We start from the raw sequence: 144,179 nt of genomic DNA on the forward strand, positions 1-144,179 counted from the left end.
GGACGGGTTATTGACTTTAGATCACGCTAGAGCTGTAGTAGTTAGCACATATGATTGTTAGCTGCATGCTACAAACAGACTTTGACCAAAGACAGGCAATTTTCATTATATTTTTTCCACCATTTCTTAATAATTTCTACTAGAAACTTATAAGGCTGTATTTCTTTTTTTTTTTGTTATTTTTTCTTCACCAATATTGGACCTCTTGCCACTAATTTCATTGTTTTATTTAGGTGACATCCCACATCCTTTTTCAGCCACATTGAGGTTTTAATTTATGGCCATTAGAACACAAAGTGTTTGTCCTAAAATCAAGACAAAAAAGGACATTTTACTGGATGATTATTGATGGCTGCTAACTTACATATTTCCCCAAACTTTAACTTATTTTGTGTTTCAATTACCAATAAATTGTTGAGAGCTTGTTAAAAAAAAACTTTACATTGTTAATGAGGGAAATATTGGACTTTTTAGCACAGAGTTAATAATATTGGATTCATCACATTCGGATGGGAAGGATGGATCCGTGCAGTTCATTTCTCAGTCATTTCATGCACTTTCCTAATATTTATATCCATATTGACTGACTCAGATTTGCACTTTATGCCACATTTGAGCTATCAGTCCTTACTGGACATTATTTAATTTCCTTCAATGGCATCATTGGAGGAACAGAAATATAATTCTAAATATTCTAAATATGGAAGCTCTAATACTTTTTATATGAAATGCCCTGAAAGGTAACTTTTGTCATGAACTGAAGGAAAGCTATGACCAATCTTAGCTTCAAGACAGATTCTTTGCTTTGTGGACTTGGCAGGAAGATTGTTCCTAGCATATCAGAAAACTTGTTATAATTCTCCTGTGAATTTCCATTGTTGCTTTGTGTAATCCCAGACAGACTTTATTATGAGATCAAGGCTCAGGTGGAATCACACCATCTGTTGGACTGCTTGTTCTTGTAACTCAAGATCATTTTTTGTAATTCTGCTTTGTGTTTTGGGTAATTGTCACAAAAACAGAATAAATTTGGAACAGATCAGATGGCTCACTGATGGTTTTCATTATTTAGTTGAATCCAGGGCCAACTAAACGTATCCCTAATCTTCCTATTTGGTTTATATTTCCGTCCATCTGCAGTTTATATAAACCTAAAAAGAGGGTCAGTACTTCTGCTCAAAATATCATTCCACAGAAGGTCACATACGGCGAAAGTCCATTTCTGGAATTTGAAAAACACCGGCCTTTTCGAGGTAATCGTTACACATTTCCAGTGACAAAAGCCTCCCATGAAGCCTGGGAGTCTAAAAACTGTGGTTATTGAATTTGAAATTGGTCTGACCTTCAGAGTTTTCTTCTGCTGATAGGAGAAAAGAGAGGTGCCGATAAAAGGTTTGTTGGAACTCACTATACAGCTCTTTCAATGTGAAGTGCATTTTTCAACTATGTTTTAAAACCACTTGATGGTGAAATGTTTTTGAATAGTTAATTGATGTAAGTTTTTAAAAATGATATTATTTGTTTGATTTATCTCCCTCTTTACCTGCTGTTGCTAATAATAATAATAATGAATATCTATTTTCTATGTATTGTTTTTATTATTATTTTTTGAGTATTCTGACTATTTAGTACATCAGTAGTTAATAAAAAAAAACAAAAAAAAAAAAAACAGTTACATGTTTTAGCCAAAGACTGACCTGGAAACACATGATGGTAAAGCCAAGCAAGTTAAAATTAACTTTATTTACAATAAAACATAGATTGTGGAACCTCATGCTAATTGACTTGTCACTCTAGAGAATTATGTTTGAGCATAATATATAAAACAGTTATACAAATTTGGCCTGCAACTACAAAATGCCATTGATTCTTATTAATCATTTACCTTGCACTGTTGCTATTAATTGTTCAACATAACTTTGAGGTTTATTTTTTCTGTGTAAACCAAAAAGAAAGAAATTAAAATAAAATAAATCCCTTGGATCAGTTTCAGATTTATTAGCATCCACGTGGCATAACGTTTAAATTGTTTAGCATTATTGTGGAGTGCTTTTATGTCTGGTATGATGTAAAGCACTTTGAAATGCCCTGCTGCTGAAATGTGCTATACAAATAAAATTGTTTATAGTTCAATAAGTTTGCTTTTTTGATAAAATGAAAATAAAAACTGCTGCATCACAATTGATACTTCTTTTCCAGAGATGTCTCCCATTTCCAACTAGAAATAAATTTCTTTACATTAAACTTGTGTAAGTTATACACTTACAGCAGGCCTGGTAAGTTAAGAAATAGGATAGCAGCAGTTTTATGAACTACATGTCAGTATTAAGGAGCCTAATTATCTCTGAAATGTTGAAACACTCCCGAGAAATTATCATTAGAAAAATACAGCAATAGCTTGCAACCTCTGTCCAAACTATAACTTCTGAAGTATATATTTTTAAAGATTTGAACCAGAATAGAGCTAGAAAGTAAGACGGGATTCATCAAATCAGAGTATGGAGAAATAAGAGACTTCTTAAAACTTTTGCATAGAACTCCATTTAGAACTTTGCTGTCTAGAAGACGATTTCAGCTCCAAATAATTGTCTCTGTACCGAAGGCATTTACCTGTCATCCATTCCGCCAGAAGCCAAAACGCTGTTCAGGGAATGCATATCATTCCCTGGAAAAGCCATTAAAATTCAAGTTGCTCTAATTTAAAAGTAACACTTTGTGGGGGGTGAGGGGTTGCAAAACGAAGAAGTTTATTTTGAAAATGTTGCTTTGCATTGATATTCAGGAAAACATTCACCTGAAGATTATCGGTTTTAAAGTTACAGACGTTTTCTCCGTCTTCCCACAGTCACCGCAGCAGTTCTGCGTCTTAATAAGTTTATGACCAACATCTCTTTAACAAAGCATGACGTTGTTTTATTACAGTGAAGTATAAGAATTACTAAACATTTTGTTAGTTATTTTATCTAAAATATGCCATGGTCACAGAGATAGTAGAATAGTAAAGGAGAGAGGGAGCGTGCTACACCAGGGGGAATACCTACTCCCAGAAAGTCTGTGTATGTGGGTGTGTGTATGCACATGAAGCCTGATGACGGTGTAAAGACCAGAAAAGATGAAGGAGAATGTCAGCATTTCTGATTCCTGCTCGGAGCTTTATTCGACCTCTTTCAGGCCTTAACATCTGGATCGCAACGTGCCTTTGTCCCAGCGACCAATTAGGGAACGATAAATTAATTATTGCTTATGAAGATCTGAACATGTGCCAAGCCGTCAGCATTCCTAGTGTGCTGGAGAGACCGTTAAGTTAATAACCCATTTTATTTGTCAGTCTGAAGGGTTTTCATCGCGTATTTTCTGACGAAGGGAGGGTATCTGGCGCTCGGAGCGCGTTAAGTGAGCGCGCCTGCAGCAGCAATCCAACAAGTGGACGCGTGGATTTGCTGGAAGCAGATTTAAAACCAGGCAATCAGGTAATATGTGACCTGCCGTCTTCAAACGTTTTAAATCAGGAAGCAACACCCTCCGCTACTTAACGTGGAGCTCCTCCTAACCAATCGTAGTGCAGCGGTCAAAGCAATTTGCGCGCAATGTGCACTTTTCAAAAGGCTGCTGTTGTTGTTTTGAACGCGTGCAACTGAACTGCAATGAGGTGAGACTCCCTCTGCTTTTCTTCTGCTCTTCATTCATGGACCGAAAGGAAGCGTGAAGCGAACGCGCTGCGGATTTCACCGCATCTCCCAGTTCACCACCCATGCTCTCCATCCATGAGCACGCTGCTCCATTCCCTCGGTGACTGCAGGGGGAAGTTGGAATCAAATCTGTAGACATTTCTTTATGACGAGTTTGGAGGTGGGAGACACAGATTGCAGCCATGCCGATGCACCCAGTCACCTCCACGTTGATGTACCGGGGCATCTGCACCATCCCCGACATCCTCTCCTACAGCGCCCCGGTGAACCTGCCCGAAGACGAGGTTGAAGGTGAGAATGCACCTGTTCACGCGGACCGGGCGGCCATCACGGGGCTGTTTGTGAGTCAATATTGACAGTGTGAATTTATGACAGGGTCATACAGTGACATTTTAGCTGGTGAGCTTCCAGCAGGTAGTTGTCTGACGGAAGCGCACGGTCAGGACCTTGGACAGCTCTCAGACCGATTTGGGCATTCCTAGTTGTACTTACTGTTAATCTTTTTTTTTTTTTTGTCATATAATTAGGTTGAATGAAAGAAAATTTGCCACATTATCAAACTTTGCCAACTATGTCACTTATGTCAAATTCAAGCTTCTCACTTAAGTGTGCTACCCATTCTGAGAGTCACATTTTTATTCAAAGAAATTTGTAATGACACGCTGCTACTGATGAGACCAGTGAATAATTTGCAAAACAAATATATAAATAAATAAACTGAGGGCTTATAGATGGAAGATGGATTTATGGAAACTGGAATCGCCTGGCTCATTAAACCTGGAAGCACACATCTCTTAAAGGTCATGATTTTCTGTATATATATATATATTTTTTTTTTTGCAGCTTCATCATATGATGTGAAACTTTTGCACTAAAGCTAGAACATCAGAATCATCATCTCTCATTTATCTGTTTTTAAAGTATCAGTTTAAAACAGGAGGTGCAGTGACACAAATAAAACTGCATGGGAATATAAAAAGATACATTTTTACTCTTGTGATTCACTGTTTACATGATTTATTTAAGTAAAATAAACACTGGTTCTGTTATATGAACTACTGATATAATTTCTTATTTTTAAGTCTAAAACTAAGAGTTAAGAAATCAGTATTTTTATGTTGGAATAACCCTGACTTTCATTCTCAGCTTTCACACATAATGGCCTGCTCTACTCCCATCTTTCACATTGTTGCTGTGTTTGATGATCATTCAGTCAGTAGTTCATTAGGATCAATGATGTGTTAGAACTCAGCGTAAACTTACATGAAATGGCTGTCATATGTAGAGGTGATTTTCACAATAAGACAAGCAAAATGAAATCATTAAAGATAAAACATAAACTGGTTATGCTGAAGTAATTTAACCCCTAAGAAAAGAACAGCTTATGATTCAAACCTTATTTTTACCACATAGTTTTGTCATACTTTGAATGCATTGGTTTACATTTTCAGAAATCACTTTGTGTGCCTATTGGAGACTGCAGTGCAGAGCACAAAAGCTATTTTGACATTTCTCAATGCCTTAATTGGCAGATTGAGACATCACTGTGTGCTTCTACTTGAAAACTGATTCATTCCTATTGAAGCATTGATGGAAATAAGCACACCTTTTCTTTGGATGATAGTGCAGATTTTTCAAGGAAGTCCATGAAATTGTAATGTTGCTCTTCCACATGAACATGCTAACAAATACTAACAAAAATAAATGTTCTCCTCAAGAAAAAGTTAAATTAATGAAAAACAAAATGAAAGAGGTAGAACATCAGTAATTTTCATTTGTCATTGTTTTTTTGTTTTGTTAGCAAAATACCGTAACATGTAAAAATTAAGATTGGCATTGTAGTTAAGTTGTTCACAAAGTGTTGCTTTAAACAGCATCTTAAATGACTCTCTACAGACCATGAACATGGCTGTCCTCTGTTGTTGTCATTGATATTTGCTCCAGGAGAAGCCAAGGTTGTTGTGAAAGTGGATCTCTGTTTTCCCTCCCACCATTCCAATTTAATTTACAATCAAGCTCGGAGTGGAATAAACAGGCAACACTTCATTTAAACGCTAATTAATCAAATCTACTTATGCCTGCTGCACACATGCTGTCACAAGACAAACAGAGCCATTTGGGCTTTGCAGTTCTAGTCATATTGGTGGTGTAGCAGGGGAAGCACCGCAATGCTTTACAGGCAGCACATGGGAGCAGAGGTTGTTGCTGTTAAAGGCGGCTGTTTCAGTTGTTGGAGAACATTAGCGATTCAATGGGAGAAAAGAAGAGGAAGGCTTTCCCCACATTGTCTCTGACTTAACTGGACAGTGTGACTGAGGGTTTGTGGAGAAGGATAGAACAAGTAGAGTAAAAAGATGGGATTTGTTATTTGACTTAGCAGATGCATACATTCCTGCTCATAGATAAAGAGTTGTATCGCAAAACTATTTAGCATTTAGCTTATCAAGACAGCATGCTGCTTTTAGCATCCATCCATCCATTTTCTGGTCACCCTTGTCCCTAATGGGTCAGGAGGGTTGCTGGTGCCTATCTCCAGCTACGTTCCGGGCGAGAGGCGGGGTTCACCCTGGACAGGTCGCCAGTCTGTTGCAGGCTTTTAGCATCATTATTTTTGTAACTCTTCAAAGACAGATGAAAGAGTTACAGACGAGACATTAAATGGGATTTTTACAAGCCTCATCGAGTCTTTTATGCTGCATGGCTTTAAGATACAAACACATTTAGCAACACAAAACTTTGTATTAAAACTGCATTTAAGATAGTTTCGCATAAGAAAAGTAGTACTTGCATCAATTTGGGGAGAATGTGAAAAAAATTCACACCTTTTGATTTGTTTCACTTTTAAACAATGTCTTGTGGCAGGCTAGAATTTTCCTGCTTGTCTAGACCCGAGTTTATGTGAACTTTCACAGCTGCCATAATGAGCCAGACTAGGTACTTTCACACCATCAGTGTTCAGCCTATTTAAATGGACCAGTTATTTCTTTTTATTAGAAACTTGTTAAGATAGTAGCATTTTAGAGCTTCTTACATGATTTTTTGCATCACGTAAGCTTTTGCTTTTAGAAATTCAAGAAACAACCCCTAAACCAGCAATCTGTTGGAAACATAATGGCAGACTATTTTCTGTAAAATAAAAAGGAGCTTGATCATTCAGAGATTTTTATGTCAGATAAATAATTTTGCAATTTATGTTAGACTTAACTGGGAGCCAAAGAAGAAAGGCTAAAAGAGCCGGTAAAATCAATTAGGTCGAGGCTTCCTGACTGCCCACTCTTTAAACATTGATAAGTCTTGAACTCTTAAGTACACTGAGCAACATTTAGTAACTTTTGATTGAATTTTGACAGTGGTTTTGGTTCACAAATGACTTATTGATGAGAAAACTTGCTGCTTGAGCGACAGAGTCTCGTCATCGCTCTCGTCTCCGGAGAGACGGACGAGAATTGGCCGGGAGACAGAGGTGTCACATACATCAGCTCGGCCGTCAGGGACTCGGGGCTTTGTCACAGAAAGAAATTGCGCATTAGTGAATATGTGAGTGTGCGTGCAAGTGCATGCACGGAAACCAAAAGCTCAAACCGAGGATTTGATTTTCCATTACTGCAATGGACACCTTGGGAACAGACCAATGGCCCTTTACTTTGAGGTTGTGAAGACTATAAAAGCTTTGATTTACACAAAGATTTTGAGAATCTGCATGGGTTTTTAACACTGTACATACATATATGCATGCGTGCATGGGTGTGTATGTCTTTGGAGGATGGGTGGGCAGAATGTGGAGGGAGGTGGCAAGTATCTTAATGTACAATGTTGTGAGCATAAATTGAATTGGACTCCATATTCTCAATTTCCCCTCCCACACAAGATGGAAAAAACAGTTGATCATATTACTGCAGCTCAATATAGTTTAGACCTCCTCCACTAGCCACACACGGACTCACACACACAAGCTCGGTGTCAATATCACTGCAGGTGGAATTAAGTGGGTAGCCCATTTCCACACTGCCTAACAACAGCCCTATTGGAAGAAGCTTCAAAATACTCCTGGGGCTGAGCCTAAAGCTTTTGCATTATTTCCCAAAATGGGAATCATGTAAGCAGTTGCCAGCAGTTTTCTATTCACCTAATATGAGATATTGACCATCTTTGTATTCCTGCAACAAAGTTAAGGATACAAAGATGGTCAATATGTGATATTTAGGTGAATAGAAAACTGCTGGCTTTATGCTCAGCCCCAGGAGTATCCATTGTTATACTGTGCTATTGATTTAGGCTAAATCCTCTTTTTGTTTGTTTGGCCTGCTTGATGACTTTTACATAATTCAGTCATTTGTTAATGTTCTCTAATTCATCACTAAAACATTTTCCTCAAAGCTAATGGGGAACATTTACTTCTGTTTTTTTTAAATTATTATTATTATTATTATTATTATTATTATTATTATTATTATTATTATTATTATTATTATTATTGTACCATGTTTTTCTTAATTATAGCCAGATTTCTTCTGTTGCTGACAGACTCTCTAGGGAAATGTCCCAAAAACCTCAAAACACCTTCACTAGTTTTGGGGTGAGAGTGAAAAAAAATCTATTTATTAATGAGCATATTATAAATTGTTACATTGGAGGAATTTAGTTCAGTTGACATACATAGGTGAGCTGCTTAAAAAAGCAATCTCGCTATGAAGGGTTAGATTTGTATGTCAGTGCATAAAAACCCCAGTACACTGGCCTCTAAATATTAATAGTACTTCTGAAAAAAAGATGAGTAAAAAGCCAAAATTATTTTTCTTTGCAGAAGCATAATTTCTCAGAAAAATATATAAAAATCCACCCAATAATTTGAAAACACTTATCTTTGTACAACCCCCTTTGGCTGTAAGGACAGTTTTCGTCTTTTTAATGTAACATGTAATTACATAGGAACTTACAAGAAGAGGGCTTCCTCTTTATTTCTTTCATCCAGAATTCTGGGTTCTCTTGGTGATCTCTTCTCTTTATTTCATCCATTGTCATTCTATATCATGAATAAAAGTAAATTTTCTGTCTAAGTAATCCTTTCTCTTTTGATTTGGCAATATGCTTGCGAATGCTGTCCTACTGAAAGAGACAAGTTCGACTCATTCACAGTTCATTGACAGTAACCGTCAGATATTGTGATGTTTTATTAAACATCACAGAATGTCTATCATAATTAACAATTGTCTGTCTTGAGGTGTTTTTTCAACATATCCTGATTTTCATCTTAACCTACCTGGAGTTTTTGTTTCTGAAAAGCTCAAACGTTGTTTCCTCCGTCCAAAACACACAGTCCTAAGCAAACTCCACTTGTGTGATGATGATGTGATGGTAGATCAACAATTCTTCTCTTTGGCATGCCTCCTAAACCTAATAGTTGAAAGGAGAATATTTATTTATTATTTTTTAAGAACAGCTTTCCAATAGAATTTCAATATCTAAAAAAATATGCATTGATCATAAATTTTCTAATGCAGTTCTATGTTTGGTCTGTAAGCTCAGACCAACTTCCCTATTCCTGCTGTGGGGATGATGCTTTCAGGATGATGTGAGAAATTTGTTTTCTACCATGCATTGTAGTTTGCATGAAGGCCTTGTAAACTTTTTGTCTTCTTTTCACCATTTGCTTTGTTCATGCCACCCTAACTCTAACTCTTGTCATTAGTGAGTGATCAATAGGGAATGAATTTGCCAAGCTACACTGTGAGCACATTCTCCTATCTGAGATATGGAACTCTGGAGCTTCTCCAAAATTACCAGGAACCTCTCATTATCTCTCTAATCAGTGATATCCTTGCTAGGGCAGTCAGTTAGGTTCACAGCCAACTGGAAGTAGGTTTGTGGGAATACCTTCCCTTTCTTCTTTGCACTTTATTTCGAGATAATTATTTTAGGCCATGCTATTTTGTTGCCTTGGTGAATAAATACACAATTTAGACTTAGTATTTGCCAAAATGACCAAAATATTATAAACCAGAGCAGTGCATACAAAGCTAAAAGCAGTTATGACTGTGACAATGTTTTTCAAAGGCTTAAGTTTATCTTGGCATAAGGAACAGGGGTTGTAAAGAAGGTAAGACAAATCTCTGTTGGAAATAATCAATAATCCTCCCTAACACTCTGAAGGAACTCTTCCACAATGACCAAAAGAACAAAAATGTCTCTACTAGATGTGCTAATCTAGTAGAGACAAACTCTGCAGACTTGATTATTACCAAATGTGTTTTTACAAAATGTTGGCTTAAGGAAATACAAATGCAGGCAAAACGATGCTCTGTTGTACTAAGGAAAAGGGGAAAAGGTAACATTTATTTTCCTTCTGCAATACTTCATGTTAGTATATCAAACAAAATCCAGACAAAATATTGTAAAAATCAAAGATGTCTGTATTGTGATAAAATATAGATGAAAGAATAGCAATGGTTTTGCAAGGCTTATGTATTTCAGAATACTATGAAATACCAGAAATAGCACTAAATGATGAGCACTATGAGTAATTGCACTGAATATTATCAGAGCATTTATCACCTCATGCAAATTTATAGACAAAAAACAAAATTAGCTATTTTGGATTGCGGTTATTTGTCTTTTTGACTCATAAAACCTCCTACAAAAATGTTTCCTCAAGCTGCTCAGAGGTCCAAAGTCACTTTTATTCTAGGAAACAGTTTTGTTTCCAGTAGTAAACATCTGAAGCATTAAACAGAGCTTTGGTTGTTCCCTTGCCATCAGTTTTACAAATGCAAATAGCATTGACTGACAGGTTTTAGAAAAAAAACCCATAGAGTTTCTAATGCCATAAACTGCCTGTGAGGCATTGTTGATGTTACTGCTAGACTCCTACAGTATCTGCAGCAGCAACATTGACTCATTTCTTTGCCCCGAGCTGCAGGGTTGACTTCCATTCCTCATGAAATACTTACACGAATACAAATGAAGATATTTAAAGATGTCTGCGTTTGCTAGGAGAGACAGGAATTATGGACACAACATATAGTGTGTAGAATCAGTGGGTGGTGTGTGTGGGTGCACATCTGAGGGGTCAGTTGAGACTATTTCAAGCTTATGGTGTCTAAAGAGTGAGACACACAAACACACATGATAAAATGACCAATCAGGATGGAAGACAATATCCTGGGTTGTTTTCGTTTGCACATGGAAATACAGCAGATGTGTTTACTAAAGTCAGACATCTATTTTTCTTGAGTGTTCAGCTCAGCTACTGACTTCTATTAGCCTTCACTCCAGTTCTCCTTCCAACAAGAGGTTTCAAATATTTCAGAGGAAACCTGAACCTTCAAAAAAAGAACACGATTAGAAATTAATGTCTTTTAAATTACCAGCAACATGAAACTTTAACTTTCAAATTAATTATGTCTTTTATTTTTGAAGCTTTAAATATAGCACCCACTAAAAGCATTCACAACTGTTGAACTTGTTCATATTTCACAATCACTGACACAAACATCCATATATTTTATAAGTTAGTGGCTCTAATACCACCTTGAAAAGTAAAATCCTTTGCAAGAGTTGCGGAAACCAATAGCTGAAAAGAAAGAATCAGTTTTGTGTGATGCAAAACCCACATTTGTGGAAAAGTAGCATAAGCAAAACCTTTTCTGAAGAAAGTCATGAAAGTCATGTTTACAGTTTGCCAAAAATCATGCAGAGGAAAAAATCAAACCTGTAGCAGAAACTGCAGTCTTGACTGCTCAATTAAGAATAAATTTGAATTTCTTTGGCATTCAAATTTAGTTTTTTGACAGAAAACTAATGCTTTGCATCAAACTTAACACTCCACATCCGGTACTGACACAGGATCATCTCAGCATTATTATAAAGGAAATTTATAGAACAAGGCATTTATCTAAATTTGAAAAAAGATAAAAAAGAATGGAGTTAAATTCCAGAAAATCTTAAAAGAGAATATATTAGATGGTGAAGAAAAATTAGACTTGGTGGAAATTCATCCTTCTATCAAGGAGAATAAACAAAATATGGCATCTACAGTGGAATGGCTCAGATAAATGTATGTTCATCTGGACAATGTCTGGTAGAGATGCCACCTGTTTGAAGGTGGTGGTTGTAACATGAGAAAATCTGAGAAAGTTCAGGGATTCGAATAGATTTCAAGGCACTGTATATTCTGCAATTTAACCATCTTTTGTTGTTAGCTAATTAAGATTATATATAATGCATACATCTATAAAGAAACAAAAGATTAGGGCTCCTCTACACTAAGTCGCTTGTAAATTGTCCAGGGTTTTTAGTTATTTGTGGATTACAGAATATTATGTTCTTGAATATTGCTAAAAAAATAAAAAGTTAATAAAGTCAACTTTTTAAATTTAACTAAATAGTGACAAAAAGTACATTTGTGACATTGCAAATGTGGTGCACTGATGATTACAAGGAAAATAAATCTTACTTTGCTCGTCTCCTCCTTCATATGGCTCCGTCCAACACTATTCCCACTCTCCATGATGCATGGCTGCCTCACACAACCTGCCAGACAGACGAACAGACAGGCAGGCGGGGATGAATTTCAAAATGGATTTCTTGAATGTGTCACCTGCCTGGATTTGGTATATGAAAAAGCTCCACTTGACATAGATGGTGATAAAGATGTGAGTAGAAATGAGCCGTCTCTCAGAGGTTGATGTGACCCGGCATCTCAGCTGGTGAGCCACAGGTTGTGAAAACCTCTTGTGAAAATCATAGAAAGAGTTTTATACCATTTGAATAGTGTCTGTATTGGTATTTCTGTATGTACATATCCAAAGAAAGCTAAAATAATAAAGTAATCTAAAGTAATTGTTAAACATATTTGAACTGCTAGGTATAAATTTACATCTTAATATTGATCAATATTCTGGCCTGAACACTATTTAAAACAGGTTTCATTTATGCTTTATTTCTATTTCCGGCAGGTGTTTCTACAGAAATCTTTAAAGCTACACAATGTAACATTTATTTTTTTTTTAAGTTTTTTTTACACTGATGGCAGATAAATGCTTTTTCTTTAACAATAAGTTGTTTCTCTGTCATTAATACATTGAACAGCATGTACACTAGCCTGATTGACACCTCTAAGAGCTTCCTCCTGACTCTGATTGGTTGTTTTTGATTGGGATCATCTTACTACTACATCTTACTCACTAACCTATTGGTATGATATTTTTTCTCTGAAATGTCTTAATTTTATGTTTGATGTAATAGAAAATTCACCAATGTACTTTTTGCCAGAAACCCAAAGCCTCCAAAATGGCTTTGTAATCTGTTTTAGATTGATACATGCTAGTGGTTTTGTTTCTCCTATGTTTCTATTGCTCTTTGAGATCTTTTATCAGCTTCCTTCTGCAATTTTACAAGGCATAAATATATGATCCACTGCTTCAGAGTGAAAACCATGCTGCTCCTCCTGAATCTGAGCTTCAAAAATTGGGTTGTGAATCACATAATTTCTGGTGCCCATCTGGAAGTGCCATGGTAATAGACTTGACTTCCCCATAGTTTTCAGAAATTTACAGAAAAAAACCCTCTTTAGGGTGTCTGAAATGCTATGAATAATTACAAAGTAAGCATTGAAGAGACTTTAGCGTCTAAGTCAAATATGTAATCTTATATCTAAGTTGTTTTCTTATGTGGTTTTCAAGATTCTGTTTTGTAGTTTTCTGAAATGTTTTTTCTGGAGATTTACAGGGAAGCTTACTCATAGCCAAAGTGGATCTTCTATTTGTTATGTCTAAGTGAATGCCTGCTAACACACAACATTGTCAAATAGCACAAATATCAATACTAGCTGCACAATTTTGAAAAGTTCAGTGAGGCATAAAACTGTTTTAGACGAGTGATTATTTAGCTCAGATTATAATTTGCCTTAGTGGAACCTCTTTTCAGCCATCTTAACAATCAGTGGTAGAGTCTGTCTTTCAAACAGTTTCCTTTATTATGTACGTATAATTTGTTTAAAGGATAATGTGAATTTGTTTTGCATATCAGAACAATTTGTGAAGAAAATTTGATTCTCCCATCTTGCATTCTCTCTATTCCATTTGTATGGGCCTCTATGCTCCACGTTGGTTCTACGTTAGAAAAACATGGAAATTATATTTTTCACCCATTAACTCTAAAAATGAGCTCATATTTTCTCCACTCTCTCTGATGCTCTTTCCCCAAACTTCATGGAGAAACATGGGAGTGATTTTATTTTGCTGCTTTGCATGAGTCTCCTCCAGACTTTATGACTTTCTTCTCATTGTGATTTTAACAGCAGCTCAGTTTTGGTGCACAGGGCATCCCAGTGCATAATACATACATGAAATGTATCCAGTATATTCTATGTATATTTTGTGCATGATTAAAATCATGTTTATAGACGTACTATTGCTTCCTGGACATACATTATCCAGAAGCCAGTTGTTCCAATCATTGTTTTGCACCAGCACCTCCTGCTGAGCAACTCTGTGGCAACATTGGATGGTTGATTGTATCCAGTTGTTAATTTTCCATCAGTCTCTCATCCTTTACAGGTTGTTTTAGTTATTCACATCACCCAGATCAACTACCTTTAGTGGGACCAAAGTCATACAACATTTTGATGCAGTTATTGGTGTTTATGTCTCTTTAAATGGTGCCATTGTTCAAATAAAGAATTAACTAAATTTCCAATATGTCTTGTTTCTTCAAGGTTCAAGTATCCTGTTCAACAACTGATATCAAATAAGAGTCATTGGCAAAATAAGCCGGTATGAATTCCTAATAGAGGAATAGATGAGTTTTTACCCAAATTAATTTAAGACTGCTTAATAAATGTGGCACCATTTAATAGAAATAAACAAGCTTTCAACATAATAAATTTTATCTCCTAGAAGTGATTGATCAAACACAAATGTCCTTATATTTTTTGCAAAGTTTTAGTCCTGCAGGTTACAAGCGGATTATTAACCTGTTTAGTTTCATTTTTGAGAAAAGCACAGTAGAGGAGAAGATTGTTGCAATTTAATCCAGTTTGACTGGATTTGCACATCCATTCTTACTTAATCAAAGTAAGCTGTGTCCCTTTACTATATACATCAAGCGGAAGAATTGTGTCTTTACGGTAATAATTTGTGCTTTATCAGAATTAGAATGAAAATATGTCGTTGCTAAATTCTTACAGGTAAATCAGTTGACATTTCAATCACGTCAGCAAACACAGTCTTCTCACAAATTCGTAGTTAATCTTTTTCTCTGGCTTCGCTGACATCTAACCTCGACAAAATAGGCCTTGATAGAAAACACGAGGGGCAGATTAGCGTAGAATATTGTGAAATGTGATGATTGCAACTGTCGGGTAGGTTGAATCAAAGTAATTTATTCCCATTTTGATCGATTGCCATGAAAGAGTGACTCCAGCAGACTTTATTACCTGTGAAATCAACTATGATGAGTTCTGCAAAGTGAAGGGCTTTTTTTCCCCTGCAGCTAATATTTCCCTCCTTTGATAAACAATATAGCCCGGTCCGCAGTAGACTAGACAATACCAGGAGCGTAAAAAACTCATCTTTAAATGAGATGACACCATTAAGCTGACGAACCTGCTAAGACATTGATGAATGATTCACAAAGCATAGCAAATGCTTTTGATAGCTCACATCCAACCTTGGCTTGAGGCGCTTCTCACAGTTTTTTTTTGGTCTTTTTTGCCTTGTGGGTATTGGCCTGGCTCAGCTTGGTTTTGTGCTGTGATGATGAAAACTTGCAACTTTAAAAAGAATAAAAAAATAAATAAATTGGAGACAGATCAATGATACTTGTTCCCTCCTGGGAAATAAAGAGAAAGAACAAAAATCAGCGAAAATTTCACAGCCGTTTACCTTTTTCCATCATCCAAGGTCAAGTGGGGTTTAAAAAGTTAACTCAGAGAATTTTTTTTTTTTTTATGATAACACATCTCATCCACCTCTATCCCCCTTCTCTTCCTATTTCTTTCTTTGCTTATATCATCGCTGCACTAGCAAAGTTAATATCCCTAAAACTTCATGCCACCCAAACACTCAAATGGGATTTTCCTTCAACATTCAGTCAACTTAAAAACTTGCCGTATGCTCCTTTTGTATTCTCCAGGGACTTGTTAGAGGCCTATTATGGTAATAGAAAGTCTTCTGGGTGTTTGAGCAGGCCCGTATCTCGCTAAAAAAATGAACTGAGGTTCCTATGGGTGTTTAAAAATAGTCGCCCTAGGTTCACACAAACAGCACCGCAGTGTTTTTCTCATCCTGATAAGGTCTTACATAAAGAGTGGGTGTGCTGCAATTACTGATCCAAAGCAGCCCTGAGCAGATGTAGGTCTGACTGAAGCAAAGAGGATCCATGGCTCTGGAAAAAAAAGAAGCTCTGGATTACGTTCATGGATACTTCACTTTCTCAAAAACCCTGGCATCAGGCTGTTATGCTCACAGTGCACAACATATAATTGGCTTTTTTTCCTCTTTACTGTTATTTTTAGCAGCAGTAAAGCATTAAATGTAAAACGTATTGAGGCTCAAGGGATAATTCAGAAAGGTAAATATGTCTTATGTGCAAGAATGTTTTTTATTCGTGCACCTCCATGCGTCATCAAAAATGTATTAAATTCAGTAAATCAATTAGAAAAATAAATTGCATATGTATTTCTTACCCAGATTTATTGATTTCAGTTATTTATCTTTGTTATTTCTAATGATTATGGATCACAGCTAGTGAAAACCAAAGGTATGATTACCAGAGAATTAGAATATTGGCTGAAAACAATAATAAAAGGACATTTAATGCAGAAAAAGTCATGTTATAATCGACACTGTCTTAGGGGTGACTGGTGTTATCTTGACAGTTTCCCAGCAGACAGAAGCTGAAAGGGTCCTAAAGGAAGATAGACCACAGCTTGGAAAAATCTATGTTATTATTGAGAAGCACCTTTATGTAAAGATCCTTTATGTTTGCATGAATCACCTCAGTTTTAGCTGCTTTTACTGTGTATGGTATGGAAAATGATGACATGTCTCATGCTTCTCACATATGTGGTGTGTACTGCACTATTCTCTGTGGGAGTTCAGCTTTAGATGCTTGGCTCTCGGAACTCAATCTCACCTTGGGTTTATCATCCTTCATTGAATCACACCACAGGAGACCAGGCGGCTTAGCATCTCCGAAGGCCAAAAAGCTCTTCAAAAGATCAAAGCAAATACCACACGCGTTCAACCATATTCACACCTTCCGGGAGGTTCTGCGGACTCAGAAGAGGCAACAGCAGCAGTCAAAAACAACAACAACAACAAAAAAAAACATGTGGAAATTTAGCTATACTATAAAATGAAACAAATGTTGGTGAGAATGAGATTACTATTTTAGTAAAGGTAAAACAATAGCATGTAAAGAGATAGTAAAAAAAAAATAAAGATGCTTGCTTTCATTTGAAAAATAGCCAAAAATCCCCCCGCTGATTTATTCCTTCAACATGGAACAGATTTGATAAATTCTGTATTAGCTTTGGTGGCTTGAAATGTTTAGCTATGCTCATGCAAGATTTATAACAACACATATATTTTCTGTCTTTGCTCTCTGCCTTACACAGAGTGAATGACTCTATAGGACAACTAGTGGAAACAGTCTCATATGTCCTTCTTACTAATAGCTGTGTTTCCATTGACCATAAAATTGTGCCATTACGGTAAACATTTTTAAAATAAATTAGCAATATTGTAAAAACTCTTGTTTTTTGATAAAACGTGTTGGTGCCAGGATGAGGTGGTTTATTTGGCAAAACTGCAACTGAAACATTTTTTTTTGCATCACACAAGTCACATGATCAACAACCGGTGGCAGATGTTGCCAGCAGTGGAAACCACAAAGAAGAAGACGACCGGAAGTAATTTGAGGATCATGGCACAGCATGTTTTTTAATGACTTGTAGCAAGAACAAACTTATTCACATGTAATTTAAATTGTTTTTCTTATTTTACGGAAACAACATTATAGCAAAATTGTATTTTTACAACATTTGTGGATTATTGACAACATTTTGTAATGGAAACGCAACTAATTCAAAGGGAGACACAACAATGCAAATCATATATCAAATGATAGAAAGGTTTAAGTTGAAATCATAAAAAAATGGTTTTTAAACAAATTGAAAGCTGTGTGGTTTATGTATTATGCAGTGTTCTGTCCAGCTCAATAAGATAAGATTTGGCCTGAGATGCTGAAAGCTGTGGACATTGTGAGGCTGTCATGGTTGACACACCTCCTTAATGTCACTTTGAGGATTCGGACAGCCAGGTTGGAGTGACGGTGGTCTCAGAGAGTGTGCTCCACTTCTCAGCCTCTCATTTCTTACTCTGAGGCTTCGATTCGTTGTTGAGCTTCACATTCAAGAGGAGCGATTCAAAAAGTCTTTACCCTCAATGAATTACTGAGGGAATCCTGGGAGCAGAGGTGGGTAGAGTACCTAAAAATTGTATTTAAGTAAGAGTAGCACTACTTCAACTTGTTTTTACTCAAGTAGACGTAAAAACTAGCTGTTCAAAAAATTACTTCAGTAAGATTTGAAAACTGTATTTGGTATAAATATTCCACAAGCACTGAATAACTGATCACATTAGTCAGTTAGTATTTTAAAGATCAAGATGAAATCAAGTCATATTAATAACACAATTGCAACATAACAAAATAAGGCAAAATAAATATTTTCCCAAATTAGTTTCTTTCAATATAAAATTTAAGGAATTTTAACAAAAGCTGCAAGTGTGTGTCTGTGTCTGGTGACATTTTGGTTAAGAGAAGCTTGTTCTTCATTCGGCACTGTTCCAGGATAAACGGAAACCAATAGGTAGACACATTACTCACTACACTGAAGCTCGCTTAACATGTTGTAGTCCAAAATAACCTTCAGACATGTTTGCTATTTAGACTTGACAAGAACTGTTAAAATGTACACTAAAAAACGAACTAACTTTAAAAATACTCTAATTTGTTACAGCTACTTTTATTAGTTTTGTTCAAGCTATAATTTAAATTTCAGAATTATACAGAAATAATAATTCAGAGTAATATCTTGACCAAAGCTAATAAACAAATGTAACAAATTTTTTTTGCTACTGTTCATGTCTGTTCATTTGAAAGACATGAACAGTCTTTCATGAGAGTGAAGAGAAGAAAACCTCCCAAACCTTAGGTACATTGTGTTGTATATAGAAAAGAACAAACAGATAAACAAATGTTAAATATGTCATTTAAAAGCCAAAATAAAAATCTGGTTGCCTGCTTCAATCATAACTTTTATGTTATCATTATTTTTCTTTGAACCTCAGTGCATATTTTTATATTACCATGGTAAATATTATTAATTTTTAAAGTATTTTAAATAATCTCATTGCAGTTTTGTGCAGATTTTATTAAAATGTTAAATCATTAAAATATGATTGCTGATAAAAGTTGAAATATCAAAAGATAATTGTTACATTTTTGTGTTTTATCACGCCTGGGGACAAACAATACAGTGTTTGAATTTATAACATTCAGAAACTTACAGTGACAGGCTGTCTACAGGCAGAATGTTTGCAATAAATAGGACAATTCTTATGTCAGTCATTGAACACTTGAGTCTTAACTATGGTTTAAAGAAAACTGTAAGAATTAATTGTCTTTAAAATGGAACAATTCAAGTTATCTGTGCAAATGAAGACCAATATTACAGCTATTCACTAGGATAAATGTTCTGGCAGAAGCAGTTTTTTAATTAAGATTGAGTCACTGTTAGGGATTGCATATTATTCCAGTTCAATTAGGGCTCATAATTAAGTAGAAGCGGGATAATATGAGAATTTATTTGGCAGGATGTGGAAAGAATTTGTATTTTCTTTTGTTGGCAAATTACTTTTGCAGAGATTTCACATGGTCTACTTCACCTCAGAGAATATTTACTTTCTTTCAGCAGGAGTGTGTGAGATGTAATTTTAAGTAGACACAAGAGATTTAGGTAATTTATTTGTTTTGCTCATGTTTCTGGTGTTGATAGGAGGTTTATTGTATTTCTGGCCTATGCAGAAGGGGAATTTCTATTCTGTAACGATTGCTACACTAGGAAGCACCTCCCTAAGCAATTTGAGCTTGTTCCTTAAGACCGTAAACACATTTGTTTTTATTTTTTTTATATACATGCAATTTACTGAGTAACACTCACTATTATGAATATGCTGCTTGCTTGAAAATAAGGACTAACCTTTTTGATAGTAAGAGTCTGGTAGCCTCCTACTCAACTATATGAAAACCCATCATTCTAAAGTAAACAGAAGGACCTCAGCTGGATACTACAGTGTTGTTATTCTGTAAACAATAAGATCCACCCAGAAAATTGAAAAAAAAAAAAAAAACACTGCTAGGGGCATTCAATGATTTAAGCTGTACCTGCCGGAAGACATCTTGTAGCAAAAGGCAATGGGAAAAACAGCTGCTCCGACTGTCACTTCGATTTGTTTTATAAATTGCATGCCCAGATGTAATCCATTGTAATACATGATTGCCAGGGATGCTTGTCCCAATGGCATAATGTCTGCTCCATGGACATGTACTTGATTACGAAAAACCATTTCCTGGAGTTCTGCTGCAACATCATGCATTGAATGAGACACTGTTTCCTGCCAGCATTGATATTCCATGTTTCGTCTTTCAGCTGAAATATTTGTCAAACTGTCATGTTGGGGTTTTTTTTCTTCTTTTTTTTTTTTGGCTTGAGGCTTATCCATTTGTTGCAGTTCTGACATCCGCTAAATTCACCGGTGCTGCAGTTTTCATTTACAAGATTTCTGGCTTTGCAGTGAATGCTACAGTTTCTTTAGAGTTACCTTTCACTTACTTAATAGTGTTTTCTTAGCAAACTCAGAGGCAGAGATAATTTCAAGCAGAATTTTAATTCAGTTTACCTAGACGACCGCTCTTATCAGCTGCATACCTTTAACAGGCTATACATTATTTAGCAACCATTTGATGTTTGGCTTTCTTATTTTCTCAAAACCCACTCAACCATTTTTTCATCAGGAAACAATTTTTTGCACCAATGTTACCTTATAAAGCCCTGAATCTAGATGTATGTCGAACTATAAGGATGTTACAACGGTGACTATATAGAATACATTTTTTCTTGCATAACACAATACCCTCAATATGTATCGACACCCATGTCAAAGATATTTCATAATTTGTCTAAACATTATCTTCAACCCATATGTTATAATCTTGCCACTGATCATTTTAGAAGAGTACTTTCATTTAGTAAATGAAAAATTTAACGTTTTAAGTATTTTTTTTACTTGCATTGCATTTCCTTTGGCGTACCTGCCTTTAATGGTTCCTCTCCATCCCCTTTGGCCAATACGGCAGTCTTCTTCTGTGACATTTTACAAGAACGGTGCTTGCAGAGACGAATCTTTGATCATTCCTGTTTGTATAGTCTCTCTACATCCTCCAGAGTCAGGGGTCTCCTAAAATCATCTCTTGTTTTTCGCTCCTCTCACAGGTTTTCTGTCTGTGACCTGAAAACCTCAGTAAAATACTGAGATGGTCATGGAAAACATTTGCTGTTAAACCACTGCTGTTTCTATTTAAGTGGTTCTCGGTATGTGGCTCGTTAACATACCTACAACCACTGTTCGTTTTCTGGGAGAGGCAGCCACATCTTTATTTCACATCTCTTTGCTTTTTTAGAGTTCACAATCCCATTGTCAGCTATAATCTACAGTTGGTATGGCAGACCTTTCCATGTATCAACTTGTTTTTTAATACAAAAATCACATGTAGCATTTGTTGTAGAAAAGTTCAATCTAACATAATGCTGCAAGAATATCAAAGATGCTCTGATATCACTTCCCTATTTATTTAGTTCTGCAGCACACACAAGTTCATTGTCACATGAACAAAGTTGCTATGAAATCTTTGGACATGTGGGGAAATTTGACACATGACCAGTTCAGCACTAATAAAATATAAAGTCAAAATTGTGTTTGGTATCTGCACAAAACCACAAAGATATGGAATAGTTTGCAAGAATGCACAACTTGTTCAATCAGTAGTTGATTTGTGAAACATTTTGAGTCTATATTTACAAATGCATTTCTTGTAGACTAGGAAACATATCTACTGGGAGGTGACACTTCTCCTTTCATTTATAGAAGCAAAGCCTATTCCTTCCAAGCTATTTTTGGTTCTTGCACTTCAGATTTTGGCAACCAAGAACATATGCGAGAGGTTTGATTCATCCCTGTAAAATCCATGACCCAAGGCAGAGTGCTCTGCCCCCAAAATGTTGCTCTGATTTCAGTTTGTTCAGGGGTATTTGTTTTATTTTTGCTTTTTTCAGTTAACTAATAGAATCTGTTCTCATAAGCTGCCAATCCCCTCAAATAACTATGACTCAGGCATTGATGCAGCATAACAAATGGGTCTGTGGAGGCTTTTCCCCTTTCGTATCCTGTTTTGTACCAAAACCTCAGCTTGTCTTCTCTGCAGAAATCCGCGAGGCCTTCAAGGTTTTTGATCGTGATGGAAATGGGTTTATCTCAAAGCAAGAGCTGGGAATGGCCATGCGTTCTCTGGGCTACATGCCAAATGAGGTGGAGCTGGAAGTCATCATCCAGAGACTTGACATGGATGGTAAGATTCTTGCTTCCTTTTTTCTGTTTCAAACAAACTCCTCCAATTTGAGTTTTTTAGCTACTTAAATTGATTTTCTCAAGGTCCATTCAAACTGTCCTTGCTGGATCCATTGAGCCCGGCTAAAATTTATTTTGTAATCAACATTTATGACCGTAGAAGAGACTTTGCTCAAAATAAGTGCTTGTCTGAATGGTTGTTAATAAAAATGCTGTATGTGAAAAAGTTTAGACTATGACAGTTCTAAATTAAAATATTGACAAATGTATTGAACTTTGAACATGAATCTCTCTTTTGTTCAATTAGTTCACAATAACATGTTTTATACAACAATTATATTATTCATGTACCTTGTGGCATAGCCCTCAATTTAACCCAAACCTATGACTATCTGATTGGTTCCTAGACATCGCCTCTCCCAGAATCATACACTAACCTGGATTCTTACTCTGCCTCAGAAAGAACCCACAAACCCACCAAAAGCCAAGCTTTAAAAAACTGGCCTGGTCAAACTTGGTTCACTTTTCTCTGAGTTGTTTAAGTTGTAAAATGTTGTCCCCGGCACCCATTCACACACCTTGGACTCGTGCTTGGACTTGGTATCTTATTAAGTGAATCACTTTGTTCCGAACTCCAAGTGAAAAACCATAAAAACGTCCAAAATTTTGTGCCAGCAGAGAAAAGTACCACCTGTCCACAGCAGACAGGTCACTCTGTTGGAGCAGAAACACCAGTGAGCCCCGAGCGAGACAGATGTAAATGACAGCTTGAACTGAAGATAAGTTTGCTGTGACAAAGTAAACAGATACCTCTGACCCAGTAAGGTGCACCTGTTCTGGTGCAGAAAGCAAATCTGCTTTGGAAAGCAAAAATGCTTTGAAACCAGCATTTGGACATATTCATTTTAATTTCCCTCTCACAATAGTATCAGAACTTAACAACGATACATAAAAGACATTTGTCTAGACTTACAAGATACAAATAAATCTTCACTCTTATTTTAGTTTAATCATTTTGGCATCCAAACCCTTAGTCTTCAAACATCTCCCTTTTTACTTGTAGTTTGAAGCATACACTTAGTGTTAGTTAGATCTTCAATCATTTATTTAATTTATTTGTGTTTTCATATATTCATTTAAAACCAGCATTTTAGTATTTTGTCCACTGATTAGCATTTCCTGTTTCTGTTGTTTTGTCTAACAATCCATAATTAGAGTATTTATTTTAGTATTCTTTTTTCTTTTTTTTTTTAATCTTAGTACAATCTCATTGCTACTTTTCTTTTGTCTTAAGGATGACTTAACGGACAGGAAAAGACCTGATCTTTTTGATTGATTTTTCTATAGATTTTGATAGTTACTGGTTCAGAAACAAATACATTTCCGGAAAACTTATTCGAAATCTTCTTTTCACCCACAAATTGCCTAATTGTAGAATAATTCACAGCTCCCTGTGTTTTTTTTTTCTTTTCAGGCGACGGCCAGGTGGACTTTGAGGAGTTTGTTACTCTTTTGGGTCCAAAGCTGACAGCGGCTGGGGTGCCAGACAAGTTCAACGGCACTGACTTTGACTCAGTTTTTTGGAAGGTGGTTATTATTCAGACATTATTTTCTCCTCAAGAGACAGAGGGGTTGACAGAAGAGTCTCAGGTGTTGCACATTTCCCAGCAAAGAGCCATTTGATGTCAGACAAAAAGTGGCTCTAATTGTCATGTTCTCTGGGGCATTAATAGGATGACTTCATTGTCATGACAGTGTTATTGCTTTGATCATCATAGCAAAGTAATTATTAAATTATTTAAAGACATCATATTAGGTAATCATCTTCTCAGGTTGGCAGTGGAATGGAAATTAGCATGGTGATAACTGCTCCTGTTGTACTTGTGTGATAAGAGCAGCGAAGAGCTTGAAACAAAGTGAATAATGGAGGTCTCTGAACATTTGGTACATCCACTGCATGATAATAAAACTCTGCTTGGAGAGTAGAGAAGGAAGAACAGAAAGGGCCACATAGCCTAACAGAACATTGCGTAAGCCGTGTGGTAGTTTACATCATATGTTGCTAGATTGTTCACATAGCCTCCAGTCACAACGCCGAATTTGGCTCAGGCTGAGCTGAACATAAGTAAAATACAAACCCTGTCCAAACAGCTGCAGATCCCCGATTTGAGAAATGTTGACTTTAGTTTTAATCATAGATCATTATTTGTTAAGTTTAAAAAATAACGTATTTGTGTATTATTCAGTGGAAATTAGTTTATTTTGGAATAGTACTTTCTGTTTGTCACATTTGAGGTGAATGTAGGACTGGCATTATCGTAACATTTGTTTATTAAAGCTACAGTTTTAGCTGTTCCTTTCGTTTTCTATATTCATGCACTCATAGACACATGCAGATCCTGCCAACCATGATGAGTATTTTAGTACTTACATACAGGTACATATCAGTGTGACTTGAGATGAGCCACGTTTGTCAGATTACAAGTTATTTTGAGAAATAACCTTTCAGCAGATATTATTTATTAAGCCCATATTTCTGTCATTGAAATTATGTATTCTAATCTTATAAGAACTCAAATACCATATTTCCATCAGCTGTAAGCAAGAAAGAAAGACATGAAACCATCAGTTTGTGTGTAATTAATCCATGTAATGTGTTTCATTTTCTGACTGATTCCATTGCATTGAGAGGCACTTGTATGTTGGAAACAGTTTTCTTTCAATTAAAAAATAATGTGGCTTTAATTTTCTAACAGCTTGACACCAAATTAACTAGAAGGCAGGGGAGCTCTTCCTAGATATTGTAAGCTGTAAATAGTTAAGTTTCAAACTCTTGATTTTTCTGCAAGAGCTTATCATCTATGGTAAAACAGGATTTGTTTTCACTGTCTTTCAGTGGTTGTTGAAAACTTTTATTCAAAGATGCATGTTCAAAGCACTAAACGGCAGCAAATTTTACAGTTTAACTGTGGTGTAAATATGTTTTTATTTAATTGTAGAATTTTTAAAAAGAGAATTTCAACAATAAACCATTCATGTGGCGGTCAGTTAAGGCTAAGCCTAAAAAGTGTTTTCATGATAACCGAGGATGAAAAGTTGTTGATTTTAATATCTAGCACACAGCTTGTTTTTTAACTGTTCGGATTTGAATATTTTATCTTCAGATAAGAATACTTGTTTTCTTGAGGCATGAATATATTTGGCTACATGTGGCAAACTCATTAGGTTCATTATCTCTCATTTCAGCTGGGGGTTTTCTGTCTGGAGTTTGCATTTTTCCCATGTATGCAGCCTATGTGGATTTCAGGTTAATTGGGGACTCAAAAGTGCACTCATTAATGAGTTTGTGTGTCAATAGTTGTGTGTCAATGGTTGTTTGTCTCCATCTGCTCCTTACCTATTGCTATTTACGTATGTTACCACTGCATCTGTGCTTTATCTTGGTTTAAATAAGATGCAATCGAAGCACAATTTGCAAAACATCAACTCTTCATGTCAGTAAAGGAAATGTGTCTATTGGGATGAAGAATGTAAATTGATAATTCTGCTGCAGATTAGGCAAAATAGAATAGGCAGAATAGACATTGGAAATGAAAAAAAAAATTAAGCTTACTTACATAATAATGTGTTAAAAACTAATATGGCCTCTGTGTGTTTGTTGCTTAATGCATACATTTGTTAGTGTGGGCCTTTGTTTGCTGTGTGTGATAGTAATTTTGTATGTGTGTATCTCCAGTGTGACATGCAGAAGTTAACAGTTGAGGAGCTGAAGAGGCTTTTGTATGACACTTTCTGTGATCACCTTTCCATGAAAGACATTGAGAACATCATTATGACTGAAGAGAACCACATAGAGAACCCAGAGGACTGCCAGGTCGATATAGACAGTAAGTAGCAAACCTATTAGCTAATCTTGTCTTTTACTTCTCTAAAACAAATGCATAATATTTTTGTTCATAAATATTACTGGATGTATAATTTTTTACAAATATTTTTCAATGTGAAGTTTAAAATGTAGCAAAAATAGTGACTTGGCTGAGAAAATATGGAAATATTTTACAAACAAAGTCTGATTTGAATACAGACATGGACAAATTGCTCTTTTTAGATCCATAACATTTTATTGTCAAATGATTGATGGTAATAACTTTGATGCTACTGAGTTTCTAATAGCAATTAATAGATGGTATTATAAGAGAGAGTTAGCATTCTATCTTTATTCTGAGATTTAAGCTCTGTGTGTTAGAGTCTAATTGTGCTGCTTACTTTGTTGTTTCTTCCATTTTCAGAAATTACTCCAAAATCTTCATCTTCACCATGTCCTAAATAGCTTCAGTCAGGCAATGTTCAATATGTTTTGTAATATCAGTTTGAGAATTTTTGTCACAGTTTCATTTTAGTCCTCCTCTTTAAAAACTGCCCAGTAAATGACATCTCCAAATAAATAAGTAAGTAAATACAATCTGCAGTGGAAACATCGGACATAACCTGCCAGGAGCAGAATCAGAGGCAGGTGGAAGAGAAAAGGTTGGAGAAAAATCAAACAAAACCAGATGAATGACATCCTGTCATCACAAATTAAGTATAATAAATGAGGATATAAAACCTCAGAGAAGCAATTTTTTACTTCTTTGGGAAGTTTTGCAGAAATTTCTACTTAGTCTATCTTTGTACAAATCTTTACTGAAAAATCTGATCCTTACAGATGACTGTGCTTCTCTTCAAAAGTCTCTCACCTCACCAAACGCCTCCTATTCCATTTGTTTGTTATCCCAAATCTCTGATTTGCATTTCAGTCTAGGTGAAATTATGCAGCATACAGGTGTGAAAACAAATCGTTGTGGCAGTGTTCATCCCCTAACATTGTGTTTTCAATGAGATTGTTCTTATGGAAATAACTATCAGATAGCTTTCAGGCATTAAATGATGCTGGACTCACTGGGCCTCCAAAATATTTATCTGTCTTCCTTCTATCTTTCTTTCTGTTTTTTTTTGTTTTTTTTTGTAGGCTCCAGCCCAACACAGCATGTCAAGCAAACCTGTGTGCGCAAGAGCCTCATATGCGCCTTTGCAATTGCTTTCATCATCAGCGTCATGCTCATTGCAGCCAATCAAGTGCTGCGAAGTGGCATGAAGTAAAGCCTGTGGAACTCTAGTGGCCTTGATCTCCACCTAATGGCTACCATAAAAAAAGAAGAAAAAAAACAACAACTGAAGAGACAGTTGAAACACTATAAAATTGACATCCCAGAACTGCAAAACATGCTAACAGATGATTGCAAATTAAATAAGGACGCTTAATGCTTGGATTTGTCTTAGTTACAGGCGGACAAATCTTTTCAGACACAAGGATAACATATTCAAAAAGACCAGTGTGTACTATTGACAATACATATCAAACTTCACAAAACCTTGACTACTCATCAGCTGCTTGCATTGAGCAGAGTTACATTCAGAGTTGTGTGCACTTTTGAGACAACTGTCTTGGCTGTCCTGTTTAGTATTTGTCTAGTGTACCGTGTCGCTTGGCAAGAAGGGAAAAAAAAAAAAAAACATTATCTAAGAGAAACTATTGGAATGTTTGCAGAATTGTGTTACAAAGGTTCAACAGGATTATGATGTGCAAGGTCTGAAGTGCAAGTTGCTAGTAGGTACAGCATTGTTAAAAAACAGTGGGGATTGAGAATCATTTGACAAGAGTCAAAGATCGCAAAGGGTTTGCTTTTAGTCGATTGCGTGTATGGTTTCATTCATTTACAGTCTGCTGGGGTTCAATTTAAACTCATCAGAGCTGAGATCAGCAGGTGAAGATCTCAACAAGACAGAATGTGACAGAAAAATGACTGGTCAAAGAGGGATGGGACATGCAGAAAACTCTTCACACACTCTGAGGAGTGCTATCATCTATGCATGAAATGCATGGATTTAAACAGTTGTCTTGATACATTTGTAAAAGTTCTTATTAATGTATGAATCATCATCACTGTGTTGTTTTTATTAAGGTAAAAAACTGTGAGCAAGATGTGTGGTAAAAAATCTGGGTAGATAATATTAAAGTAAATTCAACTTCAAGACAAAGGGTGGTTGCTTTTTCGAAATGCAAAAAAATATTTTTGAATAGCTTAGCTACTAATGTTTTCGCCTTGCTTGGCTCTCATTCATTTTTCTCCACCACAAAGCAGAAAATGTTTTAAAGATATGTCAGCTGTTATGCATTTAAGCCAATCTGATGTGTGGTTAGATTCAAATATGAATGAATGTACTTATTAATTTTTTTCTGTCTGTATGCAGCAATAACTACGTAAAATAAATGTGTACTGCTGTGAACAAGCAGTTCTTCAGCTGTAACTGGATCTACCTATAGTAGAAAACTGGGGTTTGGCAAAAGAACAAATTCTTATTTTTTCTACATTTCAATGAGAATGGGTTTGAAATAAACAAAACAAGTGAAATAGTGTAAAATAATGCAATAACATTAAAAAAAATAGCACCACATGCTTTAGAAGTGTAGATTTGGATTCATGTGCATGCATTTAATGATGTCTGTCAGTCCGTATTATCATATGCAAAAGTTAAGGAAGGACTTATTGCATTTTAAATTGCTCAGAGGCCACATGGCATATAGACTCAATGTTTAAATCAAGATGTTCTGCATTTTTCCTTTCGCAAGGAAAGATTTTGTTTTACCTTAATTTAGATAACAAATCACAAAAAAGGCTTAGAAGAGACAGAAAATGAAATGAAAGATTTCCACGCTCTCCTCCATTTTTGACTTCATAATGCAAAAATTAGAATTATTTGCATCCATTGATTACACTGAATTAGGATTGCTGAGTGGCCACTCCATGGACAGTGACAAAATTAGACTATTTTCCTGCCTGTACTGACACAGTTAGGACAGGAGTGGCCAGTCCAGTCCTCCACCGCTGCCATCCTGTGACTTTAGATAAATCCCTCCTCCAACGCATCTGAATCCAATGAATGACGGGTCTCTACAGAGCTGTATGACATACTAGTGACGCGAACAAAACAAGAAAAAGCAACTTTATAAGGAACATGCTCAGAAAAAAAATTAGATCACTTACAACATGCACCTTTGTTCTCATTCAGCACTTTAAAGTGTGTTTCAACACAACTCACAGTCATGATTGTTCATCCATTTCTTGGAATAATGTTATCATTAACAAACTTTATTATGGATGTATTTATTTTTGATAAGAATGTGATAGGACAGTTAGTAACTGAGGGCAAATAATAAATCAGTTTTTTTAGGAAGGGGTCATTTTCTTGGAGTTTTAAACATTTGATCTGTTGCCTTATTTTTGTTAACACTGGCATTGTACATAACATAGAAATCTGTTCTATGTATTATTTATCAACAGAGCTAATTATAGAAAATTATTTATTTTACATTAACAGAGAGTAACAATAAAACAACTATCCAAACTTGTTGCTAGCCTGCTACACTTTCTCTCCACTGTACTGTACTTTTGATACATGTCCTTGAATATTGCAAAAATGTTTATTGAGCGCATAATATCTGTTCATTGACTCAGATGTTTTGTCTGTTGGGTGGTATTTTGTATGAATAATCTCATACAACAACTGTGTCTATGTGAGGCATGTGTGAAATAAATTTCAATTTGCCAAATGCTCAGTTGCAGACCTTAAGATGATTCTATGAGACACCCTGGATCAGTTTCACCGTATTGACTGACACCCCTGACATATCAAATTGAAATCTATAAAAAGTAATGGATTTTTTAGGGTTCACTGAATTTATGGATTGCTCTTTTCCCTTTTTTTTGAGAAATCTTAGGAGTGCTTTTGGTCTCATGTGTTATATTTATCCCAGATAAATTGCTTCTTACATCTCTTTTTTCCACTGCGAACAGTCAGCTCACTGTGCTTTAAAGGCGTAAAATACAGTACAAGAAAAATGCAACAGTATTTAAAAAGATTTCAAATTTGAATGTAAATTTTACCTATTTTTAGGTAAAATTAACAACAAAAGAATCAAGAATTCAATTTGGTAGTACCTTTTTTTCCACTTAAAGAATTGTAGCACAAACATATAAACATGGATCTTTATGTGACACTAGCTTTATTAAAAGATTCAAGCTACCAAGCTACCATATCCCAAGAAATGGCAGTGCAGAAGTACTCAATACTTCTGCCAGAAGTATTGAGTATCTCTGGATTTGAGTAATCTCTGGAGATCTATATACAGCATAAGGGAAAAATTATTATAAAATGTGAACTGCATGTAAAGTGTTAAAATAATAATAATAATAAAACATCTTCTGTTGTTGGAAATCAATGGTTTATTTCTCATCAGGTAAAAATAATCACCTGTTTTAACAGGTTTTCTGTTCATTTCACAGCTAATAAAAATTTTATTTCACAATGTGTCTGTGACCTTAGTATCTCTTTTAAACCACATTGATGTTTTAAAATTTCATCTCAAACTATTGATTCAAAACATTGCTCTTAAATAATAATATCTCATGCCTTTGCATAAATACAATTCTGAAAACATGAATGCATGTACACAATTCCATTTCACTCAAAAATAGACAATTAACCTAATGTTGTGCAGGCTCAATAATTACATTAATTAGTCAATAATTAAAGTAATTAAGTGTTTAATTTATCCAGAAGCTGCTTATAAAGTGCATGCTTTAAATGGAACCTTTTGTTTCAGTTCTTAGGAAGAGATTAACTTAACAAAAACACCTAATGTTTAACTATGAGGCCAAACTTTATTTTGCATGTCTATGCCATAGCATTATCTCAATTCTTTCCACTCAATATTAGACCCAAACTGAGAAATAAAGGCATCAGACTTAAGTTTCATTCAACAAGTTTTATATTTATCATTACTCTTGTAAGTTCCTGAGAACATCTGATCATTATCTACCTCGAAAATCAAACTAAGCCCATTTGCACAGCCCAAAGTAAACCGACAGGAGACCATCTCCAGTGTTTGCCAAACATCATACATTTGGACTGCACAAGATGCATACAGATTATGATTTTGTGATACAGATGGCAAGCTTGCTCCAAAATGCAGCACGGTAATTTATATCTGCACGTTTTGCTGCATCTGATCACATTTTTTTCAGCAGGCACATTAGCATTCAAATCAAGCTGCGGTATTTTCCCACGATGAGCAAGTGATTAAAAAATGTGCCTCTCAAAGAACCAGCAGTGGAGAAAAATTAAGCACTTCTCATGTATTACTGCTGTTATAGCCTCTGTTGATGAAAGCAGGAATCAGAGCTTTTAAATGTTAAATGTTTTTCTTTTTTCCTCTCAAGGTTTAGTGACTTGAATCAATTTGTCAATCCTTTGTGTAATCAATAGAAACTTGTTGAGAAGTTCAAAAGGTCAAAGTTGATAAGTCAGTTTTAAGAAGAGTAAATATTGGTCACAAATGACTCCTAGCTTCACTTCTGAACTTCTGAGTCAAAATCTGGAAGTGGAAAACATCACTTCAATATAAACCACTTGCGCTTAACATTTCTAGATAGAAAAGTCAAAATATAGGTAAAAGAGTTGTTCATAAGCCTGGGAGCACCCACAACTTAAGGAATACCCAGAAGAGCCAGGCTCAGCTTTTATACAATAAGCAATACTCTCAAACTCAATGGTCTCTGTAAATAATTGCTGCATATTGCAGAAGAAAAAGCATGTTGAAGCTTGTTAAAGGAGAAGTGAGAGTGGTGCTGAACTAATATATTCTGGTTTGATGACGACAACACGGAACTCTTGATGGCATTTCACACACCAGGTTGGAGGTAGAATAGCTTTACACACCACCCCTAAAACACTAAACCAAAAGGGGAAGTTGGAGTCCTATTGGGTAGGCGCTGTTTTAAAATCTACAGTACTGGAACTGTTCTAAGAATAGCTATAATTACTAAAACAAGCTAATATATAGCATTTGATGTGATTTTCAACCATATTCTTTTTAAGCATCATGTTACCAATATTACTTGAAATCCCAATTTTTCTACCACCAACCAAAATGTTTTTTTGCATTTGTAGAAAGACACTTCACACCGCAAAGATTTTATGAGATTCATTTTGATATCTGACAAACCTAAGTACTCTGAGCTTCTGCTCTAAGAAAAGGCTAGAAGGTTCTTTTCTGCTGATTAGAATACATTTGATCATTTCACTATTAGAAAGCTGTTAACTGAGAGTTTAAGGTCACAGCAAGTTAAAGACCAATCTTTTCCATGGCAGAGTTTAATGCCTCAAAGTGTTGAAAACCTTAATGTTAAATGTGAGGACATGGCGCCCTGTGGCCCGTGACCCTCAGCTTTGGTCAGATGGCCCTCCAGGGACTAACGGATGGATAATAACCACGCAGTGCAAAAAGTTCAGAAGATTTGTACTGCAGAGAAGCAGCAGGAAATGTACCATGTAATCCCGTTAAGTCTAAAAATGTAAGTACAGTGAATAGATTTCCTCCTTGTGTGTGTTTTCTCAACAGCGTTTGATGGCAAACACTTTAAGTCAATATGATACGTAAGGTGTGTGTATAATATATCATATGTGCAAACTGTTTTGAAAGCTGTTCAGCTTTTCAGGTTGGATAAAAAGGCATAGAAACATTTGTATCCAACTCTGCTTCTTCTAAAATCCTCAATTTTGAATCTAAACATCAATGATTGACACATTGACCTCTTAATCTAAACTAAAAACATTGAAGGTTATTTAAGTGCAAATTTTAAACCCTCCTAGCTGAGACAGACGGCTAATGGCCAAGTTTTCTTCACCATGATGGAATGTTTCATGGACCAAATTTATCTGGTCATTACTTGATGCCAAACAGAAGTGATGAGTGTGATCATATTTCCCATCTGGTTGGGCATTAAACTACTGACACTAATCTCTGTTCCATCACTGTCAACACTCAATTCACCAACATCACTTCTAAATGAAGCTTATGTGTAAAGTTTTTAAAATTTCAGAATTTAGATCAGCAAAATAAAACTGTATACTTTTCAAGACAGTGTGTCTTTTTATCATGTCTACTTGTTACTTTTCTCCAATTACTTAAAATGAATATTTTAATATTCATCTTCAGCAATTTTGGTATCTTGTCTCATGGCATTTTCTCTCTCTCTTTCTCTTTCTCCATCATTCATGTTGTAAACATTAGATCTACATTTATTGGCTTATTTTGACATCACCCATGATGGAGCAGAGCAGCAGGGTGAAAATTATGCCATCAAAGAGTTAAAGGTTGTTATGTTGACTATTACTAAATGTGAAAACAAACCTATACAATCCAAGCTTGTACCTTTAATTCAAAAACATTTTAATAAAACTAATTGTGGGGGGTGTTGTTTGACACATTGTGGCAGGTGAATCATATTCATTCCAGCAGTTTGAATAGCAAGAGATATAACAAAAAGCTGTTGTGCTGCAGCAGGGACTGGTGCACTTTACAAAATAAGTGCTATCATGAAAGACAAACATAAAGTGAAAATAGTAAAGCAACATCTTAAGACATGGAAGTAAGGAGAGAAGTCAGTTTTGGCACAAATTTGTCTTACAAATGAAAAATGAGCTAAAGCAGATCACTAAACTTGTAAAGTGACAACCAAGCCTTACTTGCCAAGAACCCCACTTTGCAGTTCGAAACCTTGTTTTTTCTTGGTGAAATTTTCAATCCAACATTATGTTATAGATCTAATATAATAATTTTATTTCTCATTGTCGCAAATTTCCCTTGCCTTTTCATCTGACAGAGTTCATGGCGTCATGTTTTTGCCTGTGTCTGCAGTTGTTTTCTGTGGCATTATCATTCTTGTCATGGTTATGGACTCGAGCCAAGACCTTGATTGGATCAGAAGCCACAGAACTTGGAGTTTTAATTGAATTGAATCCGCTGTCTCCCCCGGAGTCTACCAGTGACCCGTGGTGTAGAAAATACTAAGCAGGGCATTAAGAATATGCATGAGATGGGTAAGGGCATATTAGCTAGAGGTTTTAAGGAGGTTAATAGCTTGTGAATATCAAATTGTAACTTTTCTATTTTGACACTGTGATCAGAATACATGTGGTTTGAATTCAGACTGCAAAAATAAATGAATAAATAAACATTTCTCACTACATGATGTGTCTGCTTAAAAAGTTTATGAACTTGGGGATGAAAAATGGGGTCATATGAGATATCAGCTATGCCCTATTCGGCTCATACATTTTCATTTCTGTATTCTCTCAAACGTTTTCATCTCTTTGATTTGCTTCGTTTCCCTTGGAAAAACTCCCATGTTGGAGAGGAGTTATTAGTTTATTCATCACTCTTTGCTGTTGTTTCTCACAACTGTTTGTCAGCTTGGAGGCAGCATGATCATCTGGCTAAGTATCACAGTTAAAGCGTGTTTTCCCCAAAGCTCATGTGGAGAGTTCTCAGAAGCTCAGCAGTCTCCTGCCTCAGCTGCTGCTGCCCTGCGACTGAAAGCATACGGCCACAAAGTGCAGAACACTGAGTTCACAAACAACTGCTTTTAGGGCTGCTGGGATAATGAATCATGTTTTATGAATAAATTATTAGTAGTCAAAAATTAATTAATTTTCCACATGCACAGGCGTGCTTACTCATTTCCACCAAGATTAAAGCAGCAGAACGGAGCCTGACTGGTCACATGAATGAAATTAATTTATTGGGTGGATATTACAGATTCAAAGCTAGAAATATGTAAGGTGATGTTCTTTATTTAATATGGCTGCTTTCCACACACAAAACATGAAAAAAATCAATAAATTTTGACTAGATTTCCTAGTTTTGGTTGGTAGATTTACTGTTGCAAAAAAAATGCAACCTAAATTATTGGAATAATTGTGATCAGACATAAAACTAAGAGCACCACACTAAGAGAGAAAACTAGCTTTTCAAAAATATGTTTTTATACATTTGTTCAAACTGTCAACATGTCATGGCAGTATAAAGTGAAACAGATAATCTGTAAATATATCTGCCTGCAAACAGACAGGGACCACCTCTGATGCCAAATCATGTTATGTTTTGTAGGCATAATCCTTTTTATTCAACTATTTACAAAGTGTTTTGATATAAAAACTTAGTTCCTGTCAGTACTCTCCTCCTTACAAATTAAGTTATACATACTAATAAACAAGTTCACCTTTCAAAGCATTCAAACACTGTACAGATCAAGTTGCATAACAAGATTCACAAATTAAAAACAGGATATTGCAACAGGATTTCTTTCCATTTGCTGTTTGCCTCCAAGACCTTGAGCTGTTTTATGACATTATCCAAAACATCTATGACTCTACTTTGCTGATTCTCTGTTTCATCAGAATTTCTTTCTACTTCCTATTGCAGAGGACTTACATTTCTCACCCAGGAAAAGATATTCCCAAAACTAAATGTCTTAACTACATACATCCAACGACTTTGGCTTAAATACACAGGATAATGATTAGCACTTTATTTTATAGGATTTAAATAGGTCTATAGTCCTTTCTTTACAACTTTTCAAATCGGTGCTTTTTGTTACATGTGACATATTAGAACTTTTTATTGAAAAAAACATTTTCAATGGTAGCTGACAAAGGAAGGATCAGACAAACAGAAGGTTTGAAAAGTGCTGCCTTTGTCTTTGCTGATGCTTCTCAGATACAGAGATGTTTCACTGCAGATGGATTTCTGTTTTGTAGAATGAAACTGACAAGGTTACAAGGAGTAGAGCTGAATTGTCAGTGAGAGAAAATAAAACACACACCTACACATTTCATACTATCACACTCTGAATGTCTCATCATTGGGTTAACATGGATAAGCAGTTTAAGGAAAGTCTGCAGAATAAAGGAAACCAAAGCCTAACCTTCATAAGACCTGTACTGACATGAGGTCACTGCATAAATGTTGATGATAAATTCATATTTTTGCATGTTCTTTGTAACACAGATAGCTGCCAATGCAAAATAATTGTTCACATTTAAAATCACATTTATGTAGTCTATACCAGTGATGCCTCAAACTGAGCTGTTTCCACAGACCATGAGATGCTTTTGTAACTTAAATGGAGTCCACCTGGGATGAATTCAGTTGACTGGACTTGATTTGGAAAGGTACACATCTGTTTTTTTATTTTTTGTTTTTTAGAAAATGACAGAAGGAAAAAAACAGGAAAAACAAGCTTTTTCAATATTTACCCACAACTATAAACCGTTTAATTTGAAACTTTTTAAGGCTGCTTTGGAAACTTGTCTATTAATTATGATTATAATACTTCCTTCATGCAAAACTTTAAATCATACCTGTTCAGAATACACAACAAAAAATACATACGTAAATATAAATACACAAACTCATGTCCAAAACAGACTTATATTCCATTTGCCAATTAGCTTAACTTCTTATCCTTTTGAAGTTTCAGAGACCAAAGACTATTTTTTTTTTTTTTTTTTTTTGTCAGAGGACACCTCAAAGGAATATGAGTCACGCCTCAATCAAATACTGGCTGCACAGCAGCAGCTTCATCCCAGCTTAAAAGTGAATCTCTGTTACACTGTTGAAAAAGAAAGGTCTATATTCATGTTCATCCATTTTCTGTTCACCCTTGTCCCTTCGAGGGGTCGGGAGGGGTGCTTGTGCCAGCTAACGTTCTGGGCGAGAGGCGGGATTCACCCTGGACAGGTTGCCAGTCTGTCACAGGGCAACACAGAAACAGACAGGACACACAACCCTGCACACACACACACACACACTCACTATTCATGTTCAAAGTCACGTTATCAAAATATCTCTTGACAGCAAAGAAAGAGTAAGTTAAGTAACACCAAAAATAACAAGGATCTTTAACTCAATACTTTCACCCAATATGGAATTAAAACAGATCAAGAAAATATGTTTTATAGTGATTGAAAAAAAATCACTTAGAAAACATTTAAAATACACTTTTTTTTCAGTGTCTTTATGTGCTAAATACAAAAACATACATTTATTTGTAATTAAATGTGATACAAATACATTTGCATGTATTTGTATTTAAATGTTATGTTTACATACATGACAAATGTAAAACCTGGATGCATTTGACATATTGCAAAAAACTACCTGGATTGATAGGCATATATTTTACCTTTTAAAGAATTCAGTGTTAAAGTGTCTTGAACACAATTTCTGCATAATACAAGTTTCTGTGTGCTAGAATTTTACCTAGGGTAGTTAGATTCTTTCCATGGTTTTCAAAGTTTTAATCTTCCCACTGAAAGATACTGAAGCACAAAACATTGGTGTTGTGCAACAAATTTGGCTAAAGGACATAAAATAATTATTTGTCCTTCAGAACATATTTGCAAAGCACATTGTTTACAGCTTTGATGGTAACACCTTTTGCTACAAGTTGTGAAATTTGTAGTGAAAACCTTTTCTAAAATACAACATCAGAAGATGGTAGATTTAAAGAGGCAGATCTTTTAATAACATGAACTACCATCATCAGCAGCAGCTTTATTAAAGACACAAATGAAAGATAATTTAAGAAAATTAGAATAATAAACTACATAAAACTACATTTCCTTTGTTGTAACACTGTGTTTAATAAAACATAAAGTTTAACTTTAGAAAGAAAATTGTGTTGTGATATTTAAGATAATTGTAATGTAGATATGACACATTTATTAGAAAGCATATTTTAAGAAATCCAGGATGCTTCATTAAGAAATAATTTTGTCTCTAGAAATCAATAGCATAAGCTTAAACACTTCAACAGGAGCTCAACAATATTATTAAACCAGTAAAATGAATAAATACAATACAAAGAAATAACATTTAAGAAATTTGTAGTCAAAAGATTTTCCAATATTTGATATCAAGCAGTATTACAACCAGAGAGCTTTGTTCTTCAGACTTTAACTGGGTAGAAGGGAAGGGGAGCTAAACAACACCCAACGCTCACCAACATGAGCCGATGCTCAAAGAGCTGGAGCTCTTTGTCTATAACGGATACATGTTTCACGTGGTTACACATGAAACCCTTTCTTGACTCAGAGATTTTATTTAAAAACACAGATTCAAGTTTGTTGGGATAGCTTTAGTGAGATCATCTTCTCATTAAAAACGTGTTTGATCATCTGAAACTCAACCAAAAAAACTAAAAAAACTAAAAAAAAACAGAGCATCTGTCAGGGGGAATACTTTTTTCATGGCACTGTACATGTATTTGAGTTCAGTCTGGGAAAGAAACCCACAGAAACAAAACCTTCTTCATACATGAAAAGGAGCTTTTGGCATATTTAGTAAAGGGCCCAAGTGCAGAGTCAGACTGTGGCAGGAACAGAGTTTAATAATAAATAACAAGGAGACTTACAGGGAATCTCAGAGGAAAAACTGGACATGGATCATGGAGGAATAATGAGAGGAAGCAGCAATGAACTAAGACAGCCAGTGAGCTTAAATACAGAGGAAAGGAAAGAAAATGACAAATTTCAAACAGGTGAGCTATTCAGTAGAATATGGAACAGCTGGGAATGTAAATAAAACAGGGAGACTGAGCAAAAGAACATAAAGGGAAAACTAAACTAGGCAAATGAAACTAACAACTAAGAGTGGGATTCAGTGACACCAGGATAAATCAAGATACACGGAGAACAGAATACAAGAAATAAGTAAGAACTCAACCTGGAAACAAATACTATGACAACACATTTCTACTATAATGAACAAGATATGGTCTGATATTTCTAAGATAAATAAGCACAAATGAAAACCAAAACACCAAAGGATCATAATCAGTTCTATAAAAATCATGTAACTATAACCCTACAAAACCACAGCAGGTAAATCAGTGGACTCTATAATATGAAATAATTTGGATTTGTTCCCCTCTAGGCAGAAGATTCCTCTGTTCTATTAAGTATAGCAGATTTAGCAGTGATGAAATTTTCATCTGCACCGTCGTGTTAATGCACATTTAAACTACCAGCAGAAGTGAATTGCCCTTCCATTCCTTCCTTACCAACATAATCAGATGCAAATTGAAAACATCCTGCTGTCGATATCAGTTCTGAGTTTCAATATTCCCTGATTCCCAGTGTAATCTTACATTCTCTACTGGCTGTGAAGCTAGAGACAGCACAAGTGGCTCAAGAATGAGATTTGAATGTCACGCCCCAATATTGATCTGAATTTGTAACTCGGCAAATATTCTGTCTTTCAAAGGTATTTTTGGTTACACTGAGTTGAATGGTTTGAGCAGCCAGGTAGTAGAAATGGCATCCAGTCGTAAAAGAAACAATAACAAGGAGAAGAAGTAAGAATGATGGAGTAATAATAACATCCTGGAGGTTATTTTAATTTCGCTGCTTATGGAAACAGGGTGTACAGTTTTGCTAAGACTGCAGGGATTGGTGTAGTGATGTGTAGATGTTTTTGTAATATATGCACATGTTTGTTTGGTTTGTCGGTTTTATTTTTACTCTTACTGCATGGGTGGGGGAAGATTTTTAAGGTGTTGATTTGTGTTCACTTTATGCTTCTTTCTCTCCTCAAAAGTGCTCTTTAGGATATGAGATACAGCTTAAATCTTTTCTATATTTTTATTAAACAGAAAAGCTGAATGTTAAATATGAATTTGTCTTAATGTGCATGAATGAATGAATCAGGGTTAAGTCTCCTTGAAGGGATCCTTCTGGTATTTTTATATGAAGCTGGATTTATTTCATTGTAATTATGAAAACCATGACTTCATTTCCTTGTTTTAATCCTTTAACAATTACAGTGTGTGTTTGTTACTTCCTGTCACACTTTATGAATGGATGCAAGCGACAATAGGGTTAGCCCTTCTTGTGTAACCATGTGGGATTAAGGAGACAGGAGCATTTCCAGCCGTCTTGGCAGCTGAGGCGATCCACCATGAAGGATTACTGAAACAAGCCATGAGGATGTCCCTGTGATGTCTCGGATATTGCTCTTCACCGGTGCTTAGTGCAGCCTCTACAGTCACATTTTGTGATTACCTCTGAGCTGTATCCAGACATAATTAACCTGATGAGAGGCTCGGTAAAGCCCAGCTGATTTTGAGCTGTGCTCATATGTTGGGAAACAGACAGAAAGTGTTAACAAGGCTTCAGCAAAAATTTGCAGATGCTCAAAAAGCACCAACAATTAATATTTTTTAAGAAGTTTGTGAGTTGTATCTATTCTTGAAGGAGATTCATCATTCTTCAAAGAGAAGCAGTTTGATTAAGGCAGATGAAGTGAGTTGATGCTAAAGATGTGACTGGAGTGTCGGGTTTCTATTCATTTTCCTCTTCCATCAGAAGATTGATAATCCTCTTCTCCTGCTTCAAAAAAGAAATGATGTTGGATGTAGAGAAAGCTGAATGGGTGAACACAAAATCCTCTCTGGAGTGTAAGATGAAAGCAGGATGAAGGAGAACACAGATTATTTGCTTTCTGAACAAAAATCACAATAGGAATGTACAGTTTCTTTCCATCATCGCTTATTTTGTCCTCATATAATATTAGCTTCAACTAAGAACTATATTGAAATGCTGAATTTTTTAAATAAGTCAATTATGAGGTAAAAAGGTTTCATTTTTCCCAGTTACATCCTGATTTACCCCTTGTCTCTCTGTTTTCTATGTATTTTTACCATAAAAATCTGGCTACTCTCATTTTTTTTCCCACCAGAGGGGCTTCCATTCATTCCCCGGACCAACCACTGTCACATTACCACCAGGTTTCCTCAGATTTTTTTTTTCTCATTTAAACCCCAACTCTTTAAATCCCTGTGGATAATGGAAGTGCATGTTTCTCTAAGCTTTCCTCCACTTCCAGGCTAAAGTAGTTAATACATGTTTCCTGTAAAGCTCAGCCTCTTTCACCTTGTCAGTACACAATTTGTGTTAAACACTTCATTTGGGTGTGAAAGACTTTAGCGTTTCGCATAGCTTACCATCTCTGAGTGCTAAGTGTAGCTGTATTGCATTGAATTGATAAATCAATATAAATCATATGCTACATTTAAAATAAAGTGTAATCCTTTGTCAGCTTTGTCAAGTTGTTTGGTCTATGTGATGTACTGATATTACATTTTGTTTTGTTTTCATTGCTGAATTTCCACATTGCTTTGTAATTTACCTCCATAATCTGTTTCAGTTGGTTTGCCTTTTGTGTTCCTCCCTCTTTCACCTGTTATACCTACTAGTTAATTTGTATTTCTATTAATACTCATTGAATCTGTTTATACAGTTTTGTCTCCTGGTTACATTTTGTGCCATGTCATCTGTGAAATTTTGCCAGATCAGCAACCTTTGTTTCTGAAAATCTGTTAGGTCCTTCCATCCTCCTGTCTCTTACCAGTAGCCATAGTTTTAGGTGCTTGTGCACTGGGAGAGCTAATAATTTTGTTAAATCAAATCCCTTATATTTACCCAAAACACAATTAGAAATCCAACATTAGACTGTAAAATTGTTTCGTTTTTTTATATATGTGGCTTGGTTATTCAAAAAAAAAAAAACAACAAATAAATAAAATTATTTCCTATCAAATTTGTTTTTCTGAATGCATAAAAAAATCTCACCTGAAATACTTCCTGAGTCCTGTTTGACCTCATCTCATTACTAGATCTGCAGCTGTTGCCCAGCTGTATCCTTCCCTCTGGCCTGCTGACATATTTCTGATGAAATTTCTCAGAGCTGCTGCCAGTTTTACTCCCCCTCCTACCTTCTCTATCATCTAATCAGACTCTTTCCTATCACTGTGGGGTTGATTATTAAATCACTAATGTCTCCCGCCTTCTCAAGAAGGCATTTCAAACTGCTTCGGGTTAAACCTGTCACTGGTTTATTTCTAAATTAACTTTAAGTTTGTAAGAAAGCTGCAGCTCCCCACCAGCGCCAAAGAAGGTGGAAAGAAAAATATTTTGGAATAAAAAATCAAATTCAGCTTCCAACAAATTCATTCCACTCAAATGTAATTGCTGAAGGGATCAGAGGTTTTCTCATTTATTCAAATGAAGGTGCTTGTGATTAGCACAGGAAGCTTCTTTATTCCTAGTCTAGGAATAAAGACTATTAGTGCATCACTCTCTACTTTATTTCTGCCCTGAATTAAAATACTGAGGCACCAGTTGCTGCACATTTAAATGTGCCTTTTTATTTTCAACTGAAACACACCAAAACCACCACATATAAATAAACATCTTAACATCCCATTTTAAATGCACTTCACAATAGAATGATGCCAACTGTGGATGCATCTGTGAGCTCAGTACAGACAACAGCAAAATTGACAGGAGTACTGAAGAATGTACACATTTCACTGTAGGTGAATACGGAAAATAAAACAATAACAAAGAACCAGAGAAAATGCAGTTGGTATTTGTTGCCTTGCAGCAAAAGAGTACTGGAATGAAATCCCACCCTGATGTCTTATGTTCTCACTATACATATGTGGGCGTTCTCTAGGTATTTTAGCTTAGAAAACATGGTTGTTTGGTCAATTGGTAACTCTAAAATGAATCTGTGTGTGAATGTGTATTTGTGTGCATAGTTATTTGTCACCCTGTCCTCTCCACCAATGATCACTAGACATAGGCACTAGGCTGCCTACAACTTTGCAAGGACAAATACGACATCCATGGTTTAAAACTTTGTTTTCATGAAGTTGAATCTACTGTACAAACATACACTCTATTTTTGGGGCATACTGAAAATCTGGTTTTCACACATTGTTTTAATGACAACTACATATGGCAAAAAATATGAAAACATTTCCAGACATCCAAAAATTATTTATAAAACAGAATAATTCAAAATTTTCTGGAAGAAAATAAGAATGGAAATGAAAATGAGAACGAAATAAGCAATTTCACCTTGGGGATAAATAAACGCTATTCTATTCTATTCTATTCTATTCTAAGACCTTTCTTGGAAATTTGTTGTTCCTAAAAGAGTTTTAAAACGTCCCTGTTTGAACAACATTTATGGCCATTTTAAACTAACATATGCATGTCTATGAATCTATAGAAGTTAATACTAACATAAAATACTTCTGTATTTTTGAAGGTAACCAGAATTGCCATCTCTGTATTGTCTTTAAGCACAAAATTAACCTGTGCATTACAAAATTAACAACAACATAAAGAACAATCAGTTATATTATGTTTCCATTATTCACATAGTTGCTTGGTTTCTTTATCTCCCTGCACAAAATACAGCTAGATGGTCCATTACCAGAATTGGTTTCTTACTTTGTAAAGGTCACACAAATGAAATTCAGATTAGATACTGACATCAGGATATAGTTTTTGGATATTTGAAATGGTTTCTTGTTAAATGGGAAATAAACACGTTTGAACCTTTTCAGGTGGCTTATGAAATTGAAACATAAAGAAAACAAGATTTTCAACCTCACTTCTTTATGTGATTAAACCTTTTGAATAAAGCACTTATAAATAAAGTATTCAGTTTCAGCTTTGTGTTCACTGTTTTTCCTCTCAATTTCAATGTGTGAACGGTCCAACAACCACTGCAGCTGGTTGCTCCCTGAATGTGAAGTAGTGCAGAAAAAAAGCATGTTATTTCACAAAAACTGTGCATCTCAAATAACCGACATATTGAAAATTAGTGCACCGCTCTCTACTTTATTTCTGCCCTGAATTAAAATACTGAGGCACCAGTTGCTGCTGGTCAGCGACTTGGAAAACCAGCAAAACACATACAACCTTCTGTCTTCAAATGAGAGGATAAAATTGGCCATGATGACAAGACATTCAATTGATTTCTGTGTATAATCATCCTGGAGTTATTAATCATCTAGTAATACATTATGTTCAGCTGTAGACAGGGCTAACCTTTCTTGCTCTGCCAGAGGCTTCCCTGATCCGAACATGTGCAGCATGACAATCTGTCCTCACTGGACTTTGCAGCACTGTCAGAGGCGTCACCTCTTTTGATCTCTGACTGCCACTCTGTGGTCGTAAATATTTAACACCACTTCTGTCGTTTCCCACACTAGCTACAATAAATTTTATGCCTGCATCTCGTGTATCAAAATTTAATGTTCAGATGTAGGTATAATAGAAATTTCCCCACTGTAGGACAAAAAATTAATTTCTAAAACGGTCAAGGTCACATTTATTGCACTCCTGCTGAATATGTGTGAAAGGTGTCAACATGAATACATGATTTAATTTAGAAAAAGAAGAAAAACAAGTGTTTCATTGTTAAGTTTGAACTTGACTACATTTATTCAGTTACAAAACAAGGTCAGGTTAATTTGTCATGGTTTAAAAGCTTTACCTTTAATTTCATTAGATTTCAAATTAGAAAAAAAAATCACAAGACCACAGGGGGAAACAGGATGTCCTCAATTAATTAATACAAATTTCAAGATGCTTTGATCAACTTCAGTTCAAACTTCAAAAGTTAAAGTATGAAATAAAAAAAATACTCCTGCTACTTAAAAGTTTCTATAATTAAAGTTCTGCCAATAAATATGGCACAACTGTACAGAAAACACTTTTGGTTAGAAAAGCCAGAGCAGGTTGCTTTGAACTCTTGTCTAAGGAGCAAGACAAAAATTAGATCTGCCTCTGCAAAAAAATCAGGTTCTGGCAAATTTTCATCCTGTGTCATTCATCAAGATTAAAGAAAATAACCTTTGTCTGAAGAAAGCCTTGTTGTTTGATCATGTTTTCCATTTCACCTTAAAAGCCAAGTCAGGTTTTGACAGTTTGACATCGTATCAGCCTTTGTCATTTTCACTGGTGCTGAAACTATGCTTTCCATCTATTTAAGCACACTGTTATTTTACATCTTATGGATCATATTGTACATTACAGTGGCTTAAAATGCTGCAGAACAATCCACTCATAATAATCCTAACAATCTGTGGGATACAATAAAAACAAGTCAATCATTAAATTGCTAAGTTGAATTGAATGATTCAATGCTCTTAAGTTTACATACAAAACTTAAGAGCAAAGCATTTACAAATAGCAACTAAGCCTATTTTTATTGTTTTAGCTACTAACTCTGAAATTGTCATTTTGTTATCAAACTCATTTCATGGGCAAGTATGCTACCATTGTAATAAAAAAAAAAAAATCCCAGTGGATGTTTTATTAAAACCAAAGTCATGTAAGAAAGACTGTTGCCTGTCTTTAATGAGTGGGTGAAACTGGAAGCACACTGCGGTTATAGGGAAGCCCGTAGATGGGACTCATCTCTGCATGCCGCAAGCTCTCCACCTTGCCAAATTGCCGCAGGTGGAAGAGAAGGGTGAGCTTTCGGGTCATTGTCCTCAGCGCCAAGAAGGAAGCCAGGATTTGGGCGAGCAGGAAAATAAGATAGATGGAGTGGACGGCTCTCTCCAGAGGCAGAATGATAACGCCTTCATCTGTGATGAAGAACAGCAGCACGGGCAGCTGGAACGTGAAAGACAGGAGCCAGAAGGCTGCCAGGGCTGGCACCTGATGACAGGGAGGAAAGAAACAGAGTCTGGTGCATAAGAGTGAAAGACCGAGCAGTGAAATATGAAGTGCCTCCGTTACATCTCTGAGAACATCCATTGATGAATCAATATCTTACAAAGTCCAGTTTGCAATTTCTTGCAAGCCATGTAGAGAACACAAAAACATGTAGAAAGTCTTCAACTCAAATTTAGAGATTAAGATTTGGATTAAATTATTTTAAAGGGGGAATGAACAGTTTTGCAGGCAACAATAAATGTTGAGACATACTGTCACATGAGAACTTTTCTTGTGGTTCAGTAAGAATGTGTTTCTGAGTTACCTTTTCATTAAGGTTGCCAAGGTAGCCCAGGTAGAGTCGGATCACTTCAATCACTGTGACAAGGACCAACCCAGTTATGAGCAGAGCCTGGTAGTATCCAGGAAGATAGAAATACTGGAAACAGAGAAGAAATGTTATGAGAATATTTTGGATTACAAGAACCCAATACATTAAAACCTGTCTCTGTATCTTCTGAGTGGTCCCTTTGTTTTGTTTAATATGCATACAAAATAAGTATTATTTTCACTGGACCAAAATCTTAAACTTTGGCTTCTTATTATATTACATACAAAACTTAAGAGCAAAGCATTTACTAATAGCAACTAAGCCTATTTTTATTGTTTTAACTACATACTTTAGTATTTTTTTTGGTAGAAATGGTTTGTAACCTACTGCTCTGGCACAATAAATGTGGCTCTTTCATTCCCTCACCCTCACTCTTAATAACTTCATATTTCAGTATATTTACAGTATATTCTTTTTTAACATTATTTTTTAAATAAATCTTAACAACAATGGCTTTATAACAGCTATTTAACTACCAAATAAACACATAGTATTATGAAGACTCTAGAAAACATAACCAAACTATAAAAGGTTGATAAAGTTTTTGCGGTTTAAGGTAAATTTTATTGAGTAAAGGTGAGGACCAGAGTCACCATATGAAAATACATTTTTAGGGGAAACCACTAGGTGGTGCCACAATTAAAGCCTGTTATTTGAAATCAGAATAATATGACATTTTTCATATTTGGAAGTTTATGATTTTACATTTTTTATTTTTTTTGTGTATTATTTACTTAATTTGACAAATACTATGTCTTTGTATCTTTCTACCTATTTGTAACCTGTGTAAAGCCCGTTGTGTCACTTGTTTGTAAGATATGTTTGATTGACTTAATGTGACTTATTAACAGTTTCTAGGATTTTTGATGATGTCACCTAATAGGTCTACAACTTAAAGTGCAATTCTATTTATACAGAGTGAAACATTACATACAAGTATGGTTGGTAAAAATAATTTCAAAACTTGTTTCCATTTAATGCAGTTGTTTTGAGACATTTTTAAGATTTATAGTGATTTTCCAAATACTTACTTTCACTTCCAACATGAACACAGCAGAAAACCACCAACAAGGAAAGTAAAAGAGGTTGAAGTACAAGAGCATTTGAAGGGGAAGGTGAGAAACCAACTCGTTGACCACTGGAAAAAAAATAATAAAAATAGATATTTTGACATAAAAGACGTTTGAAGGGAAATGCATATGGAATAATCTGTTTGCAATCCTAACTCAAAGAGGAGTAATATGTAAGTTTTGCAACATAAAAATATCCAAATCTCATGTAACTACAAGAAATTTTAAAACATATAAAGAAGGTGAATTTTTATGTTTTGTTTTGAGCGAATATGAAAATACAAGAAAATACAAGAATGTGTTGTTGCTACACATGACATTTGTTACAATGAGTTTTATTAAATATACTTTAATCTCTCACAAAAAAACATTAAACTGTACATTCATATAGATTATATTTTACCAAGGAAGATGCTGGTAACTTTTATTGGCTATGCTATTCGTGAATGCTTAAAGAAGTATAACCTCAAGTTCATGAGATAAAACAACACAAGTGACTCTGCATGCTCATGTGCATATGGTGATTCAAATAAAGAAACAGTATATTTGTTTACTTTTAATAATCTGAAAGTCATTCTTTAGCTAGATATAATGATATCCCGAATATAAGAAATCTCTTCAGTAACATGTTTATTTAAGCATAATTTATTATTTAAATAAACATAAATTATTTAAAGGAGGTTTGGTTCTTCTGCAGTTTAAATATTGGATAAAAATACCTGAACTTGTTTAGCTTGGTGCTATGTGGGATAGCACCAAGCTACTCCTGTATTTTTTTGTGAACATTCAAGATATGAACTGCTCTAGTCGTCCTGCCTTTTATCAAACAGGAACTCCTAAACTTGGCAGTTGCAGAGTGGTGTTTGTTATGTTATAAACAGCAGTTATAAACAGTATTTATTTGCCAGGCTGATGTAAAAAGCACAGGTGCAGTGTGTTGAACGAACCAGATGCATCCTCCTGGTCCCTGCTGAAGTCACTGTCCGCTGTCCTGTTGTTTGTGAACACAGAGCCTCCCATGTAGGCAAGACCCATCTGCAGGTTCTCCGGTACAGGCGAGTAAAACACAGGCATGGTGGCTCAAACCTTTGGTCATGGCAGAACTAACAATCCAAACACTTCAATTGTGGCGTCTGTGTCTGGGTCTGTAGCTAATTCCTGTTGTCCTCAATTCTATAAATGCACAGTAGAGATTGTAATGGCTACACAGAGACAGACAGTCCAATGCTACTGCTAATCAGATTATCAAGAGGGAGGCGGGCTGAGGATTAGTCGGAAACATTGACATTATACTTTGTCTGTTAGTGGGTATTTTTCATGAGTAAATCTGTTTATATGCTTTGGGGATAAATTGGTATTTGAGTTCCACTGAGTTCACATAGGGACAGCAGTGATAACACTGGCAATTTACCCTGTTTTGTTCCTGGCCATTTGGTACAATGAAACAGATAAAAATCGAAACTAATTTTTGTCATTTTTATTTAAGTGTGTAAACAAACAGTAAGCCTTTAGTATGCCTAACACTCTCCATACTGCATCCAACCAGCAAGTCTTCAGAATGGGGCCTGGCTGTAACAGTCTTGCCTTTTAGCCCCACTCATCATTAATGCGGCTGGGTTGCAGATGCACAGCGTGGCCACATGGGGTCATCACAGCTCGTCCCTTGGTGCATGCAGGGGGAAGTTCTGGAACTCCTCTGGCACTTTTTCCCCTTTCTGGGACCTCTTATAGAAACCAAGAGACTCTAACAGGCTGCTGATCTCATCTGCCTTCATGTTCTTCACAGGGACAGTCTGATGTTTCAGGAAATAGACAGAAGGAGCAAAAGCAAGGACACATCAGCATCACACAGTAAAGGGTTTAGTTGGAACTCTGCCAGTTAAATACTGGAAATCATATTGAAACACATTCATGTTTTGAAAGAAATTAGCAGGTAATACACAGTAAAAGGTTTGTATATTCATAAATCAAAGTGGAGAATCTTTATCAGCAGTCATTGGGTGAGAGCCAGGATGCAGCCTGCACAGATCGCCAGTCCATCACACAGCAATAAACTGTGAAAGGAAACAGAAGTACCCAGACAGAACCCACACATGCACAGGTAGAATATGCAAACTCCAGGCATAAAAAACCCAGGGTTTAGTCAGGGACCTCCGAGATGTGCCCCTGAAACGCAAATCTTACCTTTACAACCTCATCTTTCTCATTGTAAAATATCAGACGGGGCTTCTTCTCCTCTGATGAGTCATACTCTAAGTTATGGCTGTATGGCAGAAAACAGATCAGGGAAAACAACAGGTAGGCAACACATCTATCTGTTTCAGTTTACTCAAGCTGGTAAGACTGGGAGCATAATACGTTTGGGAAGCTCACATATCTGGGACAGGATTTAGCCAACAGCTTGAAGCCATGTCTCAGCAAGAAAATGTAGAAATGTGACAGAAGCAGAAGGATACTATAAAGCCAATCGCTCCATGAGGAAGTGATGGAGCTCAGGCATTTTCTTTATGGCTCATCCAACCACACTGGGTGCCTGCAAAATTGACAACAGACAGTTGTTCAAACTGGTGCATGTGTGTGCGTGTGCATGCGACTGTTTCATTGTGTGAACATTGCTCTTAAATCTCAACAGAAAACAACTCCATGAACCTGCAGCTCATTCTTTGTTGTACTTACCCTTCTTGTTTGTTTTGCTTACATTCCTAATGTGATTTGTAAATGCAGACATATTTGTTTTAATTTAACACATTCTCAGCAAGATATTTTGCAAAATCTTTTGTTGAAACTTTTTGTTGAAAAATAAATCTAGGTGATTTTTCAAAGTTATCTGTGTGTTCTATTTTTTTAGTCCCACTCACCATCAGTTTAGCTCTGGCTATGACAAGCCTTTCTTCAGCTGCCGTCTTGTTGCTGCTTTCTAATGCTCCAGCAGCAAGTCCAAAAGTGAGCACCAACAAGGCCCACATGCTAAAGATCAGCTTGTGTCTCTAAATCCTTCTGCTATGGTTATAACCAGCAACATGTAACTTTTGAATTCTGCTGGCCAGGTTTTCAAGATGGATGAGTCCATCAGAAACTCATATGGGGTAGTTCAGCTCACCTGAGTTGAACTATTGTTGTTCTTCCAGTTTTACTGATATAAATTTGCACATAAACGGAGAACACAATAACAGATGTAGCCACCTGGTTCACATAGACGTAGTCATATTGCCAAAGTCTTGGTTATGTGTCTGTTTTGATTTATTTAGTGTCCCTGATTTTAAGGAATAGTCTCCTCCACATCAGGAGGATTCCAAAAAAATCCACAGAACATCTTTACCGCTATCACTTTTTCCCATACAGTACACACTCCAGGAGATATGGCCCCTGGGAGCCAGCCAGATGCTCATGTTCACTGACAACTAAAGTTCAGTCTTTGGTAATTGACTCGATTCCAACAGAAAAATTGTGCAATTTGTTCATTTAAAACTAAAGCATATGTTTGATTTGTAACATCACAATCTAATTTAAACTTTGTGAGCTTTACATGTTGCATATTTTTTTCTTAAAAATGCAAAGCCAAAGTGTTTGGCTTTACTTGCATTCAAATAACTGAAGGAAATTTAGTAAATATTTAAGTCGACAAGTTAGATTATTCCTCATGGAAATTCACAATTTCACAGAGATTTTTTTCCAGCATTTTATCCCACACTGTTTGCATATTTACTAACTTAGACCCTGGAGGCCTTCACAGGGTCTACTTGTGATGAAACACTCACCATGTGTTATTTTCTTTGAAGGGGCCTCTTAAAATGATTAAAATTAAAGTGGAAGTTTATTAGATTTATCTATTCTAAACTAAAAGTAGGAATTTTTATGGCAATTTAGAGCTTGTTTGTAGCTGTTAGTTATCTTAGAATTTTTACATTTTGTTCAAAAGGTTATTGAAATGCATATAATTTTTCTTGGTGAATTGCAGAGGAAAAGCAGGCTTGTTTCACTTTCTTCCAAACTACCTCTCAGTCATGCAGCTCAAGATGGTTAAATCTTGCTTTAGTTAATCTGTGGATAGAGGTAAGTAACAGAAGTTTAATATAAAGCTAGGTCTTAAGTGGTCAAAAAACCTAAAATGGTGCCAGCTTTTTGAAATGTTGTCTCTTTCAGTCTACTGAATGCAGTAGGAGTGAGTCACAATATCTATTTAGAACCTTTCTAAGTTTAGAATGGGAACCTGGTCATAGTTCAGCTGCTGGAGTTTGTATCCACTGTTTGGTACTATATTAGTTAGCCCTGTTTTAGAATGGCATGTAGCTTGGGAAGGTGAGTTCAGCCGGGAATCATTTGTGCTGGATAAACTTTCTTCACTTGCCTACAGAAAGTGCTGGATTCGAAGATAGAACAGCACCACGAATTATGGCTGCAGAGAAAGAGGCTTTCAGCAAAAGACACTGGGGTCTGCCATAAGAAACAAGAGTCAACACAAAATAGATGGCCAAAAAATACTGGCAGGCAAAGGGTGCATGTGACTCTATAATTAAGTAGCTGGAGCAATGTATAGACCGTCTGTGCTGAGGATAGACCTGAGGTAGCACATAAAAACTGTAAAACATACCCAAGATCGGTTGAGAACTATAAATACAAGATCCTGAGGGAATTTTAGATCCAGGCACAGGAGATAGTTATACAAGTGGACCTGAGGGTGTAGACAAAGCAGTGTGCCATATTGCTATATGTTGGAATGCCATGGAATAGCAAGAAAAATAAACATTAGAAGCAAGCACTTATGTTGCTTGACTCTCCTCAAATAGAAAAGTTGTGGAGAGTCAAGGCCTTGGTGGTGCCAGTGGTTGTAGGTGCACAAGGAAACCTGAAATAAAAGATTTTAGCATCGACTTTTAAGACCTCACTTGGGAAGAGTGCAGTCCTTTGAACAGCTAAGGTATGACAGACAAAAAAAACAAAAAACTACCAAGCCACTGATACAGAACTTAGGCCTGAAGTGGAACCACACAGGTGAATAGTGTGAGGAGGAAGTAAACATATTTATTGATAGAAAGGTACTATTGTCTGTGACAGACTGGCGACCTGTCCAGGGTGAACCCCGCCTCTCGCACGGAACGTTAGCTGAGGATAGGCACCAGCAACCCTCCCGACCCCATTAGGGACAAAGGGTGTATAGACAATGGATGGATGGATGGGTACTATTGTTCTTAAAGGAAATAATCTGATTCATAACAGTACCTTTAGTACTGAGAGTGGCTAATCTGTGTAACATGTGTAACATGTAGGGTTCATGTCAATGGACCTTACCTCAGGGGCCGCTTTTCATTGGCTGATGCCCATTCCATGTGTTAGCGTGGATACCACGTGCATGGCCATCTCACAAACACAGCATAATGGCAGTACTGATACAACTCACCCAAACACTGGTACTGTTACATCTTTCTCCTGACTTTTTCTTCTTTACTATCGCTGCCACACTGCTGAAGTTGCATGATAACCAATGTTTGACTCCATTGTGCTCTGCGCATGAAGTCAGGCCTTGTGACAGTGCTGCATATTTGCAGTGTATAAACACCCTGAATGTGGAAAAAAAGCTTCTCCTCACCAAGTTTATTCAGTCATTTCATGTTGCGAGAAAAGCGAATTCATTAGGTCACCACAAGAGGGTGGTAACAGCTGTCTGTGAGCTTACTGGCAGTCTGGCGGGTAAAAATGTTCTTCCAATTTCTAGCCACAGACAGTTATGTTTCCAACAAAAATAAACATTCGTGCCTGGGATCCTGAAGCAAAACCATCTTGTTATCTCCATCTTTTCCAGACACAGAACTGTGCAGCTTAGAGTTCTGCACCCTGCATTCAACTCTTAGGAATTACATGTCCAAAGGCAATAAAACTGTCCCCCTTTCTAACAAGGTTTCCTCCCTTTGGCATTTGTCATAACTCTGTAGGCTTGTACTGTTCCTGTTTTACATCTGCATTATTGTGTCTGAATCTTTTCTCACAATGGATCTTAACCTTGGAGAACTTAAATAGTTGATGTAAAAAAAGAGCAGCTCAGCACATGAGAGGGGAGAACATACAATGAACTGTGGGGGTGGGGTGATTTTGCTGAGGCCAGGTCTATACATGTGGCTGTGTCCCATATGTGTTCACAATCAGCATGTTTTAGCTTACATCACATGGAGTCTGCCAGGAAGGGTTTGTTGTTATTAATGTGCTGACAAAGGGAAACTGTAGCCATTTATAACCAGGCAGTTATGGGTCTGAAACGCAGATGATGAAAACGTTTACAAAGTTTAGACTGAGCAACTTTTTCCAGCAGCCCTTTTGGGTAAATTGCAACACTTGCAGCTGGAAAAAAGATCAAATGCTGAAACACCTCGCTCAGTTCCTGCTTACTTTTGAGAGCTTGTTATAAAGAGACATACACTTCCTGTTTCTCCAAAGCACCGGATGCTGTCTACCAGAGCCAGCAGGGCATTCGGTGGTGTAGTTGTTTTCCTACGATGTGAGACGTGAAAAATATGTATCTTGCATTGACTTCCCATGTATTACTGTTGGGTTTTATTAGTGAGCTCAAATACATGGAAGAAATCGACACAAATACGCTTTCAGGTATTTGCTGACTTTCGACTGTGTGTATTTACCTGTCTGGATCCTCAGGGCAATTGGCTAGAAAGTATAATATATCTCACCCCGCTGTGCACCAGTCAGCACATCCAAAACCAGTTACCTTAAAGGTCATGATACACAATTGCCATTGCTTAACAAAGTTATGCCAAACAGACAATTATAGCTTTGTTATAGAGCTAACTTGTTGTGATAGCACAAATAAATCTTTATTTTGAAATGCCTACATGCTAAAAGAGGGCCACCATGGTTAATTTGACTTACATTTAGCATTAATTAATACCATAATAACTCTAAATGTCTCCAGACATGCAGTCACTGTCCAACCATGCCAAATTTGGAACAAGATATGTCAGTTGTAGGCTTGAATGTCTAAAGGATTTAGCTGCAAGTTCATCTTAGTTTGGTTTTGTTAAGATAATGAAAAAATGTAAGCTGACAGTTGTTAGATTTTCTGGTGTCTTCTGGTGGAAATGAGTAAAGTGTCTCAATTGTACTTAAGTTTCAGAAAATGTTAAAAAAAATACAGATGTTGCAACTTCACTGGGTATAATTTGTAATGAATATTTTTTGTTTTCAGACCTTGATTCTGTTTGAATATTTGACATCAAAACAATAATCCTTCCTTCACTTGCAGTCAAATGTTTACATGCACTCAACATGGCCATGAATGTCACGACTTTGGTCTTTTAATGATGTAGTTAAACCAATGTTTTCCCCAGAATGTACTTATTATAAAATGTGCATTATTTTCTTGCTATAATTATAAGATGGAAAAGTTATGAAAAGCACCAAGCAAAACAATCAAAGTATTGTCCAGTAGTAGCATTTTTCATGTTTAAAACTCATTTCTTTTTCTTGTTAGAAGAAATAGAAACAAAAAAACATCTCTCAAAGTACAGCCCTTCGTAGGCTTTTGAACTTAAGGAGGACGTCAACAAATTATCGGAGCAAACTGCTGCTGGCTGTTGGGTCCTGTGGCGATAGTCACTCTGCAGTTCTTGAGCAAATCGTTGTGATCCATCCTCTGTGTTTAACCCTGACTTCTAACTTTCCTCAAGGGTGAAGAATCAAAAAACAATTTCCCTCCTCTAAGGTCATGAACGTATCAGATTACTAAAGCAACAAAAGAACCCGTGCTTTTGTCATCTGTCGTCACATGCCATAGCCACAGTTGTCTTACCAACTATAGCACCTTTCTAAAAACACTGCAGTGACAGGCCTCTGCTCGGCATGCAGAGGTTAGCAATAGCCTCACAGACAGTAATCCCCGCATTCACGCACTTCCACGGGGAAGGGGATGAAATAATAGACAGGAGTGACAGGATGTGTGAAAGAGTTTGTCGGGGAAGTGGGAATGAGGTGAGCGCAGAGAAGTTTTTGCACTTATAGACGTCCAGTTTCTGGCCACATAATAGAAGCCAGGGGGCAAACAGACTGCAAGCACAGTTCCCCACCCTGTAATCTGTTTCTGCCTAATCAGAAACACATGGCTTCCTATAATGACTCCAGTGTTGCACCGTGAAACAGAATGAGTTGTGAGGGTCAAATGGTGGTATCATTGCTGCACACACACAGTGACAAAAGCTATTGTGATGAAGATATTCTTTTAAATTCCACTGTTAGTTACACTGCCATTCATAAGCAATTATATTACCGTAATTGTAATTTTGCACAATTTCTCACGTCACAACCATAAACTTTAGTGTATTGTGTAAGGAGTTTATGCATATCTGTGCAGTCAAAGGGAAACAAGAAAAGGTTTTAAAAACCTTTTTGAAAATAAAAAATCTGAATTGTACATTTGTGCTTAGTCTCCTATGCTCTGATACACCTAAAACTGCAATAAATAACCTTTAAAAGTCATTTAAATATAGTCCATCTGTATGTAAGTTTAGCTAATGTACAGCTGTCAAACAAGTTAAAGCAGATGCTTCTTTAAATACTTGTGGAAAATGTGTGTGATAAAGACAGAGTGGGGTAGTACCTAATTTCATTTCCTTCAGTAACTTTGTGGAAAAGAAGGTCTTTGATGAGTAGTTTTTCTACATCAAACACCATCAGGATTTCAATGTGGCAATTCCCATACATGGTCAAATTCTTTATTTTTGATAAGGAAATACCAATATTAATTTGTTAAATTTACAGTTGCATGTGCAACATGTAACTTTGATTTCAGACATATTGAAACGTAAAGTTGACCTTGGTCTGACTTGCTCCTACTTTCCCAGGGGGAAATCTGACATCAGAAAGTGTTTCAGTTGATTTTACACTGGAAAGTCAGAATTTCCAGCATGAATCCATGTCATACTTTATGAATTTTTGTTTATAAAACAAATAGAAATTCATTTTCCTTCCTCATCACAATATGCATTTGTTACATGCCTGCAGGCTGTTTGTTTCTCTTTCCCCTCCCCCTTTGTCTCTTCACAGGTATTAGGGAAAGCTGGTGTCAATCTCCCTTGATTGATCCTCATCAACCATGGGCCAATCAGCATCCAGGGAGGCCTTATTTAAGCAGCCCAGCTGGGGAGAGCGAGGCAACTGACTTTGTTACCTGACGCATGTCTTGTTGCTCTTTGTATGAAGGTTTGTGGTGGGAGTTAGAGGGTGAGGTAAGTTTGGGGTACCCTGTACAATTCATCACGTAGGTGTTTGTTCTGTTAGATACACTAGGTAAGTAGGTGGGTGCCGCCCATGTAAAGTTTTGGTGGAAACTTTTGTTAGATTAGATAGGCAGGGTTTTTGTTTTCTTTTGTTTCTCTAGCACAGACGGAAGTTAGGCCCTGTTTTGTTTTATTATTTTCTTTGATTTGGCACCACCTAACCACCCCTTTCTCCCCCACAGTTTGTGTGAGCCTTCTGGGATTTTCATTATCAATAAATCCCTCCTTTTTTACAACATTCACTTGGATTCTGTCAATTTGTTGTGGCTGTCGTGTTACTGCCCTCCTCACAAAAAGGGGGGGCCGTAACACAAGTGGGGGCTCGTCCGGGATCTCCATTTTCCCTGAGCTGTAGACATCCATAATAAGTTGAGAGATCCTTGTGTCTGTTTAGAAATGAGTTTCAGCTTAGAGGATTTTGTACAGGCTCCTAGCCATGAACAGCTGGAATTGTGTCGTAAGGACGACTTGTTATGTCTGGCTGAGCATTTTGACATTTCAGTGAAAAAACACTTTTCAAAAGCTGAAATTAAGAACATTGTTGTTCAAAAGCTGGTTGAGATTAAAGTCCTAGGGGACCCAAGCAAAATGGATGTAGATGTTTGTGATGTTCCTTCTGTTGATTTAGGACGCCCTCCTTCAAAAGATGAAGGAGTTGCTGTACTGGCAACGCCACCAAGGGGGTTGGCAGAGCCCCAGGCGCCCCCTGCGACTTTACCACGGTTCGATCCAGTGTCGCCAGAGCTCAGTGGCTCCGGTGGTAATGTCAGACTCAAGGTTCGGCTGGCTCGCCTACAGCTGGAGGCACAGGAGAGGGAGTTGATAAGAAAAGCTGAGTTTGATTTCAAACTTGAAATGCGCAAGTTGGAAATTGAAGCTGAAAAGGAGATTAAGCTGAAACAGCTAGAGGTGGAAGCGATGAGACTTTCACATGGCACCTCGCCTCCTCGTTCATCTGTGTACTCTGATTCTCCACAGGTGGTGTCGGACAAACACAAGTTTGATGTCAGCAAGAATATTGCTTTGGTGCCTGTGTTTAGGGAGTCAGAAGTGGACTCTTACTTCAGTGCATTTGAGAGGATTGCTGTGGCACTGGAGTGGCCAAAGGAGATGTGGGCTGTTCTAATGCAGTGCAAGCTCATAGGTAAAGCACAGGAAGTTGTGTCATCACTGTCAACAGAGGAGGGCATGAAGTATGAGGTACTGAAAAAGTCAATCTTGCGTGCTTATGAACTTGTACCTGAAGCTTACAGGCAAAAATTCAGGAACCATAAGAGGTCTAGTGGCCAGACCTATGTGGAGTTTGCACGTGAGAAGGGACTACTTTTTGATAAATGGTGTGCTGCAAGTGAGGTTAAAGGTGACTTTGAATCCCTTCGCCAACTAATTCTGTTGGAGGACTTTAAGAACACATTGCCTGAGAGACTGGTGGTTTTCCTGAATGAGCAAAAGGTGGCCTCTTTATCTAAAGCAGCCATTGTTGCTGATGAGTTTATGTTGACCCACAAGAATGTATTTGTGTCTGTACCTCGTGCAGATAAAGTTTTGAACATTCGTCAACAAAAACCTGACCCCACTCAGTCAGAAGCTAAGGCTAAGCAGCAATCTCTTTCTCCACGTGAGGTAAGGGAGTGTTTTTACTGTCATAAAAAAGGCCATGTCATTGCTGACTGCCTTTCATTAAAGAGCAAGGCTTTGACAACACAGACAAAAGGTGTTGGGTTGCTTAAAAATGTGTCAAACTCCAGCAACCAAACTACTAAAAATGAGAATGAACTAGATCCCTGTTTCATACCTTTTGTTACCCAGGGTCTTGTTTCTTTAACAGGGGATCCTAAGGATGGCCGACAAGTCAAAATCCTGAGGGACACCGGTGGTTCCCAGACGATCATTCGGGAGGGTATTTTGTCTTTGCCTGTCATGTCATCTTGTCAGTCCAGAGTAGTTGTTCAAGGTATTGGAATGACCTTTGTATCTGCACCACTGCATAATATCCACCTTGACTCATCTCTTGTGAGTGGTTTCTGCAGGGTTGCTGTTCTTCCCACCTTGCCCATAAAGGGGATTGATCTCATTCTAGGGAATGACTTGGCAGGTGGAAAGGTATTGCCTGTGCCTGAGGTGTTGGACACTCCTGACACAAGTGTAGTCTTTGAACCAATGCCTAACATTTTCCCTGCTTGTGTGGTTACGCGGGCCCAGTCAAAGAAATACAATCTTGATTTGTCTGACTCTTTTCTTGCTACAGAGCAGACTCAATCAGCCGGATCGGAGACTGAACTCAACAAATCTAAAAATGTATTTCCTCTTCCAGGACCAGAGATGATGAAATTACCAGCCTCCAGGGAGGAATTCATTGCTGCTCAAAAACAGGACAAGACTCTGTTGAAATGTCATTCTTCTGTTCTTACCCAGGAGGAAGCCCAGGGGAAGAAGGTGGCATATATGGTTGATGATGGTCTCTTGTTGCGACGCTGGGCTGGTGAAAACTTGGAAGACTGGAGTACCGTTTATCAGGTGGTTGTGCCAACAAGGTATCGCATGCAGGTGCTAGCATTAGCACACGATCACCCACTGTCGGGGCATCTGGGTATAAATAAAATGTATAACAAAGTTCTCAAACACTTCTTTTGGCCAGGTCTCAAATCTGATGTTTCACTTTATTGTCGTACTTGCCATGTCTGCCAAGTTGCAGGCAAGCCAAACCAGGTTATACCTCCTGCTCCTTTGTCCCCAATTCCAGTTGTGGGTGAACCATTTGGAAGGGTGATTGTAGATTGTGTGGGGCCTTTGCCAAAGTCTAGAAGTGGAAACCAGTTCATTTTGACTATAATGTGTGCTTCCACCAGGTTTCCTGAAGCCGTGCCCCTGCGGAGGATCACAGCTCCCATGATTACCAAGGCTCTGGTAAAGTTTTTCTCAGTGTTTGGTCTTCCCAAAGTTGTCCAAACAGACCAGGGCACAAACTTTATGTCTAGAACCTTTGCCCAGGCACTAAAACAGTTGGGTGTAGAGCATGTCACCTCAAGCTCTTACCACCCTGAAAGCCAAGGTGCACTTGAAAGGTTTCACCAGACATTAAAAGCGATGCTGAGAAAATACTGTATGGGTACAGAGAAGGACTGGGATGAAGGTATCCCATTTCTATTGTTTGCCGTGCGTGGAACAGTGCAGGACACTTTAGGTTGTAGTCCTGCTGGACTTGTGTTTGGACATGAGGTTAGGGGACCTTTAAATGTCCTTAAAGACCAACTAATCTCTTCCTCTCACTCTGTAAAAAGTATTCCAGAGTATGTTTCAAAGATGAGAGAGCGCCTTCAGACAGCTTGTGCACTTGCGCAGAAAGCCTTGGCCTCAAAGCAGGTCAAAATGAAACGACATTATGACCAGAAAGCAGTCACTCGTGAGTTTAACCCTGGTGATAAGGTTTTGATTTTGCTGCCCATCCCTGGCTCTTCTTTGGAAACGAAGTTCTCTGGGCCATATGTGGTAGAAAAGAAACTTAGTGAAACAAACTACATTGTTCAAACTCCTGATCGCCGCAAGACCAGGCTTTGTCATGTCAATATGATAAAACTGTATCATTCAAGAGAGACCGACCAACCAACCCAGAATCGGGTTAAACCCATTTCCCCTGTAACCTGTGTGACAAAGTCAGCTGAGGAGGATATGGTAACACGCAAAGATCCTCCACAAGTTGCAAGGCTTAGTAATAGTGAAATACTGGCTAACCTGCCTGACTATTTGTCACATTTATCAGGTGACCAAGTGGAGGACATCACAAAACTCATATCAGACTTCCAATGTCTGTTTGGGGATGTTCCTACCAAGACTAATGTGGTGTCTCATGACATTGTTCTCTCCAATCCTGCACCTATAAAGCAGAGAGCATACCGTGTCAATGCCACAAAGAGGGAGCTCATGAAAAAGGAAGTGGAGTACCTTGTTAAAAATGGACTTGCCATTCAGAGTTGCAGCCCATGGAGTTCTCCATGTCTATTAGACATGAAGGCTGATGGAAGTCCAAGGTTCTGCACAGACTTTCGTAAGGTGAATGCTGTCACAGTCCTTGATGCACACCCGTTGCCACTCATTGAAGACTGTATTGATGAAATCGGACCAGCAAAATTTGTCACTAAACTTGACATGCTGAAAGGGTATTGGCAAGTACCTCTAACCCAACAGGCCTCAGATATCTCAGCTTTTGTTACACCAGACTGTTTTCTTCAGTACACAGTGATGCCTTTTGGGCTCTGTAATGCACCAGCTACATTTCAAAGGCTTGTAAATAGAGTACTGGGAGATGTGTCAAACTGCCGGGTATATCTAGATGACATTGTGGTATATTCAAGTGACTGGTCTACCCATCTTTCTGTTTTGCTTGAGGTCTTCAAACGTCTTTCAGCTGCATCACTGACGCTCAATCTTTCTAAGTGCGAGTTTGGAAAAGGTACCATTGTCTATCTGGGTCAACAGGTTGGTGGAGGAAAAGTGTGTCCTGTGGATGCAAAAGTCAAAGTAATTTCTGACTTTCCTGTTCCTTCAAGCAGGAGGGAGCTCCGTCGATTCCTGGGGATGGCAGGATTTTACCGTCGCTTTTGTAAAAACTTTTCTACGGTAGCTGCTCCTTTAACAACTTTGACCAGTCCTTCTACACCTTTTATTTGGTCTGATGAATGTCAGCATGCTTTTGAACATCTAAAAGGATTGCTCTCATGTTCTCCTGTTCTTTCCGCCCCAAATTTTAGTCTGCCATTTAAACTGGACATAGATGCCAGTGCTGTTGGGGTAGGAGCTGTCCTTCTGCAGGATGATAAAGACGGAATAGAGCATCCCGTAAGCTACTTCTCAAGGAAGTTTAATCTTCATCAAGGTAGATATTCTACCATTGAGAAGGAAGCGCTTGCCCTACTCTTGGCCTTACAGCATTTTGAAGCTTACCTTGGCTTGAGTGTGGAACCAATCACTGTCTTCACAGACCATAACCCACTTGTCTTTCTTTCCAGGATGTACAATCAAAATCAAAGACTTATGCGGTGGGCTTTGATCATTCAGGAGTACAACCTGAAGATCTGCCATAAAAAGGGGTCTGAGAATGTATTGGCAGATGCTTTGTCACGTGCTTTTTGAGCTTGTTTTCTTTTACCTGGAGTATTCCAAACATTTATGTTTGGACTTATAAGGGTGGGGGTGTTACATGCCTGCAGGCTGTTTGTTTCTCTTTCCCCTCCCCCTTTGTCTCTTCACAGGTATTAGGGAAAGCTGGTGTCAATCTCCCTTGATTGATCCTCATCAACCATGGGCCAATCAGCATCCAGGGAGGCCTTATTTAAGCAGCCCAGCTGGGGAGAGCGAGGCAACTGACTTTGTTACCTGACGCATGTCTTGTTGCTCTTTGTATGAAGGTTTGTGGTGGGAGTTAGAGGGTGAGGTAAGTTTGGGGTACCCTGTACAATTCATCACGTAGGTGTTTGTTCTGTTAGATACACTAGGTAAGTAGGTGGGTGCCGCCCATGTAAAGTTTTGGTGGAAACTTTTGTTAGATTAGATAGGCAGGGTTTTTGTTTTCTTTTGTTTCTCTAGCACAGACGGAAGTTAGGCCCTGTTTTGTTTTATTATTTTCTTTGATTTGGCACCACCTAACCACCCCTTTCTCCCCCACAGTTTGTGTGAGCCTTCTGGGATTTTCATTATCAATAAATCCCTCCTTTTTTACAACATTCACTTGGATTCTGTCAATTTGTTGTGGCTGTCGTGTTACTGCCCTCCTCACAAAAAGGGGGGGCCGTAACACATTTCATTGTGTTTATCCATAACACATAACACTAAATAAAGTACTTTGAAGTTTGTGGATGCAATACAACAGTTAAAAGGTCATGAAAACTTTCATGAGGAAGTGTACTGTATTTGTAATCGAAATCTAAGTACTGTTCAAATAACAAATAACAAATAATTCAAAGAACAAAATGTAAAGAAAATGAAACAAGAAGGATGAAGTTTCAAGTTAAATGGTCTTTTTTTATGCAGGATTATAGCAACTAACATGCTCCTGTGACTTGTTTTGTGAAAATAAAAACTTTAGCAAAACTTTGCTTCTCAAATAATAAAGCTGCTGCAAACTACACTCTGCCAGCCACAGACTGGACTGAGTGCTGGGACAGCTGGGGTTCACTGCATAAAAACATAAGCCATCTGCTTATTTTCCTTGGTTTTGGGCAGACACATTGGGTCTTGTGATCATTTTCCATCCAATATCTCCCCTTTTGCTGCTTTGGGATGGAGTGAGTGAGAAAAGGAAAGAAAAGGGAAAAAAAAATCCTGAAGTGATCGTGTGGAATTATGTGAAAGCTGAAACCTCAAGTCACATTAGGAAGTCTGAAGTCCCATTTAGTGCACAGATATTGGCTGGATGGGTGCACAGGAGAACAGCTAGCTGTTAGAAGAAGGTGGAATAAGTGACGGAGAAAAGGAAGCACAATAAACTACAGACAAAGACACATGAAAAAGAAAGAGAGATGATTTAACAGGAAAGAAGAAGAGGAACACTGAGAAAAGTCATATGACTGATCTGCTTTTTATTAGCCATCCAAATCTTTTCCACTAATGCACTCCCTGGAATACTGCTGACAAAGGGGGAAAATCCAGGGCAATTTGAAGTTCTAGACAACTGTTTGCACACACATTCATGCAATGGGAAAAGAAAAACAGAAAGATCTTACTCTGGATGGAAAAGGCCCGAAGCTTAATTATATATCTGACAGTTTCTATCATTTTTGCAGTGCTTTGCAAAAAACATTTGAAAGCCTTAAACCTATTTCAAATGTTACACAACCAAACCTCAGTGTACTGTAATTGATATTTGATGTGACAGAAGAGCACAACATATTGCATATTTGTCAAAAAGGAGGAAAATTATTCATGGCTTTCTAATGTTTTTTTGTTTTTTTTAGTAATTTATTTTTGGTTAGTTCCTGTTTTTCTGATTCTGCTAAATATAACCTGGTGTGATCAGTAGCAGCACAGGTCACAAATATTTTTTTGTAAATTAATCTCAGTATAATTCTAATTGTTCTATGAAGCCCTTAGACGTTTGTCAGAGAACATTTTTGAAGAAACAACGTCATGAAGGCCAAGAAACATGAAAGACATTAAATAACCCTTCACTAGCTGAACTTAATTGCAATTACATAAAAAAAAAATACATTTCATTTGTTTTGTAGGGACAGTGTCTGTTAATAAGCATTTCTGTAAAAGTACCAGAATTAGATACTTTTCTTCTGTTGGCCCCGGACACTGCTGTGTTCAGATTCTAAATTTGGTAGATGATTTTATCTAAAACATTTCTCATGTGGGGTGCTGTGGTGGTGCAGGGGCAAAACAGAACTATTTATGAAGGCCTTAGTCCTCATGGCAGTAGTCGCAGGTTCAATTCCTGGCCTGGTGACATTTGCCCATATAAGTTTTTCTTTACAAACGTATGCTAATAGTACAATAAGATACAGAAATAAATTCATAAACATTTGTAAAGAACTGTAAATTTCCAAGTCTAGAGAGGTACGCACATTAGAAAAAAACCTTTTGGTATAAAAGTCTCACATAGTGATGCAACAATGAGGTTAAAGGCGGTCAGAAAAAAAATTTTTGGACTTCATAAAAGTGGCTGAACTAAAAGAATAGCAGCAGCTTTTTGCCTCCAAAATGACAGTAAGCACAACACTGAAGATTTTCTCCACCCAAAGAAATGTATTCAAGCTTCATCTGTTCTGACCCACTTTCTGCACTTTACCAACTTGTCTGAGTGACTATATGGGAGGTCGCCTTGCTGTGTGGTTCGCTTTAATTTGTGCAGTAAGAAGACCCTAATTTAGCTCCGTGCCAAGACAGAGTAGTGTCATGTCTTATTATAAGACAGTCTCAAATCACAGTGTGTAGCTGCCACTGGAAACCTCTGAACACATACAATGCGAGTGGTACCCCCCTTTTTTTCCTCATCATTCAAGTTGCACGCTGACCTCAGTTTTCAGCGGTTTTGGCTTAAGAAAAGCACCAGCTCCATTTCCAGTAAATGTCATTTCATAGTTTCTGCATTTCCACAGAGCTGAGGAGCAGCGTTTATCGTGTAGGAAGGGCTGCAATTAGACAATGTTTCTTGCAGACTGAGCGTCGACAGAGAGAAGAGATGAAAATTGTATTTTTAAAATCTCCTCTGGCAACATCTGATGCAAGGAAATGACAGCATCTCAGAAAACTGTGCCACAGCTTGAACCAAAGTAACATCAAAACAGCATTAATGTTTTTTAAGACCTCTTTTAACCAAAGTTAGATTTTAGTAGAAAAAAAAGGATGTCATAAACTTGTCTTTGCTTTTAAGATCAGTCTTGAACAATCATTCCCCTCTTTTTATAATTCCGTTGTTAAGTTATTACTTTTAGTCACTTTCAAGTGTAATTTGACTCTCCTTTCTTTCTGCTTTGCATTGCAGAAAATATTTGTCTTTTTCTCCCTCACTCATAAATTTCTTTCTTCCTCTCCTTGCAAGGACTGAAATGGCTACCAGATGTGGTTCCAATCTGTTCTTGTTACCATGGAAACACAGGGACTGGAATAGGTTTTTTTGTTGTTGTTGTTTCTTAAGTCTAAGGCTTCTGCCTGACTCATGGGGCCAGAGTTTTCAAGTCTCGCTGTTTCTACAGACATGGCACGCGGAGGGCGACCCGGGTCCAACTCGTGTTCAGCCCGCCAGCTGAGATGTCACTGAACCCCATTCCCACATGGCTCCAACTCTGACAGTTTTTGTACAAACTTCACTTGGTGTTGTACAATTGGTCCTTTGTCTATGTTTCTTTTCTCTGGCTTGAAGTCAACTACACAAGAAATAATGTTTCTCTCCACATGCTGCTATCAAAATTATTTTCATGGAACTCTCTTACTATAATAATTAAGAAAAGGACAAACAAAACTTCAGCAACAGAGTTATTCTAAAAGCTTTAAATGTACATGCAAATATACATGCAAACATTAAGATCCGCTGCTTTTCCCACAACATGTCAGGGATGAAAAGCTAGAGAACATGTGTTGTATCCTCAGCTGAGAATCTTCTCCATCTGCTCATTCTCAGCTCGCAGATGGAGGCAGTTGTGTCAACATTCCTCTCTCTTCTGGCAGTAAATCTGACTTCAAGATGTTGTCACATGAAATATTGGACTATGTGAGGGAGAAAGGGTGGAGGATAGATCCAGTAAAAGACCTGGCTGACAAGACTTACAAGAATTTAAAACTAAGCTTTGTGAAAGTTAAGACCAGGTTCAAAGTGGATCTAAAAAGAATGGGCCTTAAACACATGGCTTTCCTAAGATAACAGCAAATTGAGCATCCTTGTGAAGCTGTGTATATTTGGATTGTAATGTAATAAATTCATACTAGCAGTTAGGAATTAATTACAGTGCCAAATTTTTTAAAAAATTCATCTTTTTTTCTTGCTTTTTTTGTCCTGAAACATAGCGTGTTAGGTTGTCTTACTGTTGCGACCAGATTTCCTTTACAAAAGAGGGAGAAAGAAAAAGCTGTGTGGGGAGCTGAAGGAAAGAGAACATAAAATGACAGGAGAAGACAGGAGAAGTCTAAGTGCTATTCTACTGGAAAAATGGGGTCATACAAAGCATTGACAAAAATCATGGTAAAACACAAAATGTGTGTCACCATTTCTCTTATTAAGAGCATTTATTTCCTAATGTTTCTTTTTTTCTGTTTAGGATTATGCTTCTGATTTAGAAAACTAATTCATTTCAAGGCTTTGCCACTTATAGAGAATCAATAAAGATGTGGTAGTGTGGGTAAATCTTAAGTTGCAGATTTGAATGCTTTGCACAATATCGCAATAATGAAAACACTCCCACTTCTTCCAATTATCCATTCATTCATCCATCCATTCATTCATTCATCCATCCAACCAACCAAACAGTCATACCTTGAAATCAGTTTTTGCTCTATCCCCTCCAAAATAAACCATATACCCAGCACATGATTAAGTTCTTAGAACAGAGTTTCCACTGTTTTAAAGCCCATGAAAGGAGCTCTTGTCCCCCTTCCTAGAGAAGCCAATCAACAGTCTCCTGGTTCCTTCTGGCCCTTTGAAGAACCGCTCTGACTGAACGCCTCAGGACTTCTACCATGTCCCTGAGACTCAGCAGTCCAAATCCAGAGAGGCAGGAAAGGGTCATATATCAGTCAATGACTTGTTCTGTATTGTTCTGCATTTCTATATATATATATTTATATTTATATTGTCAGCTTTACTCTAATGTCACGGACTTGGGAAAAAAAATTCAATGCGAGTACATGACCCCCGTCAGACCAAATATGTGTCACAAATGAGGATATTGTTTCTGTGAAAAGAAATTAAACTAAAGTTAAAGAGAGTGTTGTTTATCCAGTCATGGTTTCCACTTTGGCTACACATATTGCTTTTTTTATTCAAAAGAACTAAATGAACACACAGAGTGTAACAGCCATACGCTAAAAGGCAATCAAAGTTGTAGTAAAACAAACAACACAACTAAAACAAAATGTATCTTACAGCTGGTGACGGTTTTGCAGTTTCTTTAGGCCCTTCTTTACAAAAATGCATTGTAAGGCAATGAAACCAGGCAAAGGCCAATCAGGCAAATGACTGCAACTTAATAGTTACACAGTATTATGATTTTAAGCATATGCACTTGTTACAACAGTGGTATTATGGTAGTATTGTACAATACTCTTTTGTATAAGATTTGCTTACAGAAGGCTGCAATAACAAATGGAGGGAGCAGAAAGATTACAAATTTCCTCTGCAGCTATAATGCCATATAATTACACTCTGCGTCATGCAGTTAAGTGTTACACAAACAATAACATCAACAGAGAACAATTACAAAGCCAATGTAAACTTTAGAGAAGGAACGTACTCTTTCTGCAGATTTGACAAAGAGCCAAAAATAAGCAACACAGCAAAACCAAAAAAAGCTAATATATGAAAGTCAGTTCATTCACACCAAAGAAAACAAAGGAACCCACACGGTCATATAAGCACAGCTTACAAAGATAATAAAAAAAGTACACAATGTATACAAGTAAAATGTTGAAAAACATAAAGACATGGCTTGTACCTTAATGAAAAAAGATAGAAACATTTTGTTAATGTAATACTCTTCAACTTCAAAAACATGCCTAAAGCAGATTATCATCATTTCCTATGCCACTAGTTGTTCATGTAGTTCAAGTTGTAAAAGCTGCTATAAATTAGCTTTTTTTTCCCTACCTGAAAACTTTATTGTTTGTATTCCACAACAATACATGGATGTGAAATTATGGAGTCTGCACTTGGAGTAAATGGTGGCAAAATTCTTTGGCAGAAATTACTTTGGTTTTACACACAAGATAAAGTACCATTTAAGTCTCTGTTTTTGCCCAAAGCAAGAACATTCAAATATCCTCCTAAATCTAGCATAAATCAGCTGGTATTATTTAATTCTTGGAAAGCTATTTTTGTCACAAAATTTATCTTACTGACATCTATTCAAAATTAGAATTTGACAGTGACCTAATTTTCTGAGGGATCAAAGAATCCAGTAACAGAACGCTGAACAAACAGAAACTAAAGGACGTTACATTGTTTTGGTTCTCTTTTTTAGCTTAGTGGTTCAAATACAGCAAGTGTACATTCTCTTTAATCTTAGCAAAATCCTTTCATATGAATCAACAAATTACATCTGACAGAGCTGGCCAAGTGACGCTGATTAAGCTTCAAGTAGAAAAAAGCTTAAAAAGGCTGAATTTTTAAATGAAGAATTAAAATGTTCTTATTTTCATTTGTGAACTTTAAACCATCAAATCTGAGTGATGGTTGATTGAAGTTTTTCTTGTATTTTTAATAAAGATGGTCATAGAAATACTCAGATTCATTAGACTAATTAACATTTTTAAATATAATACCAAGAGTAGAGATTCATCTGCAAAGAAACTCCTTAAGGCTGGAATGATCTTGAAAAGCTTTGGTATAGAGCTATATTGCTGCATGTTGCTCTAAGCAAGTTAGAATACAAAAATGTTAGCTTCTAGTCATCAGAGCACCAATTACTCACTGTCACTGTTTGTGCATTACATGCTAATAGCTATTTTTCTGGCCCTTGTTCTTTTAAATTCCAGCTGTACAACTCATAAAGCAATGAAATCAGTTTTGAACATGTCAACACTTTTCTCAGTAAATGTATTTGTGATGGGGCTATTGACATGAAATTCACATCAACTCAGCAACAACATAAGTATTATACATATGAACAAACAAACTACTAATTCTTACAAAGAAATAAATCTAAAAATAAAAGTGTGTAATAAAAACTTCAAATATAAGAACAAAAAAGTCGCACAAAGGCATAGAAAACCAAGAAAATAGCTGAAGTCTGTTTGTAGCAATTAATACTGCACTCATCAATGCCAGTTAACATTGGTTGGCTTAGTCCCAGTTAATGGCCTTTAAAAGGCTTTCTTATTATCAAGGTATCATAGAAGATGCCGTAATTAGAAGAATCTCTCTCAGGACCATCAGATCCTAATTCTGAGAAAATTGGTCACATACATGATTCTATTTTTTTTTTACGTCTCAGTTAGAGCCATTGGGATCATCATTCAAAATTGCAAAGAACATGTCACCATAAACCAGCCATTGCAAGACTTCTGATAGAGGAGTCAAAATAATAATCAGCAAAGTTCTCTAAGAGCCAATAATTAGTCACAGAAAGCTTCAGAAAGACCTGAAATTAGCAGGTACATACCTTCTTATGAAGTAATGCACTCATCCCATGTGGCCTCAATGCACACTCACTTTACAAAACGTCATTGCAAAGGAAAAAGCATATTGACGCTTGTTTCCTGCAGAACATTTGGACAAGCCAATCAAATATTGGGAGAGTGTAGTCTGGTCAAATGAGACCAAAAGGAATTATTTTTAATGTTATTGCACACTCCAATGTAGCACTCTACCACAAAGCTTTCTATTTGGGCCCTACATGGTGTAGGGTTCTACCACAGCAATGGTACTGGAAAATTTCACATAATCAATGGAAGAATGAATAGAAAAATGTACCAGAAGAATATTGTTAACAATCTAAAGATGAAACAGGGCTGATTGTTTTAACAAGACAATGATCTTAAACACACAGTCATTGAAACTATCTGTTTCCAAGACAGTAAGTAAAATTGCTGGAATGACCTGTTCAGTCACCTGATATGAATTTGTTTCAAAATTTACCCTCCAACTGAAAACTGTGTGGATGCATGGGTCAAAGTTAAATTTGAGCAGTGCATGTGAGTACTTTTTCCATACAGGAAGCATCTTGAAATACTCTTGAAAACATTTTAGTAAGAACATTTAAAACCTATTCCCTGTGTCATTCTACTTCATTACATGCGTCGACTGATTTGTGTGGATTACATTACAGACAGCGCATTTCATATCAAAAGCCTCATTAGAAGTGAATCTCCAAAAGAAATGTTGATGTAATCAATACTCATTTTACATGCAGTAGGTAAATATAAATGTGGGCTCATGGCCCAGCAGCTGAGATGAATGAACTTTTAGATAATGTCCCTGTTTACTGTGTTGTGTTCAGCTCTAGACAAAGTTGTGTTGCAACTTGAATACATACACTTGATATTTAACAATGGTGTCATGGTTATCATAAAACACCCTCCAGGTGTAATTCTATTGTGCCTTTTATTTCAAAGAGGTTGTTACTTCTGAATGTCCCTGGAGGCACTGCCCTCAAGCTGTTCATTGATTAAAAAGCTATGTTGCTGCTAGCTTCAAACAAACAATTCAGTCTTGTAGAAAATAATTGGCAACTGCTCAGAATCTTTCCAAATATTTACTTCACTACCTGTGGCGGCATAATGGCTGTTTTTTGCTGGGGTGTTTTACTTTCAGGTGTATCAAGGGTACCACCTTTGCCTTTCTTCCTAGGTGGCTTTTTTATGGGAGTCTTCTTCGGTGTAGGGTCCAGCAGGTCCCCCGTCCTGGAGCCGTTCAAGTCCTGCTTCTCCGGGCTCTTGGCTTCGGGGGTCCCAAAGTTGTTGGTGATTGGTGCCACCATTTTCTGAAGGTTGCTTGTGGTAGGCAGCAGAGGCTTGGTGGAGCCCTGCTGACCAAGTCCACTGGAGTTGGTTCTCTTGGCTTTCTGTGGAGGTGTGGGCTTCTCCTGGTTATTCTTTGGTAGGGAGAGACCATTGGTCTTTGTCAGTCCAGTCCCCTCATTCCTGTTGATGCTCTGAGTTTTCTCCTTGAGCTGTGCAGCCAGTAAAGTGGCCGCTTCAGAATTCATATGAGGGTGGATTACCTTCGGGCTCTTTGGTGGCTCTTTAGAACTCTGCTTTGGATTTTCAGCAATCTTCTTCTCAGGCGATGAGCTACGGAAACTGCTTATCATTTTTAGGGCATTTTGGACAACACCATTGATGTGCTCCATGTGACTTGGACTGCTATGCTCATCTCCAGACTTTTTACCTTGTAGCAGTTTGTGTTTGCTAGGTGATCCATTTGCATTAGTATCATTTCCATCCTGCTTCTTCTGTTGACTCCGACTCTTTTCTTTTATTTTATGACGCTCTTCATTCTTTAATGAGCTATTGCTAGAGCTCCTGTTTTTCTCCTTTGACACTGCAAATGCCCTATTCCCCCCTTGTTGCTCTGGTTGTTGAGACCCTGTTGCATTTCCATGAATCCATGACACTTTGGGTTTAGTAGATGGATCTGGTGGCCGTGGTTTGGGCTTGCCAGGTGAAGGGGGAGGTTTCCCATTTACCTTGGCTTCTGATGTAAGGTTACCATCACCATCTTTGCCAATGCAATCATCCTCTTTTGACTGCTTGGAGAGGCGGGCAATGCAGGCGTATTGGGCAGCAGACTCAGACTCACTATTTGAAATCTCACTGTCAGAGCACTTGAGTATAGACTGCTCGTTGCTCTCCGGTTTGGTGACACTCGTGTCTTTTAGTGAAGTGTACTCCCCTGCATCCTCCTTGTTTGTGTCATCCTCTGAGTTTTCGTCCACAGGGTTGGGGCTCTGCTTCTCTTTGCTGTCACTCGTGGATTCTGTTGATTGTTGGCAGAGGATTAATAAAGGATACAGTAAGTTCAACTTACTTTTAGATTTAAGGAACACAACCTCAGGTGGTCAACTATGTACACTAGGCTATAGCAGTTAAGAAAGCCAGACAATAAAATAAACTTCAGGGTACATAACTCAAAAGGTTATACGAGTGTGTTAGTTTTAGGGGATGCAACAATTCACCTGGCACAAGTTCTGATAATAAAACATTATGATATTTCTCTGTCATTTCTGTCTTGCTCAACACTTTACATTTATTTTGAAAGCAAAGGATCATTTATGTAATCAAGTCTAAGCATTGTTACCAGCCTTATATACAGTGGATCATTTATGGCACACTGTATAACTCCAGAACAACCCCATCAGAATCTATATACTACCGCTACATGTTTCTTATATAGTTGGTATCTTTAGGGTTTCCCAGAAATTTGTTGAAATCTTGTTTTTTTTCTTTGGGCTGAATAGCTCAACAAACTGATGTAAAAAAAACAGTGGCTTAAATACTCTAAATAAAGACATACCTGACAAACTGTGACCGGTTGAAAACATTTATAAATCTTTGGCATAGTATTTATCTCATTATTGTGGTATTTGGTAAATAGAACTGTGTTTGGTAATTCTAACAGATATGAAACATGTTTTTATTCAGATTAATCTTAAGACTGTGAGAAAAAGGTACATGTAAACACACAATTCTGCTCTTCTAATCTCGCATCACAGCACAGTCTATGTGCTTAGCAGCACATAAACTGTGCTTCACTGCAAGGAAGAAAGTCTGGGCTTCCTCCCATTAACTTGAATTCCTCTGATAAAAATTTTACTGGGCCAATCAGCAAACAGAAGGAGAAATTGTGAACAATGACGTAAATTTTCTGTGCTGTTTTAAAAATGCCTGTAGTTTTAATAATGGTGGCGGGGGAAGTCGTTCAGTCTGTGTTGAACACACTTCCAAATATTCAGTTAATATTAGCATCCATAAAGTTTATTCTATTCTATTCTTCTCTATTAGCAGCCATCTCATTCTGTTCAGCACTTCCCTCTTTGCACTGGGGGATGGTTGTTTACACAGCAGGCAACTTCCGAGAAGCATCACTTTTTTGACTGATTTGTTTTATAATGTAAACTTTGAGTTGGACTGATGTCTTGACTGATGCTGGTTTCAAATTGCTGTTTTAATTTTCTGAGAACTAATATCTCAGAAATTTTCTTCAAAATTTGAAGGGATTTGAAGAAAATCCCTTCAAACTAAGACTGAGCTGCAGTTTCAAACTTTGAAAATAGAAACTAATAGAACTGGTGTTTTCCATCAAACTTTAACTCATTCATATGTGCCATATGCTGACAAAACCATTCCATTTCCTGTTTATAATTAACTTGCTCTCTGGATCTAGATGGCCTATGATTAGAAGCAAACTATCTTCATAATGAGAAATACAGAAGTGTGTGAGTCACTGGTGACACATGGGAGTTGGCCTCTTAAAATATGTTTAGCTCTGTGTTTGCATGTGCGTGTATAGACCTCCTATGCCAAAGACAATCTGTAAATTTGAGATGGTCATTCCAGATAACCAACTGCTTATTTGCTTATGTGATGACCAACCTTCATGCGGAACACAATAAACAGGCCCTTCATCTCCACTCTCAAAGGAAGAGAAGGACTCCTGGGAGGACCATGAGGAGGGGGAGGGCTGCTCGGCCATTGAGGGCGGCTCAATGAAGCTGCAGTTGAAGGTGTTCTCTGGGTCGTGATGTGCTACTGAGAAGAGAAAACAAGTACAGAAGCCAAAAGGTCATTTCAAGAGTTTTGTTCTCCGTTACAAGAGTAACAGTCTGTTCCCACTCCGTGTCAAAGAAGTAAGAGGAAAATAGGTTTTGGTTAGCTCGGTGGAAAAGATGATCTTTTTAAGAGCAAATTCATTAATCTAGTAGCTTACCACATTTTCATATTTGACAGTTAAAGGTTAACCAAAAGATTTATGAATTCTACTCAAAATGTCATTATAGGGATTTGAAAAGACATTCAGGACTATATAATTCTGAATCACTTTTAACCTTTATTTGTTTGAAATTTGCATTTTAAAGTTTATCTCATGAACTTTATGATGGAGGTTTACTATTATTACTTTAATGTTCTTTTTCTTGATGTGGTCTTCACCTTTAGTCATTCATTCTTTTGTAAAGCACATTGGATTATGTACATGAATAGTGATTAAAATTTTAAAAACAGGCTGCCTAATTTTACTTAAGGGTTTTCAAAATTAATGTTATTTAATTTCTGTTATCCATTCCCTATTCCTAATTTAAACTAAATATTGGTGTTACGACAAGTAGTGTTTGAGAGCTGCATTTTAAAATTGCTCTGTTTGAAACTATTCTCCTCTTTGTTTAAAAGTCTTCTTCCAATAAATCGTTTTCTCAGTCTCAATGTAGGTCAAATCCTGTTTCCCTCTCCATACCTCCCAGCCCCCATCAGTCACCACAGCGTTCTGCTGACCCTTCATTGTCAGGACAGCTGTGGTTTCTAATGCATACTTGGAGTCAGTCTTCCCATCTGGTGTGAACAGTTCATTACAGACCAAAGCTGCTTTCCCCGTTAACTTAACATGAGCAACCACATCAGATGCTCCAGTTTACAAACCCGATGACACATGAGTCCATCCATTTGTTTAAGCTTCAGATAAACTGACTGTGGACAGATTTACAAGACTTTACAACAAGTTTGTTCAGGGATGAATTTTTGCACTTGAACCGTTTTTTTCCACCTCTAGTGGTCTTTATTTGATAGTGTTCAGACAGGAAAGCAGGTTGTGAGAGAAAGGGAGGACATGAGGGCTGCATTGAGGACAAGGCCTCTGAATGTGGGTCACTCCTGCACTTCAAGTGTTTTAATTAGGAAAAAATAACAAACACAGTGCTACTACAAATTATTTTAGAACTATATAAATGCTGAGGAGATCTTTTGCCCCTCAGTTATGATAATTTACATATATGTTTAACGAAAGTTCACACAACTTTTGTTTCCTCATCACTGATAAACATATCTGTTAGAAAAATTTATGCAAAGACACCAAGATCAATTTAATTAATCTTAAAATGAGGATTGAAACATGGGTGGAAGTATACCTCATTAACTTGTTGGTACAGATTTAAGACAGTTTTAAATAAATTGTGCACTGCTCTTGCCAAAATATATGCTTTCCATGTGCCTTTCATTTGATAGCGACTTCTAGTTGGAACATCTTAACAGTAAGAGTTAATAGAGATGAACTCTCAAAATCACTTTTCTCTCCATATTTGTTTCTACCAAATTGTGTTTTAAACCTCTGAATTGAATCTCAGAAGTAAATCTATACTTTTTTCTATGTTCACAAAAGAATGATTAGGGCATTTAATTTGCAACACACCACTTTCTTCTACCTTGGGGTAAAAATATCAGAGGAAAGTTTAAACCACTAGATGTCATTTAAGAAAGATCTTTGTTAAAATTTGAGCAAATTGTTACAACAAAATGGCTGCTTTCAAGTTTAAAGCAAGGTTTAGTAACAAGCTGTTATAGATTAGGGGAGAAAAATAACCAGTTATATAATAAGGCTTTTTATGAACTTCATTATTAAGAATGCTGAATGAACAATAAAAAGAAAAATATCAAAAAGATGTTTTTCAAATGGGAGAGTATCCTGTTTCCACTGTAAGATCAGCAACAGGGAGTCAGACAGACACACAGTCACTGAGGAATGCAGAGTAGCTAACTTATGCAAAAACCTCAGCAATGCTAATAAACAAGCAAACACATGCATCATTAGATGTATGCAGTGCAGGACAACAACTGCCTCTGAAAGCTGCTGTCTTGAAACCAGAGGTTTAGTTGGGAACATTGCCTTGAAGATTCATCGCCACAGTGATCCCTCGGCATGAAGGCCTGCACACAACAGCGCATTATTGACCTATCACAGCTGCACAGCACCAACACTGCAGCTGCTCTGTGGGGCTGAGGTTGTCAGGAAACAAGAACAGTGGGATAAAGCAAGACAATTACTTGAAACTTGACAAAGTTGTACGGTGATTATAATGTGACAGTAGTTACGCAAATAAATATGTCTGAGCCTTTAATGTTTAGTTTCAAGTTTAAACAAATGCAGTTTAAAACAAAATACACTCAATGAGATCCAGTACGTCTTTTTGTAAGAATATCTTGGATCACACCATTTTAAATTATTCAGCTTTATAGGGTGAGAACACTCCCGTCACACACACACAAACACACACCCTTAGGTAATTACATAGGCAACAGTTGCACTCTGACCTCTGCATTTACAAGTCAGTTTTGCTCTGAGCAAATTAAGATGAAACAACAGATGGTGAAGCTCTTTGCACCGATTTACAAGAAACAATTTGGAACCAGATGATGCAAGGAATGCCAGACAGACAGAGAAAAGGCAGGGTGTGGAGTAAATACACTCAGAGTGGAATGCTAACCTTCAAGCAAACAGCCTCGGTTTCACAAACAGATTTGAAGCTAGCAATGCAAGGAGTAAATCTTTTCTGTTTCCTATTGCTTGACCCCGTTATTCCTTCTTTAGTTTTGCCTTGGCACATTTATTGACACTGACCCCAGTGAGGATAAATCACAGCTCCGACACACACTAAAGTAAGTTTGACCACTTCCTGTTTCCAGCCCCAATGGGCCCCTTCTGGAATGCATGTGTTCAGGACCGTCTAGCTCCTGACAGAGTTACTTTCTAAATGTTGCCAGATCACACTTCAGTGGGCAGCTCGACAGACAGCAGAGGAAAGCAAAACATGGAACAGAACACACCAAGAAAAAGAAGAAACATTGAATATTCGCAATAAGTAATACTTGATATGAAAGTTTTTGTTTTAGGATTTACAAGTGGTTGATTATACCATAAACCTGACATTTCTGACTGTTGCCATTAAAATATTTTATTTGTAGCCAAAATATATTCCTACATTCTCCTTTCATATTATGAGGGAGAATGTGAGCCTTCATAATATGAAAGATCACATTCTCCATGTGATCCTGCAGTATATAGGAAGTACATGTATATTTATGATGGTGAAAACTCTGCCTCTGTACTGTGATGCAATTCACTTTGCAAGCAGAATTTAAATAAAGAAAAAAAAACATGCAGTAAAACAGTGAAGACAGGCTTGGCAGAGATGGGAAGTTATTTTGCCAAAGCAACATAAAATTACACTGATGGGTCTTTTGTTTCTGGTTCCCCTACCTCAACCCCATCACGCATTTTATTGGTGTACAAACATGCATGAGAGCATCACAGCTTAAATGTTTTTTTACTGCACACAGGCGCCACTGTTGTATATTTTACTTAAGTGGTATGGAAATGTCAAGGCAATTACTTAACAATTACATTAATCCTATGCAGACTCTCTGTATGAGTGAAAGAAGATTCATCCACCAGGGCAAATTTTCTGAAAAATTTAGCTAAAAATTATTTGACTTGGAGGACTGACGATCATTTAATTTCTAGATGGACTGGTAATGCATAAAAAAAATATGAAAGAATGACATCACACCAAAAGGGACTTTATTGTGTTGCCCACTGACAAAGATAGCAAAGATACATTTTAACATATAGAAATTTTTGTGATTGCAAGGAAACACTGGGAGTCATAGTGTAGAAATGGAGGGGTTAGCATCATTCTTTTTAAGTTTAAATAGTTTTAAAGCTACAGTGGACATGCTAAAATGGTCATACCTGTTAAGACAAATCATAAAACATTAGTAATGAATTGTCAAGCATGTTTGCCACAAAAATAGAAGTCTACCCCTCTAAAATACTAAAATGCTGGAACCTTAAAAATGTTTGAAAACTGAACAACTAAGACAACAGCCTGTGCAGACAAGATTTTCTTGAACCCCCCCCCCCAAAAAACCTATTGGTTAAACTTTTTGATCAGACTAGGCTTTTCATTTTAAATTAGGCAATAAGACAAACCATAAATATGACAAATTGTTTACAGAAGGGAATTGAAAGATATCTCCTTTGACTACAATGAAAACAACTGCGCTCACAGACACATCTGTCACACACTCACCACGAGACCTCCACATGTAGCTGCAATGTCTAACCAAACAGTATGGCCTTTGATAGAACGTCACATACTAGCAGACAGGCCCCTGAACAACTACTTGCCATTATTAAACAATACAACCTCCAACTCAGTGTTAGGAAAAGAGCACATTTTTTGGGTGGAGGGAGAATGAAAAGGGGCAAAGAAAATGAGAAGAAAAAAAGTTACATGATTAGGGTCGTAATAATATGAGCACATGTTATTTGAAAGTGCCAAGAATAATAAGGGTCTCTAAAACCAGTGCATTCCTTCTAAATGAAACCCCACATTCGCCTGCCAGCCACCATACACTTTTCAACTCTATTCATCATCTACAGAGCAGATGAAGGTAGCCCTCAAGGAAAAGTCTCACACTGACAGTCATTTATGGATGTACTTCTCTGTGTTTTAGTAAACGTTTGTAAAGTCAGACCTATCTGTTTTAGGAATACAATTTCTCCGTTAATAAGTTGAATACCATAACATACAGTTTTTGGCCAGGATGTGCTGGGATATGAGGAGAAGAAAAGCTTTTGAGGCTTACCGACTACTTTGGGCAGTTTCTGTCGCCTCAGTGGAATACGGGGAAGTTTAGTGCTGATTCGGCTGAATCGTCCGCATAAAATCCGCTTGGCTTTTTTGCTGTTGGTAGAGTTGTCTCAGTTAGCATTGAAAAGAGATGATGCCATGGAAATCTAAATGAATCATTTAAAACAAGCATTTTAAACCTGGCCCTTTGCCTTCTTGGAGGGCACCAGCTTTTATCCATATGACAATGTCAAATCAAAACACCCTTTATTATTATACCCCTTTATTTTTTAAATAACTGTCTAGATGCAAGATAAATTATAAAAGACAATGTTACTTTTTATTTTAATCAGAATTTCCATCTATCACTCACTTGTGGTCATCTTTGTCTTGACAGAGGCAGCAGCAGCATAGTAGAGAAAGTAGGGCAATCAGTAAAAAGGAGACCAAGGATCCAGCTGCGATCACACCCATCCGCTGGTTGGGCTCTGAAAGATAAAATGCAGTAAGTAAAGGGTGTGCCACCCGGGTGCAGGAAATGCCAGTTTCAAAAAAACAACAGTCAAATTCAGTCTATTTTTATGACTTACTGTAAAACTAAATTCAACCTGAGTATGGGAACTAAGTCCAAGCACTTGTATGTGTAGGATTTATATTAATGTGATGCCTTGGTGTTGCATAATTCATGTAACCACTTATCCCTTCATTGTAGATTTCCTGCAGTAACCTTCCTCCCCTCATCCTAAACTCTCATCGTTAAATGATTTATTAGCACCCCTCCTTCTCTCAAATAGGTTACACCCCAAGTATAATAAGTACTCTATTTCACAAGCATGGACAGTGCATTGCACTTGCATGGACAAATGAGAATTAGATGAGGAAAAGTTTCTTCAGTTAGGAGTTAACTGACTATCATAAATAATGCTAAAGTGTGGGTGTGGCAGTTTGTAATTGCTGATTTTGAAAGAGGAGTTGTGCAAGAATGACAAGGTATTATAATATCTCTGACCAGCCTGTCAACATCCATCTTTTCCTGTGGCCAAAAATCGCTGCGATCGTTGTGTGCTCTAACCCAATATGCTTTATGCCTCTCTGAAAAAAAATCTTTCCAAATCAACACCTTTTGCTTTCCTTTGTCTCAATTTCAGTTTCTCTATTCATTTTCGTCTTTCCATCCCCATTTCTTTCAGTTTTTCTTCCTTTTCTCCCTTGTCTCTACTCTAGCTATGAAGAACAGAGCCAACAAACACAGCAATAAAAAGGACATCAACTTCAGTCTGGAAATGCAATCAAGGACCTTGAATCTCACCTCAGACCTGAATAGATGTATTTGTTACTATGAAATGTGTACGCAATAAACGGTTAATGCACTGAACTTCTGTCATTCTCGACACACTCTGTTGGTCTGGTGTCTAAAGAATACACTAATCAGCTGTTTTGGTATGAACACATTGTCTCAGGGTGGACCCATTTCTGCCTTCAGATTTATCTGGTGATTGTGGAGACCATTAAAGTACAATGAGGTGCTACCATGTTTAATAAACCAGTTTGAAATGATTTGTGCATTATGAGATGGTGAAATCTCCCTCCAGAAGTAGCTGTCAGAAGATGGGTACATGTTGGTGTGCCCACATTTACTTCTCCCAGAGCAAAGCGAATTGCTATGATAGTTTGCTAGAAACTAGAGAAGTTAATGCCAGTCCCTTTGACATCTCACAATGCTTGGCTTGTGTCATGATGTGACAGAACTTTCTGGTTTAACTGTGTGGTTCAGTTGAAGTAACTGCAATAGAGCTTGAACTGCTGACCTGAGTAAAGCTTTTTTTGCTACAACCATCTATCCTTCCATTTTCTGGTCACCCTTGTCCCTAATGGGTTCGGGAGGGTTGCTTGTGCCCATCTCCAGCTACGTTCTGGGCGAGAGGCGAGGTACACCCTGGACAGGTCGCCAGTCTGTTGCAGGGCAGTTTTTGCTACATAGATTCTTCAAAATAAAAAATTTTACCAACTACAGTTAAAATGTGAAGCTTAACAAATCAGTCAAGTTGCCCAGAAGAGAAAGAAAGGCTGTATGTGGCTTGCTAGCTGCTCATTAGTCACTTGTCGACTAACTAATGAGTCCCCCCACATTACAAATCCTTCTGATCACACCCTGATCAAGGTGTTTATGTTTTAGCCAAGCTGTTTTAGAGGAAATTATATTCAATTTAATTGAATTCCAATCAATTTATTTATACAGCGCCAATTCAGAACAAATATTGTCTCAAGAAACTTTACCAAAAAAATACTAATAATTTAAATTCAGTTATACATACCTTCCAATTGATCTGAGCTATCAGATATTACAGTATGCTCAATTAATCATTCAAAGTAGATTAAAACGGTTTCAGTTTATGTTCACACAACTATTACTTACTGGTTAATTTCTCTTTCTTTCAGTCCATTTATTTTAAGGTTAGCCAGTACATAAAAATCTTAATTGATCAAAAGTTTTTGAAATATTTAAACAAATCTATCTGGTACTGACAACTAGGTTACTTAAATTTCCTTTCTTCTCATTGTTGATTCTCAAGTTTGAACATCAGCAAGTTGTCTTTACCATATCTACAAACATCAGGGTTGTAATAATATCAACACATGGCATTTGAAAGTGCCAAATGGCTTGTGGCACTCTCTGCCATGTGATTGACTTATATTTGTGTTAACAAGCATGTATATTTCTAATATACTTCTAATATAATAATTTTTCCTCAGTTTTTTGACAAGGGTATTTCTTTCAAAAGCACAATGATACCAGTGCCAAAACCAGCACATGCATTTAATCTCAAAAGTATTGCCATAAAAATGGATGTTCTTAGCATAGCTAAAGCAGTGGCCATAATAAAAGTTCTCCCAAAAATATTTGCAGAGTGCATTTTCTCTGACATTGTTTACCCTTTCTTCTACTTCAGTAAGTCCTTAAGCTTACATTTGTAGCTTATGAAGAACAGATTTTATAACATAAACACACCTCCATTATTATTGTGGTTTTAAGTATCTCCTAAATTGACTCCAGATGGATAGACCACTAGAAATTACAAAAATCTCCCTCTTTTGTCAATAAAAATTATATTTTGATGTGGATAGGAGTTGTAACTGTGACAGAAAATGTTACTGTTGTTTAACTATTATTGTGGATACTATTTGAATTAAAAGACTTAGATTTTAATCCAAATTTAAGGGTTTTTTTATCAGTGGCAACCCCCACCAAAAGAAATTTTAACCAGGCCATTCCTGATTACAGCTCTAATAAAAAAGAAAGCATTTAAAAAATATATTCTTACGGAGATGACAGGCACCAGACACAGGGTCACAGTTCTTGTCATTGCAGGAGCAGGTTTGGTTGCAGTTGACTCCATACTGGCCAGGCTGGCAGGTCTTATTGCAGCTTGAAGGAGGAAGAGAAACGACAGCAATGTGTTAAATGTGTAAAATTGAACAAGATAGAAAAAAGGCCTAGGAGAACCCTCAGACACTAAAAAAAGAGTCTTTAAATGTAAACTAAACTCTTCTGTTCCCAAGATATACAACTCTATTGCTAAAGAAAAATGAAAACGATCAAATCTTTTCACTGTGAAGCTGCCGAGGACATAAACATGTTTTCTTTTTACACTATGCACTGCCTTATAACTTACTAGGTGCCATAAAAGCCTGGGTCACAAAGGCACTCTCCGGTGACTACATGACAGATGCCATTAAAACACTGGCTGCAGTTGTTCTCACAGTTCTCGCCATATGTGCCGTTGGGGCAGCGTACCTCACACCTATCACAAATAAGAAATATGATATCAGTACTGTTAATTTAAATTATATTGATCAGATGGCTCAAATAGCAGAGCTATAAAATTAAAAATAGGTAAAGAAAAAGTTTGGTGTTACCTGTCCCCAATCCAGCCAGGATTACAGTGAGAACATTTGCCATGAATGGGGTCACAATGGTGACCGTCCTTACAAGTGGGACACACTTCCTGACAGTTTTCCCCAAAGAAGCCCTTGGAGCAGAGTTGATCACATCGTGTCCCGTTCCAGCCTCTGTCACAGGTGATGCACCGGCCCTCGGTCACCTTACAGGGTTGCTGACCCTTGCAGTGTCCACACCTGACAGCATTCAAGAAAACAGATGTAGGATTATAGTATCAAAATCTCATTCTCATTTCAATATTGAATGTTCAAAACAGCACTAGTCTTTAGAGATGCACAATGAATTTGGAGATTTATTTTTGTTTGACACTCTCGGTAGGGATTCCAAAAATGTAATTAAATTATATTGAGTTTGTTTATACAGAACAAAACAAGAATTCAGTTTATACTAATAACTTCATAATCAACTTTGCTGGGTACTGGCCATTTTGTCCCCTAATCAATTTTAGCTTTTTAAGTTTTGGTTATTTCATACCCATCTTTTACAAGTAAGAAAATGAGTCATGTCCCACAGGACATGAATTGTACCCACAATGGGAATGTTTCCTCAATTTGGCCAAAGAGAAAACTAACCTCAACCTCAGTTCAGTTGACAACAAGTCTGGATGTAATATAGTAAAGTATATTTTATATTGTGTAATAAGTATAGAGAATAATGTTCTCACTTTGAAATGTTAACTGACAAGATGCTCATGTAATATGCCGATGACACTTTAAATTGTCAGCACAAGCATTTTTCTGTATTATTGTACCACACCCTGTTTACAGCAACTGTCATCACACACACACACACGCACACATATCGTATCTGCTTTGTCTGTACTAAATAAATGAAAACCACTCAAAGCAGGAAGACTAAAAAAAAAACCCCAAAACAAAAAAATAATTTGTAAAATTAGTTTCAGCTGTAAGAGCTTTGAAAAGATTCAATTGGAATTTGACCATTAATCTGTGATAGGTATCTAACACATTTGATTGACAAAGAACCATGATATGTTTTCTTTTGAAAATTGTCTATTAAGACAAATTCAACAAAATAGAATGTTTTTTTATAGTATTTCCTTTAGTGTTTTTAATTATTGGATAATGTGAAAACCAGAATAAGCATTTTTCCATCATTGTTTCTTACCTTGGATTGTTACAAACCACAATTTACACCAAAAACACAAATACACACAACAATATGGATTTGAAATACAACATCTATAAACTGGTTCTTGTGTTTTAAAATGGTACATTTACTGTCTGACATGCATTTTCTCCCCACCTGTTTCTGCAGTTTTGGCCATAAAATCCAGCAGGACATGGTTCCCTGCAAAACTTCCCACGGTATCCTGGAGTGCATGTGCATGAGCCATCAGCCTTGTTGCACTTGCCGTGGATGCATTGGCACACTCGATCGCATCGAGGACCCCACATCCTGTCCTTGCATTGGCAGCGTGTCGTGTACTGCTCGCACGGCGAGCCGTTACAGTTGCACTGATTTGCACAGTTCCTCCCAGTCCAGCCAGGATGGCATAGACATCGCCCCGTATTCACGTCGCAGACAGAATTTATGCTGCAGTAGCACATGTTGTGGCAGTGTGGACCCCACCACCCAGTGTGACAGGTACATTTTCCTGTGTCTTGGTCACAGTTGCCCTTTTGGCACTGACAAGCATTCTCGCAGTTGGGTCCCCAACGGTTGTGATTGCAGGTGCACTTGCCGGTCAAATCGTCACACTGGCCATTAGGATAACAGTTGCATCTTCCCTTGCAGTCAGGGCCCCAGAACTGGGCAGGGCACTCTGTTAAAGCAAAGTAAAGTCAGGGAACGTGAAAACTGTTATTGCATTAGGATATTCAATAATGTAAGTTAAATCTTTGTAGATTCACACTGAAAAGAGAAATGCTAACATACAGATGTTTGCAAATGTATGTTACATTATTATGATAAATAAACATAAATCTTTCCTGATGAACACACAGAAATTATATTTTTGAACTTATACTTTATTTTTCTAATTAATATATATATATATATATATATATATATATATAGATACACAGAGAGAGATGAATGTAAATAAAACAAAAATATTTGATTTGTCTTCTACAAATTGATTGATTAATTGATTGATTGATAAATTGACTGATTGATTGTCTGAGAGTATATTATTTTGCAAGTCTGCAATATTTTTGTTGTCTTCCATTTACCAGAGGTCAAGTAACAGGTCTTTGAGGGAAAATCATGCACATCTCTCCTCAAACCACGCAGCAGCTCATTCTGGGGGTTCCTAGGGAAATCCCAGGCCAGCAAGGATATACTGTACTGTATCTTCAATGAATTGTGGGTGTGGTGAGGGATTTCCTCCCTGGTCATGGTCAGAATGGTAAATCAATAGCTTCACCTTTTTTCTCCTCTTTCTTTAACGATACAGAGTAGGCAGCAGACACATTACTGCTGATAAGTAATGTGTCTGGATGCTTCTATGCTTCACAACAATGATCCACTGATGATTTTACATACAGTTTGAAGAGGTAACAATGCACTTTATTATATAAGGGCAGACTGAAAATTAGCATATTTAATACCGATTACACTGTTGTATTATGCATAAGCATGCTTATATTAAAGTGAACAAAGCAAAACTGCTGAAGTTTACTGAAATAACACTTTCATCTGGGTATTTCCCCTGAACCTTTTTTTTTGTTATCTATTTAGGGTAAGAGGCAGGTTTTTTATCATCCTTATGTGACCAGAAACTCCCTTGATTAAGTCTCTTTTCGAAGGAGAGCTGGCCAACATGAGATGATGAATGAATACTCTAAACAAGTAGTCTGCTCTTCTTTAAAATTTGATTTCTTATTTTCTGATCCTGATTATTTTATTGTTTTTGTTGTTCTGTGTTAGTTCAGTTGTTTTCTTGCTCTGTCTGTACGCATTCATCATAGTTTGTTTTGTTATTTTTTGTAGTAAACTACCTTGATTCCTCCACTCTTCCTGTTATTTATTTGTTAATTACAAGTGACATGGCATATCAAGATTGTTTCTGTCTTTAGAACCACAGATTTTTCAGAAAATTTTTCACATTGTTTCAAATTCATTACGCGAAAGGCCTCCTGAAAAGTATTAAGCGTGAATAGAGTTTTCTCCATCTTTATAGCACATAGAGTAATGCAATACTATCCCTCCCCCTTCTGTTGCCAGGCACTCACAATGATCTGGCATTTAGAAGTCTAATAAATTTTTTTGTTGTTGTTTAAAATGAAGACAAATTCAGATAGTTGGAAATATTTCTGCTCATGCATCAAAATAACTAGAAATTTCAAGAAAACTGAAGAAGAGACATCTATAACTTTTATTAAAATGACCTTGTCTTAAAACGTAAGGCTATAGTTAATCAAATGAATAGTAATTATTAATTATTCAATTTTTCTAAGCACCATAAATTTCAGAGTTTAATTTTGTGCTGTTCCTTTTTTTATTGTATATTAGAATTTTCAATGCTTTGGGCTCAACATAAAAAACTGTAAAGTGGCTTCTTTTCCCAAAATTTGTTCATACAGTTTTTTTTTAGCATCCAAACAAAACAGAAAATACAGATATCTTCCAGCTAGAAAGGTGAAAAAAAAAGGCCTCACTTGTGTCACAGCTGGCTCCAAAGTATCCATGTCGGCAGCGACATTCATTCGGCCTGACACACACCTCATTTTCCTTGCAGGTGAAGTTGCCTTCACAGATGGCTGGAATGAAAAAGAATAGACCAGATTATCACAGTGGCTCACACAATGAGCCGTTTGACATGTTTTGATTAATGCAAGACCTATTCCAACGTACGTGTCAGGCATTCATCTCCCAGTTGCCCCCATCCACTGCAGCAAACCAATCTTGATGACCTGAAAAAACAAAACAAAGTCGAAGCTATGAGACACCAAACAAGAGGGCAGAGATAGAGCACTGCACTGAAATGAAGTAAAACAAACACATATCAAAGAGGCAGCAACCACACCCAGCTCACGTCTCTGAACTCACAGTTCTTACAGTTTCCCACTTCTGCTAAAGTGCGTAGAAGATCAAATGTAAAGCACATTTGTTGTATCATTACCCCAATATGATTAATTATAATGTATATAAGATAAATACACTCCATCATCTATAACATCTTAGTTGTGCACTTTATCATGTTATCTGACTCTTCCCTGTGGGGAAGGAGCCTGAATATTCAAAGAAAACATTTTGCAGACAGTTTTAGTCTTGACAGGAAAGGACGGATGTGTCTCCTTCCTCCCTTCCCTGTGACCTCTTTGGGCCCCTGCAACACGTCAGCTTCCTCTAATGCTTTGAAGATGGCGGCTCCTCAGAACGAAAGGAGCAAAGCTGTGCTTTATCCTGCCCAAACAGGCACATGTCTAAATCTATCATCAGTAGTACTTCTCATAAGAGTAAGATAAGTCAAATTACTAATATTATTTGTGGATTTTGCATTCATAGCACTTGGTTTGATTCTCGCACCTTCTCATAGCGCTCCTAGCGCTACCTTTACATCTTAATGGTATAGATTCAACAAGGAGTCTGGAGCATTTCTCAGAGATCTGTGTCCATTCTGACACGTCATTGTTGTGCAGTTGTAGCAGATTGTTGGCTGTATATCTGTGATGAGAATTTCACGTTTCACTATTTTCCAAAGGTGTTTCATTGAATTGAAATCTGGTGGTTGTGGATCGGTTCACTAAGGTTGGCATTTAAACAATGCCAAGCTGGTACTAATGAGCATTGTGTGCCAGGAAAAAGTCCCTGCTACCATTGCATTACCTCCACCAGGCAGACCCATTGATACAAGACACATTGTTCATTTTCTTCATATGTAACTCTAACACTACCATGTCAGTGTTGTAGCTGAAATTGAAACTCATCAAACTGGCATCACTTTTCACATTCATTCCCGCATACATTGGCTGAGCTACTGATGCTTTGTTTAATCTCAAACCAGTCTACCAGTTCTACTCTTATCCCTGACAATAACAAAGCATGATGAGTCTATTTTTAAAGACAGGTATGAAAATCACAGCAGTTTCTACTGAGTCTGGTCTGTGTGGCAGTACCAACCATGCCACTCTTAAAGTCACTCAAATCCATATTTTTCGCTCTTGCTCGGTTTAAGCTTCAGCAAGTGGTTTTAGCCAAGTCTAGAAGCCTTAAGTTACTGTAATTTAATTGGCTTAAATAATATGAATGCTAATCACAATAATGTTGTGATTATTGACATTATTTTTCGAATATTATATGTGAATCTTTACTATTCACTTGAAAGTTCTGCAACCAACCTGGATGAATAACTACATGACAGGTCTTCACTGGTTAATCTTGTGTTTGAATAATTTTTGTATGTATGTCTGTTTATTACCACAAAACTTATATATCATAGGCTTCCATAAAAGCTCTGTTTTTCTATTTCTGATTCATAAACATATTGAGGCTGACAACTTTTTGGTTCGAAAGCATTTCAAGCAACAGCTTGACTAGAAAGCAATGGGTGATGAAAGGCCACATTATGACCAAGTTAGGGTATTATTGTCATTCCAGCTAAATTCAGCTGCTGATTTTGCAATGTGAGATCATGGTGGATATGCTTACAAGTGTACATAAATTCTTCTCACTTCCCCCAATTCACATGATTTAGTGAGGAAGGCAAAATGACTATTTCAGGCATACCCAGAAACATATAATGCTCTTGCTCTATTCTTGTTTGGAGATTATTTTATGCAAAACTGAAAAGCAAATATGCCGAGCTTTGTTGAGTTGCAATCTTCAAGTATTTATTTAAATTACAATTTTGGTTCTTTACAGTACCATGAATGATGCCAAATCTCATTTAGATCAGAATTTAAGAGATTTGAAGAATTTTGAGGCTAAAAAGAAATATGTTTGACATTTAGTATAGAAAACAGAATGATGTGTGTCATTAGAACAATTAAGATTTTCTTTTTCCTTGACTTAAATTCCAGGTTCCATCATGACTAGCAGAACACATTTCCTGATTTCCTCCTGAAATCATATTATTTGATAATCCAGTCACCCTTTTGCCAAACTTGTTGGAACCCCAGGCCGGAGGGGAGAAACCTTGAGCAGTTATTTTTTCAGGAAATATTATGTAAACACAACTTTATGTTATGAAAGAACAACTCCAGACTACTTCCATTCTGAAGGCTTTGGAAATGGCAGTAAGTGGATTCATCCAGATACCCTATTATTAGTGTGGTTACAATAAGCAATATTTACTGCACATAAAAAATTCTATATTTTCAAACTGTAGTGAAAAAACAGGTCGTTCTGAGACAGAATAAACACAAACTTAAATACACCAAATAGACACAACATGACATAGGATTTTTTGAGAATAAAGAAATACTAGCAAAAGATGTTTATCTGTTTCTGACCAAACAACTTTTTTTTTCTTTTTTTTTTTTTTTTTTTAGAATTCATCGACATCACTTCAACATGTTTGGAAGCTGCAGTCAGTAATTGTGGACTTGGATGTATTCCTTTTAGACAAGAAGCCAGATATGCAGAGGCTTTGCCAAAATCCTTCAAGAAATTCAGATTTGCAGGCAAACCAATCAACATTCAACTTTTTTAGAGTTCCCTTGCTTTGTAAAATGTAAAACTTGACTTTTGTAACTAATTGGTTGTGTAAAAGGTTGCCATGAAAGCCAACAGAGCGACTCCTACAGATAAAAACACTCCACATGTATGCACATCTGCACAGTTGCCTTCTTTAATGAACTCCTCCCCCTGCGCCTGAACAGAAATCGCGTTATGCACCTCAAAAAATAGGTCAACGTGGATAGCTTTAAAATAATGCTGATGATTATAAATACGACAACATACAGCTTTAAAAAGTTTCATGATTTTGCAATGGCGAGAACCGATCAGAAAGTAACTCACAAAACTTTATATAACATTTTGTCACCTGTACAGTTTAAAACTACATTTTCTTCCAAAGATAAGACAGTTGACCCCCATTCATAAGTTTATGTAGCTGCATTCATTTCTGTCTTAATTATTTAAAGCAGAGTCGCAGAAGCAAAACTTGGACGTTTATGTCTATGTTTATATTTAAGTAGTTTTCAGTGTGTAACTGAAAACTACTTAAATAAAACGCAAACTAGCAGTTTAATCCACCCAGCATGGATTCTTACCCGGGTGCTTTGCACACATTCCTGCCTTTAACGTTGAGTTCTTGGCTGAAAACGGAGCAAAAGAAAAGACAAAGCAGCGCAGCGGCAGTAAAACAGTTCTTTACTTCCATTGTAAAAGCAGCAACATCCTAATGTAGACGCCACTCTTACTCCACATTTCCCCTTTCTCCAACTTTTTTTTTTCTAATGGCGATGTTTCACGCTTCCTTTTTTCACGTCTGTTTCTTTCATAATCCAGACGTGGTCACAGTCTATGCTTAATGAAAAAAACTCTTAAAATCCTCGGAAATTAGGTGTCCCGACGAGAAACTCCGTAATCCCCAGGAAAGTTTCAATAAAACAGAACAAAAGTCCAAATTTTCAAATCAGCTGGTTCTCTTGGTGCCACTTCGTTGCGTAGTTTATTCCATAATAGTTCTGCAAAATGCCAAAAGGTAGCCTAACGGACTCCTGACTCATAAAACAAAAGGCATTCCCTAGATTAAGAAAAAGCCCCATCAACTAGTCTTGAAGGATGTTTAGATTGCTGTTATACTTTAGAATAGAAAAAAAAAAAAAAAAAAAAAAAAAAAGTCCAAAGGATGGCTTTGACTTCACCCTCCTGAGAAGAAGCACCTAATCCGTAACTTTCGTCCTTCTCTTGCGCTCTCAGGAGTGGCAGAAGGGAAATTCCTGATTTGTTACTCTATCTTTGGCTTTGTGCGCCATGCCTCCGCCACCAAAATTTACATAGGCCTTCATGCAACAGGGGCGCAACGTGGTCTGCTGTAATGGTCCAATTTAAAACAAATACATAAATGAAAAATTAATTCCTTCTTAAAAGCTATGCAATATATCAAATTACAATGAATGAATTCGAAGGAAATTTTATTATTATAATTATTATACTTATTATGTGTTATATTTCCCTTAGGACCATAGATATCATCTTAGATTTGTCATACTCCAAACAGACTAAAGTAGTGACTTGAACATGCAGCATCTGACTTGTAAAACATTATGAAAAACTTTACCACCAAATCATAATGCGAGGAAAGAGTGTGTCTTTGTCAGGCCGTGGAAGACGCAGGGCCATTACATGTGATACAATAGCTCCCCCCTCAGGTCCAAAATGATGCCTGTACATGACATCTTCAGTAACCTCTGCTGTGAATGAATGTGTAGATCCTTGTTACCAACGCAGTAACAGTGTCATACAAAAAAGCACATTTCTATATTTTGTTCCGTTTCATCCACAAATTAAAATGAATTTGATTAGGATTTTATTTTACAGTGTGTTACTGTAAGGTAAATAGAACATGGTAAACGGCTTTCAGTTGTGCTTTATTTTTAGAAAGAAAATCTGAAAAGTGTGTTATAATGTGCTTTTAATCCCCGAGTCACTGCTTTTGCTGCAATTACAACTGCAAAGCTTTTGTGTTGTGTCTCCACCACTGTTTCACAACTAGAAACAATAAACTCCATCAGATGGGATGGAGTGTATTTGTAAACAGTAATATTTAATGTTTCTGTAAATTCTTAAATAGATTTAGGTCTGGACTTTGACTGGGCCTTTCTCAGACTTGATTATACTTCAATCTAAATTGTTGCATTGTAGCTTTAACCATCTGTTTGTTCAGTAACGTTCTGTAACCAATATGAGTTCTTCATAGAATATCTGAATTTATACTGAGATTAAAATGTACACATGTGGACTTTGAATACTAATTTTAGAGTAAAGATGTCTAAATACAAATGTCAGGCAAACCTTTCTTAGTTTTATTTAAAAAACAAAAAAACAAACAAACACACACACACTTTGGAATGTTTGCTTATGGCATAAAATCCTTGTTAAACATATCATATTTTGCTGGCTTAACATGACAAAATGTAATCCAGAAATGTAGATTTAATAAGACTGAAGAAAACATATGTTTAACCCCTTAACTGTCACCCACAAAACACTTAAATATAATTCAGTGGGCCTACAAGGACACTGGTATCCTCATGACAGTTAAAAGATTTTAATACCTGCTTAAATGTTGATATTTTGGCAAATGACTAATATCAGAACACAAATAAATTTATTCAATGTGGATAGCTGTGCCCAATTTGCACAACATTCCTGCAACTTTTAGATGCACAATTTCACCAATACTCAAAGGATGTAGGGCGAAATCATTAAGGGATAATTAAACTTGCATGTGGCCACCGTATGACATGTATTGAGTTACTTACTGACCCTTCTTATATATAATGAATGGGTCTGGATGTGCACTGATTACGACTGCATTTGTAGTTAGTAAAGGACCCAAACATAGAGACTGACAGTGATGAAAAGAGCAGAGATTTAATAAATAATAAATGTAGAGAAAAGAACTGAATACAGCAAGATGTTTCCAACATAAATAAACAAAATGATTGGATAAACACACCAAATAAAAAACAAAACCCATATCCACACTTATCATAATGGTATAAGGGTTTCTTTTAATTTTCACTTGTTATTTTTGAGATCAGACATTTTAAGAGGCTAAAGAAAATATTTTGTCTGATAGCCCAATTAGGGAAGTTATCAGCAACCAAAGAAAAACAAAAAACAAACAAACAAACAAAAAAACATTTAAATGCCACCAAAATTTCAGCTTAGTAGTTAAATGTGTTCAACAACAAAGTTTAAAGTAATCATATCCAGTACAAAGTGTGCTATAGTGGAATTATTTCATTCTAAAGTAAATTGGAGTGGGACTATAGGTTTGAACCAAAAGGACATGCTCAAGTGAAATTAGGACCTCAACATTCTGACAAATCAAAGCAAATGAACAAATGTGTTTCATTGGTCTCTGCCATTATTTGAAACAGATGCAAAAGGTATGCTATCACTATTCTAGAGAAAATTCCACAAAAATAACAATGGCTTTGTCACCACATTATTTAATGTGGTGACAAAGCCATTTATCATTTATTTAAATGATAAATTTTCAGTAATGAAGATGCTGTTCCTAGTCCAGAGTACCAAAAGTTAAGTTGAAAAGAAAAGCTCTCCACTTTCCACTATGCTCACATTCCAGGCTAAACCTATGACAATAAGAGGTGGACCATAACTAAAAGAATTCTGAATATAAGCAGATGAAAGAGCTTCCTTCATAGAGCAGCCTGGCTCAGCCTTAGAGAGGGCTGAGGAGTACATTGATCTGAGGAAAATTCAGAGTAGAGCTCCTGCTACTCCACAATAACAGGAATAAGCTGAGATAAGTTACAAAGACGTGGATTCCTTCTGTGAGTCTTGCAGAAAAACTTGAAGTTGTTTTTTGTCAGACCTCATCCCACGGAAAGGAAACCCTAGTATAGTTCTAGAACTTCTTGGAATTACTAAAATCTCTCTGGATAATTCCTGGGATACCTCAGAATGAGCTAGACAGTCAAAGAGAATGGATGATAAAAGATTCAACCTGTGAAATGTGAAAGAAAGAATAAATCTGGAACGCATGAATTCAGATACAGTTGCATTTTGCAGTGCTGTGAAAAAGCTACTTAGCTTTAAGGTGGTGGGGAAGCTAATCAGTTATTTTACAGAACCAGTTAAAACTGCCTCTCGAACCACACCTGCTTATGTGATGAAAGTCACATAACCAAGAGGAGTTCACTCATTGAATACTTTTCTGAGAAGCTGGATCAGATGCATAGTTTTTGGGTGTGGAGATCGTCACACCCTCTTCCCACCAATCAGGTGATTCCTTTGACAGACACGTCCTGTTTATTTACACTGTCGCGTGACAAGCTAAGAAGATGGTGTGCTGACTTTGACAATTCTTTCTTATCTACGTTATCATTACCGGATGTTTTGCCTCAAAACCGTGCCAGCCCCCAAGTGGGTAAATGCAGAGATTCTCCTGAAGAGGTTATCGTACAACCGGAGACTGCGATCCACCGTTACCTCCAGCTCGACGACCCGGCCGGAGAAGACGGACCATGACAGAAACCGGAGCGGAGCACAGCGTGCCTCTGCCCGACTGCAGTCTCCTGGGAAGAGTGGGAGAGCAGGGAGAGACCGCACCAACTCTTCCTCCGCCGCTAACGAGATCTCCGTAGACTTTGAGCAAAGCCAGGAAGCTTACAGGAGCAAAGACTCATTAGAGCTACTCAGAAGTTTGGTGGTTTTCAAACTTTGTTCCTATGACTTCCTGGTTGATAAGAATGAAGAGGTAATGCAGACAGAAGCAAACTAACAAATAGGAATTGGAATATTTCTGGTGATGTAGTTTTGTGGGTTCAGAATGATTTAAATTAATACTATGATGTTGTGAGCAGTATTTGCCACACTATAGCAACAGGTTAGAAGAATGGCGATAAACTTAAAAGCAAGACACGCGATCCTACCGTAGGCATTACCCTGTCACAGTAGCCTAGATATGATTTATTAGTCAGAGCTGATGGCCTTTACCCAAATATTTGTAGCTGTAAAAACAATTAGTATCTTTACCAATTTTCAAATTTGTATAACATAAAATGAAACCACAATACATTTCAGTCTAACGTGTTGTCCCTGACCGCTAACCAACCAAACATCCTGCAGTACACCCATGTCTCAAATTACAACCTGCCTTTGCACGCCAAGCTCTTTGCAACCTGTTGCATAATGTAAGCTAGATACTATTTATGAAGTAAGGTAGCTTAGAGGTTTTGTATGGACTAATATTTCCGTTCACATGCACAATGTTACTTTAAATGTGGCAGATGTTAAATAAGCAATAATAAATGTGTAGTTGTTCAGATATAAACACACTTTTCTTATCCACTAATTATTTAATGTGGTGACAAAGCTACTTTGTCTGCCTAACAGATGCACATCTATCCATATTTCACACATCAGAGAACTGTATCAAATTATTCTTAGGCTGTTTTCATCTTCATTCTTACTTGTCTGACTTTTGCTAAGAATATCATCTTGTCCCATTTTAATTTACCCTGTATCATTATAAATCTTATCAGATGTGTGAAATAATAAAAAAAATGACCTAAGTGCTAAATCAGTACAAAAGACTAAATAAAATTAAGTCTGCTCAATGATAGCAAAACGTAATTTGCATTAATGTGTGTGAATGTCACAAAGTTGTTATCTATAAAATATTAATCCATTTATTGCATTTTAAACACACTTCAGATATGACATAGTTTTTGCAGCTACTGGCAAATTTTATCTTTCATTTAATTTAAGAAATATTGTTTATAGAAAATTAGTATTACCTTTATCTGCTGTTTTGGCAACAATTACCTTATTTGCAGTTTTGTATGACTTTATGAACTGACCTTTCTAATAGCTTCCTAAAAGATTTTCTGCTTCATAAAGCAAAAATCATCTGCACATCTGTTTCTGGCATAGAGAGCTTGAATGTATTGTACTTGTGTAATTAGCTGATAAATATTGAAGCTCAAGAAGTTATTTGCACTATTGATATTTGATTCTCTGATTCTCCAGTATATCAAGAGAATATGTGATGGACAAAGCTTAATTTTTAGGCATTATCTAAAATCACCAATAACTAGCAGTATAGTATGTATTTCAAAACCACAGTTAAACAATACCTCTGACACCATAAAACTATAAGTTCAATGACAGAGTCACAGTACAGAGATTACACCTTTTGAAGTCTCTACTCATGTTAAATTAAATATACCCAATAGAAACAAACACATAGATACACACCTTAGTTTATTTTTCATTAAAATATTTGTACTATTTAAACCTCATTAAGGCCAAACTGCCAGTTCATGGTGGTTTCCATTTACAATATTTAAGCATTAGGATAAAAGCATACCTGCTGCATTGCAGTGGTAATGTTTGCACATTACCACTGCAATGGTAATGTGCATGGAGGTATCATGCACAATCTTGACCTTCACAATAATTTACTGATGTTTAGTTTTCTTTACTTTTTTTCTTAACTATCTATTCAGCAGTAGCTTACTGCTTTTATGTTTTACATTGTTAGGTACTTTTAAAACATGGCAAGTAATTGTTTGTCATTGGGTGCTATGAGTCATGTAGATTCAGTACTATAGTGACACAAATGAAGAGCCACACTGTCATTGTCTCTCATACTCCAAGACTATAGCAATATTTTCTCTTTTTTGCCTAGATAATGAATCTTGGTAAGAAAATTCTAGGCCAGAAGGTTTTTGATCAGCTCATGAAGATGACGTTCTATGGCCAGTTTGTTGCTGGGGAGGATCATATATCCATTAAACCTCTGATCCAGAAGAACCAGGCTTTTGGCGTTGGCTCTGTCCTGGACTACAGTGTCGAGGAGGACATCAGCCAGAAGGAGGAAACCCAGAAAGAGAGGTGATATAACATTTGTTGCTTTTTATTTTACATTAGAACTGATACTGCATAAGTTATGAATAATCATTTCTCTGAATTTGTGTTTAAGATGTTAGGTCCATCAACTTTTATCAAATATATGACAAATTCCATACATTTTATAATTGGCAACTATTCCTCTAAATTATAAAAATTAGATGAAGAATTGTGAAGAAAATAAGATTAAGATAAAAACTGTGATTTTTTGGCACCTATTTAGATTGGCAGTATTTTGTCACTTGCCTGGCACCTGGTCACATGGACAGCACAAGCTATCTGATCTGCCTCCTGATGTAAGTTAGGATGACAGTAAAATCCTTGTGCAACCACTGTCTTTAGACAGCAGCAATGTTACTTCACTCTCAGCTCTGGGCGTTGATGCATATGTGGAATAATTAGAACATTCTCACAGTCCAAAATTAAATATAGACAGTTTGGCCTGCTTCACAGTTACTTGAGTCAGTTGAATGAATAAGAGGGAACATTTTGATGAGCATTTCTTAGAAGCAAAGTAGAAAAACCAACTTGTCAGATTTATTCAGCATATTGTACTAAGTACAAAGACCCTTTATATCTTGTATGACATCTTAGATTTTTAAAAGGTCAAAAACGGTGAATGAAATGTAAGGTTTTCAGGCAGCATAATTCTATGTTGATGTAGAGTGACAGCTGACTACTGTGTCAAATCGTGGCACAAAAATGTTCCTTAGTTTTTTTCATGTTTTGTCGAATGCCATTACCTTCATTATGACCTACTTATTTTATTTTACAGTGTTGAGAAAAAGTACATGGCTCTTACAGATTTTGCTTGGATGTTTTTGTCACAGTTAAATGTTCTAGATCTGAATACAAACTAAATGCAAAAACAAATGTGGGTAATTAGTTAATTCAGTTATATTTTTACGTAGAACAAGGGTAGTTTTGATAGAGTTCATTATTTAGATTTTGCATTTTGTATTTACTATTTATTTCTGTCTGATATTAAAATTTATTTCATGACCTGAAACATTTAAGTTTGCTCATTTTTAGACCAGGGAACAAAATTACACCGACTCCATCTGATAAGCTCCCCAGTGAGATGGAAAATCCAGACTACAAGGAAGAGAAACAGACACTGGGTTAATTTTAAGAGGAAGATGCCTACAGTAATCCCCAGGTTGCTTTGTCAGTGTTAAAAGAATCCCTATATTTATTTTTTTTATTGCCTAATATATATTATTAAAAGCAAATATTTAAAGCCTTATGTTTTGTAAGTGATAAAACAACAAATCTAATCTTGGTTTTAATGCTAGAAGTCATTACTCACTCATAGTAAGTCTGAGTGGGTACTTATATCTTATTGTTAGTATTACTTAGTACTAACTAATACTAATGAATATTAGTTAATTTTATGAAACTGATGTCTGTTCCCATAACATGGGGAAATGCCTTATTATAAATGAAATAATCTTCTAATGAAACTAGTTCTTTTTCATCAGAATTAAGAAATTATTTACTTAAAACAAGCTCCTGTTTGGCTGAAATGTTAACTGTAAGTTAGTTTTGTCTTATTTAAAGTGTACTAAAATATTTGCACTAAGAACTAGACCAAAAATCCAAAGATGTTGTGCTTTCACAGTGCAAACAATTCAAAATATAGGGAGCAGAGCTCACAATCTAAAATATCACTGAAATTTGTTTTTTTAAAAACGTTTTTAGGTCTATATGAATTGTATTGCAGCGTGATCCAATTTTCAACTGCTTCATTCTGTCAAAACGTTGCAGTGGTAAAAGGACACAACTCCCATCAGCTCTCCTGAATTTCTGATGACTGACTTGCTTTCTGTTAAGTCAGATGTTTGTTTACATGAGCTTTGTCTGATACCTTATGATGAGAAGGGGGAATAGGTCAAGTGAAAAGTGACGCTTCAAGGCCCCATGAGAGAGTCAACATCAAACATCAAGGATGTTTCAGCATACAGTGTTTAAGGTCATCAAACACAATGACACTCTACGGCATGCCACAAGGCCAAACATGTTCACAAAGAAATGTGAATTCGCAAAATCTGATGCAACTCGCTTTTCTAATGTTGCCCCCCAATCCTGAGCAAATTAACTGCCTTTTCTCAACACTCCTATTTCAGCTCAAGTGTTTCCACTGGAGGGAAAGGGAGCATAGGTAAGCTGCCTTGTTTTGTTCTCATTTGTGTACACAGCACATGATGCAATTAGAAGAAATAGGCATGCAAATTTGTTTTCATCCCCAGGCGAGGGCTACATAGAGAAAAACTACGAAGCAGGCAAGCAATTAGGCGGCAGTCAGAGGGAAGTGATTGGAACCTGTACATATATCTATGCTGATGAGGCCAAATGTGACCAGCATATGGAGACCTTTATGAAGTGCATCAAAGCATCTGGTGGGTAAACTAAATAAGTGATACATTTTGAAAATAAGCTGGTTTCATGCATTTTATTGAAGTTATGAATTTAAATAGGACTCCAATAGTTATGCAATATGCTTTATTTACTTCTTTCTAAATTATTACAAAGCAAAAGTCTTTACATCATAATCTGTTTCCTATCCATAGGTGGGAGTTCTATAGATGGCTTTTCTGCAATCAAAATGACTGCACTTGGACGACCCCAGCTTCTGGTAAGCTGTAAATGGTAATGTAAAGCTCAGTGTGACAATCTAGCTCGAGGAATAGCAGCAGGAGAGAAGAGGAATAAGATCTTTTCTTCTCTTTGTTTCGATAAGCTTTGGTTCTCAGAGGTCCTCGTGAAATGGCAGCGATTTTTCACATTCCTGTCATCACAGCAGGATGGCATGGAGGCCCTGGACCAGAGGCTGGAGCTGACACAGTTGCAGGTAGGTTTTTTTCTTCTTCTTTGAGTCCAGAGATCTTTTAATTCAATCTCATATGGGTAAATTTATCTCTCACAAACACCGCGTAGACAGCAACAGAAATTCCTACATGTTGTTATGCAGGAGCCTATTTTTTAACCTTATACTACATGCCCAAAATAATGGGACTTGAAAAAAGCTCGGAAGTGGAGTCTGCATCTGTAGACTCCGCTTCTTAATGTTCAAACTCATGTTTGAACATTAAGGACATTGAGAAAATTGGCACTTCTAACAGTGAGGAGATAAGCTGGCGAACTGATGTGCAGCTTGTCTACATGTTAAAGTTGGTCTTGGCTTTTCTTGCAGAGTATGCAGGTCCTCTTTACAATCAATAGCTACCATCAGCATGTGAATGTGTGCATGAAGTCGTGAACCAGTGGATGTAATGTGAAGCACTTTGGGGACTTTGTGAAGCACTATACAAGTACAGACTATTACTATAATCTAAAGACCAAAAATTCTTGCTCATGTTAGTAAGATGCTGTTTACATTGAAATTTTTTTTAGGAGATAAAAACATAAGACAATGAGTTAGACAGTAAGAAAATTCTAATAAAACAGGACATGTAACAATAAGATAAATTAATGTACAATAAATCAAACTAAGGTAAGAAAAATTAGGCTAAACTAAGACAAGTTAAAAATCTGAAAATTTGATCAGATAAGAGAAGATAAATTATTTTAAACTCAATTTCACTGAACAAGGACAGGCAATAAGCTACAATAACTTTATCCTACTCAAAGTAAACCAAGAAAAGGTAAGATAAGGTAAAGTCAACTAAGATTGAAGAGAAGCTTAGTTAAACCAAACTAAGTTATAAAGGCAGACATTAAAAAAGTAAAATTTTGATCTTATCTGAAATCTGAACTATGAAAACTCAGAAAACTAACTAAGGCAACCTGACATAAACTATGTTAGGATAATATAATCTAAAGTAAGATAAAAGATCTTAAACCAAGATAAATGGTAGAAATAAGGTAAAGGGGATAGTTACTTTACCAAAAGATAAATCAGGCTTAGTTAAGGTCAACTAAATAAAGCTGATCTAAGTTAAGCAAAAGCTTGAGCTTAATAAAGCTAAGTTAGACATTTTATTGATTCTTAGTGGTAAAATCTTACTGTCAACACAGCGAGAAAAAACAGAAGCAGTCAAAGCATAGCATAGATATTACTACTTAGGGTTCTGCAAGTTTAAGTATCATTTATTTCCTTTTAGACTTTTTCACAAATAAATACTCATATTAGCTACTGCAAGAACACAACATGAATACAAGAATCAGAATTAAATAGCTTTTCACGTATGGCAAATACTTGCCTGTTCGCACTTGAAATAAATTTTTTGGTCTTCCTCACAGCTTCTGTATGCAGTCAGAAATCTGCAGGCACATTATTTCTCATTAGCATTCTTGATCCGCTTTGCATTGATCATTAATTGGATATAAAGTCTAATCCAAGTGCGCTCATTTCCACAAGCACTGTGATTTATAAGGGGGGATGTGCATGTCTATTACATCTTCTTATTATGTCCTTCTGATGCTCAGCACATTTATGGATTTTGCAGAGTCACAATTTTATTAAGTATCCTGCACCGAGATTTATTCAGAAGGCCCTAGAAATGTAGCTGTTTTTGTGATTACAGGAATTGATGATCAAACTGGGTGCAAAAGGTGACTTCCATGGCTGGTTCACTAGAAAGAAAGGAGAATCAGCAGGGTAGGCACAAACACATAATACCACATGTCCATTGTTTACAATCTACTTTGTCTTTACATGAGGTGTGTTTTGTTAGATTATTAACATTAATGAGAAATAATGCACAATGTTTGCATCACAATGTTGCAAACCTTTATCATAATTTAGTGCAATTATGTAATATTCTTCCATTTTTATCCCCAACAGATGCATTGACATCCTTGATTGGAACAGTCTAATAGATGACAGAGTGAACACATCAGACCTGCTTTTAGTGCCAAATGTAAAGGTGAGAAGAGCATAATTCTTTGAAACATAACACAATTCAAATCAAATTTTATGCATTAGATTTAGGATCGAATTAATTCTTCTCTTGCAAACTTGATAAGTATAAGTTACAGTTAAAATGTTTGTTTTCATTAGCACCTGATGAATAATGTTAGGCCTGTTTCTGCTAGCATTTGGATTTATTTCTAATCCAAATGAAAGAATGTACTTAAAGAATGAAAACAACTTGCTGCAGTTAATTTATTTAACAATTATGGATTTGAAATTCTATGAAAACCATCTATATACCATATTTTAAAAGTTAATCTCTCTGACATTTATTTTATTTTTTCTTTATTTCACTATATGCAGTATTCCACTAGATTCAACAAATCTCATTTAGAAATTTTTAAGAGCATTCTCATTAAAAGTGGTATTATCAAAAAAAATAAACAAATAACTACTTAACACCCCAATAAAGAGTGTGCTCATTAGAAGCGAAGTACAGAGTTTTTGTTTTTTTAAAACCAGTGAAAGTTAATTGAGGTTAAATATTCCATATATGAGGCAGTAATTCAATGTGACAATATGCTAAATTAAAACATTACATAAAAAGTAACAAAGGATGAAAAAAATTACTGGAAGATTTATTTATTCATTTTATCAAAACCCCTAGAATTTGAAAATACATTTAAATTGTTTAAATTTATGAGATTTCACAATTGAAAGCTTCCTGCAGGTATACATAGAGCTACCACTGTGTTCTAGTAGTAGCTCTATGTATACCTGAGCTCTATGTGGCTCAGGTATACATAGGTATACATAGGTAAGGTAAAAAGTACCTTATCTTACCTTACCTTTTAGATATGTTTTGGTCCGTAGTTTAATCTGTGCTTGTTGTTTCTATAGCTGGATAAACTGGAGCCTCTACTGAAAAACCTCACCATAGAGGATGAGAATCAGCTAAAGAGGACATTGGAGCGCCTTGATGTATTGGCCAAGGTAATCAGAAATCACACAGAACTCCAGTCTTTGAGGGCTGCTGTCCTGCAGTTTTTAGATGTGCCACAGGTCCAAAACACTGGAATGAAATGGCTTAATTACCTCCTCCTGATCCTGTAGATCAGTTCTCCAGAGCCTTGCTAATGACCTAATTATTCTATTCAGGTGTGGTGCAGCAGAGGCACATCTAAAAGTTGCAGGACAGCAGCCCTCGAGGACTGGAGTTTGAGACCCCTGCTCTAAATGTTTATTATATATTAACTCTGAACACAGTTTTAGCAAAGTTGACATTTTTTACCAATATCAATGTGTACAATGTTTTTGTGCCTTTTCTTACAATCTTTCTGCTTGTAATGCCTATATTGTTCACATGTTACTGTATGGATCAATGAATACACATTAGTTAAGCAGCTATGAAAACAACTTGCTTTAGTTCTTGTATAATGAACTTATCTTCACTCTTAAAGCTGTCATTGTACAAATGTGTGTGTTTTTCTGTTCAAGTTAGAAAATTCCTCTCATAATTGGTTAATAAAACTTGAAAAGTGCTGCATAAAGGTTCCTACAGAGTATGAAAAAGTATGAAATTTCTTTATAAATAAATGTCCAGAAATGGAAATTGGTAGTCTAAACACGGCATCCAGCTGTGTCCATCCTTCCATCCACCCACGAATTCATCAATCCATTAGTCCTTTCATTTTTTGTCCATCCATCACCAACCGTCGATCCCTTTATTTATATGCTGTCCACCCATTTGTTTTTCCGTCTCCTGTCCTTCCATCCATCTTTCTCCATTCAGTTATGTTTTTTTAGACTTTGTATTCAAACTTACATTGCTGTCGGTATTTGGAGTAAATTCATAGTGATTTTTTTTCGGTCTTTGTAATAACACAATATGGACTTAGTCTAGAAAGGTATGGAATTTTGTATCAGAGAAATGTGCATTACCCATTGTATTTAACAGTCAAAGTGTTAAATAAGATTAATTGTAGAAAAGAAAATTTGATTGGTACATCATTAAGTAATTTTAATTAAACATGTTGTTTCACAGTGTGCCTTAGAAAATGGTGTTCGCTTAATGGTGGATGCAGAGCAAACCTATTTCCAGCCAGCCATCAGTAAACTTACACTGGATACACAGAAGATCTACAACAGGGAGAAGCCTGTTGTTTTCAACACCTACCAGTGCTACCTAAAGGTTAGAACCAACAAAACCAAACAATTAAACTTATAAATTACCTGAGAATTGTAGCAATACAATAACTTTAAAGAATTTTATGTTTAAACTGCTAAAATATTAGATGTAGAGCTCTAGAGGTAGAGCCGATTGAGAACATAAATAAAATCTCACTTGCTCTTCTCTTTTTATTCTGCAGGAAGCATACAAAAATGTAACTATGGACGTAGAACTGTCCAGAAGGGAAGGTTGGTGTTTTGCCGCTAAGCTGGTACGTGGAGCATACATGTATCAGGAGCAAGAGAGAGCAAAGGAGTTCCAATATGAAGACCCTATAAACCCCAACTATGAGTCTACTAGCACAATGTACCACAGGTTTGAACCATGGCTTGTTTCTTCATTTATGACTAAATCTGATACTTTGGAACTGAATTTGTTATATCAAAACTAAGTTCACATTTTCAATTTTCATAAAAAGCTAACTGATTAGATGTGTTGCATAAAGTTGCCACCCCACAATTTAAAAGTCGCATGCAGTTTTTCTAAAACATATCTGATCCCAAACTCTGACTTGGAGAGCTTGGATGCAATATATAACAAGCTATTATATTTTTAGTGCTTTGCATTTAAACTCTGCTTTTGAGTAAGATACAATAATTGCCACTCTAGTTAGACTCTCCCTACCTTTTGTGTCCACACCTGGTGTAGATGTTAGTGGATAACAAGTAATCGGTAGGGCCTTGTGAAGATGGAAAAGAACTACGAGAGTGAGGAAAATGTAGCTTAATTTCAACGGCTATTGAACTTACAATAAAAAACAAAACTAATACAATTTCACTTTTTCCTTGTATTGTGCAACCCTAATTGTGACCATATCTACGATGTTTGAAGAAAATATTACAACCAACCCCTCTTGATTTTCATTTGTTCTTTGGAAAGGTGTTTGCACTATGTGCTGGACGAGATTGCTCTTAACAGAAAGGCCAATGTTATGGTTGCCTCTCATAATGAGGACACAATAAAATACACCCTAAAAAGGTAAGATTAGATTTCTCACCAATGCACTATTTAAAGTAATAGGCATGTTCCTCGGAAACTGAGCTAATGTTATTTGTTTGTCTCAATCATTCAGAATGAATGAGCTCGGTCTCTTACCAGCAGAGAACAAGGTGTTCTTCGGTCAACTACTGGGCATGTGTGATCAGATCAGCTTCCCACTGGGTGAGAAAAACACACAAAGCACTCTGCCCACTCTCCTCCACAGTCACACAGGGACAAGGCAACAATCCTTCCTGCCTTAACTAACAATGATTTGAGAGTTTCAGTCCAGCCTCTGCAGGATGTGCATTATCTGTGCTCTCCCCTGTAGCTCTCAGCTGCGTCCCACGAGGCCTTCAAGCTACTCTCAGAACCCTTACAGGTTACCTGGACAAGCATTTCACATGTCAAAGCCGGCCTCCAGCCTGCAAGGTGACATATGAACTGAGACAGCTCAGTATTGACCACCTGTCTTAACGAAGCATCACTGTTGCTTCTCACCACTTTATTTGTCAGTCAAAGACAGACACACTGGTGAAAGACAGCTGTCTGTCAACATGGGGCTCAGGATGAAATGGGCTGAACTGTTATGGATGTAAACAGAGATACACCAATTCTTTTTGTTGCCTTCTGAAGAGAGAAAGAGAAGGTGAAGTCATACTGGAGTCACTACCTTCTAAAATTATATTAGAGATGAGCTGAGATTTTTATTATTTGTCAGTCACTCAGAGAGTCAAAATGTATGTATTTCTATGATATTGTCTTTTAGGAAAACTGTTAGCCAGGAGGCTTTTATCAAAACTTTGTTTTGCTGCAACGTGTTTAGTTTGATGGATGACTCTGGATAAAACATTTATCTGAAAGGTAAACACCAAGAAAATCATAGTTGTTATGCTTAGCAGGTAACCTGACGACTTCAAAGTCAGTGCAGCTGACCAACAACAAGAGTCCATCTGTAAAATGTCCTTTTGAGTCAATCTAACATAACTTGTAAAACTCCTGTACTGTGGAAACAGCCATGGGTTATGAAATTGTCGTGGTTTAATAACCTAAAGCAAAAATACAATTTTTATTAACTGACAAAACATATATAATTAAAGCTTGTTTTGATTATGTGTCTTATTATGACACTTATTAAGGCAAATGTTACTGTTAGGAAATGGTATAGTCAGACTGAGTTCCCATAACCACACACACAAAAAATCAGTTTTAAAGACAGGGTCAGAGTCAGCGCGACCCCGCTGGACTGCACACAGACTAAAAGGTTTGTGGCGTTCAAATGACCTCATCTCTTAAGACTTAATGATGTCAATCAAAGACATACACACTGGGTTAGGATTGTTGTTGATAGTCTTTTTTTTTTTTTAATGCAGTAAAGTCTATATTTGGTAATACACAAGAAACTACTTGTTCTGAGAGGCTTGACTGTCAAATAAAAATGTCTTTCATTTTATCATAGTGGCTGTTTTATGGCAAACTGACCAATTATCTCGTTTACTCAGAAAATTATGTTTTTTTTGTCTTCTCCTTTTTTTTCTTTCTGAGATTAAAGTGAGATTAGAACCAATTACTTTTTGAGCTCTTTTGTGAGCAAACATTGATTGATTCGCTTTCAAAACATTGGTTCTCCTTGAGACTAGTAATAGGTCTACAAGGTAAGGTATAACAAAATAATTTCTTTTAATGGTAGAATACGTTGTTTTCTTTGTCTTTTCTCAGGCCAGGCCGGTTTTCCTGTCTACAAGTACGTCCCCTACGGACCGGTGAGTGAGGTGATGCCCTACTTGTCCCGACGGGCACAGGAGAACCGAGGCTTCATGAAGGGTGCCCAAAAAGAGAGAGAGCTGCTGTGGAAGGAGTTGAAACGTCGACTTGTCTCTGGGGAGCTTCTCTACAGACCAGTGTACTGAAAACACAGAAGCAGAAACCGAGAGGAGAGTTTGTCAGCTCCTTGAGGGATTTTTTTTTTTTTTTAGCAGCAGCCGCTATAAAACTTTCTCTCTTGCTTGATGGCTACTGCTGCAGCTGTCTGCTCTGACTCTCTCCCTGTGCATGTCCTGTCTTATCATGTTCTGTGGTTTTTCCTTTTTTTGCAGATGAACTGCATGGAGCTTTATTATTTTCACCCACCTTCAACCCATCCAAGTTCTGCTACAGATCCCTATTTCTTTTTTTATCCGCCACCACAACTAACAGCATTCCTCATTTTTGTCATTGTGCTATCTGTAGAGCTCTGGTATCTATCAAGTGGGCATCTTTACTGCTCCAAAAGGACTCCCTAAAATGTCAGCAACACTAGGGTGGGCATCCTTTGTTATTACTCCATTTATCTTGGAGAGGACAGATAATAATAAAAATAACAGACTGGATTTAAATTGCAGCAAAGGACACATTCTATATTTGAAGTGGTTTTCTGTTTTATTTGTTATCCACTCTATTCCAGCCACGCACTGCCACTGAAGGCATCCCTGTACTGTATCTTTATGTCTGAAGATGTCATGAGAAAACAAAGCTTGTTCCTGAATCGTTGAGAAACCTTAAACTACATTATATCCCTCATCTCTTCATAATTTGCAATTTAGAAATTTCAAGGCTTCTATTTTTGTGCTTGCTGGTGAGATGTTTAAAAATAATTATTGGTTAACCTTTTATACTTTGATCTACAAACCTGAGTTTTGTATTTTTTTTAATTTTCACAGAAAGTTGCATTTTCCTCCTCATTGGGTTTTGCTAAATTACACTGGTATAAATATATTGAAAGGAAATCTTTTTCTGACATAACTTTGTAGCAATCCATAAGAGTTCAGTAAGCAAATAGAGCGTCTTACAAATAATCACAACCCTGCAACTCTTACATTGTGTTGCCTTGCAAACACACATTCCAATGGATTTGATTTAAACCAGTTATTACCACATTATTGTGCAGTAGTAGGGAAAAGCATATTAAGTTTTTGTGTCTCTTAAGATGTACAGTCAATGGCATAGTATAGAGATGGTATATAAACAATTTTGAAGTGTACTCAAGAGGATGTAGGTCCTGAATATTCTTCGATGTTACCGTATGTCGTGAGCCGTCATACTTATGGAGCCTCTCCCTTAGTCTTCAGTCTTTTGTAGCCTGGAACATGTTTTTTACAGAATTTACCTGCATTCATTTCCATCATGTGACCTGCTCTCCCATCTCTGCTGAAGAAAACCATTCCCACAGCATAATAATTTTAGCTTTCCAATTACACTGACCATTTTGCTTGTAGGGCAAAAAGTTCAGATTTGGTCTGAACTGATCAAAGCTACTTCTTGCACATATTCAGCGTATAGCTGTACTTTCAACCAATTCCCCGACCTGTACTGTGTTTCAATGAAGCTTCTCCAAAGTTGTTCAGGTGGACAGTCATGACTTGTGGGCTGTATATCTAAGAGGTTTTAACACATTAAATGTAAGAGTTTGTGTAACCTTGCCAAAACCTTTTGAAGGTTGAACTGGATTTTATTTATGGCTATCACAGTAAAGAGACTTGAACACAAATACTTTTCAGATTATTTTATTTCTTTTTCTTCCCTCTTCACAGACAAATTTCAAATGCATATAACATTTTGTGGTTGTAATGTGATACAAGTGGAAAAGTTCAAAGACTATGCATTTTTACATTTTCTTTTTACAAAATTAGTACAGTAAAGGGTAATTTTCACACTTTAGGTTTCACCAGGAAATACGTTTTCCTCAGTTATTGATACACAGTTCATATTTATGTCAGGGGGAATCTAAGCTTCATAGTAATTATGGCCTTGTCATTTTGTGCGAGGAGTCGGTGCTCTGTAGACCATCATCATTTAATTACCCCTGATACTTCAGTCAGTGCAGATCACAGAAATTGGATGCATTAATCATTACTCAAAAGAAATGTTAGCGGCAGAGCACCGCAGAGCTGTCACTGTTGCTCCGTTCCATTGGTTTAATTAGGAATCAAGATGCCTTTGATTTTAGGAACACCTTCAGGGTATACATTTGCCAACAGAATCCCTTCTCACTGGTTGCCTGGACGTTTCTGGGTTTCCTTCACAGATTACAAATCGAAGAATTTTGCACAGCTTCCAAATCAGCTAAACCTATCATCCACTTTGCATATTATTAACCTAGACAGCATTTTAGGACACAGTCAGACAGGAAGTCAGCATAGGCAGATATGACTGATGTAATACTGACTTTTCTTGGTATGATTGTTTAGATGTACCTTTGTTACTTTAAAGGGTGGAAGTTTGGTGTCTTTCAAAGCATTGCTCATCTGAATAGAAAAGCATTATTTTTCAGGGAAATTTCTCAAGCTTTTTTTTTTTTTATAGATGGATTGTCTCGTTGCTGCATCCCAGCTGCTGTTTGAGCCATAATCAGGGATTGTGTGCCAGTACATGAACTGACAGTAACAAATATAGTAGCTTTGAGCCGCTGTGGAGTATCATGTATTTTTATCTGTTGACAGCGAACTGAGAGATTACAGGAAACCATCCGCATTCGGTTTAAAAGCCGCAATCATATCCACAGTGGGGGCATAACGCTAAAGCTTTATTTCTCTCCATGAGATCGCAGGGGGAGTTATCAAAAATAATTTTGTAAAATACAGTTGAAGGCTGATGCATTATGCTTTCTGAATGCCGGGGGAGAGTTTTCAATCCTCACCCCACTGGATTTTATATCACTGGAACCACTTTTTTTATTATTACGAACATTATAATTTTAGGTTGAACTACAAATTATGTAAACTGCTGTAGAAGTATTGCTTTATCCCTAACCACAAGATGATTGGCCTTTTGATTATGACCTTACGAGAACTACCGAAAAATCCAGTTGGTTGCTTAATCAATCATCTGTAGTATTCCTATGGTTCTCCTCCATAATTCAACAAAATACACTTTTCATTGGCATAAAAGACAAATATCAGAATTCCATGAATAGACAGCACACTCTGTTTCCTGGCATTGCACCATAATCACAAAATTATTTGTACATGGTCAGCCAGAATCCGGAGGGCAGTCTAGAGCAGGTCTGTCAAAGTGATACATGACACAATGTCAATATTTAACAGCAACATCTGACACTAGCATGACTCAAATGTCAAGCCAGGAGGAAGAGTTGTTAACATTCAGCAAGGCAGTGACATTTCTCCATAAAATAATTGGCAACACATAAGAAGGTGTACACAAAATCCAGTGTGACTACAGAACAGGTAAACGAAGCTGACCATTGGCTGGTACCCACTAATCATCGGCTACATACAACCGGTCATGTTGTTCTTAAATATATGTAAAATTTTAAATAAAAAAAATTACTTTGAAGAAGATCAGATAAACAATTATAACACTAACAAAACAAAACCACACATCTACTCTGACTTTTGACACCTGCTTTAATATTGTGCCTTTTGTTTTATTTAGGGTGTAAAATGTATATTCACTAGAAAAATGACTTATGTCATAACACCAAACATCTCATTTATTTGTTTATTTTCTGTATTCAAATGGTGGAATTAGTCAAACCCCTACCATATTGGCCATTTAACAAAGTGAGCATGCTGAAGTATTTTCATCGCTGCAGCCTCAGTAAAGTTACTGAGGAGGACAAGTTGCTCCAAAGTCAGTAACTGGATGCAACAGGCTTACACCTTTTTCTAGCATGTTTAATTAACCAAACCATACAACATCCATAACAAGTGACATGGAATGTATTTGGATTTTAATCTGTCTATTCAACTGTATTGAATCGACTATATTTGTACAGTATGTATATAACTTGGATTATATGTTTAGTAAAGCACCTTAAGAAAACTTGTTGAACTTGTGCCATATCAATAAACTGAAATGAATTACTTGGTAATTTCTGCAACAATTTGGGCAGCACATAAGTCCTCCTAAACTCCCTGTCCAACAGAGTATTTCAAAAACCACCAATAACCTTGCTTAACTACTGATCCTCTTATGTACAGCATAGTATCAGATACACTGAAAAGGCAAAAGTCGAACCTTATTGACTCGCAAAATTTCTGCAGGATTATTTTCCTGTTGAATACTACAAATAGTATTTAGTTTTGATGGAAAATGATTTGGTTTTTTATGTCAATTGCCTTGCTGTGATATGTCAATCTTAAAAGATCTGTCTTCTTAACCAGGGTCTAGTTCTATGAAAGTCTGTAGTAGCAACTACATGAACTGAAAGGTGTTGGATACTATATCATCATGAATATAGCATCCAACAGTTCTTCCTGTTTCAGAGGGGAAATCAAATGGCTTTCTCATGTGATAAACCTTTAAGGTTTGGAAAGACAATCTATCGGTTGCCTGTCATCGTTTCATACTTTATCGTTTATCGTTTGTCATGTTTCATACTTTAGATTTAAAATGATAATAGTTGACATTTAAATTCACAAATGCAGAGGGTAAAATAGCTAATAGTGCACCAGGTCAAAACTGATTTCTAGGTTTTTGTTCCAACAGTTTTACTTAGGATTTCTAAATATTGGCTTTTTAACTTTTGTTCAACCATGAATAGAATATCTTCACTCAACACTTCACATTTACCATCACTTAATTGAAAATGTGATAAATCATTGGATAAAATTAACCCTGTACCCCAGACCTAGTCCCAGAGCCACAGAAGCCCCTTGGCTGCCATAAAGCCCTGATGTGAATCAGTGAGTAAACAAATGAGTCGTAAAGATAGCAGATGGGAGCTGCGATCACTAATCTCATCGCCCTATATAGAATGGCAGAAGCACAGATAATCAAGGGAGCAGGACTGAAGAGAGAGCGTGTTATGTTTTATGTCGTGCACACTGGCAAGTTTGCATGACGTGACACACTTTTATTTCACACATCAAAGCTTCTCATTGTGCCACCTCCATCAGTGTCATCACTGAGCCATCAAATGGAGATGACTGCAAAACCTCCTGAGTGGATTCCTCAGGCAGAATGTTGACATTTCTTACAGTTCTTGCAAAAATCTGAGCTGGAAGAAAAATGCAAATAAATAACACATCACATGCCTCTCACATTCCTTTTTTTTCTTTTCTCTCAGTCTGGGAACTGGTTTGTGTTTTTAGTTGTCTCATTTGAAAGTGCACACAGCAGTCAATGGAGAATTCAAAACACAATGACTGCAACCTATCGTTCCTTTCACTGCAAATAACAGTTTTACCTGAACACACAAACAATTTGCTCTGTGCCAATGAGCACCACCCACATATTATAGATCATTAAACCACTTTCATCTCCTCTCTTTGAGCTGCATGCTGTTTTTCCTTTGAAAGTACCCAGCATTGTGCTGCACCAACGGGCCATGCATGGATTAAACAGAAAACAGGGTGAGGAAGATGAGAGGAGGCTTTTCTGTATGTGTGTTAAAGAGGAAAAAGAAAACTGCTCAGAGAATGCCGTCAGTGAAGGAAAGGAAGTGATCCATCACAGCGTCTGCCCACATAGCCATGTTTAATTTATTTCCCTGGAGCTCGAGGATTCCCAACTTTCCATTAATGCACATCTAATGCTTAAAGACACACAAGTCTAAATGTATGTCCAAGTGTGCATAAGAAAACCAAGAAAAATAAATAAATAAAAAAATGTTATGTGGAACCAATCATTTACTGACTCACACAGACACTCCTGGTGACTCATGCTCACATTTCCCCCCCCAATCAGATCCTACATCTATCAGTGAGGGGTGAGAGATGGTTTTGAGCGGCTCAGTGTTTTGATCATTAGTCTGGTCTCATGGAGTGCAGTAGCAGTGAAAAATGAAACCACTATCTCATGGCCACCTGTTCTTTCAATAAGAAGAAGAACAATTCCCAATCATCTGATAGATTGGACTTGATGTATGGAGGGCAAAACATGTTGGTGTGTTTCTCCAGTTGAGTGTTTATTTGTGCCTGCCTGCCTCTGAGTTCCATTCAGCCAATATAGAATATAATAACCACTACAGGGCTTGGTGGAGAATACTAGATGTTTACCGGGCACAATGAATGTACTCTACCTGTCAGGTCACAAGAACAAAATGTTATCATTTTACTTTTTTTCTCAGATACGTATAATGTCAACATTTCTCAGTCAAAAGGGCTTAGTGACTCCCTCGTCTTATAACTCAGTATTATCAAAGGCAGTTTTGTCAAGAGGAGATGTCAGGGATGGAAGTTTACAAAACTTACTGAACTTTTTAAACTTTCAAAATAGTTATTCTACATACTGCAGCATTTTGGAAGAGCAGATGGACATCACTTACGTGGTTCTTCACTATACCAAAGTGTTGCTATGAATTTGTGTCCATTTTGTCACCTACTTATGCCTGCTATAGCGACATTATCAGCTTTATTCTCAAGATGCCACCAACCCCACAGCTCAGCATAAAAAGATTTTTGTGAACTATTCTCACTACAACATATGCACTTTCTTAATGCTTGTTTAATTATTATATGACGATTTTAAAAAGACAAAATTTTTAGAATCAAAGAGGTTTTTCCTAAAAACTAAGTTATAAGATGGATTTGCCTCAAATAAAGGCAAAGCAAAGAAGTGATCCACATTCCTTGTTTGCTTTGTAGCTTCTATCTCAGATTTTTAACTGCAGTATATTTTCCTGCATATTAAGTTTTTTGCCCTCTTAAGGCAAATAAAATGGTACCTCAGTTCTCAGTTAAGCAGACATGGTTAGCACAGTTGGCAAGAAGGTTTCTCTCTTTGTGAACTTTCTCACAATGTATGCATGGATTTTTATTGGCTGTTTTTTCCCCCAAAGATAATGACCCCTGAAACATTTTGTTCCCTTACTGATGAACTGGAAAACCAAAGGTCAGCTGAGATCTGCTTTTATTTTAAGATGACAAATAGAATATAAAGATTTAGTGCATGCATTTCTATTTCATTTTAGCCTTCTCAGGATTAAAATAGGATACTGTTTCTCTTCCAACTTTCATCTTGCACAAAACAGAATAGATTATGAGCATATCAATGACCCGTTACCAGGAAATAATCACATTTTCCATAGGCCATAGTTGCTATTTCTGATCTGTTGCTTATCCAGTCTTTTAAACTTTTTGGGGGCCTAGTTTTGGTTTTGTATGTGAATTCACAAGAGGGGGTCTTTGTAAGAAACTGCATATCTGCTTTTGACATTTTGTCCTTGCTCTGAATAAAATCGATTAATGGCAAAACATCAAAGTTATTGTCTGAGCAAGTGAACCAAAACAAAAAGTCTCTGATCCATGCCTTGGATTTGTCAGAGCAAGCAATTTGCTGAAATAAAATGTTGCCTGACTATATTTATACAAACAATATGTCCACATAATATCAATACTTTTCATGTTGCCATTTCATGTTCCCAGAGGTGAATGACTTATCAACCATCTCGTAACTCCATATTGAAAGTAGATGAAGAAACCTTCATTCAAGGAAGCAATCTTTTTTACACGGTTTCAGGCCTGGCTGAGTGTCCTCTGAGTCCTCTATCAAACATTTGTTTTAGCAGCAAAATAAAATGTGGATTAGCAAGCTGTTTCAATCAGCAGAAGATCAAAGTACTTATTTTCCTCTCATTATTTTGACAAGGATTATGGATTGTGTGCCCTATGGCCAGACACAGGATATCTGCAAATGTAACATAAGGTGAAAGATAAAGGTTTTTTAAGCATTAGTAAAAATAAACATTGACTTATTCATGACAGAGTGCTATAGCGTTAGAGCTACAATTGATTTGTTTTTGTGTTTTGTTACCAGATCCTTTACTCCATTGTGCACTTCTTAATATTTAACATCACTTTGTACGATAAGAACATGTAACTTAGTCAAATTACATCCCGGTGCTGCAGAAACAATGAAAGAGGCTCGATTTCAGCTTTTTTCTGACTGAGAAAATCTCTTAGCCTTTTTAAAGAAGCAGAGGAGCTGTTACTGCCATGTGGAGCAGCCAAGTCTCTGGTGGAAGAGGTTGTACTGGCATGTGTAATCTGTAATATACTATGACTTTACCAGGCAATGCGATTCAAAGAAAACATGTTCATTTTATGCATTTCTAAGCCCAGTCATTTTGTTCAGATTTGTTTCTAGTTTTCAAATAATAAACAAGTCTCGGTTTGGGTGCTGACAGAAGCATACTTTTGCATATTATGCTGCATTAACATTTGTATTTCCTGATAATTATACACAGTAGAACTTCTTGTATATACACAGTTAAATTATATAACTGCACTAACTTTTAAAAAAAGGTTTTCTTACATATTTGTTAAAAATGCCACTATGTCTTGACTCGTGACAGTGTAGCAGGTGACAAATAAAAATCCTTCCTGTCATCCTACTGCAATCTACAGAAATGCACAGCTCAGAGAAAGAAAAAAATCAATCAAAATCAGGAAGAAAGATTGTGCACACACAATATCTTGCATGTGTAAGCGCTACTCAAAATTGTTGGTTTTCTGCAGATGCTAATGGCAGAGAACACCTTTATCTGCCTTCACCAATGGCCATGGTTATTAACTTGCACATCCAGGTTCTACTGTGGGGAAGGAGCTGCAGTGTAGCAGAGAGCAAAGGGGAGGGTGTCACCAGTGCACGAGCATGATGAAAATTGCCCCTCGAGGACAAAAAAGACATTTGAAATTGGATAAAGTCTTCCTCCTTCTTTTGGTTGTTGTTTCTGAACAAGCAGTATATTTCTGCAGATGGCAGTTGGATCACATGCAGGAGATCTAGGATCTAGATATTTTTACAGATTATCTAAACGAGGTTATACTGTCACTACGTAGTGAAAGTTTTTATAAATATGTAAAAAACATGTATTTTCTATAAATGTCACATACTGCAACTTTAAGAAACATTAAGAGAAATTCAATTTTCTTTCTTAAATTAAAAGTATAGAATTTGTCAAGTAAAGCATCTTCCATTGACACAAGTCAATGTGCCATACAGTGAATTTAATAGAAATGACAGGAACATCAAACGGAGGGTTAGCTGAGAATCCTGTCAGCACTATTAACTTACTCAATCCTTTTCCAAGCAGGATATGAATAATTGCTTGTTTTATTTCAGGTTGATGAGTCACAGATTGCCTCTCTATTGTTATACAACCTCAGGCGGAACGTGAGGTGGCAAGCTGGGAGAGCTGTGATTCTGTGGATAAGAGAGCCAAGTCTGGCGCATCCACATTGATTTCTCCCTCCCTCTCATGCTTGTGTAAGCTCTGCCACAGAAGACGCTGCAGGAAGGTGTTGGTGGAAGGGGGGAGGGACATCCTGTGGGTTATCCTTCCATGTTTGACTCCCACAGTTTCCTGAAAGCTGTGATCAGGATGCCTACATGAGGAAACTAATCCTACACATTTTTGCAAGTCCAAAAACTCAGTAGAGGTGAGCCTCTCCATTTAGGAAAAAAAAAAAAAATATATATATATATATATATATATATATATATATATATATATATATATATATATATATATATATATATATATATATATATATATATATATATATATATATATATATATATATATATATATATATATATATATATATATATATATATATATTCCAGACGTAAACACTAGGGGGCAGTAGTATTCTTTACGAGCCTCCCTTGAACATAAACCCAGCAGAGCATGTGTGTAAAAAAAAAAAGAAAGAAGAGATTCTCAACTGCATCTTCTCCTCTGAAATCCTCACTCCTAAAAATCCTTTTTAAAAGGCTGGATGAAAATTCATTGTGCTTTCAAACTGACCTATTTTGGAAGATTGGTTAGCTTCTTTTTTCCCTCACCCATATAGTATATTTGAATTATGAGGATTTTTAAAAGGTGGGCAAAAAAGCGGGAAAATATTTGGGGCAGATTAAAACAGACAACCAATTGGAATGATTTTCACAATCTCTGTACTAAAAATAGAGCTGCCATCTCTAATAAGTCTCTTATTTTCTCCAAATAACCTAAAGAACATATGACAGACTCGCATGATCATCCATGTGTGCGCCAACATGGATATATAACATTTTTCCTCCTTCTTTTATTCAATTTCATAGACTTTTTAGGACAATTAAAGACACAACCATCCTGGGGTTAGAGCTGCAGACATGCCCTTTTGTAAACACAGTAATCCCCTCCTCCATGTTTTTAGGATTAATATCAACTTTATTCATAAGCATAGCAGGAAGACTACTCGCAAAGGGACACTTAAACTACACACACACACACACTTAAACTGAAAGAAATGTGCACACAACCATCAGGTGTCATGTGGTCCGGCTCAGACACACGTGTCCTTGTCTTCTTTCCATGATGACATGATATGTAGGTGGCAGATTGCTTTGGTCTGATGAGAGAGAAAAACAATCAGATCAAAGATGGGGAGGAAGTTGTTGGGAGAGAATGAGCTGTGGTGGTAGAAGGCAGGAGTGGGCTGGGGTGAGGGTGAGAGCAAGTTCTCTTGCCTTTTGATTTGATGGATTTAGTCTTCATTCAAAGAGACAGACTCAAACACACAGGAAAGACAGTTATCTCCCCTTAAGCAGTCTCTTCTAGGATGCTGGTTATTCCTCGACAAACCTACATTTGTTGGTTTGTTCTTTTCTACCCCAACTTTTCCAGGTATATAGTTGTGCCATCTGCCGCATGATGCTTTGTCCTGACCATGTGTATTTTAATACCTGGCAGCCAATGACTCAAAGTAATTATCTTTTCTACTCATAATCCACTGTAACAAACTGTGATGATGAAATGTGATGGAGATTAATATCTACCAGCAGGAAATCACTTAGTAATTAATATCTGACATATTGTATAGGAGACAACTGGTCTAAACATGGATCAGAACCAAAATGCTTTGGAATAGAGTGTAACACAAAATTTTCAGATAATAAATATTAAAATATGCACTAAATTTAAGAAATGTTAAGTCAGCTTACCATAGCTGTGTGCGGCATAAAAAAAGTCTTGTTTAAAAGTAGTTAGGGATGAAAAGACATTTTGATACAAAATGGGGGGAGGAACCGGAAAATGAACGAATTGACTTGGAACAGGAGTGAAACGCACACATTCATGTGGTTGTAAAAACATTTCCAACTATGCCCTCTTTTTTCCCTCTCTCTCATGGACCTCCAGTGATCATCTATCCTCACTTACCTAACCCTCTGCTATCTACCCTTTCGTTGTCTTTCAGGGATGACTCTTGCTAAGCGGGGCCGGGGCTCAGGGGCTGCATTAGTGAGGCCCACAGTCTGCAGTACCCATTACAGAGCTGGAGGAGAGTTTCAGGTCCGATTGCCTGTGTGATAAAACATAAAAGCTGTTAGGAGAGGAAAAGGAGGAGGAGAAAGGGGAGTATCGTTTTAACAACCTTTGCAGTGCCATACATTTGGCAAGATGGGAGCATGATTGTGCTCCTCTGATTTCCCTGTTTGCTCAAGTCCAATGCTGATAAGACAAAGGCAAAGTCTTCAGGGCTTGTGTTTTTGCGTGGTGTCTTAGTTGGTGGCATTTTGTTCTTTTAATGTGAGCCAGAATTATGTTTGTTAGCTTGTGTATTCGCTAGTGGTTCCAGGTGGGGATTACCTGAACACTCATTATCACTCATAGCGAAGATTGTCATTGCAGACTTGCCTGCTCCACACTGCTCCCTCAAGTCTCTGGCAAAATACTGCTAATACCCACATTTCACTGATATACTGTAAGCTCCAGTGAGCAGAAAAGGGTACACACTGCACATAAAATGAACCTGTCTGGGAGGAATGTTTTACTTCCATCAGGGAAGAAAAAGCACGATAACTTCGAAATATTAGTTGTATGTTCAACAAACTCTTCTGCTGAAAGCTCTTCTAAGCTGGCAGATGAATGACTCTGTCGTTTTTGTCGACTGTATCTCATCTGAGTGAAAGCTGCTTACAAGCTTCTCCGGCAGTTTACAAATCTGTCCCCAGAAAACAATTTCACTTTCACAGATCTGCCTCACACTCATTGTTTTCTGTCTTCCATGTCCCAAGTAGGCATTATAGCCAGCTGACTCCTTCTTTAATCTCAAACGCTGTCACATTTATTGCTACCTGATTGGAGTTCTGTAGTAGCTTTACTGCTTTGTGTATTTTAATAATCGTGATAATAATTCAACTGTATTATTGCTGTTTTATCCCATTTAAAATAAAAATTCCAATGAAAATGTTCCATCTGTGCCTCAAAGGTTTAGACTTAGCAGACAGTTTGTGTGTGTTTTTAACCACACAAAAGAATGAGGCCAAAGTGCATTGATCTTATGATATTAGATATGACCACTGTGGAGATTGTGATTTTTTTCACTTTTATACAGTCTTGTGTTTAGAGAAACGTTTGTGTCAATTCAAAACTGAAACAAATGTCTTGGTTACATTAAAAAAACTTTAAGTCTAAGGGTTATGAAGGATTCTGTACCTATCTGAACATAGTGTGAGATTGTTCAACATTGATAAGGATTTAGACTATTTCTCTGCATTCTTATGAGTAATGGGATGTTTTTTTTATTTGGAAGAAAAACTTTGGCATACTATATTCTTCCTAGGCCAGGCATAAGGAGAAAGCAGGGGATTAATGTCATATTTGGACCCACACATGTATACAACAGTTGGCAGAAATTAGTTTAGTTTAGCCATCAGCCTATTGGCAGACTCCATGATTATTCTCCTTCTTATCTTTCCATCAGTGTTGGAGAAATATCTATATGTTGTAAATTTAGCATTTTTAACAGTGGTGTATATTCTTTTGGGAGGCACTGAACTCTTCAAGGGATATTTGTTCAGAGCTGATTCTGCTCTTCTATGACTTTGGTATATAAATGGTAATCCGCTGTGTTTGGTTACCCACATGTAAGCCAACAAGCAGAGGGGACATAGCAGCAACAGTTTCTTTTGCTTATTTGACAGTGATATATAGGGAAGATCATTGATAGAATAAGCTTAAACATTTTGCATTTCTCCTTGACAAAGAAACTGTGCAGAGAATCTCTCCCGAAGGCCTTGCAGCTTCATTCGCAAGATGCAATGAGGTGTGGCTGAGGTGAACGCGACTATCTCTAAAAGCAAACACAGTGCACTCACAAACCATCAAGGCGCATCTGCCTTTGTCTGCGGATCTGCCTCGCCGTCTTTTTCCACTCACAACCCCAAAATATTCTCCGACACGCAGGCTCACATATAAACTCCTGTCATTCTCAATCCTATCATCCCAATTCACGCTCCCTTTCAGCTGTTTAATCACTGCAGAGGATTGTGGGACACAGTGCTTGATAGACAATAATAACAAAACAAAAGATATTAGTTGGGCAGCCGTCGACACAGATTCCAGCCTCAGCAGCACAAAGCACTTCTGACCTTGAGCTGTTAGAAGAAGATATAGAAAGCTGTTTGTTAGTCTTCCTCAGCAATAGGCCCCTCTCTCACTTTTCCCCCACAAACAAGCACATTCACACGCATGTCCCCTCACCTATGCTCCCTCTTAACCCCAGTCTCACATAAAACTGATGCAGTGTTTCCACTAATCCCTGCAGCTTTTATAGTTCTGTCCCACTTCCTGCCCCATCCTCCCCCTCTTTCACACACAATCATACAAGACTAATCTCTTTTATTCTAACACCTAGCGGAAATGAGTGTTGCTGACATTACTGAAAGCCGCGTCCAGCACAGTTTCATATACTGTATGTAAGTCAGCAAGTATTTATGCATATCTGTACTCTAATTCATTATGTCTGCTGTTTCTTATTTTCCTATTGATATTGAATCGACTTTCTACTTTTCCTGTAGACGCAATAATTTTGATATTTGAATGAAATGTAATGTACTAATTACTTAATTGATATGTATTCAAAAAACAGTTCACGGTGCAAAGCAGCAGGGAAAACAAAGCCTCATTCTAATTTAAAAATGTTCGAAAAATTACTTGCTGAATTAGAAATAAATAATATTTTCCACAAGAGATTCTTTCACAGTAGCTGATTGAATGGAGTGATGGACTACCAAGATGGCCACTTAAAAATAGTTTCACAAGATGGCAAACAGAAGGTAGGCATAATGATGTTGCATCCGGTATTAGTGGCTCAGCTTAACAACAAAGTAAGTAGCTGTTTCATCACAATTTGACAAGTCCTTTAGGTACCTTCCCATTAATACCAATATTAATGTGTTTATGAGTGTTGGCACTGATTTAAGGCCAGTTGCTATATGAACAGAATGGGTCGTGTAGTAAGAAAAGTTAGCATCAGCACTAATGGCGAAACTAATTGAACATCAGCAACCGAGGTAAAGGAGACACAATTTAGCATTTTTAGATGTTGACAGGTTCTGTGCTGGCTATGGTGAGGAGATGAAGGGAAACGGCAATAAAAGAAAATAACCTCATGATGCTGGAGTAAAGTGACTTTTTTTCAGTCATCAATTTCACAGAACTTTTACATCAGGGTCAGTGGCCTCTTAGCACTCAAGCAATTAAGCATCACAAAGCTGAGCACAATAAAATGTGACCCAGTGTTTTGCATATCAGATGAACTGCTTATTTTCAACTGGGGTACAGTTTCTGGATACACAAACACCAGACTGTAATTTACCTGAGATCCAAGGTTTCTTTGAAGATGTAGTCCTTTGCACGACTGGCGAGATCCAGACATTCATGTGTGCATCCTTACCAATGCAGCCTTTGAAGCTGTGGGCAAAGAGGAAGAAAACTGCTAGGGACATGCTTCTGTGATATCACAGGCATTCCAGCTGTGACTCCACCTTCCTGGGAGTTGTGCATGGATTCTGGGATTCAGAGTTTTTCCCAGTCACTTTTGTTCTCTGTGAGTCCAGGCCTTTGTTTCCCTCCCATGACTAGGCCTAACATATGCTTCTATTGTGTCTTGTTCAGGAATTACTTGACAAAACAGCATCTTGTTCTGACTGTGTTTGTTTATGCTGGCTCTTGTACTATAACTTCTTCTGGATTTCAAGCCTCTTGAATCTCCCCAAAGCTCTTGAATCTGCTTTGCCTCACAATCCTTTGCTTGTTGCTTGTGCTCCTTTTTGTGCCACACTTTTTGATTTTGCTTAACTTTTAATTAATATGTGTGGATACAACTCTAATACAGCAATGACCTTTTGTGGCTTACCCTCCCCACTGAGGGTGTCAATGAGTGTCTGTGGGGCAACCTTTATGTCAACAGTCCTCACCTCACTTGTGCAGGCCATACAGGGTCAAAACATTACATTTCTGTGTTTAAGAATTCATTTAAATATCATCTAATGTTTTAATTTTATGAGAATATAGATTTGGGATTTTCATCAGGTGCAGACTGAAATCATTCCAATCACCAATGAAAATAATTGCTTAATTTATATATCTTTGTGTGTGTAGGAATGAAAATTATGTGAGTTTCTCTTTTGCAACTTTTTTGAGATAATTTAATTTATTCAGATGCACCTGTAAAGCTTTCTTTAAAGACTGAACCACTGTATCTCATAGGATTAAGACATAATAGGTGGAAATAAACCTTATTCACTTTGGTGATGATCACTTTTGGATGTGCATTAAAATAAAAATAATATTTTATGTATTCCCAGCTGTTGTAAAATAATCCCTTATTTTCAAGACTACAAGCCACTTTCACATTTCTTGTGTTTCATCTTTACTATACTAATAAAAGAATAAGAAGATTATATCAATATCATTTAATTGAGTAATGTATAACTTTGTTGTGTGCTATGATATTCGTTTATACTTCAAAACAACATCATTCTATGTGAAGAAAGGTTTTTTCATGATGTAAAAGATGGATTTTGAGTTTTGTTCTTTCAGTTTATGCTTCAGTAAAATTAGCATCTCTTGTCACTCTTGTGTTTGTGTTTGTTCTACCTGGTTATAATTTATTTTATCCTTGTGTTTTCCCAGTTCAGTCAGTCAACCTGACTCAGAGCTGGTTCCCTCTCAGTTGTTCCACCTGACCTTCATTTCTGCACACAGACCCAGGATAAATGCCTCCTGCTTTTTTCAGATCCCCCTGAAAAACGCATGAGGCCAGTGCTCAATATTTGGTTCTGTATTGTTGTTCCGTTGTTCAGTCCTCTGGCTTTCTTATTTGGGATTAAGTGTTCCCATGAAATATGATTCTGCAAATGATTACATTTTACCGAAAACACTTTTCACATTGTCCACCTGCCTTCTGCCTGCTTTTCATTCCTCACCACACCGCCACCAATATATGAAAGGATCAAAGTAACTGACATCAGCCATAAATCATACTTCTAGAATTGCAAGTATGCCTAAGTATAATATAGATTTGTGTATAACAATAATAAGTATATGTTTATTTAATTTTTTTAATTTTTGTTGAATAATAATTAAATAAGAAGGAAAAACTGATGCATACAGAGGGAACAAACATTTCTTTCTAGATGTCTTTAGTTATCAAAGTCAAGATTAGGTTATTTGGTAGACTGTTAAGGATGAAAACCTAGACAATAAAATAGACAATATATGCTTGCTGGATCTACATTGTTTCCTTAATATCACTACAAGAAGGTCACTAGATTTCTCTGTGTAGAGTTTTAGTTTCTTTCCATGCATGCTTCTGTTTTCCCCAGGTACTCCTTCTTCCCACAGTCCCAGAGCATGCATGTTCATTTAAATGGCATCCTAAAGTTACGATTAACTACGAATGTGTGCATGCACTGTTGTTTGTCTCAGTTCTCTGTGTTGGCTCTGAGACAAAGCAATGAAAAATCTCACACAGCTTCTAAATGATTATTCTGCTTTTAGAATGACTTCAGGCCTAATATTTATCCTAGATTAGCAATTATGAATGGTTTGTGTGACGCCTGCAGGTTACATTCTCTTTTCATAAAATGCTACAACAAAATACACATTTAACATTTTATTCAAATCTGTGAATAAACAAACATTTACATTCAAATATATATTTTTATTTAAATAAAAGCCAAATTCCATCCATCCAACTTTGCTAATTTCTTTGCTTTTTCCCCACTGAGCTCTCTGTACAGTTCTGCACATGACCTGTAATGGCCCATCACTTCCTTGTTTGACATGATGATATGATGCTAGATTGCAACAGTATATTTGGTATTCCATGACAAAATTGGGCTCACCTTATTCTCTCTAATGAGTTGGATCACTCACAAATGGCAGATCACAGTACTATGATAGACTAGTGATTTGTCCAGGGTGTTCCATTCCTTTTATGTGCTCGCTACAGGGACAGAGACCAGCTCTTTCATGGCCCAAAGGCAATCTGTGGGTACAGAAATTTGATGAAAATGTTATTTTCAGGTTACAACTTTTCCTGTTTTTTGCTCATTTGCTGCATATCAGTGCATCAAAATTGTAAATTCATGTTAAGTCATGAAAAAAAAGTATATTTAACAATTTTTTCTAGATGCATTCATCATTTACTATTTTATAAAATATAAGACAGGCTTTTAAAATAAAATAAAATGAAAAAACCTCACCATTTAACAAGCCAGAGTCTGGAAAATGAGTAAAATTGCTTCAACCTTCAATCCAGAGAAAACCAGCTATGGAGAAATGTTAACAATGGATCTAAAGTGAATAACGTTGTGGCACGCAGGAGTTATGTTAAAAAGGTCAGCTATTGCTTGGAGAAAATGAAGTTAGAGCTAAGGACCAGGTTGGAGACATAGGTTGCAAAGAGAACGACAACAAGCAGCATGTCCATTTCCACAAATGTGTGGAATAGCATTTTTGTATTCCTCTGGCTTTCTCTGTGCACAGAGGAGGGGGAAGGGGGCTCAGCAGTCAGTAGGTGGAAGGTGGTCTGGCATTTAGGCGTTTGACAGTATCAGTAGTGTGTGAGCGAATGTCAGGAGTGCGTGGGTGTGCAAGCTTAGGGGAGGGGTGATGAGGAGATGTTGGGGTCTTGTGGGGTTCTGAAGCAGTTGGGAGGGGCTCCGACTGAGCCACGAAGCAGATGTTGCAGATGTGAGTGGGTGTTCTCAGTCTGGAAGTCCGGGGATTCATCTCCATCTTAGTCTCCATTGAGGATTCCACTGCTTACTAGCTCATTAGCAGCCCCAGGCTTCGCTGTGAACATTTATAACGCCTGACTGGCACATTGCCAGGCTACATATAGAGCAAAGTTTAGCATGGTGAAAGTACAAGCTTTGAATTCTGAGAGGTGCTGAAGCGATGCATCATCATTTTGCATTGCTCATCACACAGTAGAGGACAGGGGTTAGGTGTGGGAGAGAAAGAAGAAACGTTTGTCAGAGTGCGGCTATTTCTGAAAAAAGGTATGGCATGTCAAGGTGCTCTGCTGCTGACACCACACAAACCTGCTTTCATCTAATTTCTGCAGATTCACATACAGTACCAGGGAGCTGGTGCCACAATTTTGAGTAAACATCTCAAAGACATTCCCCAGTGTCATTGTTGGGTTACTCCATGGTGTCAAAAATTCCCATCATTAATACATGCATGCACCAATTACTCTACAAATCAATTATTTAGTCTTCCCATGAATTAACCATCCAAGCAATCAGCCACATATGAGAAAGTCAATCACTGTTGATCTAATAAAAGCATCCAACAGACTCCTGATACCAGTATGGCCTTCTTCTACCTCAGACAAACATGATGGAGGGAAGACAATTGATGCTACATTTGAACTTTTTGCTGGCAGTGTAGCCCACAGCAATCTGGTATTATTATTTCCATTACTTTATCCTAATGTAGGCATTTTATGGCATATGGTTGGCCATTTCAGCTTGAAGAATGTGGACCTATATTCACTTGCGTAAATGTTGTATCATCACAACAAGATTTGATTACACTGAACTTATTGACATCTTCAAAAAAAATAAAAAATCTGAACATGGTTTTTTTTTTATTGAATAATTTTTTTTTCACAAATTGCATAAAGTCAGAAATGAGATCTGCTTTCATGTCTTGAACAAATTTAAAAAAAAATATATTTTTCTGAATCAATGTGGTGTGTTAAATATAAAAGGATTATTTAATTAAAAATGTAGCTGATATGGCCTAATTGAAATTGCAGAGGCCCCTGGAGACAGCGTGTTGAAAGAGATCCCTCCTTGACATTTGAACTCAAAGTTTCTTACTGAAACTGCTCACAGAAATAGCAGAAGACTGGATGCTAATGCACATATTGTGTTGACCCAGCATCTTTGCCAGCTGCATTTTCTACATAGTTTTATAGCCATTTAAGCAGGTCAGAATCAGATATGAATTATTCTAGTTTAGTTGGCTAGACTCTATAATTTAATAAAGGAGAAAAAAAAATCAACACTCAACCTGTAGAGTCTTACAGACCTGAATCATTCAGACTCCTTCAGCATCAGCTGCTCTATCGGCCTTTTACATCTACCCTGGCCATTAATTGATTAAAATATCAGTAAAAGTGGTTAACGGGGACACTATGCCATTTAGTTTTTTATGCCAACAGCTGATGTAGTACTACATTGATGTAGAGGTTTATGTTTATACTTGCTTTGAGATGAAGCCAGGAGATAACTGGAATCAGAAAATAAATATTTATTTTAAAAATAATGTCCTTAACACTTCTACATGTGCTAAACAAGTGTATAAAGGTTTTACGCTGCATGTTTTATTTCTTCATGTGATTTTATACACAGGGGACTGAAAGCAGAGACACCAATAGATGCAATAATTATTTTTCCTTGAGGTTTTAACATGACCTGTTTCATTCTGAGTCATCAGAGCACTTAAATTTCCATGAACATCACCTCAGATGGTGCCTAATTAGCCACATAAACAAAAAGGATCCTTGTTAGTACAGATTGATTTGCTATCACACCCCAATGATGCTCCACACCTCAGTAAGTTGGTCTGAAGAGTTAATTAGAAATAAGTTTTAACTGTAGCTGCTTTTCAAGACAGATAACTAATATTTGTTGCCTCTGTTGTATGTGAAGCTACAGCTTCACCTACCTAAAGCTGTGCAAACATTTAGCTACAGCTAACAGGATTTATAACTACTATACATGTCACCGGAAATGATTGACAACTGTTCTAAATAAAAATGAGCATAAGTAGTTATTTTACATCAGACTTTATCAATCCCCATTTTCTTCAATAGATGCCTTGCAGATGATGCTCATCTACTGTATATGATGATTTAACCTTGACTTTTCTCTATTAGTCCTCCACTTGTTTAACTTTTCTGAAACCTATTCTGCACTTTGTATTTATAGGGTTCAGGGACTGGTCAAAATGGAATCAGAAAGCAGCTCAAGTTGAAATGAAAATGTTTGAAGTCGTTGAGCCTTGGGAACTACTGATCAATTTCAAAATATTGGAAGAGAAGCTGGTTCCTCAGGAGCAAAGTAAAAATGAATGATTTAAAAGTCTTGAGCAGAACTGTATGTGATAGCTAGGAATCTGAGAAAGCCTCATTATCTTCAGCCTCCATATTTTGAGTGAGGGGATCATCTTTATCTTCTGCTGTTGATACCTACAGCACTCCCAGATGCTTTCAACAAAGTGAGTCAACGTTTTGGCTGATAACAAGCTCTGACTTTAAGTGTCACGTTTTGAGGTGGTGAGGTAGTCGCAGCGGACCAAGGTTGTTGAGAATGAAATGATTATTTTAATGATGATGTTAAAAATACAAAAGTCCAGGCAGCACAGAATGAGGAGGAGGCTAATGGGCTCAATACTGGTGGCAACTGGTTCAATATAACTGACAACAGACCTGACTGAAGACAAGACAACTGGATAGACGACTAGACAAGAACCGGACAAGGAAACAAGGTTTAAATACACAGGGAGACAATCAGTGGAAACAAGGAACAGGTGTAGCTGATCAAGGGGAAAACACAGAGACTCCACAGAACACAGAAACCCATAAATATACAGAAAAACTCAAATTCTCACAATTAGAAGGTTACTTGCATTCAATTTGTGCAAAAATAGAAAAAAAATCTTTTGAATGACTTTTTCATTTTAACACAGACCCATCAAGAGGACCTGGTGCTGAATATTCTTAATATGCTCTTTGTTTATAAGTGATACACAATGTGGTTCAAAAGAGTGATGCATAATTATGGAATGATTGGAAGTCAATAAACATCTTTTGGAGAATAGTCAAACTAGACAAAGAACTAGACACCTCATGTCATGGTGTCTTGAAATGAGGAACATTATTGTGCTGATTTCCATTTCAAAATGGGGTAGTAGACAGACAGTCCTCTACGTCTGGTCAAAGTGAGAGAACTTTGCTTCGTTTTTTGCTGACCTTCTTTTCCATTAAAAATAAGTAAAAAATATGAAAAGATAATTTGTTTGTCATAAAATCCAAAGCCATGCAAAAATTTCACATCTGCAGGTCAATTATAATTTTATAACGTCTTTTTCTTTAATTTTGTGAAATAAAAATTTTTCTCAGGAGTTTTTGGAAAGTCAATACAGTTTTTTAGGTCTGGATACATACAGTGCTGTCCTAACAGATTTCTTTTTTGCTTCTTTTTGTGGCACTCGAATGTTTTAGGACTTAAAAAAACATTTTGAGATCAAACAATTTTTAAAAAAAAATCTGTTTATTTGGGACAGACATACAACGACATAGACAAACTGAAAGAAAACAGCAGTCCCATGTTTATGTCACAGTGCAATAGCAAAAGCTAATTCGCAGCTCTTGTCCCTAGATGGGCTTTAAAAAAAATAAATAAATAAATAAATCCCTCTGAAAGTAATCATCCTAATACAAAGGCCCATTTTGAACTTAGTTTACTGAGGGGTAAAAAAAAAAAAAAAAAACCTACCCAAACCAGCTGCCAGAAAAGGAATCTTTTGAAATTATTGATTAATTTGACATTTTTGTGGTTGAGCTGAATTTCAACAGTAATCGGGCCTTGGTTGGTCTGATTTTTTTTAACTATAAAATCAGGAAAACACCTGGATAGAATATGTCTGATAACATGAAGTAGGCTAAAACACCTAAACTGATAGATATTCTACAGAAATGCAGCAAGTCCACCAAAAAGAATAAATAAAAAAAACAAAAACACAGTGAATTTAGCTTTTGAAGTAGCTTGTCTAAAGATTCTGTGGCATGAATATTTGTGGTCCACAATATTTTAATATGACAAAAAGGTGAAAAGAGATGCATCCTTAATGGAACAAATGTTCAGTACTATTTATTTATGTCAGCTGACCCATGTACATACATGAAGTTTCATACATGAAGGTAAAAGTTTCTTTGCCTTCATTTCAGGCAAAGAAAAAGAGAAGAATGCAACTGAAACATAATGTGATTATGCACCTTTGATTCTTTGTGTGTGACAGATATATTATTCAAATCAGAAAAATAGCAGATCTCCCCGAGTGAAATTTCTTATTTCTGCTCCACTCATGATCTGTTAATGTCGATTTGATATGTTAAAAATCATGTACACTCAAAGTTTTCAGTGATAATTGAGTTTCAGTGGATTCAATGGGACAGTCTGTGGTACACTAAATAAGAATCATGGGGGCATTCAAAAAATAGAGATCAAAGGAGGCGCAAAAATAAGTCAAAACATATCTGTGCAGGATAAATGCAAAATGTCAAACACAGAACAGCAGAGCTTTGGACTTGATGGAGGGAGAGCAGATCAACATCCATTAAGCCCCCATGTGGGTAACTTTTTTTTTTCTTTGATCGGCATGTCATTTGTCAATAAGCTGCTTCATTTGCTGGCCTCTGGCAGAGTGTGCAAGCGTGCGAGTGTATGGCTGTATGTAAGGCCGGGCATTCTCTGTTAATCAGTTTGAAATAATCAGGCCTCTGTTACTGCCCTTTTGAACCAGAGGGGGAAACCCAGAGCTTGCTGTCATTCAACACAAAAAGTGACACAAAGTGGGAGCTTGCTTGAGAAAAGAGAGGAAAGGATGAAAACAGGGATAAAAAGAGTCAAGTCAAGTTTTTTTTACTGCAGACTTCAGGAAGAAAGAAGGACAGAAAGGCACTAGAGCAGCAGACATCCTTACAAATGTTCTTCAACTTACATAGATTATTGAATCCTATTTACAAAAAAATGTTTTAAAGGGAAAATGCAGATGCACATTGCTTTCTTGGTGTTATGGAGATGGTGTTACAGTTTATTGTTTTCAAATATATTTTAACTCTCCAGAAAAAAAATTTAAATGTGTCAACAAGAAATATTTCCAGATTCTGAGCAGCCAACTTTTCTTTTTATTTTATTACAACACAAAATGTCATAATTTCATAAGCAAATAGAACAATGCTAGCATACTGTGAAAATGGCCTGTTACACAAGAGCAAGTAGGACTCTCCATGGTCTGTCACTTCTACAGCACATCAACCAGTGGCTTTATTGAATTTAATGCAACAGTGGCCAAACCTATCACCAAATACAAGAATTCTATCAACAAAATTTAAATATTGAGAGGAGGGATATAAAAAGATGATGACACACTGATGTCACTGCCTGTTTTCATATGTATTGCACACATATGTCCAATTTAGAAATGCTAATCCTTTAACTTATCCAACACATGTCTGTAGAGCAATCTTCTAATGAATAATTAGGCACTAACTGCAACTGAGCATGTCTGCTCGGGTAGATAATATTTCAGTCCCCGGGTGTTACGAGAACAGACTATTAACATGCTCTAAAAGTACCCCGTTTCTGTGCAGCAAAGCATCATGGTACATTTAAAAGGTAGTTAACATTTCAGATGTGCTCACAGGCTTATCCATTCTCTGTCACTACAAACAGGTGATGACTTCACTGGTTGAAAGGAGCTTTAATTCCAGATGACTAGCAGCAAACAATATCACACGCGTGTGCAGCCAGAGAGGCCTGCCAGAAATGCCACCACTGGGGAAATAGAATGTGCTAACATGCATAATCTCCTACTGCAATGTAAATATTGTACTATAAAACCCAGTCAATACAGAGTAGGGAGTACGCCTGGGTCCTCCTGTCTTAAATCACCCCATTAAGTACTCGGTATGGTGTGAACAGTTCAATTAAATTCCCTTTATCTTTGTAGCACCACTTCATAACAAAACATAATCCTGGAGAAGGTAAAACTTCAGGTTCAGTTAAAATACCATTGCATTTAAGAATGTACAACAACTGGAAATCATATCAATGTAGTTTCAATGTTAAGATATCAGTTTGTGATTAAACTGTATTTTATTCACTGTGTTCCATCCCATTGTCAGCATTACTCACTGTGAGGTTTAGCTTTATAGCTGATGTTAAATTATGCCGCTGCATAGAGTATCAATCAGTCCCTTATATTTACCCATCAGACTATCTATGTAAATTATTTTACTTTCTCAAGGAAGGGATATTGTTATACATTCATAAAGAGCACTAGCTTGAAATTATGTCACATAACAGTGCTTTATTTTCAGTATTAGACATTACCAAAAAATAAGAAAATTCCTATGAGCAATTAATGGAATCAAATATTTACTTTATTTACTGACCATTAAAAAAAAAAAAAAAAAACTAAAGTAAACTACATGAGGACAAGCCAGGAATAAATAAACGTCTGGTAGCGATAAATGTTTGAAATGTTTGCAAGCCTATAATGACATTTATGATTATGAAGACATCACTGTCTTGAAACCTTGTAGAAGAAGAACTCCACACATCTTGTGATTAACTCTTTATCTTATCTAGGGAGGAAACAGGAGAAAGAATTCTACTTCTTCCTTATATATCTGTACAGAAGTTTTTACCTTTTGGCCATCCTCATCATTCTCTTGCTCTCTGGACATCAACAATCAAGCAGGATAGCAGTTCAGCTCTTCATCATCAGTCCCTTTCCCTTATGATGAGTTTGAGTTGCTCTGAGCAATAAGAGGAGGCACCAAGTTTGACATGTTTGGCTCAAAACAGTGTTTGTTTTCTCTGTCCACCACCATGTATTACCATAACAGCAGAAAAGAAAAGGGGTTACTTGGTAGGCTGAGTCAGAGGTGGTTTTACAAGTGAAGGACAAGGGACCAGATTTTTTTTTTTTTCAGGAGTTGCATAAAAAATGCCTGAGGAATATTGGCAGAGAAAAATAAAGTCTCAGTAATCTTAGAGTCAGACAAACAGGCAGCATTGACAAAACAAAATTCTTGCCAAGAATCATTTTGTGCACAACTCAGACAGGAGCATGATGACAACATATCTGTTGGCTGGATTGAAACCTCACACGTGTTTTGTTCTTTTTCTGTAACACTAAGGATCCCAACTTTAAAATCCTACTTCCATATCTGAGATGTTTCTCCAGTGAGGAAGAAACCTGAATGGCAGCTTAAGTGTTAAGTGTTGAGTGTCTCAAGCCGAGAACAGGTTACTTTCACACAAGAGGTCAGAAAATTTACCAAGATATTCTATTCCTCCAAATACAATTTTAAAATGCCATAAACATGAAAATTATCATTAAAATCCTGTAATAAGCCAGTCAAAATAACCTGGAAATTCAGCCAGACAGAATATGTTTAAAAAAATTTCTTTTAAATCTAAAATCGGCAGACATAAGGAATCCTTTGCAGGAGCACACCAGAAACTCTGGAAGGGTAGAGAACAAGTTAGAGACTGCCAAAGAGTAAATGAATTTCAGAGGACTCAAACTGAAATATTCCAACTTTTTTATGATTAGTATGAGGTCTTTGATCCTGATGGAATGCTCCTCAAGAAACTCTGCAGCCCCAGAAATCTCAAAGAGTGTGTCTGTCTCCAGACAGATCCTCATCAGCCTGCATGCTGTGAAGTTCCTCTCTGGAGACAAAACCAGGATCAGTATGGTGGGGTGATGACGTCATAACACACAATATAGAAACCGAGTCATGGCCAGACATTTTTAGTGAAACCTGTCAGCAATATTTTTGGAATCCAGAGGGTGAAACAGGAGAAAGCAAAGATCTGATTATGTATCCAAAAAGCTCAGATGTCAGGACATAAAAACAAGGTCAGTGTCAGGAGATCAGATGAGGGCAAGGCAGAGAAATCTAGGACAAAAATCTAGGTCGCAATGAGGAGATCAGATGAGGGCAAGGAAAACCACTGGACGTCCACTGACAGAAGTGTTTCATAACCTGGCAGACTGGAGAGCATTTAAACAGAGAGGGTCACAGTTGAGTGAATTTGTGCTGATTGCAGCAGAGGAGGTAGGCATGGCTGAGTGGAGAGAAGGAACTATTTTAAAGCAATAAATTCATAATCACTGTAATAAAATCATTCATAAAATAATCACAGAGATGATTCTAATAGTTTTGTCTATTAGAAATAATTCCAGTCTGTGTGTGTTTGTAGGAGAAATTCTAGATGCACCGTTAATCAGGCTCTAAAGATCTGATTTCTACCCACACTGAATGATAACTATAACATTGTCTTTTACACTACAGTTGGAGAGGACAGTCTGTGTGACCCGTCACAGATGTGAGAGTGGCGTACGGCAGCGATCCTCAAATCCAGGCCTCGATCTTTAGGAGTGGTTCTGCACACCTGAATCGAATGGCCAAATCACCTCCTCGGTACACTGTCAAGTTCTTCAGAGTCCTTCTAATGACCTCGTTATTTGACCCAGGTGTGTTGTAGCAGAGAAACATCACTTTCTTTTTCTACTGCTCCCCATTTTGCATTATTTGCTGTTATTTCAACTTAATGGGGAGTTTCAGCTGCACTACAGCATCCCGGTCACTAAATTATGTATCTGTAGGGATTAAGGTCAATCCAGCCAGCTAAATATAATATTTGTATGAAAAGTGTGACTGCAAACCCCTTGAACACGTTTGTATTATAAAGTTTACACAACAGCAGTCCTGTGCAAATGCAAGAATTCACACATTAAAATTGTAAAGATAATAGAGATTTTTTTAGAAAGGCCTCCTTGTATGAGTTGTGCAGTCTTCCATGCGCCACCACAGCATCCCCTGTATGGGCAACAATTTTAACAGCAAAATTAAATTCTTACCTTTTTTGGAGTTTATAAATGTCTTTTGCTGTCAATGAGTAAGGCAGAAAAAATTGGGATATTTTAGTTTGATAAGACAAACCAAATGAAAATAAAAATATTTCTATTTGGATTTTTTTGGCCCCACAATACAAAATAAATGAAAGCTATAACTTCAGCTAATGCTAATGTTTTCACAATATAGCTGGTTACTAGACTATGCAGTCAATTTGAATAAAGTAATATAGAATGAGTTGAACGTATTGATATACAGCGTGCGGGTAGGCTTTATGCCTACACATGTGAGATATGCAGAGTGATGATTAATAGCATCTATGTTTTTCCAGACTTCCAAATTGTTCCCACTAGCAGCTTAACAGACAGAGGTTAGTACAATTTAACCCCTGCTCATTGCCTCACTCTCCAGGCCATATCCAGCATCACTGAGTCTGATTAGACTCAAAAACATGCATAAATCATACTTTGTCAATTATGTTGCCAATTCATTACATATTGCACCCTATTTTGCTCAGCTATTACAGTGATTTACAAAGGCCAGGACAATGTACAGTGGGTCTGTTTGCCCTCAACATTTTCCATGCAAATACCAGTTTACTGGGCTGGATGTTGCCAGGTGTGTTTGTTTACAAATCCCTCTCTATACATCATGTATCATCACATCAGTTTGCATGTGTTTACACTTATATTTCCTTCCATCTACATCTTACTAATGTCGGAATACACCTTTCGCACTCTTCCCCTCCATGCACCCCTCCTCCTCCGGAGAGGACCAACAAGGGCTAAAATTTCACATCGAGCCAATTAAGCTGACAGGAAGCTGCTGTGCTGGCACGAGCATATGTTTACGATCTCATTATAAACAGTCTTCCTTGTCCTGATAGGGACCGCCTCATCATTATTCGGTGCCAGGAGTAATTCCCAGGTCCTTAATTTGGCAAGGCTCTGAGTCGGCCCACCAAGATTGGAAAGCTTTGCTGAGATTGCTATTACCTGTGACTCAAAGGTGGCGATTGCTGGTTTTTTTTCTATTGATGGTGCAGAAAGGGGGAACCAGGTAAACTCACTTCAGAATGAGTTTATCTTTAAAAACCTTGCATTTTTGTTCAAAGAATACCTTTAGTGCTGAATGTTTTTTACATAACAATCTGTGAATGAGTCATTTATTGCTCTTAGAAGCCTGTCCTTTTCCAAAAACACTGTTATTATGACCTTTTGTCACATTCACAAAAATACTGAATTTTTTACCCAAAACTAAACCTTTCAAAAATGCAATGAAAAACATTGGTTTGTAGCACAAACCTAACAGACACATTTTCTCAAAATAGATACTTTAATGCAAAAAGCAAACTTTTTTATCATTTATTCTGCCAAATGTCGATAACATTTTTGGAGATTAGCGATTGTTTTCAAATGCCAGTTTTAAATAATACTATCTAAAGTTTCAACCAGAGATTTACATGCAACAAATAAAAAAGTCATAACTTTTATCTGAAGTTTAAATCAGATCAAACTTCTCTTTTTTATATGAGCAGAATCACCAGTATATTTATATTTGCTAAATGCCACAGTAATGAAAGAAAATATATGCCAGTTTTTTTATTGTCTTCAACATCAAATCAGACTTATTACTGCCTCCTTGAACAACTGAGGGAAACCCCTGATGATGTCATGACTCTGGAAATTGCTAATATGCTAACTGACACATTTTAGTGGGGGCACATGTATGGATATATGTTAAGGTCACATCTAGAACACACTGCTTTCTTTCAAGATTTGAAAATCAAAAGAAATCAGCCAAGATATCCAGGAGAGAATTGTGAAACTGAAAACATATGGTACATTCTTTTGAACATGTTTTCATAAACTTGATGTATATGATTTGCCTAAAACATAACTGCAGTTTGACACAAAGTGGAAAAGTTCAAAATGTATGTCAGCTGACTTCACATTTATGTCGTACAGAGAGATGCTCTTCGCATGCAATATATAGCAATAAAGAAAGCCACTTCCGTACTTTCAGCTTGCAGTCATTCTGACATTCCCCTGCAGGCTTTACACCTGTATGGATAAGTCACATTGGGAATGCTTTCGTGAATTAAAAGTGGTTAGAACTGGTACATATTTTCATGCTCTGGTGCACAGGGAACTCTTGGGCTTGTGCATGGGCACCACAGTCTGTTAGCTGCAGCTGTGTTGCCGCTGGTCATCTCAGTGTTCACACAAAAGGAAAATACATAATCAGTCAGTGAAGCATTTAGAGCATAAATGCAGTGATGGAAGAATGCTTTAAAGCACTGTTTAGACAGCTTAAAGGGTTAATAAAAAATAAAATCCTGACTGAGTCATGAATATTAATGGGCAGCACATTGGAATCCTGCGATGCACTAACATAACAACACCAGCAGAGAAGAACATCCCTGTAAAAATCCACAAGTTTTATTCAAATTTTCTCATGGAGATGTTTTCTCTTCTTGTTACCCTGAGGAAAAGACAAACTTAAAAACACTTGGAGTTTTACTGCAGAACAGAAATAACCCAAAAAATGAACTGTCTCCGGTGGTGTTAAAGTTAAATCAACCGGAAGTGATTTCACACTGTTGTGACAGAGTTTAATATAAACATATGGCTTTGAAGTGGAAGGGAGGATGAGTGTGGAGGAAGTAGACCAAATTTCACTAGAGACTCCACAAGACTTCTGGTGGCACCTGACAAGGACATTTATACCATCACCTCCACTGGTTCAATGGGCCATGAAAATCCGCCAGCAGTGCATCTAATGCAGCGCTCCACTTCTGAGCACCAGCAGTCGGCCAGCTATCCGGCTGCTAAGTGAAAGTGAATCTACATCAATAATAATTAGTCCATGCCGAGCACTTTGCCCCACTTATTATCTGCAGCCGTTTTGATCGAGATGGTTGTTTTTTTTTCCTAGTAGTGCACGGCATATTTAATTCATGTTACCAGTCAGGTACAGGGGAGGAAGTACAGTGCTGCCCCACATCAGAATGCCCTAGGGCAACAGTTTTTGCAAAGAACGGGAGCTTGTATCAAAAGTGCCTTCTTTGTGGACCCAAGAGAGTGACTAGAGTTTTGTTTTCTATTGCCCTCTGCCCCTGCATGGAAATTGGCAGTTTATTTTCCAGCATGTTTTTGTCACACGGGCTGGCTAAGATTTTCACGGAAACCCAAGAGAGCAAATGTTGCTTCTGCGCGTCTTTTGTCTGAATTAAATCCTGCCTTCGCTTGCCTCTAAGTTATGCAAGTCCCAAAAGAGTTGATGGAAAGTAAGCAGATATCACCCAGTGTGAGTTCAGCTTATTGCTTCCTAGAAGCTCAGCAGGGTGTGCATGCATAGTTTTCAGGATGGCTGCAGCAAATACCACACTAAAGCTCACTGAATGTGAAGGTCAAGGTAAATATACAAAAACGAACCAGTTTTACCAACCTACCTGGCAATATATTTGTTTTATTTATTAGATAAATAACACGTGCACTGCTCAACATTCTGTTACCTGGGGCTGGAAAATATCTATTTTTTATGCTGCTACATTATTGTTTATAAAATTTTGAGATGTACCATATGTACCATATTACTGTCCACATGGATAATATGGGTGTATACATATTAGTGATTACATTAATGTGAATGATTAATTTCAATATGTAACAATGCCAAATGAATACTTTGGCAGAATTGAAGGATTTGATCCTATGTAGCCCGATAGACTAGCATTAATTCATCATTTCATATATTTGACACAAGCATTTATTTAAGAAATTTGGTCAAAATTTGTTTGATAGCGTCATGTGGTTTTGTCACATCCACAGTACCAACCTCTTAAAGAAGATGTAAGAGTGAGCAGTCATAAAAACAGTGTGGAAATGTTTGTTTTAGTTCTAACATTTATCACTTTTCTTATTTGGAGAGAGATCTTTTCTGGTCAAACAAAGTTCAAGTTTAACTTTGAAAAAGTGAGAGTTGGTAACCCCGCTTTTAAGCTTTGATCTGCCCATAAGCAAACAAACAAACAAACAAACAAACAAATAAACAAACAATGCAATGCAATACAATGACAGGTTTAGATATACTTTGGTAAATGTTGCAAACAAATTGCAGCATCATCAAGTCCGAATCGTTGTAACCACATTCCTGAACACAAGGCACCTCTGTTAAAAACATACACTAAACATCAGAAATTAAAGAACAAGAACACTTAGCAGGAAGTATGTTTTTAACACAAAAATTACGTCATCGTTTTTCAACTGATGCAAGATGTGGTGGTTATTAAAAATGCTACTTTTCGATACACTTGTGCGTGTCTTTTTCTTGTCTACATTATTAACACACAATGTTGAATCTTATGAACAGCAGGTCCATTTTCAAGTCAATAACATCAAATCATCTTTCCCTCATTTATCTCAAGAGGTGGCACAGAAAAGCTTTTTTTTTTTTTCATCTTGTTTGAATGTCATTTATGTTGTGTAGTGTTAAACATTTACAAATGCAGTTCATAATTCAAGTGAATATGAACCAATTTCCTTACTGCCCCCTAACTTAAAGCTCTGGGAGAAAATAGAAAATGGATTATATTAATGTGCTACGCAAACGGCATGGCAGAAAGCATACTGAATCATTCCTGTGGTCTGCTAAGAGCTGAGGGGAAAACTGAACTCAGCCAAGTAGTAAGTGTAATGACACTCATGAGAGCTACATCAAAACCCCACAGTGCTAACATGTCCCCTGACATGATGCTGTGGTCAGTGGAGGGAAATCAAATGTGATGATCATCCTAAGGGTGTAAGACATATTTATCTGTTTATCTATCCTCCACCTGTTGTGTGTGTGGGTCTGGATTTATTAGGTGCAATTGCATAGCTCTCTGCTGACACCTCAGAGGGCAAAGGTCCTGAGAAGGAATTCATCCTTTAATTCCTCTAAATAAATTGATGGCGGGTTAACCGCAGCAGTAGTGCGGTGGCACAGGACCAGCATCACACAGCAGTCTGCCTGACTGCAACAATTTGCCTCCAAGACATGCTCAGGAGGATAGAGATCAGAACGAGAAACAGAAAGAGACAGACAGATAGGGAGCACTGTGAGCGCTACAAAGTAAGAGAGAGGCAGGCTGTATGTGAGAAAGGAGAGGTAGCAGAGATGAACAGAGAGCAGCAAGGCAACCTGAAGGACACAGAGAAAATGATGGGGGCTGGGTGGTGGGGACGGGCGGAGGACGGGGGCTTGTGTGAAAGAAATTCTGCTCATATGGGCCTATGCCGGCTTGTAAAATTGAAATTCATCCAAGGCAGAATGCACCATCCATCATATTTCTATTCTTGACTTTTGGAAACAGAGATAGATTTAGATAAATAAAGCTGCTTTTCATCACATGCAACACATTGCCTCCCTAATCTCCTCCACAATCTTAACGTACAGGACCATTTCTTAAAAGTGCTTCTCATCCATCAATAAATGATTCTTTTAAATCCATTTTATCTGGTACAAAAAATAAATCAGCTGGCAAAAAACTTGTGAAACTTACAAAGTTATAGATTTGATGTATCTAAAAGTTCAGCATAATCACAATTAAATTTAATGATCTATGTAAAACAAGGCAAATGAAATTTAGAAGGTAAGAAAATAGCTTTATTTAAATCAATGAGTGTACACAACAGTGGGACTTTGAAAGCACCGTTTAGCTGTAAAAGTTTAACATTTGCAGCAGATGTGTGTTAAAAGAGAACAGAATGAATATTATGATTTCTTAAAATGTCAAAAACACCTTATTCAGCTGAAAATAAAACTATTTGTACAATGAAATCCCAGTTTATTATTAAAAACTACAGAAGAACATGACAGGAACCCTGAAATAACATAAAGTTTTGTGGTAAAGTTTCCAGCTTCAATTCATGAAGTTAAAACTCAAATTACAATTTGTCCACTGTGATGGGCAGATGCTTGGAGATTTAGAAGGCCATTCTACTTGGGATGTGACCAACCACAATAATTATTGTTTATGAACAAATAAATAAACAAAAACTCACACTAAGTAGATGTTTTTTTCATTTCTGCTCTGGTTTGAAAAGCATTACTGATTCCTTCGACAAGAGGCAATAATTTTAAACATACTATAGTTTCTGGACTGTTGAATGCACCAGAAAATAATCCGCATCCATTAACATTGAAAAGAGAGGAAAAAAGTACATGTATAGACGGCACTTAACCATAAGCTGCAGGTGTCCTCATTGTAGCAAGAGATATTTAAACAGAAAGATTTATTTATTTATTTATTTTTTTACTTTTAACAAAATTTGGACGGGTAACATACACAAGTATGTGCCATAACTCCTTTTGCCAAACTGACACAGCTGTCCTCTTTATCACACAGCAGTCCAGCCTTTCAAAACCCATTGATAAAGAGCTACACACCAGCTCCATCCCATTGTTCACAGTGTGTGACAAAAGTGGTAGCTCAAAGTCTGCAAATTATTCTAGCAGTGAATGGAGCTGGCTGAAGAACTCACCATGTTTCACTTGTGAAGATTTAATTGCTGTACAGAAATGCAATTGTTAACACATTAGTTCAAGAACAGTAAATGGTAAATGGCTTTCACTTCTATGGAACTTTACCAAGTCTGAACGAGTACACACACAACAACCTATGATTCATGTATGCTACACCTCTTTATGTGTCATCTTTAAAAGGTTTAAAAATCTTTCAAGCTTTAAATTGTGGTTCAAGTTAAAATTAGTAATGTAATTACAATTAGTAATGTAATAATTTTTTGCACATCCTTAGTATCTTTTTTTTCTAAATGACAAGAAATCAGAATTTCAAAACACTTGAAAATTTAAATTGAATATAAAGACTGCAAGCTAGATTTGTGTAGCTTGCAGTTCAATTGTGTTGGACATTAATTTTCAGTGGTCAATTTGGGATACTTAATCCATCTGGTTTGAATAATCCAGATGTTTTAATTATTTTGGATCAACTTTTTGTTCTTTTTATCAGGCATATTAAATTTTTGGTCCTTTGGCAGCATACATGCTCCTGATGTTATCTGGTGCCACTGTGTTTTTCCCTTCATGTGACGTTCAAAGATCAATATTATATTGTGTGGCTCAACAAAAATTGCACTTTGATACCAGGGGCAAATGTTGCAAAAGCCCAATCTTCACTATTGATGTTGCATTTCCAATAAGCTCTACCTCAGTTTTCAGTGACATGGTTTTTGATATCACTGGTTATCCCTTCTGCAAAAAAAATAACACAGGTCTAGATAAGAAAATAGATCAAAAAGTTTAAGCTCTGATGCCAACAGCTTTTTTACCAGTGTAAAATGTTTCACAGGAGATTGTTAAACAACCCAAGGGAAGGGCAAATGAGAAGTGCGTTTGTGTTTGTGTGTATTTGTTGTGTCTGGCTGGTAGGAGAGGTTGCATAACAAACACACGAGCGGGTGGTGATGTCCAGCCGTGAGCGAATACGGATTAGGAGGAAACTCACCCTGTGGATATCTGGGTTAATTAAAATTGTTTTGGTAAGCTTGGTGACCTACCCAGCAAGATGTAAAGAAATGCAGGCTCCATCTGTTTAAGCAATGATAAAACTCTAGTGTTTAGTCAATCACTTTTTGTCTAATTAATGCATTATAAATATATCCCCAATTCTCTCAATTGGAACAATAACATTGAATCCTGCATCCAAAAACAGAACATTCCAGTACAAACCATAGTATTACGATTTTATGCGAAAAAAAAAAAAAAAAAAAAAAAATTAGGAGCCAATAATGCATGAGAAATTTTGCCATATTTGACAAAAAATAAATATATACATTTCTGAGGTTGTGTAACTCTAGTACAGTGTTTCCATTCTATGAAAACATAAAAACTGTCATACTAACTAACAGTTACAATCATTCATGGAAACACAGCTAATTCTTTAGTTTTAATCTAAAACAATCCAAATAAAAGTTTAATTTTAAGTCTGTAATTTAGTCTCGCTAAATTATTATGCAGAGCAACCTTACAATCCCCAACAAATGTCATCCACCCATTTTCTGTTCACCCTTGTCCCTAATGGGGTCAGGAAGGTTGCTAGTGCCTCTCCAGCTGCGTTCCGGGCGAGAGGCGGGGTTCACCCTGGACAGGTCACCAGTCTGTCTCAGTGCAACACAGAGACATACAGGACACACAACCATACACACACACACTCACACCTAGGGAGAATTTAGAGAGACCAATTAACCTGACACTCATGTTTTTGGACTGTGTGAGGAAGCCGGAGAACCCGGAGAGAACCCACCATGCACAGGGAGAACATGCAAACTCCATGCAGAAAGACCCCCGGCTGGTAATCGAACCCAGGACCTTCTTGCTGCAAGGCAACGGCTCTACCAATTGTGCCACTGTGCAGCCTCCCCAACAAATGGTTAATGAATTATTAGTTCTCAGCATAACCCAAAATTGAATGGGTACCTGGGCAGCCCTACTCTATAAGCATTTGAAAGTCTAAAGGGAAAAAGTTTCACTAACAGTTAGAGGACATGTTTTCTTCTGCAAATGGAAAAAACAAACCAGGTTTTTCCTAGAGACAGCTTAGTACTGAAACCAACTAGTAGAATTGTTCTTAAAATGTCTCATCAAAAATGGTAATCAGTCCTCTCATAACTCATCAATAAAATCTAAGAATCCAATATAATATGAGAATGTCTAACACATTTCCATTCCCTGTGCATTAATTACAGGCTCTGTAACTGAAACGTATTGCATGACATACAAGCAATAGCTTTGAGACCCTGAAATTTCTGCTATCACTGCTGAGGAAATGATAACGTGTAACACATTGAGACTCGACACTATAGCCTACAAAATGAAGACTTATAACCTACCTGTTAAGAAGACATTTGTCTCTCTTGCACATTTAACCTGGTAATTTGGACACAAGCTCTATGTCTAGCATGGCCTCCATTTGTGGTGACCTGTTCTGTGGTACATTTTCTGTAGACTTTTGTGTAAGTGATAACTAAGCATCCACAAAGCACCGAACTGAGCGTAATGACAGGTGGTTAAAAAAAAGAAATGGAGCAGCAGGAATAGTAGCTGATGGTATCAGTGGAGACACAGGGTAGATGGCAGAGCTTCAAAGCAGCTTAGACAGATAGCAGATATTTTCTCCAGAAAGATTTGATACAAATCAGTGTATCTATATTGATAATGCGATTTGCATGTTCCAATTTTTGTATTATTAATGTGGATGTTTGCAACAGATGCTTTGCTCATCATATGCAAGAAAGAACCCCAAACTTGTTTTTTTAGTTTTTCTTACCTGTACACATTGCAAATTAACCATCATAGTGTATTTCTTGACTTATTTGAGTTGAACTGCATTACATGAAACTAATATCACTGCTCTGTTCTGGAAACACACTAAAATGGTGATTTCCACAGCTTGGCTCTGGTTTATTGCTCGCCCTCCTGCACACTCCACTGTTTCAGCATTTAGAAATGCTGTAAATGACACAACAGAGCTTAATTTACTTAAGCTTGTCAGCCATATTCAGTATGTCCTACCACGTTTAAGCACAACGGGAAGCGATTTGCCAAACCCCTACGAGTGTTCAACACTGACAGTCACTGTGAACAGTTTATGGGTTTAGCAAAAAGCAGTAAACAAGCCACAGTCAACCCCATGTCAGTCCCTCAAGGAGGCTCTTTCTTTTTAATCCCAGATTCATAGACCCTAGAGGGAATGGAGAATTAATTTAACCAAATTGAATCCCTTCATTTCTAAAATCTGTTCTTCCCCCTCACTCCAGAGATTTCCTGTTAAACTTTTCTATCATGAATATCTGATAGTAAGTTTCAGGGTAAAACATATTACTTTGTCACTACAATGAGAAGCTATCACTTTGCTTCATTCAACCTCAGATATAGCAAGGATAACAGTTTGTTAATCTGGTAGTTTGCTACTTTAATCTGCTTCACATATGGTCTACCAGATAAATCAGACAAGCTCAGTGCTGCTCCTCACAACATTGCCACACTGGGGTTATCAACACCTCTTGCCCTCAGCTATAACCAGAGCTGCAATAAGCCAAAGCCAAGTTTCATCTACAGTTTCTACTCTACTATACCTTCCTGACACCCTCACATATATACACTTTTTTTTGTCACAGATAGTTGGGAAAGAGAGTCTGTAGTATCTGGTGCAGATAAAGCTTTATGAAATGCGACAAGCACTTTTCTGCAATGGCAGAATATTTTAAAGCATTTTAAAGCTCTAGGCTAAATGTGTTAATCTTTTGCGAAAACGACACCTTCAACTCTGCATGCTCCCCATCAACTTGAATGATCTGAGCTGAACTTGACACTTTTTCACTTTAACCAAGTTCACAATAACTATTTTAATGCAAATGTAGGTTAGGGGTTTTGTTTGGCCAGTTGTCAATCTTGAGTTTTGATTTAACAGTGCTGAGATATGTTAACTGCTGAGATTAGAGGTTAATCCAACTGTTATTCCATGAAAGTTATTGCTAATTTTCAGAAAATGATGCATGTTTTGCCAGAAAAAAAGAGAGAGAAATTTTTGGTATTTTTCCGGATCCTACTGTGTGGATTCTCTAAGGGGTTTTAGTCAGGTTAATTTGCTAGCCTAACACAGTGATCCCACTGTCAGTGTGTGTGCAGGTTCCAGAAAACTAACAATGAAATTGTTATCTCCACAAACCTTGTCAGTGGAGGGAAGCACTTTCTGCCACTAACTATGGATTTGATAAAACACTGTGGACAATCATTCAGCAGACAACTTGGCTCCCCAAATTATGATTGACTGTGAAAACTTCACACTGCAGATTCTGCACCTTTCCATTTTTTTCTCCAGACCCTGGGACATCATTTTCCAAGTGCAATGCAACATTTACTTCCAGTTGAAGAGAAACGTTGAATAACTAACCATAAGTCCAGTCCTGTTGCTCCTTTGCTCTGGTTAGATGCTAATGATTTATGTGCCTCAGGAGCACCTTAATGTTGTACTATGCAACTTTTATATAAATTGTTTTTTTACACATTTGTTAAAACTATCTCTAATTCTTGACAGTATGATGTGACAAATAATCTGAGCTACAAGGCCAGAAAATATTGAAAGAAAAAGGTTGTAAGAATGATAAAAATTAACACTTTTCAACACAAATATGCTGTAGCTGATCCTGTTCATTTCTGCACTTTCACTACAAAACATTGCTACTAGTGTGATCTTACCAACGGAGAACTCAGGAGAAAATAAGTTTTAATACATGTTGCACATCATCATAAGTAGGCATCAAACATCTTT

The 144,179-nt window shown here is 36.9% G+C and overlaps 6 protein-coding genes and 1 long non-coding RNA gene across 8 annotated transcripts; 3 read left to right on the forward strand and 4 right to left on the reverse strand.

Annotated features, from left to right (window-relative positions):
- The first annotated feature begins 3,103 nt into the window (after nt 1-3,103).
- LOC122828433 (calcium-binding protein 7) lies at nt 3,104-28,854 on the forward strand. Its single transcript, XM_044111992.1, has 5 exons — nt 3,104-3,980; nt 22,236-22,379; nt 23,853-23,965; nt 26,115-26,265; nt 27,387-28,854. Exons 1-5 carry the CDS (start codon nt 3,872-3,874, stop codon nt 27,515-27,517), a joined length of 648 nt encoding a protein of 215 aa, XP_043967927.1. The 5' UTR covers nt 3,104-3,871; the 3' UTR covers nt 27,518-28,854.
- Nucleotides 28,855-44,651: 15,797 nt separating this feature from the next.
- zgc:112294 (transmembrane protein 17A) lies at nt 44,652-48,652 on the reverse strand. Its single transcript, XM_044111189.1, has 4 exons — nt 48,253-48,652; nt 47,267-47,373; nt 46,170-46,283; nt 44,652-45,847 (listed from the first exon to the last, which is right to left on the reverse strand). The coding sequence occupies exons 1-4, from the start codon at nt 48,377-48,379 to the stop codon at nt 45,539-45,541; spliced, it is 657 nt and encodes a 218-aa protein (XP_043967124.1). The 5' UTR covers nt 48,380-48,652; the 3' UTR covers nt 44,652-45,538.
- Nucleotides 48,653-48,767: 115 nt separating this feature from the next.
- On the reverse strand, nt 48,768-50,329 carry selenoe (selenoprotein e). Its single transcript, XM_044111191.1, has 4 exons — nt 50,164-50,329; nt 49,762-49,838; nt 49,490-49,568; nt 48,768-49,098 (listed from the first exon to the last, which is right to left on the reverse strand). The coding sequence occupies exons 1-4, from the start codon at nt 50,269-50,271 to the stop codon at nt 48,955-48,957; spliced, it is 408 nt and encodes a 135-aa protein (XP_043967126.1). The 5' UTR covers nt 50,272-50,329; the 3' UTR covers nt 48,768-48,954.
- Nucleotides 50,330-56,296: 5,967 nt separating this feature from the next.
- On the forward strand, nt 56,297-62,365 carry LOC122828679. 2 transcript variants are annotated; one of them, XM_044112450.1, is made up of 4 exons: nt 56,297-61,033; nt 61,134-61,200; nt 61,332-61,456; nt 61,590-62,365. In XM_044112450.1, the coding sequence occupies exons 1-4, from the start codon at nt 56,980-56,982 to the stop codon at nt 61,628-61,630; spliced, it is 4,287 nt and encodes a 1,428-aa protein (XP_043968385.1). In that variant the 5' UTR covers nt 56,297-56,979; the 3' UTR covers nt 61,631-62,365. The 2 variants fall into 2 exon arrangements, with proteins under 2 accessions (XP_043968385.1, XP_043968384.1); XM_044112449.1 differs by having other exon boundaries at nt 56,297-61,456.
- Nucleotides 62,366-67,029: 4,664 nt separating this feature from the next.
- scarf2 (scavenger receptor class F, member 2) lies at nt 67,030-90,149 on the reverse strand. Its single transcript, XM_044111626.1, has 11 exons — nt 89,490-90,149; nt 86,128-86,186; nt 85,932-86,033; nt 83,575-84,094; nt 82,266-82,484; nt 82,022-82,150; nt 81,671-81,774; nt 78,721-78,835; nt 78,364-78,461; nt 73,324-73,479; nt 67,030-71,707 (listed from the first exon to the last, which is right to left on the reverse strand). Exons 1-11 carry the CDS (start codon nt 89,597-89,599, stop codon nt 70,485-70,487), a joined length of 2,835 nt encoding a protein of 944 aa, XP_043967561.1. The 5' UTR covers nt 89,600-90,149; the 3' UTR covers nt 67,030-70,484.
- A 3,056-nt stretch (nt 90,150-93,205) lies between these two features.
- On the forward strand, nt 93,206-109,790 carry prodhb (proline dehydrogenase (oxidase) 1b). Its single transcript, XM_044112424.1, has 14 exons — nt 93,206-93,673; nt 95,609-95,814; nt 97,956-97,990; nt 98,079-98,228; nt 98,400-98,464; nt 98,570-98,680; nt 100,356-100,429; nt 100,616-100,697; nt 101,585-101,677; nt 102,729-102,875; nt 103,054-103,229; nt 103,794-103,892; nt 103,987-104,075; nt 105,612-109,790. The coding sequence occupies exons 1-14, from the start codon at nt 93,308-93,310 to the stop codon at nt 105,800-105,802; spliced, it is 1,884 nt and encodes a 627-aa protein (XP_043968359.1). The 5' UTR covers nt 93,206-93,307; the 3' UTR covers nt 105,803-109,790.
- A 6,289-nt stretch (nt 109,791-116,079) lies between these two features.
- On the reverse strand, nt 116,080-130,690 carry LOC122828154. Its single transcript, XR_006370170.1, has 5 exons — nt 130,622-130,690; nt 123,015-123,157; nt 120,482-120,576; nt 117,040-117,181; nt 116,080-116,230 (listed from the first exon to the last, which is right to left on the reverse strand). It is a non-coding gene; the product is annotated as an uncharacterized LOC122828154 (long non-coding RNA).
- Between the last annotated feature and the right edge of the window lie 13,489 nt (nt 130,691-144,179).

Source organism: Gambusia affinis, linkage group LG03 (assembly GCF_019740435.1).
Source record: "Gambusia affinis linkage group LG03, SWU_Gaff_1.0, whole genome shotgun sequence".
NCBI classification, from domain to species: Eukaryota; Metazoa; Chordata; class Actinopteri; order Cyprinodontiformes; family Poeciliidae; genus Gambusia; species Gambusia affinis.

Coding starts and splice junctions, on each gene's coding strand:
- LOC122828433 (XM_044111992.1), top strand. CDS start 3,872: ATGCCGATGCACCCAGTCACCTCCACGTTGATGTACCGGGGCATCTGC. Junction 22,380..23,852: donor CCAGAGACTTGACATGGATG/GTAAGATTCTTG, acceptor TTTTCTTTTCAG/GCGACGGCCAGGTGGACTTT. Junction 26,266..27,386: donor CTGCCAGGTCGATATAGACA/GTAAGTAGCAAA, acceptor TTTTTTTTGTAG/GCTCCAGCCCAACACAGCAT.
- zgc:112294 (XM_044111189.1), bottom strand. CDS start 48,379: ATGCCTGTGTTTTACTCGCCTGTACCGGAGAACCTGCAGATGGGTCTT. Junction 47,374..48,252: donor GGACCAGGAGGATGCATCTG/GTTCGTTCAACA, acceptor TTTTTTTTCCAG/TGGTCAACGAGTTGGTTTCT. Junction 46,284..47,266: donor TGTTCATGTTGGAAGTGAAA/GTAAGTATTTGG, acceptor CTCTGTTTCCAG/TATTTCTATCTTCCTGGATA.
- LOC122828679 (XM_044112449.1), top strand. CDS start 56,980: ATGAGTTTCAGCTTAGAGGATTTTGTACAGGCTCCTAGCCATGAACAG. Junction 61,457..61,589: donor GAAGTTTAATCTTCATCAAG/GTAGATATTCTA, acceptor CTTTCTTTCCAG/GATGTACAATCAAAATCAAA.
- scarf2 (XM_044111626.1), bottom strand. CDS start 89,599: ATGGAAGTAAAGAACTGTTTTACTGCCGCTGCGCTGCTTTGTCTTTTC. Junction 86,187..89,489: donor AATGTGTGCAAAGCACCCGG/GTAAGAATCCAT, acceptor TTGTTTTTTCAG/GTCATCAAGATTGGTTTGCT. Junction 78,462..78,720: donor CAAGACAAAGATGACCACAA/GTGAGTGATAGA, acceptor CTCTACCAACAG/CAAAAAAGCCAAGCGGATTT.
- prodhb (XM_044112424.1), top strand. CDS start 93,308: ATGTTTTGCCTCAAAACCGTGCCAGCCCCCAAGTGGGTAAATGCAGAG. Junction 100,430..100,615: donor AAGAAAGGAGAATCAGCAGG/GTAGGCACAAAC, acceptor TATCCCCAACAG/ATGCATTGACATCCTTGATT. Junction 104,076..105,611: donor TCAGATCAGCTTCCCACTGG/GTGAGAAAAACA, acceptor GTCTTTTCTCAG/GCCAGGCCGGTTTTCCTGTC.